The sequence below is a fragment of the Struthio camelus genome, chromosome W, assembly GCF_040807025.1.
Source record: "Struthio camelus isolate bStrCam1 chromosome W, bStrCam1.hap1, whole genome shotgun sequence".
Classification (NCBI taxonomy): Eukaryota; Metazoa; Chordata; class Aves; order Struthioniformes; family Struthionidae; genus Struthio; species Struthio camelus.
The window spans coordinates 32,670,749-32,814,927 of record NC_090981.1 but is presented as its reverse complement, the minus strand read 5'-3'; the positions used below and the strand labels follow the sequence as shown (position 1 = coordinate 32,814,927).

General features: G+C 40.6%; 1 long non-coding RNA gene across 4 annotated transcripts; it reads left to right on the top strand.

The window, feature by feature from the left end:
* The first annotated feature begins 58,043 nt into the window (after positions 1-58,043).
* On the top strand, positions 58,044-134,500 carry LOC104150502 (uncharacterized). 4 transcript variants are annotated; one of them, XR_011137286.1, is made up of 7 exons: positions 58,044-58,181; positions 113,004-113,052; positions 117,292-117,445; positions 118,337-119,040; positions 124,616-124,824; positions 125,982-126,150; positions 133,498-134,500. It is a non-coding gene; the product is annotated as an uncharacterized lncRNA (long non-coding RNA). The 4 variants fall into 4 exon arrangements; XR_011137287.1 differs by lacking the exon at positions 124,616-124,824; XR_011137288.1 differs by lacking the exons at positions 124,616-124,824; positions 125,982-126,150; positions 133,498-134,500 and adding an exon at positions 118,063-118,187 and having other exon boundaries at positions 118,337-121,029.
* Positions 134,501-144,179: the final 9,679 nt, after the last annotated feature.

The following is a 144,179-nucleotide window of genomic DNA, read 5'->3' as shown; positions in this document are numbered from 1 at the left end:
TGGCACGGGGAAGGAGCTGGCGCCCAGGCCTGAGCAAGGAGGGCGTCCTCCAGCCAGCCAGCCGCTGTTGCCCCCTGGTCACTTGTTTTCACAGACTGTAGGAGGAATGGCCTCAGTTAGGAACTGCCTTAGATTATTTCTCACATAGGTATATATGGGCTCTTAGTGCAGTCTCAATGCTTGACTGTCATGCTAGCTTGCTTCCCGCTGTTGGTTCTCGAGAGCATCTTCTTTCCCTTTGAGGTATCCCCAGTCAGACTGTAGAAATGACATAGCCAAAAGACCATGCAAGGCTTGCTGTTCAGTACAGCAAAGCAAATAGGGTCAATGTGAAAAAGTGTCATATGCCTTTATGAGTTTGTTTCTAAATGATACTGCAGGGAGGTTTTTGTTTGCAGTTTCTCCCTCACTGGAAACATGTGATGTCATTTTGCTGGCAAAACCCAGCTGTGAGTTGTGAGTGGTCTTTCTCTTTGGCACAGGCCTGAGTGTTAAATCAATCACACACTGGGCATCAGAACACATGCAGATGTAATTAGAAGAAAAGGCACATACAGGCTTTGGCTGTTGCAAATCTGTGTTCTGTGATTTGCCATTCCTTTTCTCAATAGCTCTTACATATCTTATATTAAAAATAGCAACATACCTATAGTTAGAAGGTTACTGATATTGAAAATAATGATAATTTAACATAGAAACAGGTAGTGAACTCTCCTACAGATTTCACTATTGTAGGTATCAGGCCATGTGCGTCCACCTAAATGATGCTGTTTCTCTGGAGTGACTTGCTTTTCTCGCAGTTTCAACTGGTTAGATTCTGCTGGAAGAAAAGATAGGCAGAATTTGGGGGGACATACCCTTTTCACGTTTCACATTTCTGCTCTTTATGAGGTCCCCTAACTCTGTCCCATGGTGGTTTGGGATATTTGGTAGTGATAGCAAGGAAGGAGTGGCAACAGATCTTGTTGATCCAGAAGCATATAGGTGCAAAAGCCATTTTCTCCCAAAGAGAGGATGGAAGGGGAAGTCACCAACAGCAGAGGACAGTACCACCATAAGGTGGAGTTAATGGTAGAGTTGAACTGCAGTGATGGAGTTAAACTAGACTCACTTTTTCTGTAAGCGCCCAGTGAGAAGTGGAACATATAATTCAGACACTCAGGTAAAATGTGGCATTTTAAAATGATGTATTAATTAATTAATTCAAAGCTGGAATATTTCATAACACTGATTCTGCACAGACTTCTCACAAAATTTCTTCACTGCATCTTCCAGTGACCTTTTATAATTTTTATTTAAGAAAGAAAATGACAAAATATACTTGAAGCCTAAACATCATATATCTTAACTTCATTTTTGTTAAATGTCTGCCTTCCTATCATTCTGATGTTATTCAAATCTTGGTAGTAATGAGGTGATAAAAAGACAGGCAGTCTTCCTGTTTACAGCAGCTCTATAGACAGCACGGCGCTCATGTTTTCTGTCCCCCTCCAAACCAATGAGCGTCTCTGATGAAGGGTTTATCGGTTTAGTTTCTGTAAATATTCCAAGAAAATAAACGAATGAAAACCTATATAAAAAACGTATATGCATGTCAGATAGTGATGTGAAGCTCTCTTTTTTTGCTTACAAAAGACAGGATGTGGTATATGTACACAGCCATATCTGGCAGGTAAGAGAGCACGCTGCTAGCCTCCTGTTGCTTTTTATGAGGAGATGGGTGGAGAGACAGTAGCAATGTGAGAAGGGAGTTAGGAATCTGGTGTGCATGTTGTGTTGGACTACATTCAGAGCTTATATGTGTTGAGCTATAAATAGTACAACTTTTATGAAGTTGTTTGGGTAAAACCTCACTGACATTGCTTCTCTTTTAATTGCCTAAATAATTAATCTACAGCAGGCTGTGTTCGTGCATACACACCTCTCTCTACACGCATACATACACAGAGTGTTTGTGTATGAAAGAAAAAAAGTCAAGCAGCTATAAGCCCTCAATGTCTCTATAATTTTTCTAGTTTCCAATTTGTCTACAAAAACGTCTTTAAAAGGTTGCTTTTTCACTGCACTTGTATCTTTGTGTGTGGTTTTAATTCGTACTGAGGTGCGCTTCCTGAAATTTCTGGCTCTAATTTCTTTTGGCTGCGGCTAGTATATTTCTCCACTGATGCAAGCGTGTAGCATAGTAGACTGAGGGACGATGATGTAGATGTATGGCTTAAGCTGTAAGAAAGTAACAGATGATCTTTTTTGTAATTAAATGCAATGCCTTCCATTGTGACAGTCTCCCAGTGCAGTGGCCCTGCAGAAGAGTTCTCCAAGCCGTTTCATTCTTTCCCAGCTGGGCTGGAAAACGTACAGCTTTGAAAAAGTGATTTGTTTCCCCAGTGATACCGTACGTAAGGTGAGGATACTAACATTATCTCCATATGACGCTCTGTTTGGACATCTGAATATTTTCTGCCGTACCAGTTGATTTTTTAAAAAACATTTTTACAAGGAAATTGATTTCATATTAAAGTTTTAATGCTTTCTGTTTAGTCTGCTTTTATAACATATATATTAAATAAGGCAGCAAAGCAACTCTCCGCAGATGAAGTATGTTAATTTCTACTCCAACTAAGTTTCATTTTCCTTCCTTTTGAAAGTGATTTTCGTATTTCTTCCTCAGGCATGAAATCCAAGCATAGTGTCACATGAATTCATAAAAAATTTTGTATTTCCCTTGTTCATGTGGAGAAGCATTGCTCTTTCAGGAAATACACTTTATTGTTTACCTACAGCAGCAGATACCACATACCTCACTTCAGTGAGGAATGATATCAGGAATGCTATGAGAAGTCGTAATTTCAGAATTTCTGCGTAGAGAAATACAGAGCTGAATCAAACCAGGACATGAAATTTTCATTTCTTTTAAATTCCTGACGTGTGTGGAGCTTCTGAGGGGGTTGTTCTATTTAGGCTTTAATTTCATTTTGGAACTTGGAGTTTGGGACATAGGACCTAAAGCTACCTGCTTTATATGGGGCTTGGGAAAAGACTGTCACTGATCAAGTTCAGGCACCTTGGTTTGACAGACTAGCTGCCCAGGCTTTGGGAGAGGCTAGTCCAGAGAAGGGCTTCCCATAAGTCACGTGCCTGCCATTCTCCTCCTAAGAACTACATGCGTTCCTCCTCGGAGAAGCAGGCTCTCATCCCAGTACGGGAAGAAAGCAAGCTGTTTCATAAGACAATCTCTGTATTAAGATGCTGTCCATAAAACAGACAAAATTTTGCAAATTCCGTGGCTTTTAGATTAAGACAACTTTTCTTCTCACTGAATTGTTTTAATGTAACCAGCTAATGAGGCTGTGATCGCTTTTGTTCTACAGTTCACGAAAGACCACTCTAATAAAAACACTGAACTTTTAAGCTTCTTCTCATGAGTCTAAAAACAAAAAATTTCACTGACAAAGCCTGAGTGCTGTCCAACCCACTTCAAAGACAGATGGTCCTGGAGCAGCCCAGGCTTCTCTGGCAACATCAGTAAATGTTGACGTCTGTGGTAAAAGGGTAGAATTGGTTGAAACCCAATATGTTAGTTTGGTGAAACTTCAGGAAATTGAAGTATTCTTAAACACTAGTTTAAATAGAGACTGCCACACAAGTGGTTCTGTAACATATGATTATCCAAAACACTGTACCAAGCACTCCGCCAACCGTGAGGCTATCAAGCAAATAAGACAGAACCAAATGAGACAGGATAAGCCTGAGGCTTATTTCAAAAAAGAGCATCTCCTTAAATACCTGACTGCCTATGGGTTGTGCATCCATGACGGAGGGACAGGGTCAGGAGATAAACAAGAATAATTTGAGGGCAAACGTAAAGTATGTACTGTGAGCAGGAGTACTTGAAAGACAAAATAAAACGCAACATTTTCCCTTACAGATAATAATTTTAATGTAGTTCATAAAGGAGTGAACGTATTATTTAATCCTAGATTTAAACTACTAACTGAAAAAAATCTGAATGTTAAAGCTTTGACTGAAAAAAGATGACTTTTTTAGGAAACTTTCCTCCTTTTTTGGCAAAAAAGAATTAAAGTGATATTAATATATTGTCCTATTTTTCAGTAGTTTTTTTAGTAATAATGGGAAGTATCTTCTCATACCTCAGAATTATATGTATCTTTTTGTGTGGATAGATAAACTTCTTTACATATATTAAGAGTTTAGCTCCCTCAACAATGCATTCATTAATCCCGTATTTCCAAATACAACTTCTGTGCTGGGTAGAGAGGAATTAGAGAAGGTACACAAATAAATGTGAAGGCAGTAGATTATATAATCTTTTTGAGCTATATTCTTTACATGGGGAAGTTTGGGCGATAGAGAATATTTTGGAAACATATCATCACTGTTACTTGATATTTTTATTCTTACTGGTTTTCATTGGCTTCTGCTGCTTCTTTGCGTTAATCAAGACAGTACCAGTCTAAATACATTTCAGTGTCAGAGATTCCTAATTGTGCTAATCTGGCTTTTGAGTTAGCTGAAAATTCAATAGTCTGACTGGTCTTCTGAAATAAACACCAATCCTTCGACTTCACACGCTCAGTTGATAGATGGCACCCCAGTGCCCACGCTGTATGTGAAACTTGGCTGAGAGCCCCAGTTTGAGCCATAACTCACTACTTTTTGAAATTGTAAAGCCTCAACCCTAGATTTACAGCATTATTATTCTGAGTATTGAAACCCTTGGAAGCTCCTGGGGTCAAAGCCCAGTGCAGTGGGGTGGTTCTCCTCTACTGTGCAATTTAAACAGGAGGCAAGCTATAACCGAGTGCCAGTTAGGAAGCCGTTTTTGAAAATCTCTTGCCTGTTCGATGTTTCTACTCAGCTGATACCATAATCAAGAAATTGAAGTGCAAGGGAGGAGGTTTTGGGAGAGGAGGACAACTTCTTTGTGCCGATCTTTTTATTCCTTGGCTCCGGTGTTTGCTGAATTTACGTAAGCCCAAGAAGAAGGAGAGGAAGGACTGAATCCCACGTGATGCTATGCTTTGCCCTTCACTCTATTCTTGGTATCAACTGTGAGGAATGATACTAGCTGTATCTGCTATCTTTTATCAACTGGCATGATGGTACAGGAGCCATTAACAGAAGAAGAGGACACTGAAACCAGGCAGGGTCTCAGACGGGCAGCTGAGATCTGTGCCTCACTGTAAAATCAACAGTGGCAGGGCAGCAAATCAGGTTTCTGAGCCAAAAGCCATGGATCAAGCCAGGGATAGTTTATAATGGCTATGTCTGTGTGGACACACCTTTAAGTTATTGAAGTACTGTGGCTGCATATCAAGCAACAAAATTTTACATCAAGTCATGGATTAAGCCCATGAGGATAAAAGGTGATCTTTTACCAGGCTGCTTTTCCTTGCAATTTTTTTGTCATAGTACATTGCTGATGAATCTTCCCAATGATGTTTTATAGGAGAAATAATGAAACTTATACAAAGCTTAAAAAAAAGAATAGGCAGTTATTAAAAACTATCCTGAAATATTTTTGCATGGAACATGGATTTATTAAGTGAGAAATTCTGCTGGTACTCTTTCTCACAGGCAGCGAGTGAAATTGCTTGTAGACGTGTCTTTGTGTCTTCTCTGCAGCCCAGCGTCCAGCATGAGTGTTGAGCTGGAGCGACTGCAAATATCCTGCGTCCTTTCTGACTGGCAGCTGATGAGGGCTGCTTCCTTCTGACTTGGGTATCTGTATTCTCCTCATCTCTTCAGTTTTCTGCCTCTTCCAAAGACACAGGCAGATCAAGAAGGATTATAGATACTGGAAAAAATCTGGAAGTGAATGTGGGAGTCAAGGACATTTAAATATAGTGTAAAATTATAAAAATCTGTTCTCTAAGATTGACTTCCACACGAGCAAACGTTTGCTGTTCAATTCTCCGTCTTCCATCCACATGGCACTAACTGAACAGATAGCACAGGACTGTATGTAGCACGAGTGCACTGCTTGGTGGCTGCTCTTCAGCTCTCATGCAGGAACGGCGCGCGCCAGAGCTGGAGTGCTGTGCTTGGTGCTTAAGAGAGCTAGAGCTCTTCAGGAGTGAAGCTTTTTCAGTGCACTTCGTACAGCTCAGAAGAGGCAATATTGACACGTTTTCTTTTCTTCTCCAAAATAATTGTTTTGTGCACCCTATTAATTATAGGACTCACAGATCCATGCAGCAACTTTGTGCCAACAGCACAAATGAGGTGGGAGAGGGAAACAGTTTGTGCACAGCATGTCAGTGTTGTGCCCTATGTCTGTATGTGTGTTTTGGTGATACCCAGTGACTGTATATAGCTTAAACTCAGCCACACCACCCGGGAAAGCTCTTCCCTCCCAATTAAAGAACACACACAGCATTAAAAACAACACTCTGCGTAATTTTTGGCATTTGTAATTTTTTAAAATGTTCCTAATTTTCTGTTTGTTTTCCCACATTCTTGGCCCCCCTCAGTCATGTTTGATTCATTTGATTCACTGGCAGAACATGCTTTTGCCACAAATATTAGAGTGCGTTGTACGTACTATATACAACTGCCTGTTTTCAATCAAGCCATCAGAGACAAAAGCAAGATAAAATGAAGGCTCAGAGACATTCACTCACATGACCTAGATCTGAATTTCCCTAACAGGTCACAGCAGAGATTGGTATACTTCCCAACAGTCAAGATCCGAACAGTAAGTTAAGACATGAGGAGCTGTTCATGCCCCGGGTCTTTTTGTGCGTATCTTAGTGCTTATGAATCCATACAGTTACATTTTCTTGTTTACATTCAACGAACAGAAGAAATTAGAAGGGATTTCTGGGTACTTTATTTATCTGTCTATTTTGAAGAAGGGAAAGGCGTTTTATGCTGCACTGAATTTATCCCATGGCACAGAAAATACTGTGTTTTAATAAAGGTTTTTTTGTCTTTTTTTTAACAGAATCAAATCATACAGATTATTTGTTTGTTTATATATATATATAAATATGAGTATTCAGCTTTGCATCTTTTAATATCAGAGAGGGTTGACTATTACCTGTGCAGTGCACCTTACTGTAGTTCAATTAATAATTTCATTTTTGTGAGAATACGGTAATCTTAGAAGGCATCATTTTATGTAACATAATGCAGTGTGACCCTTACTCGCGAAAGACCCATCATGTGGACATCATGAATCCCTTGGCTTAAAGATGATCTGGTAACAAGCAGCATGATTGCTTGGTATGCAAGTTGCAGTGCATTTACAGTAGTTGCCGTACAACTCTGCAGAGCAGGTTCTGTAAATCTGACATCTAAGATACGATTGAGTGCTGTTTCCTGCAGTAGGAAAATTAGCCTATTTCTTATTAAGACATCTAGTAAGGATTATTAGTAACTCAAACGAATTGCAAAAAAAAAAAAAAAAAGAAATAGAAAATAGTATGTATGGATAGTATGTGCCATTTTAATAATGGCCCTCCCCAAAGTGACAGATTGTGGACATACTTCTCATCTAGTGATATGCAAAATAAAATGGGTTTGCATCTTATGGAGGACTAGCACATCACCCTCACTGATGTCATAAGCAAATCTATTTTACTTCACCTTGCAAGGGTACGAATATGATTGGTTACTGCTTATGCTCTCAGGCACAGCAGCCTATTTAGGTTAGCAGGACTAAATGAAACAATTGCGCTCAAATGATCATATCCCATCCAACACATATTTCTAATGAGCATTTTTTTAAAAAACATTGAACACCGGTCACCAAAACAGCTCGTTCCAAAGAAGTCACTGTGTAATACAACTAGAAAACCAGTTAATCAGTAGGGGCAAGATTCTGGTACCCTTACCCATGGCACTCTGTGATTAGTCATTACGTTAAATGCTGTTTTGCATGACAAGTAGGACAGAATTTTTCCCTGAATTTCCTTCTAAAAAAAGCTGAATAATATTAAACTGTCAATGAAGCACTATAATGGGAGTCGATTTCATGCAGCATTTTGAAAATCAGTATTTCTCTTTTGCATTTTCCTTCCAAATGTAAGGTACTTACAAAAGTCTCTTTCTGCTCTAGCCTCTTTTTGCTGAATCTTGGTTCACTGATGTCCTTAATATAATTCAGTCTGCAGAAATGCATTGCAGTAAGTAGATGTTACCTTTAACTTGCAGCTTCCCGAGTATTGACTTTTTCAAGGGTAAAGCAGTTTTGCTGATGAAACATAGTCTTCCAGCAGTGTGAAAATCTACAGGCTTGGACGGCAAAGTGTCATGTTGTGCTGTCTCTTCAGAACAGCAGTGCAGTTTTTTGCTGCGTGTGTGAGAATTTTCATGGCATTGTAAACTTCAGTGTGTGAATTCCTTGTGTGAATCATGAAACCTCTATAAACAGAGGACCAGCTGGTGTTGAAAGGATTGGACCTAAGGAATGGGTAGTAAAGCTTTCATAAGAGAGACAGGAGATGCATTGAGACTTTTTAGCTCTATCTGAGTTCAGAGATCCTCCGCTTGGAGACCTGACTTGCTGAGTTTAAGCAGCTTCCCTCTGCCTTGCACAGGAATAAGACTCTTCCTTTTTCTGCACTGAGTTGGTTAGTGTTCTGCAGTACCTGGCACATCCTCCTCAAAAGGGGACTTAATTTAGCCACCTAGGTCTCCTGAGATAGAGCTTGGCATGACGTAAATAAGAATAAATCTTCTGGTTAGTATTTGATAAAAAATCAAATAAATTGACTTAAGATGAACTAACCACAACCTGAAATCCAACCTGCTCTGTTTCCTTCTCCCTTCTTTCACTCATCCGTCTGCCAGAAGGTGGAGTTCTACCTTTCTGTACTTTAGAGTTTGACCCGGAGGAGGGGAACTAATTCCTGATTTGTAGAAAATATGTTGGAGCTACCTCTGTGACAGCAGGAAGAAAATAGGCAGAACGCAGGTAATTTCAGTAAAACTGAGGGGAAAAAACAGCTGAGGCTGCCAAACCTGCACGGGAAACTAGTTGCAGACTTGAATACAGTGCTGAACAGTGTGCTGCTGTGGTGCATTACTGCAAGTACCCAAGCTAGGGATTTTCACATTAGCTTGGTTAAACGCATGCTACGCTGCAGGCTTGCTCAGTGCCGGGAATGCACCTTGTGTTGGTTACTGGAGCACGCTGAAAGATGCACGCTCCGGCGTGTAGAGCAACCTTTGCACTGCAGAGCAAGCCCGCTGTATCTTTGCGCAGCAAAGCTGCCTTCAGAGCTTCCAGGGTGCTGGGCACGCTTTGAGGCATGTTTCCCGGGTACAGTTTCTGCTTCTTTAAGCACCTATCTATTGTGATTGCCGTTGCATCATTTTCAGTTCAGGAGACTGGCAGTAGTGTAACACTAGATGTCTCAGTATCTGAGCTAAATAGACCCTGCTCGGGCTACAGTGATGGACGAATTGTGCCCAATGACCAGGTGAGAATAGTAGGGAGTAAATGCAGAGCAAAGACTGTGGAAAAGGCGTTAAGAATTCATGACTTTTCTGTAGTATGCAACAGGCTGTAAAAAGAAAATCGCTACTAAACAGAAGGTCTGATTACAGATTTCACACTCGGCAATCATAACATTAAAGACAATCAGCATAATCATAGTTTTATGTGGGAGTTTATTTTAAAACACCACTTACAAATAATGCTGTTGTCAGGTACGTGCAAGTAACTGTATGTATAAGCACATGATAGTACTGTATAGATTATTTCCCATCTGATTTTTCATGGTCTAAATTGTTCATCATCTTTTCCCCTTTTCAGTCTCTCTCTTAGCTTCATCTGACTGCATGGTTTTAATGCCAGGCAAGGCTCAAGGGAGATGGTGCCTGATCTCCTCAGAGGAGCTGGAACCCACTCCCTCAGGAGTGGGAAGAGGAAGTCCTCTTCCACAAAGACAATTCGAATACTATCACGTTTTTACTTCTAAATTAAGCCCAAAATGTCAGAAATCAAAATTCTTCTTAGAATAAATAGTTTTGCACATTTTCAGTTCAGAAAGCTCTAAAAACTTCTAACAATTTCTGAAAAAATGAGCTGAGGAAAACAGTATGTTCTGTTTCATTCTGTCAGACGAACGGAAGCATCTGGTTTGGTTTGATTTGACGTCTGTTGCCCTTGAGCTGTTGTGGAGCTTTATGGCGGTTACAGTAGGGCTGTCTTACAGCCTCATTCTCTCTCCTTAACAAGGAGGTCCCCACTCCAGGCTACATTTTCTAGCACTCAGGTTATGGGATGAGCATGATTACAGGTTATAGTAATGTAACTCAGCGCTGAGTTAGTATGTGTGAGAGAGGTGCAGAGAGCGCGCGCGAGAGAGGAGGAATATGTCAAATAGTTCTGCCAGGGATCCTGACTCATGCAAGTTAAGGGAGTCATAAGGCGTTTGAGTTACAGCTCCTATGAGATATTCTAGCAGAGCAGGCAGATATTGAGTCGATCCGAAACCTATATTTGATCCGACAAACTCAAAATTCTATAGGTGCAAAGTACAATTTTTGATATTTCTATAGAAAATTTCTGTTTAATGATTAACAGATTTGTAGTGTAAAATAGTATTTCCTAATGATCTCCACATGTGACTGCAGGCAATTGAATTGGAAGAAGGAATTTCATGAGATTCCCCTGTCAGTTTTGCAGATGTACAGGATTTAGATTTAGATAAGTATCTGAACTTTCATGAGTGTATCTAAACTGCACTAAGGGATCTGTGAAGTCCACCTGTCATAGCTCCTGAGAAGGTCTCCAGTGTTGTCCTTTGCTCTGCTGCAAGACCACATGTGTCAGGACTGGAACTTCAGCGACCTCGGTGGTATTGTCATTATGCATGCGGTCCCTGGATTTGCAATAACACTGGCTTTCCGAGTTAGGACTCTCTGGGGTATCCACATTGGATTCACTACAGGAGTCGAATTCAGTGACATGGGAATGTTACAGTACTGCATGGAAATGTTATGCCTTTATGTTGCCGTAAGTTATCTGAGCTTTTTCCCTGCAGTTCTGTATCCAAGAATAACGTGTGGATATGAAAACATATTTTACATTTTTTGACCTTTGGGTAGCATTAAAGGTTCATGTTATCTGTGAAAACACCTGCTGGCAAAGTCTGATGTTCTTTATTGAAGTAGAGATAAGAGAATAGCATGGCATATGGGCATATGGAGAGCTGACTTTGGCCTCTTCGGGGACCTACTTAGGGGAATCTCCTGGGGTAGGGCCCTAGAAGGAAGAGGGGTCCAAGAGAGCTGGTTAATATTCAAGCGTCACTTCCTCCAGGCTCAGGATCAGTGCATCCCTCTGAGGAAGAAGTTCAGCAAAGCGGGCAGGAGACCTGCATGGATGAGCAAGGAACTCCTGGCCAAACTCCAGCAGAAGAAGGAAGTGTACAGAATGTGGAAAAGGGGACAGGCCACTTGGGAGGAATACAGGGACGTTGTCAGAGCGTGCAGGGATGCGACAAGGAAGGCTAAGGCCCAGTTGGAATTAAATCTGGCAAGGGATGTCAAGGACAACAAGAAGGCCTTCTTCAAATACATCAATAGCAAAAGGAAGACTAGGGAAAACGTGGGCCCGCTGCTGAAAGGGGCGGGTGCCCTGGTGACAAAGGATACAGAGAAGGCAGAGTTATTGAATGCCTTCTTTGCTTCTGTCTTCACTGCTAAGGCCAGTCCTGAGGAATTCCAGACACTGGAGACCAGGGAGGAAGGCTGGAGAAAGGAAGACTCTCCCTTGGTTGAGGAGGATCGGGTTAGAGATCTTTTGTCCAAACTTGACATCCACAAATCCACGGGCCCCGATGGGATGCACCCACGAGTGCTGAGGGAGCTGGCGGATGTTATCGCTAGGCCTCTCTCCATCATCTTTGAAAGGTCCTGGAGATCAGGAGAGGTGCCTGAGGACTGGAAGAAAGCCAATGTCACGCCAGTCTTCAAAAAGGGCAAGAAGGAGGAGCCAGGAAACTACAGGCCTGTCAGCCTCACCTCCATCCCGGGAAAGGTGATGGAACAGCTCATCCTGGAGGTCATCACTAAGCATCTGGAGGACAAGAAGGTGATCAGGAGTAGTCAGCATGGATTCACCAAAGGGAAATCATGCTTGACCAATCTGATAGCCTTCTATGACAGAATGACTGGCTGGGTAGATGAGGGCAGAGCAGTGGATGTTGTCTTTCTGGACTTGAGCAAGGCTTTTGACACTGTCTCCCATCACATCCTCCTAGGTAAGCTCAGGAAGTGTGGGCTAGATGAGTGGACGGTGAGGTGGCTTGAGAACTGGCTGGATGGCCGAGCTCAGAGGGTTGTGGTGAATGGCGCAGAGTCAAGTTGGAGGCCTGTGGCTAGTGGTGTCCCCCAGGGGTCAGTCCTGGGCCCAGTCTTGTTCAATATATTCATCAATGACCTGGAGGAAGGGACAGAGTGCACCCTCAGCAAGTTTGCTGATGATACTAAACTGGGGGGAGAGGCTGACACACCAGAAGACTGTGCTGCCATTCAGAGGGACCTGGACAGGCTGGAGAGGTGGGCGGAGAGGAACCTCATGAAGTTCAACAAAGGCAAGTGCAAGGTCCTGCACCTAGGCAGGAATAATCCCATGCACCAGTACAGGCTGGGGACTGACCTGTTGGAAAGTAGCTCTGCCGAGAAGGACCTGGGAGTGCTGGTGGACAACAAGTTAAACATGAGCCAGCAGTGTGCCCTTGTGGCCAAGAAGGCCAATGGGATCCTAGGGTGCATTAGGCAGAGTGTTGCCAGCAGGTCGAGGGAGGTGATCCTGCCCCTCTATTCAGCCCTGGTGAGGCCTCCCCTGGAGTGCTGTGTCCAATTCTGGGCTCCCCAGTACAAGAGAGACATGGCACTCCTGGAGAGAGTCCAGCGGAGGGCTACCAAGATGATTAGAGGGCTGGAGCATCTCTCCTATGAAGAAAGACTGCAAGAGCTGGGCCTGTTCAGCCTGGAGAAGAGAAGATTGAGAGGAGATCTCATCAACGTGTACAAGTATCTGAAGGGGGAGTGTCAAGAGGATGAGGCCAGCCTCTTCTCCGTGGTGCCCAGCAACAGGACAAGAGGCAATGGGCAGAAACTGAACCACAGGAAGTTCCATCTGAACCTGAGAAAAAACTTCTTCACTGTGAGGGTGACAGAGCATTGGAACAGGTTGCCCAGAGGGGTGGTGGAGTCTCCTTTGGTGGAGATATTCAAAACCCGTCTGGATGTGATCCTGGGCAATATGCTCTAGAGGACCCTGCTTGAGCAGGGAGGTTGGACTAGATGATCTCCAGAGGTCCCTTCCAACCTAAACGATTCTGTGATTCTGTGATTCTGTGATTCTGTGATTTTAAGAGAAACAGTGAATCACACTGAATTTTCTGCAGACTACCTCCTTAGCTGAGGTGAAAGGTGTAATGCAGCTGCTGTACTTTAGATCAGCTGAGAATCTTGCTTGTTGTTCCAAAGTAAATAGGAACATAGTTTGAATTAAATAGACTGGTTTATGTCTGTTTGTTTTCTTAAATTGGCGTAGGCTTGTACCACTGTTCAGTTTTTCCGGCACTGCTTATCAGCCTTTGTGGAAGAGATGAATGTTTTTCTGAAATACTTGCTAATTAGATCTGATGGTGTTAATTAATTTCTACTATCAGGGCTTTCCTTTGGTGTACCTGTTCCCTGTGACTGTTTCCAGCGATCTTGTGAACTCCCTTACATACAGGAAGCATGTCTTTAGGGTCACTACCAAGGTAGGAAGAGAAAATGGTACAGAAGTAAATGTCACGGTTTCTCTGGGCTTCAGCCACTGTAAGAGCGCAGAAGGGCTTCCATCCTCCTATCCTCCCTCTTTTGTGACCCCATCACTTTGCAAGTGTCAGACCTTTGCCACTTTTGTCACCAGCACATCGGGCTTCTGTGCTGGCTTTCCTCCAGTGAATGATGGTTGAGGCAAGAGAGAAAATGTTTTGTTTTCATTAGGATCTGAAACAGCCTTTTGTGCCCCTGCAGGAACTGATGAGCCACTTTTTCCGATAATACCCGTTGTTCTAACGAGAGATATTGCCTCTTCCTACAATCCATGCACTTCCTGTTTTCTTTGGCAGTAACTTCCCAATACTGTATTTGATTTATCTTTCCACACAGGTGATGAAACAAACACTCAGCAGGATAATGGCAGTCCAGTCACTTTTAAACATGATCTTAAAAACTCCCTGGGAATCAAAATGTACAGAGCTAAATCCACCTTTAAAAAATAGCAACACTCACTTTGCACAGGTCTGTCAGTCTACTAACATGCATCTAGAGATCTCCAGCAGACAATTAGCCTGTTCTTTGTCTTTCCAGTCTATGTTAAAGAAGTATCTCTACTGATTCAAAGGCTGTATTTGCTAACCTAAAATCTCATTACGTTTTTATGTGCCCATTACAATGTGCCTGAACCAATTAATACTGACTAGAAAAATTAACAGTACTATCATTATTTAATATGTTTCTTTCCAAGGACTGGTAAGCTGGCAATAAAAGCCTTATTATAATAAGGTTATCAGTTCTCCAGCTGCTGCACAGAGATTAGAAATTATTTTAATTAAATATGTGGAGAGATACTCATAATGAAAAAGCAACTGATTCCCAAGAAAGTCATAAGTGACTAAGGCTCCAGGCCTTAGAGCAGGTGAGTACTCCTTCCCATAGCTTTCAGTGGACTCACGGAGTAGGTGAACCCGGCTTCCATCAGAGACCATGGCCAAGCTGAGCGGAAGTAGTGCCAGGGCTTCATTCACAACGTAGAAAGGTGATCATGTATATGAACAGTCAGAAGGCTAGGACCTACGAATACACACTTAAAGGATTTTTTCTTTTGCCTTGTTCCATGTACGTAACACTTAGGGGAAGGGAAAGAAATTCTAGTTTTAAGCATCAAATGTATACACTGAATGGTATTATCTCTGGAGGTAGCCTTAAGTATATGGCTATACTAAGACACTAAACAAGGTCACAGCATGGTCCTGAGCTCTGCGATGAAGGCATGCATAGTGTTAAATTTTCAGCACAGTTCTGGTCTTGGCCAACAAGCTTTCTCATGGATAATTCTTGGCAAGTTTAGAGGGTTGATATGTCCAAGAACTGTTCCCAGTAAATAGCTTGGATGTGGCCACCCTTTCTTAAGGGTTGAAAGAGTTTAGCTGCGTGGACACAATTTGTGTCATGCTACTTGGCCTTAGAGCCAGACAGCAGTGGAAATGTATTTCTTAAAATAAACCCTGTTGCACCCCCACGAGTGTCCCACCCCATTTTAGATTTAAAATGAAAGAAAAACAGTTAAGCAGGCAGTGGGGCAAACTGTCCTTGTGCTTCTCTATATTCCATTTTTACAGTTCTAAAAATTATTAATTATCATATGAGAATGCTGTTCACTCCCTGTCCAAGACTGAAAAAGATCTTAGATGCCTCCTTGCAAATTTCCATTTACTGTTTCATTAAAAGGCCCAAGGTCTCAAGGTCTTTTGCAGTTATGCCATATGAAGGTGATAGTAAGCATAATGTATTGACAGTGGTCTCTACAGTGACAGACTGGTTCTCATAAGAGTCAGGTCTCCAGCTGTAACTGACAGAGATCCTTTCTCAGTGGCAGGTACCTGGTATCTCCATGCCTATTCATTTCTAGTTGCCAATGAATGCAAATGATGATGCTGATTTTGTGAAGTGACCAGCAAAGATGCAGTATGATTATTAAGCCTGAATATAATGTTATTTACATTTACAGTCATCCACCAGCCCTTATTAGTTTAATATATTTTTACAAGACACTAATCATCAAGTGTGATTAGTATTGTGCAATCAATGCTTTATCATTTTATAGCAACAACAATTATGTAAGTTTTTTCGATGTTTAATAATACAAATATGACATACAGATGAAAACATATGGTTTCATTAACATGAACTTATAGAAAGGCAACTCAGTAAATCAGTTCTTGGTATGACTTCAGTAAGTCTGTGAATGACATCAACAGTGATACGACTATGAAAGAAACCAACAATATAAAACATCACAAAGATGTCCTTTAAGAGATTTACTAAAATATTGGAGCTATTCATTGTTAAGCTCAATCTATTCAAAACAAATTTAGATATCCTTTGTGATGAATGACTTGGTCTGCTCTGAGGCATATAAAATACAACTCCAACACCATAACGTGACCTCCGTAAGTGCAGGATCTATTGCGTCTCTGCGCTACTATATACCTTTCATTTGATGCGATGGTATCTTGTGCTAGTCATACATGAAACGCTCTCCACGCTCCATGGCCCAGAAGATCTCATGACATTGGAACAATCATTATTTATTACTTCAGTAGTTAGGAACAAATTTATGGTCTAGCTTAGGGCAACTTACATCTGTACAGTGTGACTGATGCATACACAAGTGAGTATAGATAGTGAAAGGCATTTCTATTTCACTGTAAAAGCTATAAACAAATCAGTATTTGAAAGGCAGTTCAGGGAAATGGTGTTGAATTTATTTTGCTGATTTTTCTGAGTGGTGACAGACTGCATTTAGTGTTTAGTGAAACATGTCATTGGTCTTCCATTTCAAGGAGAGTCAGTTGGATATGACAGCACAGCTCTGAAGAGCAGATACAGTGTTTACCTTAGCACTCCTTTGCCAGGTGTCTTGCCACAACAATTGTTGATGATGACTGAATTACAGAAGGTTGAACTCAGGTACCAAATTTTGATCTGTGTAAACATTTTTCTGAAATGTTTAAGCTTTGTCATGCCAGGGAGGGTAGAATTTCTCATGTAATTTTTTCACATCTTATGGCTGTTCCCACTGAAAAAAGGAAACAAAAACATGCAGTCCTTAGCGAGGCTTCAAGTCAAGCTCAACATCTTTTCTGGGAGAAAAGTTCTCATCATTATTTATGTTTTTTGTAAAAGTAGAAATAGTGCTTGTCTCTCTGCAGAAATACTAGTATATAAAATACAAAAATAATTTGGTGCCCTATCTGAAGTTTTTTTGTGTGTGTGATGGTGAGTAGTGCTGAATATATTTTGCTATTTTAGATGCAGATCTTCTGAAAATGTCTTAAACTTTTCCAAAAAATGCAGACTGGAATGAAAATCTGCAAAAGACAACTTGATAAATTGTCAAATCATTTAACAATTCGTAGTCAAAGTTATGAAAGATAATAGACAGACAGTTGAAGAATGGACTAGATAAGTGTACAGTGAGGTGGACTGAAAACTGGCTGAGCTGCCAGGCTCAAAGGGCTGTGATCAGCGGCACAAAGTTCAGCTGGAATCAGTCACTAGTGAATTGATGCTCCCAGGATTTGATATCTGGGCCAGTACTGTTCAACATTTTCATAATGACTTGGATGACAGGACAGAGTGCATCCTCAGTAAGTTTGCAGATGATACAAAACTGGGAGAAGTGTGCCCCCACCCCACCCCTTGACAGGCTGGAGAAATGGGCTGACAGCAACTTCATGAAGTTTGACAAAGGGAAATGACAAGTCCTGCACCTGGGGAGGAATTACCTAATGCACCATACAGGCTGGGGGCTGACTGACTGGAAAGCAGCTTTGCAGAGAAGGCCCTGGAGGTCCTGATGGACAGCAAGGTGAACATGAGCCAGCAATGTGCCCTTGCAGCAAAGGCAGCCAGCAGCATCCTGGGCTTCATGAGGAAGCACGTTGCCAGCAGGTCGAGGGAGGTGATTCTTCCCCTCTCGTCAGCACTGGTGAGACACATCTGGAGTGCTGAATCCAGTTCTGGGCTCCCCAGTACAAGAGGGACATGGACTTACTAGAGCCAGTGCAGCAAAGGGCCACAAAGATGACTGGAGCATCTCTCATTCAAGGAGAGGCTGAGAGCGCTGAGACTGTTCAGCCTGGAGAAGAGGAGGCTCAGGGGTATCTTATTGATGTGGATATATCTGATGGGTGAGGACAGAAGAGGGGAGGAGTAAAAAAGATGGAGCCAGACTCTTTTCAGTGGTGCTGTGACAGAATGAGAGGCTGTGTGTACAGGTGAAATACAGGAAGTCTCATTTAAACAGAAGGAGAAACTTTTATACTGTGAAGGTGATCAAACTCTGGAGCAGGTTGGCCCAGAAGATTGTGGAGTCTCCATCCTTAGAGATACTCAGAATCTGACTGAACATGGCCCTGAGCAACCTGCTTGAGGTGACCCCGCTCTAGGCAGGGCGGTCGGAGTAGAAGATCTCTAGAGGCCCCTTCCAACCATTCAGCCATTCTGTGAATCTGATTTGAATTAGATCATATAAGTGGTTCTTCTGCTAGAATAAATAAAAGAACAATTCTGGTGCAGAAAATGAATTGAAGACTATGGCTAAAATAAGTATTAGCTAAAAAATGATCTTTGCCTCAGTTTTCAGTGAGGATCATGATATTGAGATTGAGGGCAAATCCAAACTAAAAACTTGGAAAAGAGGAAATGAAGGGAGAATTCAACAACTAAGTGGAGCTAAACCTCCAAGACTTTGTCCAGTTAAGAAGGGCCCTTGGGAGAGTTCTGAGAAAAGGTCCAGTAGCAAGTGCGTTCAAAACTACCAGATTGGAGAACAGAAATATATTTAAAAAGATGAAAAGAAAAGAAAAGAAAAGAAAAGAAAAGAAAAGAAAAGAAAAGAAAAGAAAAGAAAAGAAAAGAAAAAAAAGTGATAGGAGTGAACAGAGAGGGTTACTCTGAGTTCAGGGGCTTTTGAAAAAATTAAGGAGTAATCAAAGATACTAAGGTAAACAGAAAAGGGAATACAATTTGTCGTGAGTTTATGAAAAATATATCATGCCAAAATAATCTGAAACATGTTATTTGATAATTGATTTTATGCACAAAGGAAATGCAATATATCTCATTTTGATAGACATTTGGATGTAGTGCCAAAATCAATTATTTGCAAAGGTGGAGAAGAGGATGGCTAGCAGAAGAATTGAAAGGTATTTATGGAAGCTGACACGAAGGACATGTCAGTACATTGTGTTGCAAAAGGAACAACTAAGCTAGAAAGAAGTTATTTGCATGTTCCTCAAGGATTAGACTTGAAGCACTGTTGTTCCATGTTTTTGTTAAAGATCTTAGTGTAAAAAGGAGTTTGCTAAGGAAATTTGCTTGTTACAGAGAGATAAGTGACAGCAAAAAAAGGGAAAAGAATTGATATGCCATATCGAAGGAATAGGGCAGTCTCAAGAACTAGAATAGTAGAAATATGGTAGAAGTCCGCAGGGTAGACTGCTATGTACTCAAGGGGAAAATTAGAAAAAATCATTTATAAGCGAGGTACTAGTCAGTAGGAAGGAAATGAAGAAGAACGAGGGTTTTGAGAGGGTATTTGATCACGGAATTCTGTGATCCAGCAATATGGTGCAGACAGGAAATGTCGGTAATATCAATGCAGTTATTTCCTATGAAGTGGAAAACCTGATGAAGAAACTAATTCCCTGCAGTCAAGAAGGATGAATTCAGAGTGGAATAGGTGCAGAGGAAAGCTGCCAATTTCTGCATACAGGCAAACAAAAAAATTCTGCTGTGTTTAACTTTGCAAAACGAAGATTGAGAGCAGATGAGATTTAGTCTTGTTAATGAAACGGGAAGGTACACCAAGCATAGAGAAAAAGCCATTTAAGCTGCAGGAAAATGTGAGCACAAGCACAGGTAGGGACAGACTGCAGAAGGACGAGAGAGTAGCAACTATGAGGATCAAGGGAACGAAGATCCTGTCACTGGAAAGGAGGCGAGGGAGCGTGAAAGGCTGAAGTGGGGTATGATGGCTGTCTGTAAGTACAGTGGGAGGGAAGGGAAAGAAGGAGAGGCATAACCCAGAAGGAACAGAGCGCCCGTTGTGCTACAGGACAATGCTGACAAAATAATAAAGAGGAATAAAGTGGGTGTATGTGCATTTAAGGTGGGAATTGGAAGACATTCCTATTCATCAGTGGTTCTGGAGCACGCTTCTAGACACAATGTAACTGTGTGTGTGATGACAAGTGGGAGGTTAGCTATTCTGAAGAAGTTTCACAGCTATTTTAGGACAGTGATTATAATGGCATGGTTGCCTGGATGGCAGGGGATTGGATTCAAATGAACCAGGAAATTCCCCTCAGTCTGCTACTACTGTGAAATCTCAAAGCCCTAGTTATTTATGTGCCTCAGTCATTGAAATCAGTGGGAGTTGGATGTTTACCTAACTGTGGGTGACTAAAAAAGAGACTCCAAAAGAGGGAAGGTCCAGAAATGCCTGTATTACGAGGTATATATCTCGTAGTGACTTCTTTCTAGCATGTGCCATTTAAAAATATACAGTGTGTTCTGTTTACCAAAAAGCAAATATGTCCCCTGAGCTTCTTTGGCATGCATTTAGCACAGGCATTTTTACTTGCATCCTGACTTTGGCAGTGACTGGAGGAGGAGGTGACTGTGGGAGCAGATAAGTATGCAGGGAATGCATGCTGACGAAGGCTTCCCCATGGCCTTCTCATTTTGAGCAGAGAGTGTGAAAACCCAGGGAGCAATCTGAAATGCAAATTGTCGAACTGAAGGTATTTTATTTATTCATTGCCACTGAGCTGAGGGGTATTGGAGCTTGATTTTTGTTCTCATTTCCTCTGACACTTGATGTGAAATGAATGTCATTTTGGGGCAGCAAATGCAACGCATACTAAGTCCCATTCCCCGAGCGCTAAGAGGAAGGGAAAGCTCTTAACAAAGCTGAGCCTAGCAAACATAATTCAAGTCAAGACAATGCAAATGACCCCAGACAGTGGAAGTAGTAAGAGTTCAAATTAATATTAGATGAAGTTGGCTTAAACTAAATTAGACAGAAAGAAAATCATGGATACTGTATTTAGCTTTCTGTATCTGATCGCTGAGCATCTTTCAAAACAGGTAAAATAGTCTTTCCGTGAGACCCAGGAGAATAACTTATCCTGGATCTTCAAGGCACTTAGCAAGGACAGGTGAGGGGAAGAAGAACCAAAAACAGTGTTCTCCTGACACCTTAATTTCTAGTCACTTTTTATCTGGTCTAAAGTGAAACGCTGAAAGATTTTAGAGGTACTGCAATAGTCAGGGAGGAGAAGAAAGCCTCAAGGGAACATAAACATTGAAAAGTCATAGCATAGGTCAGAAACTTGCATACCAGGTGGTGGTCACAGACGCACGTTACAGTGACAGAGCGCTAACATGAAACAGGAAAGGGAGAGTGATCTTGAATGAGGAGACTGGCAATTTTACAGCAGCTGAAGGAAAAAAACATTCAGAAAAGAATAAGAAAGAAGAGAATGGGCTGAGACATTGAAAAATGACCTGGGAGTGGAAGCTGAAAATTCCAGTGCCACAGAAAGTTTTGGCAAATGCCCAATTTAGCTAGCTTTTAGCAGCACTCAGCACCTAACAAAACTGAAATTAATGTTTAAAAATGGTTGCTAAAGATGCTTCAGGATACATAAGTCTAGAACTCCAGGAATACTGAGTTGAACTGTAACTGCACTGATCCAGTAGAAACCCTCTCAAATATTCTTTTTCCTGTTCATTTTAAACAGAGGCTTTAAAGATGTGCCTAATGTTGTTACTATTGCAACAGTAAGTACGGGTATTAAAATAGTAATTAACGAAGCTTTAAATTAGCAACAGAAATAAATAATGGGTCTGTAAATCAAACACATATATCTGTTTCTCTCTGTTAGAATACATTTTGTAGAAGGAGAGGATAAATTATGCTGTGCTTTCTGAACTCAGAAGGAAAAAAAATACCCTCCGTTGACCTCCCATTCAAATAACAACAGGATAGTTTAGAACTTTGTCATGGGAAATGAGTGGGGTGCTGAGAGTTTAAGATTGCACTTATCTCCTCAGCAGTAATATAAATTTCAAAAATCTTTGTTGGCAAGCTACTGTACGGCTGTGTTGCCAAAGTTCACGTATTAATACATCAAAGTATTTGCAGGTATAGGCGATATAACACCTGACCGGTGATGTGCACAGGGGGGCAGATGCTCGCCCATGTGTCCTGGGAGTGTCAGTCGGGCGCGAGCAATTGGGGGTGCGAAGGGATGCACGATCAGTGCAGCTGCTCAGGGGATGTGCAGGTGTGCAGCGGAAAATTTCTCCCGCAGAAAACTAACTCTTGCTCTGGGAGAAGAAGGGAATAACATGGAAGAATTACTTGAAAGTAAAAATATGTGTTAGGGGTCTGAATTCGGAAATATATTTTAAAAGTTTTTTTCTTTTCTAAGTTGTGAAGGAGCAGAAGTTTTAGTGTATTTTAACTTGGCTCTTGTTTACATTTCTGATAACGGAAGTTTTCTGGCATGTTTTCCAGCTTATTTCAGATTTCTTGTACATTTTTTTTTCTTAATGTCTATCTTTTTCACTCGGGATACTAGAGAAGGGAAATTTTTACAATTTTTCACCGTTTCAGAGATTGTGAGAAGAAATTTTTATTGAGGGAGCTGTGAAACTTTCAGTGGAAGGGAAAGGTTTTGCCAAGAATTTTCTAATTGGAAAATGTCATTGAAAATAGTAACTCTTGGAAAAAGGAAGAGATTTGATTGCTCTAAAACCTTTAATTTCTTAGAGGACAATTTGTTTTCTGAAAAGACATCTGCTGAGCTCTAATAGGCAGCTTTGAAGACGTGCTGTGGGACAAACCACCAAATCCCGTAGGGCCTCCGCGCTCCGGGGGACCCCGCGTGGTCGCCCAGCAGCTGCTAGCTGACCAGGTCCCTCTGCCCTCCGCCCCCACCGCACAAACCCTGTAAAGAGCGATCTGTTGTGGAAACAGCAGAATTAAGAGAACTTGAAGGTGTTACAAAAATAATGGCCATACTGGCCAAGGCAGTGCTTGTGACTGCCCGATCCCAGCCAGAAGCGTTCCCGGGGCCCAGCTGTGGGCGGGAAGGGCCGCGGGAGGCTGACTGGGGTGCATGGGGTGGGGTGGCCCGTCTTGCTCCGGCTCGGAGCCTCTCAGGCAACTTCTTAAAAGGCTGCTGCAACATTACAGCCAGAGAGCAGAGGAAAAGAAATCTAGGTAACGGCTCGGGCTCCGAGAGCTTGCCTGTTTCGAGTGCGCCTTCGGTTTTTGTCACTGCCGGGTGTGTGCGAGGTCCGCAGTTACGCGGCAGGCCGCCGACCTGCCTTTTGGGTGCCAACTGCCTGTTAAACTTACTGAGTTTCCACAAGTCCACCCAGGGCCAGGACAGTGTAACTGCGCGTCAGAGACACTTTCATTAAGATGGCTGTATTTTTATTTGTACGCGTCCATTTAGTGTGGCCTCACTTCACCCTAAGGCGAGTTAGACGAGCCTGGATCAAGAGTCAACCACAGAAAATTTGCATGCGTCTCCCCACCCCCTGCTCTCCTGGATTTGTTAGTGTTTCTTTGCATAGTCAGGCCGCCTCCTGGCAAAACTTCCTCCTTTGACTGTATAATACCTACAGCTATTCAAACCTCTGATTCGCTTAGATTCCGGGTAGATTTGAAAATGGAAAGTGTCAATGGAAACTGTTTTTACAAAGTTTAAAAACAAAAGAGAGCAATTACTAAATTTTTGCAGCTGCTTGGGTAACCTCGTTGGCAATAACTGTGGCATTAAGAACTGCATATAAATATTACAGAGCAGACAATAGCTGTTTTAAAAAGAAGTGTAGTCAAGACTGGCTAGCTCAAATGATTCCTTCTCATAAGCAGACTGAAAAATGTGTGGGAACCTTTTGCAGGTGGCAGGAGAGTATCTGCTGGGATGGTTTAAGCAATTCAGCCCCAGCTTTGTTATTATGCTTAGTGTGGTGAGAGGATGAAACCTGAGGGCTCATGAACACAGGCCTCTCTCTCAGTTATGTAGACTGGGGAAAGAACCACACGTCTAGGCAGCTGGTGGGATGGGGTTAGCTCCAGGCACCCTTGCAGGCATCCCATGGACAGAGGTCCACAGGGCTCATGGTGGCAGAGCAACACGAAATACTTTTTTAGGAATGCCAAATTGACAGGTAGTTACTTGCAGCAATTTTGAAGCCTTAAAAGCTGCTGAAGGGATTTCCCTGATCACCTGCAGAGCTGTGATTTGTTTTTGTTAGAACAAAGTCTCCAGTAAGAGAATGATGTATTTGAAGAGCATAAAGGGAAAAGTACAGAAAGAAGTAAAGACTGTAGTTACTGTGAATGAATCAGTCACAGACAGACGGAATGGGCACAAAGGACCTTTGAAGTTGCTTAACTGCCTGTACACGGGCTCCTTTCACAGAGAAAAGAGTACTCTTTGAAAGCAGAGCTGTCATATTATCACATTATCACGCCAGTTCCAAGGACAGAGGACATGCGTAGTGGTCGAGCATGATGGCTGGGAAGGGTGAGGCTGTCCCGTGATCATCAGCTGTCCCAGAGATGTAAGCAGCCAAGTCAGTCAGAGCAGCCTTGAAGCTGCACTGAACAGAAGCGGGAAATACATTTCCAGACCTGGCGTATGCAAAGGCTTGTGGCACGGCCTTCCCTCCCCTTTACCGTCCTTCCAACTCGGTCGTGTTTTGGAAGACTTCAAAATGAGACCAGAAGTTCTAGGATTTCATGTTTACATAATAAATCACGTTATGTGACTCTCTTGCTAAGCTACTGCATTTAAGACACCATTATACCATTTAGAACTAGTTGTCAAGACTTCCTAGTGATAAAAATAAGCTAACGTCACAAGGTGTTATTGCACCATTTTATTTAGGTGCCTAAATCATGGCCTCGGTACACATTTACCATGCAGACAGCAGTGTGCCTCTATTCAAAAAACATTACAAAGGGCCTTGAAAGTGTTAACGCAACTGGCCCAGCATTTGAAAACCATGTAGGTGAAACAATGGATTATTGAGATAAATTGGTCACCAGAAACTTTTTATTTCAAAGTTTTAATAGCTCTTAGGAAATACAGAAATTCAGTGTGCTTTTCAAAGAAGGGCGTCATTCACTATCTTGGTTCTGCAGAAGGGGAAACAAATAATGCAAGTGAGGAAGGAGAAACTGAGGGAGGCATAGAGATTTAGGCATTTGGACTGGGATTTGCATAGGAGACAGAAAACTTAGGTATATTCATCCGAAAGGGATTTGTGAACCAAGTGTTGGGGGAGGAGTCTTTTGAGACTCTTGCCTCAAACATTAAATACAGTTTGGATCCTTTAAGATGCTTGAAAGTTGAGTCCAACGTGATTCATTTAACATCAACGAGCATGTCAGTGATAGAATTTAAAGCATCTAAGTTATGTCCTGTTCTCTGTCTATTGGATAACAAGCTTGTCCTAAGATTTGCGAAAGAACCTATCTCACGTTTAAATTGTGTTCATCTTGGGCATACCACTGCTGTCGTCGTATAAACAATTGGCTGTTCATGCCTGTGTGTAGCCTAATGTATATTCTCTTAAGTGTTTAAAAAAAGTGACCTCAACTATTTATGGATAGACATTTAAGTAAAATATTTTCTCCAAGTTGTAATAACCAGTTGCATCACCTATGTGTCACCAGATAGATAAAAGTCAGGATAGGCAGGCAGCTTTCATAGGCAAGTATGACAGAGAATTTATGTTTATTTCATATTTAGGATTGGTTATGGATGTTTATGCTGATTATAAATGAGTTCTGAGTTCACAGTATAAAGCAACACATGGAAACTGATCATAAAACTTTACTTGATAACCCACTGCAGATCTTTCTTTCTTCAACTTTAAATATCCAGGAAATCCCAAATTACAATTATTTGTATTACTGGTCACTTGGATTTGTGCACATAATGCTTCTAGTATAGTTAGCTATTTTGTTTAAAGTTGAATGCAATTTTCACAGGTAAAAAGCTGTACATTAGTATAGACAGTACTAAAAAAATTTGAGATCTTAGATGCGAGCTTGTGATATTTGCAGGAGTTTTTCTTCGTATTTGTGCCAGGAGATTAAGGTTCTTAGTAATATGAGGTTAAAGTATTTAATTAAATCATAGCAATCAACTCAGTAAAGATTTTGTTCTACTATCCTTTACATCTTCTAAAAGTATTAAAGCTCTTTGAGATGAATTTCAATGTTAAAATGCAGGTGGCTTTAAAGGGACGGTTGGAAATCACAGCTTACAGATATCTGTCCGCAGCGGAAGAATATCTGCGGACAGATATCTGTCCGCAGTGGAGCTGCACTGATGCAAATCTGTCAATTTAAAGAATCTGAGCTGCAGTGACAACAGAGTCAACAAACAGCAAGTTGACACTGAGAAAGAAAATATACTTGTTTCACATTGGCTGTGATAAACTACTTAGTTACTTCACAGGTGACAGGCTATTTCTGATTATGGCAATGCTAGCCTTAAAAAGCACTCACGGACACACACACGCGCACACAAAACAAGGTAAGAGCTGTCAGGCGTTGAATTTTAGAATCCTGTTCAGAAAGATGGAATGGAACCCTTAGAAAAACATCTGGGATGAAAAATAGTTTGCAGAGATTGCAGGATAGCTACAGTGTTAACAAGAGTAGGTCAGTCGAAATGCACCCACAGAGAAGGAAAATCGAGGCGGGGCATGCTGTGCGGTTAAATGCACAGATCTGCTTTCTCCTCTGGAGAAGAATGGGACAGCCGTATAGGGTATGTGTCTTTTATAATGATAAAATCGCATCAGTCTTGGGTATGTCTTCAGCATACTCTTTGATCATAGAATGTAAAAACAAGTGAATTTTTTTAACTCCTCTCTAGATTAGCCATGTAAATCTAATTTGCTTAACGTATTCTGACTGACTCACCACAAAGACTGGATTTGTTAGTATGCCATACAGTGACCTTTGAGATTCGTCTCTGGCGTTGAGATTTTACCATTGCCACATTGAGAAATCCCCAGTAAAGGAGATCTTAATTTTGTCAATATTCAGATGGTTCCATTGGCAGAGTAGTCAGTGAGATGAGAGACTAGGAGGACAACAGCAAAAGTAGCTTTACGCCTTCAAAATTTTGAATCCAACCGAATCCAGCTGAGCTTCTTCTTGCACAGGTTAGAATGGCCTCAAACATGTCCCAGGTAAAACAGGTTTCAATAATTCTGAAGAGATAATTATAGAAAATAGGAGTTGCTAAAGAACATCATCCATTTGGCCACTTTCCTTTGTCAATGCAGCATTTAGAGATAAGTGAAGGGACTGGATAGCCAACACCTCTACTGCAGGGCATATGCTATGCAAAGGGGCTCTTTAGTACACTCACAGGTATCAGACCGAAGTATGCTGAGCAGTCCAAGATATTTACTGATTCTGCTCGCAAACATCACTTCTGGTGCAAGGCTAGAAGGTTGGGTGCCTTAAATCTTGGAAATGTAAAAAGATAGTTCTGATGTAGAAGTCACTGAATACTGGATATTATGTGTATATATATGGAGTATATTAAATGCAATCTATAATCTATGAGTAGTATACATCTTTGGTAGAAGAAATTCTTTCAGGTGTTTCACTTGGTACTGTTCTTTGCTTTTGAACAAAGAAAATATGTGCGACTGTAAGATGTGTGCGACTTACTCTCACGTAGCTTTGCTAGTATGAAATAAATGCAGTGATTAGTGTGCTGAGGCCACTAGTAGTGCTGACATGTCTTCAGAGCTGTTGGGCTGGAGTTAACGGCCACAGAAGCTCTAGTTCAGAATGCTGGGACTCTCATTCCAACAATCAGTAAGATTTACTATATCAGTATTCATATGCTATGGAAATAGCAAACAGCAGTCTGACCGACACATTCAGTAAAAGTTATTGAATTGCAACTGAAAAAACCCCCTTCTTCTTTCATATTTAAAAATTTTGTTTGCTTTAAATGATCTACACTGACATGAAGAAAAGACTGCAAAGTGATAAAAGGAACTTCTGGGATAAGTTTATGTTAAAAAGAAAGCCACTTCATTGATATTACTTCTTATTTAACAAGAGTGTTGTGGGGATGTAGCAACAATTTCCATCAAAATAAGCCAGAGACACCTTGTAAATTACATTGGCACATAAGCTAATAGCCAGACAAATAAGGTTTAGACTAACACTGCCTTTGGAGGGATTTCACAGATGCAGACTCCCTGTCAACTGTGCTGAGCTCTGACTGAAGAAGCTGATTGTGCCATCTACCCTGCCTGCAGAACAGCTGCTGCATTCTTACACCAGGCTTGTCAGATCTAGGAGTGGGTAGAGAGCAAAGTAATATATACAGGCTAGCGAACTTAAAACAAAAAGCATTCCACAGAACAGGGCTTTATGGAAATTATATGTCATAAAGCCTGATGCTAATTTTTTACAGGGCGAGTAGAAATATATGTAGCCAGAAAATGTTGTGGTTGGTACCAAAGCAGCAAAATCCATGTCTTTCTCTGCATGTGTTTTCAAGCATAACAAATGATTCAATTACCTCTTTATTGTGAGAAGATCCCATAGTACTTATTCAAGTAAAACTCTAAATGAAGTTAATGAGACCAATAATGTTCAATTTCAATGTCTGAATGAAGTTTTTAAAATCTGTAGGATCTAAATATAAGATTGGACATTCAGAACTAATGAGCCCCCAAATTTAAAAATTCCTAAGTGCTCAGAGTTGCCCCTTTAGCAAGAAGTATCTAAAAGCAGAGTCAGTTGAGCAGTACAGTTTTCTACAGGGCAGAAATAGAGAAAAGAGCAAGCGTAACATAAACCCACTATCTTCAAGTCCTGAGATACAACACTGGGTAGGACTTGGCAGAGCATGGCAGTTTTGATTGTATTTACTTTGTCAAAGGGCTGAAGAAATCCACACACAAATGCTTATTTTATTTTAACGTTTACAAATTTGATTCAAAATATTTAATCAAAATTGTTAACTCCTTTGGTGTAGATCTGGTTTAAAAAAGTCATTCACAAGCAGGGAACTGGAATTTCTTTCATTTTTTCAATGACGTTTTGAAATTTGATGGGTCTGTTACTAAAAGAGTGATGTAGTTTTACAACTGTCTTGACCTCTCTCTCTCTCTGTCTCGCCGAAGAAAAAAGAAAATGGGCCTGCTCAATGGCAAGATCTCTGGCAAGAGATGGGCGATCCCAGAGTTTAGCAGGTAGACTATTCTACAGAATTAGCATCTCCTCCAACGGAGGAGGGAACTCTGCCATCATCTCCTCAAGATCTCTGAGGTAAAGTGAAATAAATATCAAGTAAATTAGGGAGGATGATAGATGAAATTTTCTGAATATCTTTGTGTTTTGCATTATATTCAGTCTTGCTCTGCCTTGGGAATATACTACTCACTCAGTCATTAACTTCATGAAGAACATGAACTTAACAACATATTTTGTAGCGAACCAGGCAATAAATTTGACCAATGTAGATCATAAAATGGTGTATTCAGTTATATCTCTCTATTTCTCACAGTAGCTGACTTAATTATACTGCAAGGTTTTTGTGCAAGCTGTTAAAAAAAAATACTGATTTTGTGAGCTACTCTAATACTCAGAGACAGATGCAATAATTCAATGGTTTTGAGTTGCTTTATATATCATTTATGTGGGCCTTTGGGCCCATAACAGAATAGATGGATTGCAAGAAGCCTCCTGAATCCTCTGATTTCCATGATACAGAACTGTTAGTGCTCGTAATTTTCTGAAGGGAGAGTTCAAAACTGGGGTTGCAATTCTAGCAAGGAGCTGACAAGTAAGCCGTGACGAAGGTACTTCATGAATGAAAGAGCAAAGTTTTAATCATACAAGGGCTTTTAAAATATTTTTTAAGCAGAATATTTGCAAGTCACATGTGATATTCAGTATTTTACCACTTCATTAAAACCTATCCGTTCTGCAACTGCTTTGGCACTCAAATCAACCTGCATCTGATGAACTGGGAGAGGCGCAAGTATCAGTCTCCTGCTTAAGTTTTTATACTAGGTTAAAACACTTACAACTCATCAAATTTGCAGAAGCCAAATGAGTTCCCTTCTCTTCTTCAGATCAGTTGCAAGTACATACTTTCTTATGGCCTCACCAACTGCTTTCAGTCAGGCTTGTCTTACCGAGGAGACTAAAAAAAATAGTGAAGCAACTGCCTGAAAAATGTACTAATGCCTATTTTTTTTAGCTTGAGGTAGCACCAAGCATGAATAGGTGCCTTATAAGACACTTTCCATGTGTATTGTATGTTGTTTTGTGTAAGATGAAGGAATTTTTAGAATCTGCTCCTCAGCTTATTTGAGATAATTTTCTCTTTTGATAGGAGTTTTGGGGAGAATTTGAAATAAGCTTCTCATAAGGGTGGACGTCTGCTGGCTGAGAGTTTGCTGGTGTCATTATTCTAATCCTGCAGAGGCTTTACTACTAGAGGTGGGCAGATAAATCTCTTGTCTTCTAGAGCTTTGGAATCTCCATGCATTATCTGACGAATATTCAGAATATTTTCCGGGGTCTAGAAACTAAATCTCACACCCTTTAATTTTCAATGATTTTTTCATTTTTACAAAAAGAAGAGAAAAAGTGAAACAAGGAGTAGTGTTGGAGATTAGATAATGTCAGGGATCACATTTAAACAGTGCAGTTCTCCCCATGATTTCTTATCCCAAGATATATTGTCATTAGTAAAAATAAGATCTCAAAAATGTGATTTGAGAAAGTTTGGGTTATTGATACAGTGCAATTCTAGCTCCACTCGAGTCAAGGTAAAGCTTCCGCTGAATGAATGAAACTATTCTCGTATCAAGTTGATAAATCCTATGAGAAACCTCATGAGAATTCCCAGGTTCTTCTCGGATCAAATAGGTTAGAACAGGCCTCTAGTATTAATAAATATTAGGGTGTTCTTATAATGTTCTGGAGTTGGAGTTTTTACCTGACCAGTCCTCCAATTGGATTCAACTTGATTTGAAGGTGGATGTTTGGGTTCTTTCTGCAAACTGTTTTGTTCATACTAAACTCTGGTCTTCCTGACCTGCTTCATGGTCCGGGTAGCCAGCTTAGGGCCTTGTCTCATGTAGACTATCACATTTTCTGGAGTCATAGTGGGAGTCCACAGATAACACTAACATTAAGTTTTGATCCAAATTGCGACGGCATGTAGGATGTATGGATGGTATTTTTGAAGAAGGCTAAAGAAGTTAGGCCTTATACTGACTGCTGTAGCTTTTAAGACTTTTTAGAAGGTGTCCTAGCAGACTTCTTGCAAATAAAAGATAGAGGACCATATCCCACACACCTGCCTCACATCTCCAAACTATCCTGCACTGGCTAATTTATAATGCCTAAATTACCTCCCTAGATTCCCAGGGCAAGCCAAGGAAGAATGCCTCTGGAAAGCCCACACAAGAAGGAGACAGCTGCCAGGAAGGAGGAGTTAGAAATACAGAGCAAAGGGTGTGCCTGAATTTCCACATCTTTCTGGAGTCAAGATTTCCTTATCCCCTCCAGATTCAGTTCCGAGAACTGGAGTCCTTCCCGAAAGATAGGTGCCTGAGTACTCTCCCTCATTATAGCATACTGCTGGGAGAGAAGGAACCACTTGTATTATCCATGATCACCCTCTGCAGAACATGTGCCTGGGAACGAGATCAAAAAAGTGAGCAAACAAGTTGGAGCCTGAGTCTGTAACTCAGAAGTTGGCAGTATCCTTGGCTCTAATCCTGTTCTGAGGGCTTCTGTGCAGTTTACATTAGCCAGTCATTGGGTAAGAAAGTAACCCTCTGATAGTAACCTAGGGAGAAGACAGTTAAGAATAGGTGCCTAACTGAATACTGCTTCTTCCCTAACCCGACTGAACCGCAGCTACACACAGAGATAGACTTCTAAGATGTGCTCCCCCCCTACTTGTAGTGGAGCTCATAGTAATCCACAGTTAGTGATAAAAATCACTGCTATTCCAACCAAATCATTTATTTCTTTATCTGGTGTCTCATTTCTAACAAAGGCCAGTTACTTGATACCTCAGAAAATAGCAAAAATCCCATAGTGCACCTAGTCAGTTGTGTAATGTTGAGTCCGGACTGAAGAAATTCCTTCCTAACATAGCCCTGTGAACAGTGAGATTACACCGTGAAGCGTGAAGTTTGGTTATGACTGTGTAACGATTGTGAAACAAATTGGGGCACACACTCGCTCATGCAGTAACAGAATCTATTCCTCTGCAAAATTAAGATTCTGACTCCAGTCAAAATCCCAAGACTGTTCTGGGTCTTCATATCTGAATAATCTAATCTTCTGATCAAGGAATGGTATTTGGGCTCACTTTCCCTTATTGCTGTGAACAGTGTGAGAGCAATAATAATAATAAAAAAAAGAAGAATCTCAGAGGTCAAAGCCAGGTTTTTTAGCCGTAATGTTTAAACACTGCTGAATCCAAACAAATGAAGAGATGAAATCCCAAGATGCATATAAGTCTTACAGCAGGACTGTCAGACTGTTTCTGATCTTTTCCTGATGTGCTGTGAAGGAACAATAGAAGTGCAGCACTCTTCGTAAAGATTTATCCGCAGGTGTGGAAACCACAAGACAAAATGAAAACAGTATAAAAGAGGAGGGGAGAGAAATGAATCATGTTGTTTTTCCATTAAAAGAGATCGCAAAAGGTATTTTTATGAATCTTGTGACATCTGCTGTTAATCAGTTCCTGTTAAATATATGATGGCACCGTAAAGATCCAACAGCTAGTGGCCTTTGTGTTTGTAACCTTGAGGTTTTGCACAGTTGTAGTGTGCTCTTACAGCTTGTAAAGAAGCCCAAAGGAAATACAGTTGTATCAGCCAGCTAGCCAGCTTGTGTTGTAGAAAGAGTCACTTAATACGAGGCATAGGGTGCTGCTGCCTATTCCTGACCGTTAGCAAGCAAGAGCAGAGCCTTCGGCTATGCTGTCTGTATTAACTATTTGCTTTCTTTCTTGCTTATTCTTTAATCAGGTGCTTATTGTCCAAAGATGAATTAAGCATTTAGCAGGCAGTGAGCCATGCTGTTATTCATTACAGGAGACAATTAACTAGAGCTAGCATTACTGTTTGTTAAATTAGCTCTTAATTTAACCATCCTAAAAGACTTTCCACAAAGATGTTAACAGTAGCTAATAAAACAGTTCAGCTTTGGTTCAGCTAGAAGCTTGTGAACTTCTTATGAGTAGTGGGATGTACAGTGTGAAAGAGAAGTACCAAAAACCTGGTGAATATCAAAACTTGTGTAGAGAAAGTGTTCTGCATGAAAGATTTCTGAAATTGGTTACTGGGAATTGAGATTGAGGTACTTTTCTTCATAAAATTAGAGCTTTGCAGTAATCAGATATTTAAACAGAGATCAAAATCTTCTTTGACACAGGGTTCCTGAGAGGCTTCTGATCCTCATGTCTAGCTCTGTTCACCCGGAAAAGCCAGGCCTGAACCTGAGCTGGTTCCATCCTCCCCCACTGCCCTGTGTCTGAGCTGCCTCCTCCCACAGCCCTGAGCACTGGCAGCATGGGACAGAGCAACCAGACTTGTGACCAGAGTGACTTGTGAGAATGGTTACCTGAGCCAGCAGTCCCAGGCTCGACGCCAGACTCACGCTGTGTCATATCTTTTATAAAACAGCTTAGGTCGTTCACCTTGCTGCCTCTGTTGGAAGAATGGTATAAGGCTTCTGTCTTCTGCCTAAGCGTGCTCGTGGTTATGCCCGTTTGCTCTTCTGCCAACGTTGTGCTTTAGTTAAAATCATTCCTTTTCCTCCACGTTATTTACTCTTCTGATGAGTTTAGCCAATGCAATCGCATTCCAAATCAGTTTTTTTTTTTGTTGTTTAGACTGAATAAACCAAACCTTAAGCCAGGTGTTAGGACTCAGAAATGTAATTAAATAAGAGTGGCTTAATATATGATTTGGACTTAGCCACCATAATGGTTGATGACTGCTCTGTGCTGGCACTCCTTGCTCATTTCAACTTCAGGTTGTGGAACTATATTTAAAACTTGGAGAAAAGTTAAAGCTAATACATTCTATCTTTTAGTTAAGGCAGGCACAAAGTGTTCTAACTAATGGAGGATAAATTGCTTAGTGAGAATAATTTGAATGTGTCTTGGTGCAGGTCTCCCTAATTACTCAAGTAGAACTGTGGCATGGGGCAGAGTTTATTTGCCTAGGTGCAGAGCTGAACTTGGGCGAAATCTCACTGCCATCTAGCTCAGTTATCCCTTCCCAGATCCAGAGCCATAGGGTGATGGTCCAGCATGACCATGGGAACTCAGTGAGAGGTTTTCACTGAGTTTAATGGTTTTAGGTCAGCATCGGCCTCACTGGACTTCTCTGGGTTTGTTTAGTATTTCCATTACATAAAGCTTGCCTGTACCTACAACGTGAAGAAGTAAAAATACTATGTTTGCCATTCTCCCATCCTACGGTAACACACCCATGCCTCAGTAGATGTCTTAATAATTCTTAAGACTTGACTTGGCATTTTCTTCCACTTCAGGTTTAGCCATTTTCATTCCTATATGCTCAGTACCTTTATCAAGCTGCTTTGGTCAATGTTGTCTTCTTTACTGAAAACTACAAATGTACCCATTTATATTGTCTAATTTTTAATCCTAAGTGGCCCCACTTGTTCTTTCCTTGTTCTCATTTAACTTCTCTACCAGAAACCCTTTTATTCCCTTTTTAAATTTCCTTTGTGAAACAGAACTGAACTTGAGTTTATTTCTTCTTTGCCGTTCTTTTTATTCCCCTTTGAGCCATAGCTTTCTCTGTTGGTCAGTCCTTTTGACATTGCTGGTTGGCCTTATGCCTAATTCTAATGTATTTTCAACTGGAAATTGTGGAGTACTCCCTTGAAGGCTTTTCCCTTCCCTGGATCTCAATGCTCAGTAATAGTCAGAAAAGCAAGCAGACTTGTAGGCAATGTTTGGATGTCAAGAGAACAAAACCAAGGTAATTTTTATATCACTGTAGAAAGTCACAGTGCAATAGCGTCTTGTATACTGCCTGCAGTTTAGGTTCTCCAGTATTCAAAGGGAAGTAGTAGAACTCAAAATGATACAAATCGGGGTTGCAAGGGGTGAGAAGTGTGGAATGATTTCACCATGAGGGACAAATAAATTGGCAAAGCCTTTGAATCCAGAGGTGGGACAGCTGAAGGAAATGGTAATAGAGGGTTCAAAAATCATGAGCAGCCTAGGCAAGGTGAAAAAAAAAATCCAAATTTTCATTGTTTATTCTACTTTAGGAACTTGTAATGCAAGTGAAGCTAGCGGATGATAGCTTCAAAACCCACAGAGGAGTTAGTACCTCACACATTTGTAGCTGAACTGTGTAGCTCATTGTGTGGGGACACTAAGTTTGTGTGGAATCAGAGACGGGACCAACAACTTCATGAAGGAAAAATTAATGAACTATTTTTAAATGTAGAGTTACCATCTGTGGCTGAAGGCATCACTCAGGCACAGCTTGCTGGAGTATGGAGAGTGTGCAAGAGAAGTATCCTTCAGGTTTCTTTTTGTATTTTTATCGTCTCCCCCAGCCGTTCTTTTACTGGTGTTCCTCCATCTAACTTGTGGCTTTGGGGACAAAAAACTGGGGTGCATGGCGTTCAGACGCAGTAGGTCCACTACCGCTTGCAGGAACAATTGGATCCTACCATTTTTTAGTAGCATGTGTTCTTCAGTCTACATATAGTCTCCTAGAATTAATCAGTTCTTAGTGGAATTTAATTTTATAATACCAGACCTCTCTGAGCACCGTAGATGGCATGTCCTAATGGGACCCAGTAGAACTTCTTCTGTTGTCTCTTTTCCCAAAACTGATTTTGACCGCAGTCAGTTCCATTTTTCACGTTACTTCTAGTTTTTTCTCCTGTGTGTACCATTAATGAATGTACTGCTCCACTGTATCGCTTACAATTTCTTTCATTCTGTGAAGAATATAAATGCCCACAAGTCCCAGTTGCGATTTTGCTTGCACTGTTTTGAGTATCTCTGTAATTTCTGATTTCACATCATACATCAGTTTTAAGTTCTTCTATTTTGTTGCCTTTTCTCCTTCTGTTAGCGTACAGAAAATGCTGTTATGACCGTATCCAGTATCTTGTGCAGACTATGCTATTTAACTGGCTGTTTTTCCTCACCCTGTCACCTGCTTCCCAGTACTGCTTCTTTCTTCCTGCTGTTCATCCTTCTACTACATGATACCTTTTTCTGCTGTTTTATTTCTTTAGAGTGAGAGGGAAGAACCAGTGTGGAACATTTCACCGTTTATTATGGATTCGGTTTTAGTAAGAAAAGGAAAAGAATGACGCTTTTGTGGTTTGGGTGGTGACTTGTTTTGACGGTCTTCTACCTGTAAATCTTGGATCTGTAGTCTGTTTCAGGTATGGCTGGGATAAGCAGGCTATATGCGCACTAAAAAGTTGCCTCTCTAAAATGTTTCATTAAGAGAAGTGAAGTCCAAGAGCTGAACCTAGGTTAAAGCTGTCAGTTGAACTGTCTACCCATGGGTTTCAATGTATTAGCAAATAAGTGTTAAAATACAACTTTTTTTTTCTTCTTAGTGAAGACAGGCAGTACTTTTCTTGGAGAACAAGAGTATTAGTATTTCCTTTCTCCAAGCCTTAGGATTTAGGGTTTTTCTTTTTTTTTTTTTTTGAAATGAGACTTGTTATTCTACCCTATGTATATGGCTTTTCCTACTAAAGTGAACTAGAATATCTAGATGATACTAAAATTATCATAGACGCACCTATCATCTCACAGTTATGATACAGAGTAGTCATTTGGATTCACGTTTGATTCTTATGATTAAAGTTAAGTTTTTGCCTAACTCTTTACAGGACCACAATTTTAATAATAAAAATAAATACAAAAGGGGGAAAAACATACTATTTCTATAAATTCTGTGTCACTGGTACAAAACTTCTATGAGTGTGTGTTTGTTACTTAAGTAAACTTTTCAGCTTTTAGAGGATATGTGGATCAAATGCAGGAAAGGTGTCCAAAATAGTATTTAATAGAAAGATCATCATCATTTTTGGTAAGAATAGGTGCATAAAATAAACCTGCAAGCACAGTAGAAAGGCTTTTCCTTTTTTATAAAACAGGACTTTATGATTTCCCTAAAATTAAAACATAGGGACATTTTTATCAAAAGAGTAGTTTACTTTCAAAAGAAAATTAGTGAAGGTAACACCCTAAGTTCTCACTGCCCCTATATGAAGATCACCACAGGCTCATCAGAGAGAGATCTGAGTCTTACTACCGTTTGCAGCAGGAAGCAGAACACCTAAAACTGCCCTAAAATTTTCAACCCTCCTCTTAAACAAATAGCCCACAGACACTTTTCTAATGTCATCTAATATTTGATTAAAGTTTATGAAAATTTATATTGGGATTATAGGAGTAACCACGAGTAGAATGATGGTGCAGTGGATGTGAAGTGTTACATAAACTTCTGCTCACATCATGTTATTCTGTTAGGAATGGCTCATATCTCTGGGCTTTGTGAGCCACTGTTTGTCTTCGGAGGTCTGAAAAAAAAGAAGGAAAACCCAAATTGGATAATGCTTGTTTCAAAACATGTGCATAGTTTAGCTCAGTAATTGCTTTATTTCTTTTGGTTTTAAACTTCCTATCTTCTCTTCTCGCAGTGCTACATATTATAGGATTAATTCAACACTGGGATGGGGAAAAGAAGCCAGGATCTTTTCACTGATGTGAATAGCTTTCACTGAAGCTTTTTTTTTTTCTTATGTTTATTTAGATCCCAGTCATAAAAACTGATGGGGTTCTTATATTCATTGAGATTCCTGCTGGAGTCAGTGAAATTTTCAGGACATCATTTTCAGGATCCATCTCTCGTTTCCTTGAGGTTAGACTTTGGCGAAGTCCACACTAGAAGTCTTTACCAGAATCATTATGTCAAGTAGGAGGATAATATTTTCATCTTATTTTAGTGCCAGTTGGGTTATACCAGAATAGAATACTCTTCCTGGTACCCCTCATTCCACCCCTCGGTATAGACTGTGATGCATTAGGAGATACTCTTTAACATAACTGGAAAAGTAACACTTAGCAAAAGTCAGACTTTTACGTCCGCTTATTAGCTTGTTAAGTCACTGTAAGGTAACAATACTACTGGAATTATACCAGTTTATGACAGCTGAGTACATGGCCTAATGCTCTTCACCCTCCTGTAAAACTCATAGCTGATTGAAGGTGCTGTAGAAATAACAGTACTAGTTTCTGCTGCCGTTTTCACCTGCTTTGCTTTTATCTTCAGTAGAGCTGCAGTTGGGTTTTGTCTCACGTTTTTTTCACAGGCTTAAAGCAGGGCAAAAGAATTATTGCGCTTCATAAAAGCCAATGATCCTTATGTCTGGCTTGCAGTTCTTTTGTGTACTCTAATACTTTATCAGTGACCCAAGGACAAGTTTGGACAAGGTAGAATAAAAATGACTGTATGTGTATTTTTACAGACTATTAAAAGCAAAAGAACCTGGCTTGAGGAGCTGAACAATCAGACCCTTGATTGTTTATGATGCTGGAAGCCTCCTTTGACGTTCATGGGAGCTGGGGACATTCAGCACCTTGATGCAGTTGGGCCCCAGTTTAGACAGATAAGAAAGGACTTCCTCCAAGGGGGAATGTCACCACGGTTCTTCTGAGCTCAGGCACATCTGCTTCCTGCTGCTGGTCAGCATGCACGGGGGCCTGAATACATGTACCAGGAGAACAGGACCAGTAAGCCAGCACGTGGTGGCAAGAAAGGAAATGTTGGTATCCAACTATTGCCTGTGCCAGCTAAGCGATTCTTGTTCTTTAGAAATGGAAACATCCTTTGGCTGGCGTCTTTGTACACCGCTCGCAACGGCCGGTCAGAAGACGCAGCAAGTTTCAAAAGGCGGCTGAAAAGGGATACAAACAGCCTGTCTATAAGAACAAAGCACTAGAAAAGGAGGCAGAATATGCCACCAACTCTCCAGACTAGGGTGTGGCCGACATGTTTTGCCTCAGGCATCTCTGAAATATAATGAGGAATGACAACATTGAATGTGGGAAAAGGAAAGGAGGTAAATAGCACAAGACAGTATTGCTTAATGTTGTATAAGTCCTATACACAAATGACAGCAGTGACTTGTGCAGACTTGTCTGAACACAAAGTCTCACACACGTAAAGGAGTTCAGAGATCAACTGTGTTGTGTTTTCAGGCCTTCTCACCTCTACAATTAAAACACTGTTCAAAGGGTTCAAGCTGTGGTTGTACTGAATTGTGATCTGTAGCGTTGCTTCTCTTGTTATTTTTTTCAGTAAAACTGTTTCTTCGATCTATTAGGAAGTAAGCTAAGTGAAGAGGCTTTGGTAAGGGAGTTCTTGAGGACGGGATCCCAAATCCTTGAAGTCAAAGTGAATGTATTGGCTAGGACATTGAGAGCTGCTCTGTGTAGGGAATACAGCTGGCCTGGACTGCTATATCCTTTTAATGCTGGATTGAAGCCATATGGGTCCTCACTGTGTGTGGGCCAACTGACCACATCCTTGGCATCTCCACGCTCCACTGCTCTGTGGATTACAGAGACCTACCACAGAGGTGTGCGCAGTATGCATGGGGATACCATGTCCTCATGGGTGAGACCTTTACAAGACAGGGTCACCGGTACAACTCCACTCTGATGCCATGATGCCTTTGCCCTTGTGTGGCAGATGGTATTTATGTTTTGGTATTTGGTATTTTATCGTGAAACAGAACTGACACACCACCCATAGCAGCAAACTGGTATGACTGTCCTCTGTTCAGTCATATATCATTGCTCTCTGAAATGAGAAAAGTCTAAGCCTTTTTCCTAGTACCTGGAAGATGGGATGCAGGCTGAAATTAGTTCATTCAGATCCGCATACCGTAACACATAGAACGGATAATAGGAAGCACAGTTTGCCAGCGTATCTCAAAGACATGGGAAGAGTCAAAGTAGGACAAAACACATCACATATGCCATTGGGCAAGAGGAGAAGGAAAGCGTGAGAGAGGTAGGTGTGATTTCAAGCTGAGACTAGTTCCAGCACTGATTTAATTGGGTTCACTAGAGTGTCTCAGCATGTTTTAGAGAATATTTCCTAGCAGAACATGAAGGGCCCAGTTTAGGTCTTGACTATGTTGTATGCATACAGTGGGGCCAACTATTGGATAATGCTCTTTATTTCCTGCTTCTTCAGTATTTTTCATGCTAAAGGGGTATCGGTGAAGTCCGTTTCAGTGTTTGGCCAGCTGCTTGCAAACCCAGCAGAGAAGCCTGCCCAAGTTTTGAGTACAGAGTTGAGTGTAAACTGTTGGAAAGTGAGCCTGCTCCTGTGTATTGTCAGGTCAATGATTAATTTTTGTAATTTTTAAAAATTAATATACCCCCCCACACACATGCACGCATATATTACAGCTCTGCAGATTTAATTAGGAGTGTTCCATAGTGTTTACCTGGGAAGGATGATGCTGTTAACTCCCTGCGCTTACTCAGTTTTTTTGCCCTTTGGGTTAATTTATCTTAATTTCATTTCCAAGTGTTCCTCCTGGTGAAGCATAGCATATACAGTATTTGTGTGTGCTTTGGCTCTCTCTCAATCTGCTCTATAAAGACTGTTCACTGTTTGAAAGTAAGGTCATGCAGGTTCCTTCCCAACAGTACTGTGCGTAGAGCTCTTTGATGGTTTAAAAAAAAAAAGAAAAAAAAAAGTAGTTGCTCCCAATGACCAGCTGAAGACCACCCACACGTCCCCCAAACACATGGATTGCTGATGTGTTTAATGAATACGTAGTAAATTTTAAAGCTGTACAATTAAATGTGCCTGCAAAGTCTCCTATACTGTTGTATTAAAGGCTCTTCATACAACCCTTTCTTCTACGTCTCTCTTAAGAAACAATAAAACCAAGAAATTCAGAGAGTAAAACTAAAAGGTTAACATAATTTACATTTCTGTTCTTTATTAAATTGGAAAGGAAAATAAGAGAAAAAATAAATGGGGAGAAGAGGATTAGGCTGTCGAAACTCCTGTGAAAAAGTCTATTGCCACATAATGTAACAGCACTGGGCTGAGTTAATAATATTTCTTGTTTCAGTGCGTTCAGCTCTGTGGTCTGCTTGCTGGCATAAGCACTGCTCCATTTATAATACAGACATTAAACCAGAATGCCTGGTTTAAAGACTAATAGATGCTGCATAAACTCTTCGGGGAGTCTCCAGATCAGTTGGCATCTGTAATCTCTTCACCTCTTGAGGTTCAGCGCAGAAAATCTGGTAAGGTAATTAGCCTGGTTCCTGGCAGGTCTGAAGTGTTCCTGATGGCAGGGAGGCTGCGTTTGGATCCCAGGATGCACTTTAGTCTAAACAAACATCGCAGGAAATGTGAGCCAGCGGTAAGATATTGGAAAACAAAGTGCAGTGCAGGTTGCATATCAGTTTAGAAGGGCTGTCTCAACTTGTGTTAAATATGTACAGTATAGAAATGTATAAGCAGGAAAATAACCCCTGCTGTAAACTGCCTAGGGGTAAGTAAGCATAGCTGGGGCAGTAGCTGTAAGCCAGAGTAGCCGATACTTGTAGCTTTGGTTAGAAACCCCTGCAGACTGATATTAACTGCATATCTGGTAACAGGGCATTCCCTTCCACGGGGCCTTTGTGTTATGTGGTGACAAGGCGCTCATGCTGACTCACTTGGGAAGCAACAGTTCAGCTCAGTGTTTTACATTGCACGTCCATTATACCAATCCCAGCAGTACTGAGTAGTTCCAGGCATGGTACAGGCAGTTCACAAACAGACAAGAAAGAACTTGCCCTTTTAGGGGGGAACCTCCTTTTAGTTTAATTAACATAACTTTATCTTTAGTTATGTAGTTCCCAAAGCAGATGCTGATTGGAGAAATAAAATAACAGATATCATAGCACAAGAAGTTTAAAATCTTCCGGAAACAGACAATAAGTGCATGGCAGATGGTGATGAGATTCAACTACTTATCCCGTGAAAAGTGAAAGAAGATAGCTCTCAAGGGAATAAAAGGCATGGGCTGCCAACTTTAGCCTTCTTTATATATTAGCAGAATTATTTTGGATAAATGTAACAAGTCTTCGGGCTCATTTCCCATTTCTCAAACTCTAATTTAAACTAAGATGCTCCTGAAGGCATAAAAAATTAGCAAAGATATAAATAATTTTTCCTCATCTCACAAATGCTTTGTTTGCTTTTAAAAGCGCTAAACTTTTCATCGCTGAATAGAATTTGCCTCTTTCCTATACCCATTCTTAAATTTTTCAAATCTTTCAAAACAGCATACTTTTCAGTGGCTGCTCTTCAGGAAAGATGCTTTGGAGTTGCTAGTGAGAAAAGAAAGTGTTCTCTCACCCTCTTCTTTTTCTTGCCAGTACCCACGTTAGTCTTGAGTGCTTTATCCAGTGATTCAAGTAATGCAGCTTCTTCCACTTTCTCCCCATTTAAAAGTCTAATTGAACACCCTGTTAAGAATAGTTTTGTGATTCTATCTCAACTTTTTTTTTTTTTTTGCTCATTTTCATCCTCTAACTGCAAGTTATACTATTTACCTTCATGTTCTCTCCAAACCTTTCCAGTCTTCTTCTCACCACGGACTTTCATATGCTAGGCTTAAAATACACTCCACCACTACTGTCAGTAGCCAGCTATGCAGTCTGAATCTAGTTTTCCATGTTTTGTTAAAATAAATCCTGTCAGGCCCACAAGTAATTATTATTGTTCTTTTTTGACTCTCTCCTAACGTCTGCCTTACCGAGAGGTGTAAAGCCACCCACATCAGTAGTCCAAGAGTTCTTCCACCTATTGGTGGAAGATAACTGTGTGCAGAAGAAGACAGAACTTGTCTTGCTTCTGTGACTAAATACCAAAATTATTCCTGTCCTCGTAGCTTGTACCTCAAAACTATATCTCTTCCACTTCTGTTAACTGCCTCTTTTGGTATTACCAGGACTCAGTTCTCTGATTGTGTCTTATGTGTTAAACTTCTATATTCCGAAGTTCTAGCATTAAACCATACGTTATCTTCTTGTTCCCCAGGCTTTTCTAACTGCTCTAGAGGCTTCAGCGCCAGCTTTATATGTTGAGGGTTAACTGGGATGTAACGTTTCCCACAGTAGGACTGAATTGCAGTTAGTTACCATGGCCCCAGAGTGGGAAGGGGAAGAAGATGCTATGAGCCTCTGATTTTACTGAACATAAGTATAAAATGAGTGGGAGAGAGCAGGGAAGAGCAGAATTCCTCCTCACAGTGTGAGAAGTGGAATGAGTCTTCTCGGGAGCATGGATATTTATTCCCTCCCCAAAGCAATGGGAAGATGCAGAAAATGCTGATATCCGAATTCTGCGTATTTTCAAATTTCCATCCTGCTCTGGTATAACAGTTGCCTTTACACAGAATGGATTGTAACATCACACTGTAGACCAGAGCATCATTTGGGAATGTGGAAAGTTAACCCCTTACAGGAAGATTAATATATATTTTAAAATAAAACTGGTGGTAAATAGTTTATCTTCAAGAACTCCAGCCTGTTTTATGGCAATACAAACAGAAAGGTTACCAAATAGCACTTTTCTCAGATTTTATCATCTTGCGATAAAAAGTCTTATTTTTTCCAGCAAATAATTTCTTGGCAAAACGTTCAGAAAGCTTTTCGTGCGGCAGAGAAGGTGAACAATACATGCCAGGTACATATCAGAAACAGAAATCACATAGGTGTTTTTCTTGTATCTTCGGCACCCTTGTTATTTAATCCAGTACTGTTTATCTCAGCTGCAAAGACTTGGATGTCCATGTGCTTTACAATTACAGTGAAACATACTCACCCCAACATTTGTGTTTGAAATAATTTCCATTCCACCTCCTATCTGAAGACTGAATCGAGCAGGTGGATTTGATTTTGTGGTTCCCGTGGTAATGCAAGGGAACATGCTGAAGCAGTGGGTGCTCATTATCACAGCCTCTTCTGCACAGCACTGTAACAGAAGAAACAATATAATGGCTTCAGAATGGCCTCGTCTTGCCTCGGTCCAGGAACCCTTATTGAGCACGGATTTCCCACCTCATACGTTAGAATAAATCTTGAAAACATTTTTCTGTTTCCATAGCTATTACTGCCCACCACAGCTGGGTACTGACTAGAAGGCAAAACCTTTACACGCATGAATTAGCCACTGCTTGAGCAATGCACTGCTTTGCCTGGTCTAGGAGAAAATAAAAAGGCGATATAAGAATTTGGCATGCACTGTGCATGTGTTGATTGTTAAGTAAATTGTTGTATACAGAAAAAGTCTGAAAGTGTGTTTGCTTGCGTTATTCCCACCCTGGCTCTGATGGCTCATAAAAAGCAGATCATGCACACTAGAAGCAAAGCAACCTATATAATTTTATCTGGAAATGTTTTGAAGTGCCTAGCAATTAATGTGCGTAGTTAAACAATTAGTCCTTTCATTGCCCAGTAGCTTCAGAAGGAGCCAAAAGACACTGTTTTGCCCCTTCTTATGTGAAAATTTTTTCTTTTTCTTTGCCAGTATGGCAAAAAGCATCTGGATTTTAATCCTCTGGCTTTTCTTGTGTTGAGGTTTAATTTAATTTAACATTAATGCAGCTCTTTGTGACTCATATACAGGCAGTATTGTGGTCTTACCAATATCTTGCCCGTGGGTGTGGAGCTGAGTCGTTAGGAAAGGGGTATTGTAGGTGGCATAGAAAAATGCTGTTCAGCAAGGATGATTTGATTTGGAAATTCATGTAACTGGGATAAAGAAAGTCAAGGGGTTCAGTTCCCACCTGGTAGTGTGGGTAGCTATAAACAGAGCTCCCTGCACCAGTGTAACTCCTGGCACTGCAGAAGGGTTTAAACTTGAGCAGGGAGTTAATGTAGTCTCGTCTGTAGGTGCTGCAGCCTGAAGCCTGCCAGTGAAGGTTGCCAATGGAAAGCAGCACATCTCTCCTACCCCTTCCCAGTTTGTGCTGCTTTTAAATGTAGGTGTATATGGCTGCAATAGTCTGAGACAGCTGGAGGCTATGGATGTCTGACGCTGCTGTAAATACCCTCTTGGCAGTATTCCTGGTGTCTGTGCAGATCCCATATGCATCTAGGCTCAAACATCTGAAGGCTTGATTGTCGGCACTACCTCAGGTGGTTTTATGATATTAAGGCAACACAAGGCAACTAGTCAGCTGCCGTTAAAGGCAGCTTCCCCTTCAACGCCAGGAAAACCTTTGGGTGGAGCTCTGCACCATCCAAATTTTTACTCTTGGCTTTGTGTGACGGGGAATTGTCAAGCATTAGAGTGTATGGGTTGTTGGGCGTGACACTGCCGGCTCCTCCACCATGGCCTCTGCTGACTGCACTAGTACCGTTTAATCCAGTTCTGCCGCTTCTCCGTGTTACACGTACGATCTGAACTAGGGATCGGTTTTTATTCACTTAATGCGCATGAAAAACATCTCCGTAAGGTGGCACGGAGTAGCTGGTGCACAGCACATTTCCACAATAGTTTATTGTATGCTAACCTCCTGATGCGGATACATCAGGAGATGCAAGAAAGACTAGCCTGGGAATGCGGTATTTTGTGGGCAGACAGACCCGAGCTGCTTCTGTTCATGCTCCCAAGTTACTGAGAGCTGGGTGATCATCCCTGACAGGACCCTGAGCTGGTCACAACTGGGAGTTATCTGAACGTTTTCCTTGAAAGAAGCACACCAGAAACACCAAAGGCTTTGAGCTTCTAAGCTAGGTTTTATTTGAAACTAGACCAAGAAGACTTTTGAAACAGAGAGAGCTCAGGTGTTTTGGGAGGCAGTCAATAAAAATAGAGAGGGTTGTAAACGGCTCTTCCCTTTTCCCACTATGTCTTGGCACAGCTAGTCCTTTCCTTCAGTCTTTTCCCCCAGTCTAGCAACTTTTAATAGCTTCCTAGGATGCCGCAAATTCTACACAGTACTCTCTGGGTCCCTAGAAAAAAGCCTCACTTTCCCTCATCTCTGAGGCTTTGCTGAAGTGTGGGATCGCTGCTCTGCTCAGGAGTCTCCCAGGCTTTCTCCTGGGCTGCCTGCTCTGCCCTGCGCTCCAGAGTGTCCTTCTGGCTGAGCACACTGAGGCTACTCTCAGGACAGGAGCAGTTCCTCCCTCCAAGGCATTTTTGCAAACTGTTAGGTCAAGACAAACAGGTAGCCTTCCTTCTATCAGCCTCCCTGCAGACTTTTTGCCAGACAGGAATCTGCTATACGCTAACTGTAAACAGACAAAACAGATATCATCTATCATAGCCTGTCAGCAGAGTGACAAGCCCAAACTAATACAACTACTAGCATAGCTACAGCAGCCCTGGGATCCAAGATCTTGTCCTCCAAGCAGAGAGATACGCAGAAGATCTCGCCAAGGTTAATCCCCTAAGCACTGAAAAAGCTTTCATTTGAAGATTGATGACAACTAGTCAACTGAACTAAGATGTCCAAGTCCCACCTATTTCTTGTGACCTAGAAATTGTTCTTCCAAGGGATCTAGATCATGCTCTGCCTTCTGCAGTGGTTGCCTTGCACATGATGCTCCCTTATCATCTAGCTCTGTGCTAGAAGCAGATGAAGTACCAAGTACATAATTAAAAAATTTGAGTTATATGACAAAAGCACTTGCTTTTGCCAAGAGTTAAAATACCAGAATTATTCAATTCAGTTATTCTGTTTTTTCCTCACAAATTTAAATTCTTGCAACCCATTTTTTTTCACTGCCAAAAAGACTGAGGTAGCTGTAGTGGAGAAGCGGAAATGCTCTCTATTTCCTTGTAGCCTGCCCCCTCAGCGAATGTAGCAAATACTCTAGTTCATTGACCTTGTGCATTTCATTTCTGTGAGCATTTATCTGAGCGTGGCTAGAAATCTGTGTTACAGTTCATGAATTGCAATAGTGTCTGGTTTTATTTTGTCAGCATTTCATTTTATAAAGAAGGGAACATTCATTCTCATTTCCATTGGTTATACTTCACTAAAGAGCAATCGAGATGAATCAGTACTTTTCACATGTGTATCTTTTCAGTCTGTTGCTGCCTGATTAATAAACACCACTGAATAGACTAAGGTTTTGGGCCTTTTTTTCCCTTTTCCTTCAGTATTGAAGAAAGGTACAGGTATGACTCGACTCTCTAGTGATTTTTCCCAACAAGGCATAATCCAGTAATCTATTTGGCCTGAGAGATCCGCCTACCTTCTGGTTTGTTAGGTGTTTTTGCTTCAAAGAAATAAACTGGTGCCAGAAGGGATGTTCATATGATTTGTTGTGCCCAAATCAGAGCCAAGGTGTATGCCCTGAAATGGTTTGCATTAAAACCACGGAAGTACAAAAATCAGTTCCTGGCTGCCCAAGACCATGGCCTCCAAAGACATTGTTATGCTAAGGTCAACATGGTTGCTCAAGCTGATGCATGGCTACTTACACAGTTACAGCAAGCTAGCCCTGAAACTGTCCGTTTCATATATTCATGTTTCCAGGTCTTATCAGGCTGGTCTTATTGCCAGTTTTCTTTCTTGTCCCTGAACAACAGGTAGTTTTCAGTATCACCGTCTCACAAGCTGTCAAAATCTCAAGCTGCGCAAAAATGAAGACTCTGAAGAGTTTCACAGTAAGACTAAGCAGGTAGCAGAAAATTAGCAGTTGTATGTCTCCCTAGTTATGAAAAAAAATTGAGAATCAAGACCTTTTTAGTTACTCAGAGAAAACAGGAAAGGAGTTTTTTTGTTTGCAAATATAGAAAATCCCACTTCTGCTGCTGCCTGTCAGCAGATGAAGAAAAGCAGCCTGGAAATCTGAGGTTTTTTAATGGTATTTATCAGATCTGCAAATCTCAGCAGTATCTGCAGAGTTTGCTACACGGCTGTCACTTCTTTGTGTAGAAGCAGGCAGCCTGAGCAACAGATGCAACTTTGAACAGAAGGCACGTGCCTGCCTCGATCACCTGTACAGGATGGACTTCCTTAGGTGGGAAGAATTTACAAAGTCCTACTTCTCTCCATGCAGAGCGAATCAGTCAGGGATGCATCCACCAGCCTCGCTGCAAAGTGGCTGTTTGTCCTGGTCCATAGCAAAGAGATGGCAAACTTCAGTTACTGTTGGACATGTAGATAGATGCGCCACGGTTTTACTCCTAATGGCAGAAAGGAATGTGCTGGGAGACAAAGCTATCCTTGAATCTCCCAGTTGTCTCCTGAAGTTGGGATTGAAGACAAACGGGAATTGAAAACAAACATGCCGGGGTGTGTACATTGGCCTATGATATACTGTGCTACTTAAATGGAAAAACTGAAGACTACAAATTCCATTGAAGTAGCCAACATTACATCACACTGGAAGGGAACCGTCCTGAACACTGTGATTCATAACAGCATGTGATACAGGTTGCGCAGTGGTCGTGTAGCAACACCATTCGTATTCAACAATAGATAACATCTTTAAACAGATGAGAAAAAAAATGAACTCTCTCACTCTCTTTCATTTCCATCTGTGCTAAAACGTTGTCGCCAGTACCTACAAATGATAGCTTATTAGGGTAGAGTAATGCACTGGAGACGGTGAGAAAGGAGGCTGCATTACCCGCGCAGTTTAGGGTTCTGCAGCTAGTCCCGATTCCTTTGTGGCTGCCCTCACCAAGGACTGAGAGGTAGGTAGCTTAGTCCCACAGCCAGAAACATTATCACTTAGGAATCCGTCTTAGAGACTTAAAATACATATACTTAAAACACAAAGACATATACTACTTTTTAAAATGCATGATTATAGGAGCTTCGGGTGGTCAGATTTGAGCAGCACTGGTCCAGACTGCACAGGAATACCACAAAAGCAATCCTTCTCTTAGATGTATATTTGTAAAATGATCAAGAGGTATGTGAAGGCTGTATTGAGTGTTTACCAGCATTATCATTGCACATATCAAGAAAAGAAGGGAGCCACACACCTTTTAAATGGACAGTTGCAAACTTTATATTTTTTGTCTTTTATCCAGTTAGCCTCACTGGGAAGCATTGCTGTGAAATAGCTGCTTGTGCTATCTTTGTCCTATTGTACAGCTCAAGCACTGAGTAGCACAGTGCACAGTATCAATGGCACGTGTTCCCCAGATTCCCTAAATTGCCACAGCCCTGTGAAGGCAGGAAACAGACTCACCCCAACTTTCAGTCACCACTCACTTTGATCTGCAAATAATTCCCCCTCTCCAGCAATGGCCCTTGTGAGATCAGACTTCTCATGCTGGATAAGAATCAGAAGGGAACTGTAGTGCGAGGACCGAGGCATGAATAATGGTAACAGCATAGCTCGTTTGGCACCTGTGGCCCACAACAGGCACCCCACCGCGTCTCGCACATCTGGTTCCTCTACCTCCATGTGAGCCCCGATCCTGCAGCTGCTCCGTCCTTCCAGTGCGCAAGCAGGGGGTCGTAGAGTGAACACCCGCTGCCTGGTGGGAGAAGAGCACGGCTTCTGCGCAGCACAGCAGAAAAGTGTGGCTTTCCTCCCCCCACACCATTATAACTGTTACCCAGTAACACCGATCAGAGGAAAAGCTGGCCAGCCATTTCTGATGAATAGCAGAGGGAAATAAAGTGTATTCTACTGGACAGAAAAAATTACGTAGGCTCTTTTTGCACTTGGGTAACTGTAATTGGTTTTCCTTTAAAGCTTTAAATTTATCATGAATCTACTCACACATGTGGACTGTGTGCTGTGCTCTCTTAAAAGAAATTTAGTCTCAATATAAAAAATTGGAGTATTTATGACTTCTGTGGTAGAGCATACTATCTGAGTAACGCTGCCTCCCACTGATAATGTGAAGTGCGTTGCAACTTGTGCTGTGTTGCAGAGGACTTTTGGGAATCTTTATACCATGCATGGGCATTGAAGGGATGAAAGACAACTGCTAGCGGCTGTACCCTCCCTACAACATCTATATTTTCATGAATATTTTCTAAGTTCTTCTTCCTGTTGCATCCATGGTAATTGTAGTCTGAACTGGGGGGGGGAGCCTGGCCTGAAGATGTTTCCTTTTCAGAAATAACTTCTGACTTTTCATCTCAAGCTCTGAAAAAGATTGCAAAGCTATAAACACATCTTATTTGACAAATAAATTATCGATGACACAGAAGGTAGCCCCAAAGTTAGTTGTGGATTATCCTCTACAGGTTATTTTTACCTGGGCAAAAAATAAATTAAAGTTTGAGTGTGATATGTTTTCATTTAAAAATGTTTATTCTTATTTTCTCTTTTCCAGCAGTCCCATAAGCATGTTCTACAAGGTTATTTGTGTCTTGAGCTCGATATTATCTCCAAGAGCCATACTCTGTGTTTTCAACAAAAACTTACCTGTAGCCAGATAACTGTAGGCAATGATTTTGACGGCAGTCTTACACTAGGTAGATTAAACCTGGTTGTGGCTTAGATAGCAAACTCCAAAGACAAGATTAGCCTGTGGAAAACACATATCTATCCATCAAATATCATATACTATCTCACATCTTGCAGAACCTGCTTTTAAAGACTTAATTCACTCTGCTCAAATCTCCAGCTATATTTTGTATTTATTTGTGTTATTTAGGAAAAGAGAGAACAAAGAACATTCGTTCTTGTAACTCTGAGTGAGATTTTTCAGATGTGGCCCACAAAAGGTACTCAGAGGTTTTTTGTCACTCTGAAATCTGAGCTGCCAAATCAGCTTCCAGTAAAAAAAAATCTGTGTGAGTAAAAGGCGGTATTCCATTATATTGCTTAGAAGAAAAGAGTTGTAAACTTGCCACATTATTAATAGCAATGCTATGCTGTCGTTACCTGTTTCTCTTCTTAAAAAGACATTAAACTGTCTTTGCCTATTTCTTCCTTTGTTAAGTCCTGAAGGAAAGTTGTGAAGTGCCATGATCAGGGACTTATTCCTTAGTTCAATATACTGCTGGTTGTTTACTAGGATGAGTCACTGAACCTGCAGTAGTACCAATAAGAGTCTGTTTACTTTTGCGTACTGTGAGCGCGTGATCGTACAGTTGATAGTCATCTATTGCTTTTCATGATTTTATTGTTATCTCCTATGTAAGTATCTGTATGCAATAGTTCATTGACTAGTAAATGTTGATGGTAGTCCAGGCCAGTGGCTGAAGCGCTGATTTGGCAGGCGGATTGCTGATGTCCTTTTCCCACTGCTGCTGTCTCCTTCTCCACAGCTTTAGTCTAGTCCTTTCACCTCTCTGCTTCTCGATTTCCTTTTTTGGTAAAATAGAGGCAATGATGCAGAAATCTGTTTTGCTTTAATCATCTCTCATGTGACAATGAAGGTGTAGGTGTGACAAACCCATTCTGGCTTAAGCCTCCCCTGCATGATTACAGTAGAGCAAATGGAATAAATGGAAAAGGCATCTTAAAATCCTCAAGGAAAAAAAAAGGAGAGGACAATGTGCTGTGTTTTAAATCTATGTTTTTGAGTGTGAATCTGTTTACTTCAGTGAATTTATTTTTTCCTCTAAAACATGTTGGAACATATCCATTTTTAACGTAAGCATATGTGTGTGTGATTTCATTAAGGAATTCTCATTTAGAAGTAACATTAGCTTCGTGAAGTAGAATGAATAAACCTGCATATTTAGCTTTGACATCCTTCTTTATTAAAGCCTGTTAAAAGGCATATGAAAAACTGGAGAGAAATCACATGTACATAATGAGACCAATTGCCCTATGTAGCTGACAAGTGATTATCAGTAAAATAGAATTATCAAAACCTAAAGCAGCTGTTGGTTTCTGCCTTGTAAAGAAACCTGTTGTGAAGGTAAATTATCTAAGTAGCATAAAGTTATGCTGGTGTTGCTGCTGTATTAATGCATCTGCCGGCATTGTGATTCCTTTCTTAGTATTTCTATTTACGCTTGTGGAGACAATGAGTTTCTTCATGTGCATCGCTGTTCATATAGTGCAATGCGCAGTTCGGGGTGCTGGCCAAGCAAATTTAACCCCCACACTTCTAGCCTCAAAGGTTATCATGAATGTGTATGTAAACAGCCAGCAGGAATTACACCCCAAAGAAAACCACTGGTGCCATCTGCGGTGCTGGCAGATAGATGCTCTCTAAACTGGATTACTTGCTTTTGTTTCCTGTAGCTTTCGTATTGCAGTCGTGGTCCTCCATGGAGCTTTCAATTGCGTGGTCCTGGGGCCTCTTCCCTCTGTAGCAGAGTAAACCAGTACATCTGCACACCAGTCGGGACAAATAACAACCAAAACTATCACTTAACCAAACTCACACATGCGTGTGTGCACGGATGTCAGATTTAGAAACACAGAGTAGAAAATAGTATAGCTGGCTGTGTGAAGCTTTTTAGAGAAGGAGTTTGTAAAAGACAAATGAAATAATTGCTTTGCCCATTAAATCAGAGGGGCTGTTCCAATCCACAGTTCGGTCTGAGAAAATGAGGTCTTAATCCCCGGAGAGGTGTTACTGTGAAATTGTAGGGGATGATTTAGCCATGCAGTAAGTGTTGTATTCCTCCTCTGTGCATGGACTTTCAGAGACTGAACTAACCTTCATTTGCCATGTGCTATGAATGTCCCCGCGGAAGGCTGGCAAGAACCGAGAACTGTCAATTCATCTTAGAGAAAAAGAAAGTTTGGAAGTTGCAAGAGTTAAAAGATGGAGATGGAGCAAATTTTGTCTGGAGGCTGGAAACAAGCAAAAATTTAAATTTGACTCCAAAAGGGACAAGGAAACAGAGGAGATCGTGAACAATGTAACTAAGAGTATATCCCCATGTGAAAATGAAGGTGTATCTGTGACATACCTGTGCTGGCTTCGGCCTCCCCTGTGTAATGACACCAGAGCAGAAGAGATGAAAAGAGCCCAGCCCCGCAGAGCAGGATGCTTGGGAAGGTTGTGCTTTTCTGGCTTCTGCTGCAGCTTCACTGCTGCTGATACCACTGTTGGGAAGCTGAGAGCTGTTCCTGGGTGTGCCCACCCATGCTGTTATCATTTCTGTGTATTGCTCTATGGCTCTCTTTCAAGAGGAAGTACAGATAGATAAAATATTTGACAAGGTAAAGACATGAAGTCCAGAGAACAGAACATCAGCTCATGCCCACTGTTTCAGCTCCATGGAGAGCACTTCATGCCAGACAATATACAGCAGTGGAGGATCTGCTCCCAGAAGGGAGGAGGCTAGAGGGCATAGGCTGAGAGACAGGCGTGCACAAGGATGGCATGGTGCGTCTCAGAGCAAACCGAGAGAAAAGGAAGAAAAATACACATAAAGAGTTAAGGTTGAAAGCTGTCTAGAAAATTGTCATCCCTAGGCTCACTGAATTACCTGCTGCTTCTTCATAATTTCCCTTTAAAAACCATGATCCAACTGGGAACAGAGCTTTTAGTGCCTATTATCACTACTAAGAGCAGGCAACTGAACTTTTGAGATTTTTATTTCAACGTGGTGTCTTCCCAGACAGTAGATAATGTGGTTCAATTTTCCTCTGGCTCCAAAAACAAGCTTGGTACCTTGGCTCTCAGAGAACATACGAAAATGGTGCTGTTTTCATCTGGACTCATTCAGGAGGGAGGGAAGCATATGGCCCAGAGCTGTGTAAAGTACATGCACTTGTAACTAAAACAAACCAAAAAAAAGATGTCCCTTGAAGTTTATCGAGCATGCAAGAATGTCAGCTGCTTTGTATTTGAAGGGCAAAGCTGGCATCTTGACTAGCTGGAGCAGACCCTGAAGCCTACTAAAGTAAAGTTAGTCTAGGGGCTGAAGGGAGCTCACTAGATTTCTCTCTAGCTTCTTCTGAAGGGTTAAGCAACGTTGACTTGGTTAAATTGGCTCAGGTCTAGGAAGGAGAAAGGATTGCACGAAGGGAGAAGAATCAGGGCACGGAAAAGAACGTGATGCAGCATATCCGTAGTGTATAGTGAGTCTGATATCTGGCAAAAGACGGCTGCACAGAAGCCGGGCAAGATCTTTGCAACATAGATAGCGTCAATCTAGTTAGCCGCAGGAGTGGTATTTGAATTTTATCATTTCCCTCTCAGAAGGCTCCAAGAAAGGAAACTACTCAAGTGCTGAAACACAGATACAATCTCTGCAGAGATCACTGGTAATGTATTTAGATGTGGGGAAAGAAGCAAAACCGTATAAACAAATTGCAAAACAACTGTTCTTATTTTGGGCCAGGACGAAGCTGAATACCTTACTGCCCTCTGTCATCCATCAGTGCAACTCTAGTTAAGTGGGGATCTGATGGCAGTGAGCACTAATCCTTGAACTCGTCTGAACAAAATCTGGCTTGAACTTTTGTTTGTTTTTCCCTGCTCTGTGAACCTAAGACTTGACTTCATGAAAAGATGGGAAGCAAAGAGAAATAATCTCTCGTATTAACCTCTGCCTCTGCCCAACTGTCTCCCTTGACTGATAGTGAGATCTGCTATAAACAGTTCCCCCTCAATCAAAGGGAATATATATTCATTATTTTCAGGAAGTGCTTTTCTTTCAGAAAATCTTTTCTGAAAGATTCAGTTTCACAGATAACACTGCTTCTTTTCTAACCCTTCCCCATGCCTGTTACCTTTTAATTACTCTCCTTCCACTTCTTTAAAACCTTTCATGTGGCCTCCACTTATGTGTTGTTCTGTTTTTACCCTCTGATATTGTTACCCCTGTCCCACTTCCTTCCTCAGAGGCCAGCTTTTCTGTGTTGCTCCAACAGGCACCTTCAGACTGAAGAAGAGCCTCTGGTACTTGGCCCAAAGAGGAGCGAACTTATCTAAGCTGGAAGTTCTTCTCTGAGTATACGGAAGAGGAGGTAGACACAGAAAAGGAGGAAGAGGAAATGGGATCACAGGACATACCAGACCAATGTAAATTCTGCCTGTTGTAATCACAAAGGTACTTCTGGGGAAGACAAAAAAGCATTTAATCTGAATGTAAAATAGAAGATCCTGCCGATGGTTACCAGACCCGTCTGCTGAAAGAAAACGTGTTGCCTTTTTGTCTTTTCTCCTCACTGGAAATGAACCAATGCAGTTAACTGTGACACATCAGGACTTGGTTTGTTTTCACCTTTGAGCAGTAACAGATGAGAAGCTTGTAATTTTTCTTGAGAATGAACACTTGCAGGCACTTTGATTTCTATCAGATTATGCAGTTGTTTCCTAAAGTATCACGTGAAATCACCGATGATGTAAACAGCCATTCTGAACAAAGCCAAGCACAAACTGATTTCTTCAATAATATTGTGTATTTCTCAGGCAGCTGCTTGCATTTGGATGCACAATGTCATATACTGTATAGTCCAGAAACATTTTTAATGTGGTTACTCTGGTTAGCAACGGTTGCTATCAATAAAGTCCTCAAATTACTTTGTTTTTTAAGTATACCGATGTCTAACCTAGGAGTTGATCCTATAAACATTTGCTGTCATGTGCGGAGTACCCAGCATAGCACATCTCACACACATAATGTGGGAAGTATCAAACACACAATATTATGGGGGCACTCTGGCAACATGTTGCCTACAGTTTCTGGATGTCTCTTTCCCAAAGTGGAAGTGTAATCTACCTTTTTCCAAGTGATCTCTTATTCTACCAGCATAGAGAATGTGAAGTATTGCAACCGTTTCATGTCACGTCCTTTTGGGGACGTACAGAACTGCTAGTAACTGCTAGTATTTGATTTAGTCTCCCTTTTCGCCCTTCCACTAACAAACCAAAGTGTGCTTCTGGTCACACCAACCCAGAGTATATATTGGGGTTCTACATGTTTCCAAGTTGGGCGATAAACGCGTGTTTGGAGCCTGCTGCCTTATTCAGTATCAAAATGTATGCAGTTCCTTCTCAGTGTGTCTCTTGGAGTTACAACAGCAAAGCTCCCAGTGGTATACTATTTAACATCCCCTGCTGTATGCCTGGAATCGGGTCTCACAGCAGGGTAACGTTCGATTCTTACAGTTAGCAAAACAAAACTGAAACAACAACGAAATACAGTGACAGGTACCTTTATAGAATGTCTCTTGCTGTCCAGACAAAATCGGAAACCTTTGCGTCACCGGTTGCAGACGTCTTGTTCAAAGACATTTGAAATGTGGGTACTGGGGGCAAATTATTAAAGCCCCCGTTGTGCAATAGGTTCCGTACGGCTACGCCAACCTGTCGGAGTCACTCTGCTTAGCTTGTAAAGTGCTCTAAAGACCTTCCTTTTATCTGGACCAGAATGATTAGCGCTTTTTAGGTCTGAGCCATAAGTGAGCATGCATAATAGAGACAATTTCAACAGAAGATTTACAGCCAGGCTTTCGAAGTCACTTGATGGCAAAGAAGCCAAAAGGGAGCACAGTGAGATTTTCCAAGCAGTTCACTTCTGCCACTGAAACCGATCAGGCACCTGGCTCTAAAAAGTGTTGTTTTAAATCCTACACTGTATTTTTGAGCACACGAATACCTGGTCCTATTCTTTGCAAACTGATGACCCCCCTCGCCCCCCCCACCCCGACTGGAAATCCCATTGTCCTCAAAGAAAGAGCTGTGGGGTCACACGGTTGGCTTTCGACTTAGGCGAGTCAGGAACCGCCTAGAGCAGCGGACTGCCAGGGGTCCCCGACTGGCTGCCACCCTACTCCTCACGTTGCTGCGACCCTGCTGCTCGCTCTGCTGGCCCAGGAGCTGAAAAACGAAGCTTTCTGCTGCTGTGGCGGTGCCAGAGGCCAGCGGGAGGCAGGGTGACTGCCGTTGCTGGGAGCAGAGGGCTCTCTGCTTCCAAACCTCTCGAGGCGGCAGAAGAAACAAACGTGTGCTTCTAGCTTTTCCTCTCACTGTCCTTTCTGTTCTAGCTTAGCTCCTTTCCTTTTCCCCTTTCTATTCCTGTGGCAAGACCTTCCTGCCCTTTATGCTGAGGGTGGCAAAGATCATTTTTGTCTTGAGAGAAGCCAGCTCCGAATATTCAGCACCCATCCAAATCCTGTCACCCTGTCTTAGGTGCTTAATGATAAATAAACTTCTGGCAGGTACGGCTTGCCCAGGACCCCTAAGGAGAGTCTGTTGTAGAGGTGAGAATAAAACACAGACGTTATGATTTCCCTTCTGGCTCTTTCCCACAGAAACTGATTTTCCCTTTTATTATTGAAATTTAAAAACATCCACCTCTTTCTTTTCAGAGAACGTAAATTGTTTGTGCTAAAATGTGACTCTTCTGGTTCACAAGGCTTATTCGGGAAGTCTCGTGAACTCTCCTCCCTCATGCTGCAGCTTTACAGTTCGCAGGGAAAGGCAAACGCGTTAATTCACAAGCACTCGTTAAAATATGGATTTCATTAGCCTTTAATAATAGGGCTTTAGAGGAAAGGAGAAGAGCAACAAAAGATGATTAAGTAGCTGGGGAGAATGCCTTATGACAGTAAAGTAATTCAGCTAAATTTATATAGCTTAGCTAAATGACAGTTCAGGAAGAGCCTATGCTAACTATTAAGTATGGAATGATATAAACATTGGGGATGGGAATTGTATTAAGGTGATTGGTGCAATAAGGAGAGGCGTAAGTAATGTGTTAGAAAGGAAGAATCAACAATGAGTTTTGCAAGAAACCTTGATAGTAGGGGTATCTTGATTTCAGAATGGTCTCCCTCATAAAGACACAGAAGTCAGTCATACTGCTTTAAACATTTAAAACTACATTAGAGACATCACTTGCAAATCTGCTGAGAGAAAAGTCTTGCTCAGGCAAGGATTTGTATTAATTTGCACCAGGGGTACTCTTCATCTCTAATTTCTAGTTTGCTTATAGCGCTAAGTTTTATTGTGAGTGGGTAACAGGTCTTTGCAGTGGGAGTAACAACAAAAAATAAAGTAACAAAACAAACAGGAAAGTAGACCTTTGCATTACTTTACAAATGTGCAGTCCTTTATCTCTTTCGATTCCTTCTGAACGCTTATGCGTACATTGCTATCTAAGAATACATCTTTATCTACATTTCTGAGAAAGAGGTGCTTTGTCATATCTTCCTGTTCTAAGAAAGTTTTTTTTTTTCTTCCACAGAATTATTACTTGAGTTTTACTATGGAATGGAAAAAGATCATACTTTAAAAAATACCTATATTTCTGGTGTCTGCAGGGAGAAAAGAAAAAGAGGAGCAACTGTGTGGGTGCCACTATGGACAGAGAGAGAAGCAGGGATGATTCTGAGGCAATAAAGGTTCGTTTTATTTTCTGTCTCTTTCTGCAATAAATACTATTGTTCTGAAATTCCCCTGAGAGTGCAAAACCTATAAAAAAACTCTTTCTTGCAACTGTGAAGTTCGAAAACTTACAAAGTACAAACCTCTAGGTAAAAGTAGAGTCAGATCACTGTGTTTCTAGAGTTCATCCATATACCTAGCCAGAATACACACTGTAGTGTTAAAAACGCCGCCAGCATAAACCAGCATGGCATTGTTAGTGCTTCTTTTAACAAAACATTTAGTTTTAACCTCAGTCCTCAAGAAATGCTTTCTCAAGCTGATTGTTCTGATCCTAGTTCGGTCAAAGACAGAATCCCCATTGATTTCAACAGAGACAGATTTTCAATGCTCATATGTTTTGATTGTGTCTTTTATTTTCCTCTCTTTTATTCCCTTCTCTTTCCTAACGCCTGTGTTTATTGATCTCTGACTGCTGTGGCAAAATGAGTGATTATCGTCTATGAGATTGGTATTGAGATTTATTGGTACCCTCTAATAGTTTCCGCCACTCTGAAGATACAAGGAAGCTAAAAAAATTAGCTGGAGGTTTCTGTATGCATTGCAAGTATACCACAAACCAGGTGGTGGTTAGAAGTTTTTTCATCCTTTCAAGAGGGATTTTCATTGCAGGTTCTCTCTGGAATCTCATTGTTACTGGAGGATGATGCTGATATTCTACTTCACTTTTTTGTCAGATTGAGAGAGTCAGTTAGTCTGTTCTGTGTTGTACCTTAAGTCTTTGAGGAAGTTGCCCTATCTGGATATATTTATACAATTGTATATTATATGCAGCTTATTCTATTCTAGATTAAATGACCTATTTTATCAACAAAAATTAATTTATTCTGCAGTGATACTTTCTCCCATGCCTGTATTCAACTTTTTGTGACAAGTTTTAGAAATGCGGGAAGTTGATGAATGATAGAAATCTCTGTTAAAGAACACCTCCAGATGTGTTTTTGAATGCTCAGAGGCTTGGTATTGTTTTATCTGACTGTGTGATTTTTCTCCTTTTACCAGAGTGTAATTTGTTCATGGTACTTTGTCAACAACCTCATACAGTGAGGAGCCGATTCAGAGAAATAAGCTATGCAGAATAACCGTAGATATGCGAGTGAATGAAATTATGCACTTAGGATGGAAGCTAGTGCTAGAATCCCGTAATTCACCTTTAAAGCATTTTAAAGAGACTCTGGTGATCTTCAGAAGTACAGCCTGGAATAAAAGCTAATAGTGAAACCAGAAAACCTGAGTGGTTGATAGAAGGAGGAGCTCAAGGGCCTGACCCTTCAGTGTGGAAAGCAGTGTTCCTATGGTTGCGGTTTTGCTCAGAGGCTTTGGCCAAAATTTCTGTGATTGCCTATTAGGCCGTTGGGACACCCAAACAATGAGGAATTAGGCAGCACACAGGAGTACTTGCCCTCCTCTTGAAAGAGCACACACCTTTGCGTTATTGATATCTCGTCAGCGGTGCCTCAAAAACTGTTTATCCGTTCTTACTTGCTATGCACTCAGTAGCAATGGCACTTCCATAGTGCCTCAGATTCCCAATTAGTTTCGCATCGAAGTACTGACCAGGTTAGGGAGTGCGTATTATCTGAGAGATAAGGCTGGTTGTGTTCATTCTGGCTGCAGACAGAGATTATATTGTCTGCAGAGATGGGCCACAGAATTCACTGGCCACAAAACAGAAGAATATTCCGTCTATAGAGAAGATCCATTTGAAAGGAGGGAAAGGGGTGTTTTTTTCCTTAAACAATGAGCCTTATTCTAGTCTCCATCTGTGCTCATTGTAAACCATCTGATACTTTGCTACACTTGACTGGCGTGGCTTAAGAAATACTCTGATTGAGGACTGAAGATTTACTTGAGGGTAGGAAAGCAGCGACAGGATTGTGTGAGGAAGCTTGCACAACAGCTGCCTGTTCTCTCTTTGCAAGTGTATGCAAGTATCTATTATAATAATTACAAGTATTGGAATTCGTTAATCAAGTAGTATCTTATCAAGGTAATGATGCCTTCAAGTGCAGTTCTATTGCCCTCCCTTTTTCAGAAGGTAAAGGAGTTACAGAGAAACCAATCCCTTAGCTCATTTGTTTTATATGAGCTAGAACATGTTTAGTATCAGGCCGAATCCTGTCGTGTGCTGACAGTAACGTACTGTTTCAAAGGGGGCTGCAGGTGCAAAGATGTCGGGGGAGAAATTGCTGTTTGTTGCACAGAGTGCACTGCACGCTAAGGTGTGGGGTGCTCAGGCCTTCTCTGCACTAGCCCCAAGACTACCCGGTTGTGATTTTCTCTGTTTTTCTTTTTTGCTAAGTCCTTTCTTCTTCGTTAGCATTAGACCCCGGAGTGAAAGATAAAACTGGATCAGTGAATGTTTCAGTGACTGCTGTGGAAGGAAAGGTATTTTTCTTTTTTTGAGATGATAGCGAGGCATTTAGGGGGATTTTCTTGACAATTTGTTTTGGCTCCATGTTATATTTCTTAATTACCCACTCAATATAGGAATAGGACACGCAGCTCAGATTTTTGGTGTGTATTTCAATATAAGAAAGAAAAACAGGCCTGATAACGTTCCGAGATAATTTCTCTCCTCTTTCTGAGGTTTTCTTTTTTGCAGTGAAGTACATTTTAAGGAGTCTTAAGCTCAACTTGAGTGTTACAACATGTAAACCTCTGAATACCCTTTTATTCCAGAAGAGAAATTAAGAAGAGTCTGTCTCTTAAAATCACAAATTTTGAAAAGTAAACTAAAACCTGAAAAAGTTTGAGTCACTAAAGAGATATAAAAGGACACATCTTTAGATTCTCCACAAAGAAGAGAGTTAGGGGCTTCAAAGTTAGAGAGGGAGACTGCAACATCTGAGTTTGGCAAGTGTAAAATACACTTTTGTGTGTGTGCACATACATATACAGCACCTGCACATTTACTAGTTGTGGGTGGTAAATGAGTGCCACAATGGCACATAACTTCAGGTGCCAATCCTTTTATTAAGGGAAAAAAAAAAGAGGTTGCATTGCAGTCCATTAATTATATTACAGGAAACAGAAATTTATCTCCATGGTAAACACTAAGATATATATTTAAAGAGAGAGAGTGAGAGTATGCGAGCGTTTACACAGAAGCCTGCAAACACTGTGTTTCAAAACAGAACCGCTGATAGAAAGCCAGCTTTATGACCAAATAACAATCTGATGGGCTGCTCCTGGGGGTGAGTTTATTCACTTCACAAGTGTTTGCAGGATTGGGCTTATGCCTTGTTACAGGAACTACGCAGTCACTTTCTTTAAACAAAACATAATTGAGGGGATTAACTTTCCTTCTTTGCCTGCTGTTTGGGAAATTGAATCCATTGCATCTCACAACCTAGACACACCTAACCTTTTATTATTGCTTCTCAGTTTCATGTAGGCATTGGATTTCCACACTTGATTACTGCCAGGACTTGTTTATACAAGACAGTAGGACTGTTTCGCTGTTTTCTTCTTCTGGGTTTTTTTTTTTTTTTGGGGGGGGGGTCATTTTCACGTTGTGTAAGAAACTTTAAAAGAGATAGCAGATACCCGGTTAGGCTCTATCGTTCTATGTTATTCCTCAAACCAACTGAGTCTTTGTGGATGATAAAGTTATAAAGTATGGCAAAACCTTAGCCTTCTGCAGGGTACGCTGAATTCAGATCTTTAGGTCATTTTTCATTCTGAATGTTGTTGTAAGTAATTATTTCACCTCTGAAGTTCCCATTTCCATGTGTGGTGTGATTTCCTTGAAGGACTTCCTAGCTGAACCCTCCAGCCTAATAGGCTTCCTTGTGTAGTTTGATGCGAGTGAGCTGGGATTTCATTCACTCCATCCTGTTCCTACAGCTCCCTTGAAAGATATGCCGTTGGGCCCAGCTGGTGCCATTGCTGAGTCCTGCATACCGGAAGGAACAGCGATGTCCTGATAGTTATTTGAGAAAATAGCAGCAGTGCTGAAGTGCTTCTCGTTTTTGGTAGCCCACTTTGTCCTTGCATACAGTCATTTTTGGAAGCCTGTCAGGGAAATCTGTCACATTGGTAAATGCTTGCTACACCCCCACTCACAAACACTTCTTATTTACTGTTTTGCTAGATTTCTCTGTTACTCTGTAGCTTTGCTCTCCTTCTGTCATTATTTGTGTCAAAGATGCTGGAGCTGTTTATACCTTACCGTTTTGGCATCTGTGCTAAAGCTGCTAAAGGTGTCACTAGTGGTTCTGGATTGCCCATGAAAAACAGGCTAAAAAGCTGTTGTATTACAGCATACGTATTCCCTTACCTCTGCACAAATTGTTGGATTACAGCACTCGTAGCCCCTTACCTGAGTGGGGAACTGTGCCCTGGGAGTGTAGGTGGCTCCAGCACAGCCTGTGCAAGCTGCCTCCAGCGCCCTGCGCCCCTGCCCAGCAAGCCGTGCCTCACTGGGAGGAGGAATTAGACCTGACCCAGCTTTACTGAACTCAGGAGAAAGGCTCCTCACCCACAAAATCCACAACCAGAGCTGATTTTTGTACCATTGAAATCTGGAGACGTGCCACCGAGAGAGTTTCATTTGAGCCATTGTAAAGGTAGGGAGAAACTGCAAGGGCGAAACACCTGAGGGAGAAGAGGGCTTGATTCAGGCCCCCTAGCAGAGAGGTGAAAGCCCTTTGAACACTGAGGAGGGAAAACCTTCTTTCAATTGTCTTGCCTGCTAGCCGTTGTTTCGTGTTGCAGACACCCAGCCTGCATGTTAGCAGCTTTGTGGGATAAGCTGGAGAAGCAGCTGCTGCTATGGAATTTGCAAACAAATGGGGTATGGCTGTTAGCATGCTGCTGGCTCGTTTCCAAAAATAACGTGAGATGGGAATAAAGTTGCTTCAGGAAAGAGTTCATCGGTTTCACTGACAATGAAGCGTATCTCTTGGAAACCATTGCGTACTTTGAAACCTGCCCAGTTGCTGGCTCAAGGATACAAGGTAAAAAGCAGCAGTCTGCGGCTTTGGGAACCAAACCAAATTTTCCCTTTGTTTCTTCCCACACTGTTAGTGTGATTTTCGGAGGGCAAGCTCTTCTTACCTTCTTTAACCCTCATCTTGCCCTGCCTCCTGCTTCTTCCCTTCCTCGTTCTTTAACTCAGCTCAGCAACCTCCCATTTCCTTCTAATCTCTATCTGACAAACAGCAAGGCCAATGCTTTTCTAGACAGGCCTAGCTTCTCCTTATCAGGATCCTTTTTTTTTTCTCCCTTCTCTGTAGGAACTTACCTTGCCCCTGCTCAAAAACAAAGACCAATATTTTCATCTTTCTCATGCAATTGAACCTGCGTTCCTGTAGGCTTTTCTGCCCCCATGAAGAAGAGACTCTGTCTTGTTCATTCCTATATTTGAACAGAAGCTTCTCTCCCTTCCCCTCCAGTGAGTCATGCTGTCTAGAGCAGGGCTCTTTTCTGAAAGGACAAAAGGCAACCATCACAAGCTGCTGCAAGCGAAATTCCAGCTAAATACAATGAAAAAATTTCCCTCAGAGAGTGGTTAAGCATGGGAACAGGCTATGGAACCTGCATCCCTGGAGGACTTCAAAACTCAGCTGGACAAAGCCCTGTGCAAACCCAGTCAAACTCTGAAGCTGTCTCTGCTTTGAGTGGGAGGTTGGACCAGGTGGCCTGCAAAGAACCTGCGTTTTTCTGTGATTCTGTGAAACCGAAATGGACCATTCAGACTGGGATCCTGTGCATGAAAAGCTCCAGTCATAGAGGCAGGGAGCAGAAGCAATAGTGTGATTACTTACACAGCAAATTAGTACCCAAATTAGTGACCGTACACAAGCAACAGTCTTTCTAAATAGATACCAAGGTCTCTGTGGGAATAGAGATTCGTCAATATGCTTGAAGGAAACTTCAGTGAACTGATTTCCAGTGACAAATTTGTAAAAATAACTAGTCTATTCACAAATATTTTGTAGCCCTCCTCCACCCCCCCAAAAGGGATTAAATGAATCTCAAAAAACAGCTAGCTGAATTCTTATGGTAAAAAAAATATTCTGACAAGAGTCGATGAGACACCGGAATTGTTAGGAACTAGAGAAAGGCAGAAGCTCCAGAAGAGACTGCAGGATAAGTAGGAAAATGAGCAAAGAATAAAATCATAGTAATGTGTAACTGCTGTACGGGGAGGTCACCAGTAGGTTTCTGTCTCTGAATAATGGGAGAGCTTACCAGAAGACATTAAATAGGAAGCGAAGAAGGAGACAAAAATTTTCCCCTTCCCTCTAACCTGGCCATCAAAGAAAATAGAAAAGTGGGTGTTTCTGTGAGTGGAGTTTTGCCTGCCATGTTAAACTGTATTTCATCTGTTATATTTTATTAGTTGTGCTTTAGTTGCAGACAATGAGGCACTGTTGACCCCCTGCATAAAAATTATGTGTGATTTAGAAAACTAGTGTAGCTATAAATGGAACGCTGAGAACTGCTTCATTTGGTTTTACTGCAAAGAGGAGCTATGTGAGAAGCAAAGGCAGGAGATAAGGAAGGTGCAGAGTTTGGAAATACTCAGTCTAAAGAGACAAATGATGGAATTTGATAAATTTGTGAATGTCAGGGACTGGTAATGTTTCATAAGGAAAATAATGGTATTTTGAGTGGCGGAAGAGAGGGGGAAATAGTATTGTTTGAGGAGAAAACATGCTTTTGCATGTGTTAGTTGACGTCTTGACTTTTGGCACTTGAGGGAAGTTTTGACGTGCCCTGCAGCAGAGTCAGCACGGAGTACAGTGAGCCCAGTAGGCTCACAAAAACCAACATGGTTGTGCTGTGTAACAAGGTACACCTGCAGTTTAAGGTCCCAGAAGGCACCTGTCTCCATTTCAGGAGACAAATCAATAGGCCCAGGTGCTAGAAATTGATCTCTGTTGCCTGATTCCTACCTGACAGATTAAAATGACAGGTTTGGGAAAAGGGTGGCTTTCCTGAAGAAAATCGCCCGCTGATTTGAAGCGTGACAGAGTTGTTTTCCCTGCTGCTGTTAGCAGTGTAGAGTTGACCCATTCCTTTTCTTGAGCAGAAAATTACAGCTACTCTTAAATTTTATGCAGAGTTGATACAGCACATGTTGTGGTGGTATGCAGGGCCTGTCTGTGTTGTCTAGAGTTTGCATAAGATTCTGTGTTATTTGACCAGTTCTGTTCTTTGGTGGATGTTTACTAAGACCCTTTCTGCTGAGATGCCTTCCCAACTACAGATAAACAGTTTTGATGGAGTTTGTCAATGAGCCAATTTGTACCTCAGTGAGAAGTAGTGAATTGTAGTAGACCTCATTCCCTCTCGTCGCTCTGACTCCTCGTCCCAGGTGAGCTTATGCTTGTTACAGAACTTTTGCATGATTGTTTTGCAGTGTTTAGTAATGATGCCAAGACATCAAAAATGAATAATTCAAGAGAAAGGTAAAAATAAGAGCTGGTTGTGGGTGAAGTGGTTTGAATGGGCAACTGCATTTTGTAAATCATCAGTTTAGAAGTGACAGCGGATCCCACAGAAATATGAATTAGATTATTCAGAGAGAGCACAGAGCTAGAAGAGGCCAGAGGGCTGAGGTCTTGGAGACTTCAGTGGCCGGAAGTAAACTGCATGAACACTGCACCCATCTATTTGACTTCAATTCCTGGAAGAATTCTGGTATGAATGTTGAACCTACCTGAAAGAAGAAAAAGAGATTAGTATCTACCAACTTGGATTTGACAAGAACAGATGAGGCTGAAAGAATCTAATTTTCTTCTGTGCTATTACAGCAGAACTTCTGTATAGAGGAAAAAACAGTAAGTGTAATATATTCTGACTTACACGAGGATTTTGACATTGTCTTACATCTTTTTCATGAGCAAAATAAGCACCACAGTCTATATTAAACTACTATACTGTTTAGAAACTGTGCCTAGACCATTACTCAGTTTTCAGTGGCTCTTCAAAAGGAGAAAAATATATATTGAACTGATCCTGGTAGGGCCTCTCAAGGGTTTGGTTCTGTCTATTTTTTTTCAATAGTTGTCTCATTTTTGTTAGGATGCAGGTGCACTAGGGAGTGCACTTAATCAGTTTGCAGTTAAACTAAGCTAAGTGGGGCCGCAGGAGTCAAATTCAAAATGATCTTGAAAAATTGGTGAAATGGGCCCAAAATGTAAGAGGAAAGTTAATAAGGAAAAGTACAAAAACCCACAAACACCTTACGGTGTCTTGCTTTTTAGCTTTCTAATTTAGACTTAGACAGATGTTACAACAATTAGCCGTATGAAGAGAAATCTGGATTTGAAATGGCAAGACTAGTATACGGTCTATCACTGAGGTTAAAATCTCATGAAAACTTGTCTCAAAAGTCCGGCTCTGCAAAGCCTGACTCTTCATACATGCCTGGACTCGTTCTGCTTTTTCAAATTAATTCTATTTGAAATAGGCAGTTGAGGTTTAGGCGCAGATTAGGGGGTGACTGTCAGGCACCCGTTACTTGCCTTTTTTTTTAGTACAGAGGAAACGAACATACACCTAGCTGTATTTCTTCAATGAGACAATGGTTTTCAGTTATTGTTTTAATAAATTCTCTGTACAGTATGTGTATAAAGTACATACAAAATGTTACCTTCTGCGAAGGAAGGACTGAAACAGCGTTACTTAATCAGTTTAAAAAAAAAAAAAAAAAAAAAAAAAAAACAGCTCTCACCTTTGGCTTCTACTTCCTATGGTCAAATTTAGTACTGTCTTTCTTTGGACCCACTTATTCAAACTATTGGCCACGCAGGGCCTCTTTTCTCTCCATTTGTTCTACCCGCTGGGTTCCTGTAGGGCCGTTTCTCCCTGGAAGGGTGACCTGACTGAGTGTTAATGAAATAGCATAAGATCAATCTTCTCCTTCAGGGATTTCAGTAGAATAGCTTGTTCTAGGTTAGCTTTCTATGTCTAAAAATGATTCAAACTTAAAAAATAAAAATATAGAAGAAACTGCAGCAGCTTCCCAAAAGAGAAACTCTGTCACAATACTGAAGGCAGGTTTATGTTTTCTAGAGTTTGCAGTATTTAAAAAAAAAAAAACTGGTACAATAAATTAACCTTCTATAAGAATATATATGGTGTGTGTACTTAGTTGTTGGACATGTCTTTGTGTATGTATGTGTTTGACAGTCTTTTTCTAATATTTTTTAGACCAGAATTGTACAACAGACTACAACAATTTTGTTTCTATCGTTTTACAACACCCGAGGGTCTTTTCTATTAATAGAGATAATATGAAAATACTAGAAACAGTAGACAGAAATGATTAGCTAAATGAATCCAAAGAGCGAGCACTGAATTTGGAAACTCTTGAATCTATTTCATGTCAACTCAGGAAAAAATATCTATTGCGTACAATATAATAACATTTGTATTAATGTCTAAATTGCAGCTGAGGGCAGCAAGTCTGTTTCATAACAGTTTTTGATTTCTGTATTCTGTTTTTCGTATCTGTATCAAATTGCTTTTCAAATACTCAAAGTCCAGTGTACCAGTATGCCACAGAAGAAACCTCTTAAGAATGTTTAAATATTGTGATTGGGTAGTCATCTTTCTTCCTGCTTTGGGCCAATGGCAAGCCTATCACAGTAATATATAGCAAGCTGAACCAGTGAACTACAGGACAGTAAGGAGGAAGATGAAATGAATATTACCATACTGCATTTTAAAAATCTAGACTGTCCCCAAACTCTTGCACACAGGACTCCTTCCTACAGAACCAAAGGTAGACAGATACCAGGTATTCTGTAATGCTTGTCTCCTTCCTCAGTGTCCTCCTATTACAAGAAGAATCTTATGTGGTCACTTTCTCAGGACTGAATTGCAGAACAGTAAGTTAAGGAAACATCCAAGAGTTGAGTTTGGGGTCCTTTGAGGAACCAGCGTGTGCCGAGAGGCAGGGTAAATGAACTTGGGAGGAACATCATGCTGCTGCGGCTAGATTGCTTTCACTACTGGAGCTAATGAATGTCTAGGTGTACGTGTAAATCCTAGGCTAAGGTACTGCTGCACTGCATCTTACAAGAGTAGCTGACCTACTAGTAATTTTGAGCTTAGATGTGTATTGCTCTCTCAGCTCATGAGAGAGAACTTAGAGGAAAACTCTGCACTCTTCAGGGGTATCTTTAAAAGATACAAGATTGACATTTGAAAATATTCTAAGCAGTACTTTATCAGGTAGCTCATGGACTCAAGAACTATGTCAAGAATTAGTAAAGAAAAAGACCACATTGTCAAGTCAGGAGAGCTTTCTACAGTGCCTCTGAAAATCTTAAAGTTGATTTTTGTTTCTTACTTCAATTCCAGGATTTTAGTATTCCTGAACTTTCCTCTCACTCGAATGTTTAAAGATGTATAATCGCTCACTGATCTTGTATTTGGGACCAGTCACAACAAAGAAAAATGATATACACAATGGACCGAGTAGGAGATATTGCAGAAACTACATTTCCCAAGGAAAATCCCATAGATACCTGTGATATTTCAATTTCTAGTGTAGCTGGCAGTTGCTGTTTCAAAATTAGGATCTGTCTCATTTTTAAGTTCTAAATAGACTAGCATTCCACAGGAGTAAGAAAGGTATTGCAGCACTAGACAAGCACAAAATAAACTCCCACATCTTAATTTGCAGTCGGCGTTAAACCATACATATAATGGCAATCTGTGTTCTCTAAAGAGAAGAGAGTCAACCTTCCCCTGCCGCTCCAGAAGCAGCAAGAAACAAAAGAACCTTCATGTATGTCTTAGGGCTGAGTGCAGCTTATTTGATAGATTTTGAGGGTTTTGTGGTGATAGCTGAAGTGTATCTCTATAAATCGCTGTACTATTTGGAAGGCCACAGAAGTGCAAAGCATCCTCACTATATTCAGTGAAGGTCTTAATGCTATCTTGAAAATGACATTGTTGGCTAATATTTTGTATTTCTGAATTCTGCCCAATTGCTATTATGATAGTCCTCAGTGTTACATGTTTCTCTCTCTGTAGCGTCCTGACCCATCTCTCATTTAAGCACTCTACCTCTTTTTTGCTCCTAAGTCATTAGCAGAACTTGACGAAACTTCAGCCATGATGAAGAAATACATGCAGCTGTTCTCTGCTAACAAAGCAAGGAACACCTCAGGCTGTTTATCCTCTCCCTCTGCTTTTCTTCTTCCTCTTCTTCAAATGTCCATATATGAGTAAGAAAAATACTTAAGTCTGATCTTTCAGAAACTCCATAAGTAACCTCCAAATGCTGTTCTCTTTTTCTATACAGTTGATTGTCCTCTGCTTTTTAGTCTGCTCTATAATCATCTTTCAGTTCTTTTCTTCTTAAACTAAGCCCATTTTTCTCTGGAATATTTTATGGCACATGCCACTTGCCACATATGCTTCTCGGGTATACCTAGATGAGATCTGCCAAAGACATTGTCTAGAAAATTAACTACTTTATCATAAAAATAGAGAGGGTTGGTTTGGCACAATCAACTCTTAAAACCTGTTGTGTTTTATCTCATTTTTCACTGGTTTCACTCTTTGTGCTTTGAAGTTGGTTCTACAGTCCTGCGTATTTCTGAGTTCAAACTAATGAGCCTATAGCTGCCTTTTGCTTATCTTTGATTGCATAATCCCGTTTTGACTTCAGATATAATAAAAATACCTGCTATTGGCTTCCTTGGAATTCTGAAATAGTAATAGTCTTTATCTGATCTATTCTTTCTTCTCTACCTTTTACTGTTCTTCCTTACCTATGTGGGTATATTAAAGCCTTTTGTTTGCTTTATATCTGTATTTTCCTTTTCCATGCTCTCATTTCTGTTTCATATTTTGGCCTCGCTCCTCCATGCCTGGAAACCACATGAAAGACAAGGAGTAATTAAATCTAACAGGGAATAACTAAGCTGAAGGAGCACATCTGAGTTCTGGATATAGGTAGATAATATTCATGACTTGTATCACTGTGAAATGTAGTCAGTGGCAGGTGTGTGTTGTTCTGCATCCTAGCTTCCGTGCAAAAGTGGCTGTGCATCCTGGCTTTGGGTCTATATAGAAGCAACTAATGTCATGCTTATTCTAGCCATGTGGTTACCGTTAGGTTCAGAATCCATACAGGCCATGACCTATCTTGGTGTCGTGCTCAAGTTCAGCATCCCTGTTTTTAATGAAAAATTAAGTGAGATTTTGTTCTTTCAGTTATGTTTTGCTTCTTCTCCACCTGCATTGTATGTAGCATCTCATTTCTTCTCTCCTGGTTCTCTTTCCGTGTATGTACCGGAAGAACCTGTTGAAACCGATTTTAATATCCTTTCCATGGTTTAACCCAGCCTCATTTTTGGCAAAGTGTATTTCCCAAGGAGGAACCAAGTTATACTGATCCACATTTACATTGGAGCAGCCTCTGCGGGCATCCCAAGGGATGTTCCTGAAACAGCTGCTTTAATTAGTTATGTCTAGAATAGTGCCCAGGGGAGGGAAAGGCTGTGCACAAGCCATTCGTCTACGTGCAAGTCATATATCCTAAAATTAAGTGTCAGTCTCTGGGTTGAGCTTCGCACTTCTAGGAAGCTGTCAACTTGCTGTTAAAATGTGGATCCTGCCATTATTTAGAAACAGTTGCTCCTTGTTTGGGACCTTTCAACCATATTCCACTGGCTAATACTGCCTTTGTAAACAAGCCAAGATTTTAGTATCATTGCAGAAAGATAGAAGAAGTCTAAAAAATCCTTGTAAAAGAATAGTCTAAAGAAATCTCCAAGAACAAAATAGGGCTGTTCCAGAGCCTTATGGACTTTGGGGAAAGGGACAACAGTGATATGAGTTTTTCTCTTTGACCATCTTCTTTTTTTCTGTATCTTGCTCCTTAATACATTCTCTGCTTTTAGTGCACTGCACTAGGAATTATTAATATTTGATTCCCAACTGTATGCATTTTTCCATCAAGTTAGGCCTTCAAGCGACATAATTAAGGGACAACAGAGATGTAAGAGCCAGAGAGTATCATCAGCATATAAACCTAGAGTGCCTGAGGGAGTTATCATGGAACCAGTAAGAGAATTTCTGCTAAAATTACGATAGCGCTGAGGGATGCAGTCGGTGAGGGCCGCTTAGGATTTGCCTAAAACAGGAAGACATAATTGCCCCTGAGAAAGCTCATTATCAGGTTTTTGGGTTTTTTTCCTTTTAATATATGCGTGTAAAAAATCCCCTAAGAAAAAACTGTTATCCTCCTGGTTGTTGTTTGTTTATTTTTAATTTAACAGTAGCAATATATTGCTTATGTTACCCTTTCTCACTTACATTACGGCATTCTCTGAGGATGCCCAAACAGGGATAGGGGTCTGTTGTTCTTGGCACCTTATATTCACGTGGGAAAGAATGGCTTCTGTTCTAAAGAGCTGTGAAACCAAGATGTAGATTTCCTTTTCTGTTAGGAATCAGGTGGTTTAGACTCTTCCAAACCTTTCATTATGTTTGCAGATAAGTAAATCTGTCATGAACTAGAGTCCCTCGTAGACGGGAGTCCAGGCTGCCAAATTTAGGCACTTCACCAGAACTTTAGAGATCACGTTGTGGGAGGAGGAATGTAGTTTTCTCCGCATAGCCACCCACGTTCTGTAGAGAACAGGTTAGCACATCTGAACATCCAAAAAGAGCAATACAGGATGAGCCTTCACCTAACTCAGGTGCTTTTCTCTCTCCACGGACTGTATAAGGATCTTGATTGTCTCAAATGGCCATTTCTTCTCTTCCACTAGTAGCGTAAGGAAAGCACCTATAGCTAATGTCATTAGAATTCACCTTGCTAGCTCTTGAGCATAGACATTTAGAGGAGGAAGAGGCAGCAGTGAGGATCCTTTTGCTTAGGATCTCCATGGTTCTGCAGGAAATGGGAGATCCTGCTCTCTGTGCTTTACTAAGCTTGTGAGGGTAGCATCCACATCCAAGAGAGTTTCCTGACCACAGCAGCATGAGGCGTTTTGAATCAGAGCGTGCGTGGCTCATCTTGAAGGTGGGCAACCAAGCAGCCAGGAGTGCAAGACTCAAAAGGCCATGTGGAGATCTGTCAAGCTAGGTAGCTGGCCCTAGCTGAGAGCTTAGGGTAGGCAAGTGGGTCTGAGGAGACTTACAGCATAGTTAAGGTCTTGATGCAGAGGCAGAGAAGATAGATACATACTTCATTTGAGCTGGAACCTCTGGCCATGTATGGGTGTCCACAGTTGAGGAGCCCAGAAACTTTCAAGATAGGTAGAGTTGCGTGATCCTGGAAGGTAAGAGGAAGGAGTTGTTGTCTGGGCTTTCCTTGAGATTGAAGTAGATTTCCTTTGTTGTAGCCCAATGAAGTAATGTTTTGTGCATAGCAGGAAAAATCCTGGCTCAGGCAAAATTTAGGTTTCTTCAGTGGGGTCAGAAATTTCCTCATAATGTTATTCTAAATTTTTTTGTGGGGTGCTTGCTTTCTTGGGGCCTTCCCTGTTGCACTGTAGCTTTTTCCTCTGTGTGTTCTTCCTCATAGCACAGTGACTGTTCTGAGCAGCTCCCAAGGCCTCCTATGTCGTGTGAAGTTGCACAGTGATGTGCCATACTCTGTATCAGCATGAGTAAGGGTTGCCGTTACAGTTATCCTAAATGTCACTGAATGCACAGCCTAGGCTCACTGACCAACGATCCCATCTCTGTTTGCAAAGAAAAGACAGATCCCAGCAGGAGCTTTTCTCGAGGGCTACAGCTGGACAGGAATGCCTGTGAGACCTGCTGTAGCAAGCTCTCTTCAGTGCACACCATTTAGGTAGGCTTAGGCGATGCCTCACGGGAGAGGTGAGGACCTGACTAGGGAGGCCCGCTGGTAGCAGCGATACAGAACTCCAGTGGAGTCTGTTCATTTCAGATTTCTGTTGATTTCATGCGATGGGAAAAGATAAGGAAGAGCAGGATGAAAGTTTGTGTCATTTCCTCCAGATAACGCTAGCTTTTTATTTTTTAAACAGAAGTAGCGTTCTACATAGTGGGGGGGGGGGGGGGGGTGGAACGTGAAATACAGACTCAAAAGCTGAACCGTATATCATTTTCCATTGCCTGAGGACTTGCAGGTTACCTTTGGTTGAACTACAGCATAGTAAAGTCTGCACAGGTGTACTTTTGTCACAAGACAGCTGTGACACAATCTATTCTTAGAACGCAAAAGCAAAATGAACGTGAGGGATGCGAGTAAAGCACGCGTGTAGCCAACAGAAAGGACTGAAAGTGCTTGGCCGGTAATTGTACTGTGAAGGTTATAAAATAAAGAATATGTTGTTCCCTGGAAGTGTTTGAGGCTGGGTTATTAAACAGCAATGAAATGACTAGAACAGCAGTAAAATGCTGTTTGATTTTCTAATTATTATTGAAGAATGCCTCCTGAGCCCAACCTCTGCGGCTCCTCTTTTGAGTCAGCTGCAACTCATGCTGTTTCTCATGCATTATACATTAAACCCATATGGCAGTGTGAGGTGAAGGGTCTCTGGAGAGAAGCTCCATACTGCTCTTTTCCCTGCAGGAGGGAGAAAGGTAAGAAAAACAAGAAAAGGGGGAGCGCAAGGGAAGAGCAGAGGAAGGTACATCACCATGCTAATCGCTACCTTTAAGCTGCCTTAATTGCAGTATTTTAAAAAGAAATGGACTCTTCTAGGAAAAGACCATTATTTCCTTGCCACTTATGTCCTTTTTTTACCAGGGCTGCTTTTAAACTGTGCTCCTATTGTATCCTGTGCCAATTATAATAAGCACCTCTGTTCTGTCTGGTGCCAAGATGAGCGTTCAGATCTGAAATAGCTACTGTATGGCACTGGTCCATGGAGCAAAGGTTTTATGTTTATGTGCTATTAGGTTGGCATTTATTAGCTATTTATAAAATCATCTTTGCAAAGAAGACCGGGGTTTTGTTTTTGCTCTGATCCTTAAATGGAACAGTGGAGGCTGTAGCAGCATATTTACATACAACTGAGAGGAGTGACGGTTATATACAAAGATAGTGTAGATATATCCTGTGTGCACATTGGAATAATAGACTATGGATTATTAATGTGGATGGAGAAAAAGCAACTAAGCAAAATGCTTCGAGAGAAGAATTTAATGCCTTTTAAATCATAAGGTAATAGACAAATTTCAAATGTAGCTTCCTTGGCTAACCTCAAAAAGATAATGCATACTTTATGGGGAGGAAGAATTTAAACCTTAAAAGCAGCACCTTGCATTATTTTAAACGTACCAGTTTTAATGGTGAGACCTTTCCTACATTCATGATCAGTTTGTCTTTCAGCTTGGCTTTAACCTTCCTTTTTTTTTGGATTAGAAATGTGCTAATTGTGAAATTTTTATAGGTGTGCAAAGAATGCTTTTTTTTTCCTCAGCTTCATAGACAGATAATTTTAATGCGTCTATAAATTTGGTTGATCAGCTGTTGTTACCACCATAAATGCACATGCTCACAAAATTAAGAGATGAGTGGCATAAACCAAGTCACCTCATTTTTTTTTTTCTTCTTTCATCTTTCTTGCTTGCTTGAAATATTAATGACATTTAGGTCAATGTACTGCTAAAAGTTATCCCACCCAAATTTTAATTATTCAGATCTTTTATTATGTTCTAAGTCTGACTGTCTTACATTCTCATGTCTCCTGGGTTACAATTCTTTTTAATATGGGAAAGATGTGCATTTTTCTTAACACAAGAAAAATTCCCTGATGTTTTTTTAAAATCAGACATGGGCTGTTGAACACACCAGGGGAGGAAAGAAAGAAGCAAAGGCAGTGAATAGCTGTGAACAGATTCTCAACACATGTGAGCAGCAAGAACTGAAAGAATAGCATATATTTTGCTTCTCTCTTTAGAGATGACCAGTGCAGAGAGGCAGTGCTACAGAAAAGTTGGAACAGGGGGCTGGGAACAGTTTTGTTCCTGAATAGTTCTATTCAGCCTTTGCTCTTCAGTTGAGGCTGGACAAAAGACCTCTCGATACCTTCACTTCTTCAGATGCAAAATAGAGTAAAATATTTTCCCTTTTGGCTGAAGGAAGCAGAAGGTGTGGGAGCTTATAGAATATGGCATGCAAATACAAAGTATTACTAGTAGTGGTATTCCTTATCATTAATTTCTCACTCCCGCTCTTTTTTTTTCCTCATTTTAGCCTGGTTTTCAACTTTAGAAGGTGGAATCACAGGTTTTAGTCTTATCCTTTCTGCCATAAACTTGAATACTTATTCGTTCAGGAGACAAACAATTCATTTAAAGGCCACCAGCCCCAGCTGCCCCAGCTGTTTTGAATAAATGCTGACAGGGGCAAAATTTCCTTGCTGAGAAGAAGGCTTGGCTCTATAAATGATGATTAAGTGTGTCAGGAAAAGTAGCAAGATGGGAAGTATAATCAGTGAATTTGATATTATGGAGTTCTGGGTGGGAAATCAAAATGGGACCAATCTTTTTGTCATCCGTTCTCTTGGTAGGAGAAATCTTTCCTTTGAAAGATCAGTGGGGGCAACAGTATTATGCTTTTCATCTTTAGTGCTGGCGAAAATGAAGACTATTAGGGCCTCTCGGCAGAAAACAGCTGCCACAGCAGGGGTATAGCAAGAGAAGGCAGGCAGCCACATACTAAACAATGTAATCCCTCACATGTTTGTAGGGCCGGTCATCAAAATATGGAAAGAGGAACTCTGTGGACCTCAATAGATGGACTGTTTTATGTGAGGCAACCAGATTAATTTAAGACTATGAGCGCTGGAATTTTCAGATCTTAAATATCCATATTGTTCTCGGACACAAAAGAATTGTGAAGCTATTTAAAAAAAAAAGAAAAGAAAAAAACACTTCAGTATGTAGATTTGGAGGGAAAGAAAATATCTACTAGAGTACAGCTGCTGTTAAAAGCAGGACATTGAAACAGGCTCTATTCCTCAGTGAAAGCTTGCAGATCTATCTACAGCTTGATTTCTTTTTTTTTTTTTTAAAAAGAAAGAAAAAAACCTTGGAAACATAATTTGTCAAAATTTAACGTTGTCTAGTGGTACGTAGCAATTTCATCAATTCTGACTCCCTGCTGTTTGAAAGCAAAAGCAGGCTATGGTGATCTTGAGTAACACCTTTACTATTCCTCTTGATGAACACCACCACCTGTTTTGTAAAGGATTACTCTTAACATATGAGAGTTGTTGTAGGTCCTTTGCCTTTAGGTTACTTATACAGATGTTCTCCATGTATGCGAGTGGCACAGCATGTTTTGTGGAAGGAGGGGCAGCGGTACTCATTTTGGCAACCGCTATAGCAGTTTTGTGACTGAGTTTAATCAGGCATAACTTGATGCGCTAGAATCTCATGTATTCTGTCTCTCTGTAACAGGCAAAAACTTTAAATCCTGTTTCATTTGTTCAGCGTTAACAGTCTAAAGTCGATTGCAGTAACCTCTCTGACTCCTGCAAGTTGAATCACGGTCTGTGGAAATGGGTAGTTATTAACTGAGTGGGCATATAAGTGTCCGGTCAAACCGTTTGCATGTTCATATTGAAATTTCATGTGCGTTTTTTCCTGCGCTCTGCAGTATTTGCCCACTGCTCTGAACAATAGATTTGAATCATCTGGACTGAATTACGGTGGCTTAACTACATTTGTAAACAGCAAATAAATGACTTTTTAGGGATATTCTGAAAGTCTTCACTGTTCTAATATTGAAATTTACTCTCACTTCCTGTCATAGAGTCCTCTAATGATCAAATAAACTACATGGGGAAAAGAATGAACAAATAGCCAGTAAATACAGAACTGTTAGACCTGAAGAAAAGGGGTGGTAATATCTAATATTATAGCTGTAAAAGGAGAAGGGAGAACTTTCATAGTTCTGAATTACCTTTTTATGTGTTAGCACAGTATTTTTTTTTTTAAATGTCCCTTTGCAACCTACTGAAGCATGTTATTTCCCTTTTTTCCATGGACTACTAGAACCTTGATGCATGCTTTGAAATTCTAATGCGTATATTGCATTTCTAAAACAACAGGAGTGAAACAATTATATTCTCTGGAATGCATGAGACATAAAGTAATATGTACTTAAATTAAACTTATCTGCTGTCTCGCTATCTGAAGAAAATTCAATCAAAAATGCTTCAGAACTGCCTGAGCTTCCCTGCTCCCTCCACAACAAGAGATGACGTTTTGTTAAAGCATGAGAAGCCAGACGTTCCCATCCTTGTGCTGAATGTGGCTTTGTGTTGAGAAAATTCCCAAATTGTGGATAAATTATTCATAGTTTGCCAAAGTCACAGAATTATTCAAATATAAGTCCCTGCTAAATGCCTCTTTAATTCCTCCCTCTATTACCATTATTCAAGTGAGGAAATTCTAATCACTGAGAATGTATTCAAAATTCATGTGGGTGTCACATGCATTGCTATGGGCAGCCCATTGCAGTTCAGCATTATTTCAGGATAAGACTACATTTTAGTACCTATTAGTCAACCTTAGTAAATGGAGAACTAAAATGGAGCTTTTGCAGAGAAGCACACGACAGCCACATGAATGCAAGTAAATGCTATCATATTGACTGACAGAGCGACAAATAAATCCAAAGCTAATGGATAAAAAAACAAAAACAAGTGTTTGCCAAACTGTTTAGAGTCACATTAAAGAAGCTTATTAACTAGTTAAAATGAATTGTTTAATTAATTAATTAAACTAGATGTTTTAAAGCATCAAGCTACTGGTATATAAAGCTCGGTATAGAACCGCATTCATTTGTAAAACTTGAGACAAAGTGTTTGCAGCTGAAGTGTCCTCAGCAAAGGCTTCACTGTGAGTTGCCTAGGAAGACTAAACCTTCACAGCTCTGTTCTGTATACTGTGCTGAACTGTTCTGTTCTGTATCTATGCTACTTGCTACTTATTTATCCTGGGGAGCAGGCCAGTCTGGCTGGTAACAGCAAAGTACTACTTTCCTACTGAAATGGTACTTAATAGAGCATACTGTGGAGTATGGCTTAGCATCGTCACTCCAGGAATACCTTATCACGTGTGCATGACCTGGGTCTCAGCCGGTGTCGCCGCATTTCCACAGCTGCAGGTCTGTACCCCAGGGGTTTTAGGTAGGATCACTGGCAAGGCAGAAATGAACTACTGCTAGTGCAAAATTGTGAGGTAAAGGGCACTCCCAAAATTTGCTGCTCTGAGCTCAATTGAGACATTTTTTCACTCTGAAAGTAAGGTTAAAGGTGATTCCAGCCGCTGGCAACCTGACAACAAATGGACAAGCAAGGAATATTGCATGTGAAGTTGGAATGATTTTCTTCTTCCTGAGCAGCTACATGCAATTAATGGCACGTTAATGCTGAGTGAGTGCTTTGCAGAAGAAATGCAAAGGCAAGCAGAAATCTAAATACTCTCCTGTCTTTCACAAGCGTGTTTGTTTGTCCAAATTGACTTCAGCTCTCATTGTACTACACCTGACCTGCTTCAAGAAGCATTACTTGATGTTCTTGCCTGCCTCATCAAGGACTGGTTTGAAAAGAAACTCTTACCCTGCAAGTCAAGGAGCCAAACAGTCAGTCAAGGGGAATGTGAATTTTTGCTGTTGGCATCTGAGAGGAAGATGAGTCCCAACGTAAATATATGTATGGTACGGAATCCTAGTGCTATTGCTGTCAGGGCAAAACTCTGGGAGAACATAAGCTTCCCTGACCTAGAAATACAGTTTACTATCCCATATTGGTTTTACTTGACAGGAAGACACTTTTCAACCACAAAGGAAGCAGCAAGTACAAGAGGAGCTAGAGCTCTGTGTGCAGTCAAAGAACTACAGCACTGTGAGAATACCTGAGACAGGGAACATTATGGGTGTTGGAATAACTGACCTCACACAACTGGAGCTCTGCAATGGATGGGTGAAAGCTCTGCAGCAACGATGGCAGAGAGTACAAGGAGGGTGGGTTGCCGTCTGCGTGAGAGAGCACCTCAGACGCATGGACCTCTTCTATGGGACATATGCCAGGCTGGGTGAGAGCCTGTGGGTCAGGATCAGAGGAGAGGTTGGTGAGGGTGATATTGTGGTGGCAGTTTGTTACGAATCACTCGGTCAGCATGAGAAAGTGGATGAAATCTTCTCTGAATGACTCAAGGAAGTCTCTATTATCACAGACCTCAGTTCTTGTGGAAGAGTTTAACCTCCCTGACGTCCTCTGGAAAGGCAGCACAGCAGGATGCAAGTGATCCAGGAGATTTCTGGAGGGTGTCAGGGATTACTTCTTGATACAAGTACTAGATAAGCCAACCAGAGGTGACACCCAGCTGGATCTACTATTCACAAGTAAAGGAGAACTGGTCAAGGATGTGGTAATCAGTGGCAGCCTTGCTCGTAGTGATCACAAGGAGAGTGAGGCAGAGTAGCAGCATGCGGACTCTGGCCTGGGGGACCTATTAGCAGCTCCCCAATACCTACTGCGAGGCTATTGAAAAGGAGCCAGACTCTTTACAGTGGTGCATAATAGGAGGGTGAGAGACGACGTGAATAAATTGAAACAAGAGAGGTTCAGGTTGGATATAAGGAGAAATCTTTTCCACATTAGGGCAGGCAAACCTTGGACCTGGTTGCCTGAAGAAGTTTTGCTGTCTCTGCATTCCTGGAGGTTTTCCAGCATCTGATGGACACAAAGCCCTGAGCGACCTGGTCTAACCTCTGAGCTGACCCTGCTGTGAACAGGGGTCCCTGGGGTCCCTTTCAACCTCCATTATTCTGCAATCCTATGGGTCTATGATCTCTGCAGTGCCAGTGTTATATCTTCTAGGTCTTGCGTTGTGGCTGCTGACCAGTAGGATGCTCATTTGCAACAAGGTAGTTGCAGTAACTCCTCTTCACATGGTACAGCACAGCATCATATCCACAAGAGACTGTGATAGCAAAAGGAGTACCCTGGGTCACATAGAAGCACCTTGTATTGTACAACTCCAAATCATACAATTGTGTCCAAGCTTTTGGTAATTAAAATGATCCATTCAAGCACTATGTTACAAAGTGCCTTGCAAAGTGGCTTTATGCCTTTCATCAAGGGTTTCTTTGCATTCGTAAATCATCAGTGACCCCACCATAATGCACCGTTGCTGTGTAGCATATGTGCGTTAAGTCCAATGCAAACTGACTTTCTGGGTATTTGCACAATAAGCTCCAACCTCCTGGGCAACAGGAGATGCACAAAGCAACTGCATGGTAAATCCAACACATATTTCACTTGTTAAAGATATTTCAGATATGCTGCATAGTTGCTTTGCACATAAACAGCAAAATTAAGTGCTTCCTGGAAGTACCAGATTTACTAAACATATGTAGAGACATTCATTTCTCATAGATCTGATGTTTCCCAGAAGCCTAGTAGATCCCTGAGGTAAGTATGATAACTCTGCACATGATGCAGTTTACCCTAATCATTTACACAGCTAAAAGTCTTGGCGAGGCTTATATCATCTTCTTTCTCAATTTCAGAAAAATTGCTTTCTCTACCCTGCTTCTATGCTCCTGAGCAAGTTCCTTTTTTAGCCCCTTCACTTTATCTTATCATGCCTATTGATGTATATGTCCTCTAGCTCATCCCTCCATTCTACATATTTATCTCTTTTTTCACAAGTCTTTCATGATCTACCCCCTTCTTTCTGTAGCAGCTTCCATGTCTCATGATGAGCTTCCTCTACCCACTTATTCTCCATTTTCACATCAGTACTTATGTGCCTTTCCTTGCTGGGGAGAAATTCCCTGAAACTTCAGCTGTCCCATCGGGCTAGCCTTTGCTGCAGTGCTGAGGAAAGAGGAGGGAAAAGACAAGAAAATACAAGAAAGGAACAGTGACACCTTCTATGGTCTTGGGGAGGTAGAATCTGCCCTAATAAGCTGCTGTTCCTGTGTATCCACCCTCCTGCCTTGTGTTGAAGGATTGTCTCTTGTCCTCTGCATAGATTGTAATTTCCTGAGAGCAGAATCATCCATAGTTTTTAGGTTTTGTTTTTTGTTTTTTTCCCATGGTGCCTAGTACTGTGTGAGCCTGGCTGCGGTTAGAGTTTATTGATTCTTCGGTACTGCTGCTAAAAATAATAACAGATCTCATGTGGAAAAGCTAGCTTCTAGTTCTTCTTCTGATGGCAAAGTACCTTGAAAAAATGTATTCCTGGCCAAAGTGCATGTCAATTTATTATCAGATCAGCAACCTGCAAGATAAAGAGAGGAATTGGAAGGAAACACTAAAACAGCATTTTCCAATCTGAATAAATATTATACCAAATAATTGAAATGAAAAGAAAGTACGTGCAAACTACAATGCTCAGCTGGCTTCTAACAGAAATACTTCATCATGAGGCAGCTATTTTCCAGTGGAAATACGCAGTGCTGATTTTGGAGTGTTTTTCGTTTTAAATCATTTAGCTGGTGAAAGGATTCCAAACTGGACAAAGCCTTTAATTAGTTTGGAAGAGATCAGTTCTAAGCACCAGCAGGAAGGAAAAAAGGGATATTTTAAAGAGTGCAGTGACTGTAATATGTTCTCCAGATCCTGGCAGCTTTACGTTGATGGGATAACTTTTGCCTCCTGGAATAAAAAAACAAATTTTCAGTCACACCCTCAGAATTTCTTCAGTTCATTCAACAGGATGCAGATACCAGAAGCGGTCTGTACCGCTTTCCAAAGCCAAAATACAAAACTCCTTCCTTTGTAAGAGCAGCATAGGGAGCAGCAGGGGAAAAAGGGACTGGTTGCATCTTTAAAAACTGTGTCTGTTAAAGCAGGAGAAATGTTTTTCCACTCAGCTCCTCTCCGTACAACCCAGGTAGGTTTTGTGAGCTACTTCTCTTCAGGAACTGCTGATGTTGCTGTACCAATATGTCTTGAAAGATCCCTTCTTTTGCCGAGCAAACGCCATAGGCAGTGTGGAACTTCATGAGGTTTGACAGAGGAAGCGTGCTGTTAAGCTACGCTAACGTGTTTGCTTTTTTGTGCAAGGATCATTTGATTTAAAGTGTTATTAGGTTTCCGTTGCGCAACAAATTAAAAGGTAACCTGCTAATTAATCCAGTTTGTTTAGAAACAGAGGACATACCTGTGAAGTGGGGAGCATTTTGTGAGGATGTTTTACAAGCAGGTAGTCTGAATACTTTTCCCCTTCAAATGCTTCAGTCCAGCTTTGCTGAGGACTCATTCCATCTGATTTATTTATGTATTAGTGTCCAAAATTTATGAGATCACAGGTCAAGCGAGAGGTCGCAGTTCATAGGTCAGGTGAAAAGCTAAAATGTGTTAAAGCAAGCAAATGAAAGACCAAATATAGCTGGAAGCAAATAGACACACACATCAATATATCCAAACTACAGAGTTCCCACACTGTAATATATGTTAACCCTGTAGCAACTTATTTTCATAGCTGAGTTGATCTAAGTTCTCTTTTGTCCTTTCAAGCAGCTAAAGAACTACATTTCCATTGCCAACATTCATAAACTATTTCATCTTAAACACACAAAAGCATTATAAAACTTTGAAATTCATGTAATATAAAATATTCTACCCAACCTGGCATTTTAAAGATGTTGTTTATATAATTTTTAGTAATGTTTTATTTTTAAAAGCCCAAGAATGTGCTCATTGATTTCTTTATTTTTTTCTTAACATATACTTCCAAACGTGGGTTGCTCCCACGACATAAGTGTGTATTATTTTCCTGGAACTGCTTTCACAAACGACTTCTCCTCACTCTTTATAGCAAGGAGCCTAAGGAAGGGCAAATACCCTGACAAAACGTGTTAGCATGTTTGGCATTCCCCCTTTACCTAAGAAACAGATCATCCCCAGCATTAGTTTCATAGCTCACCGAGCACAGAGCTCAGGTGAAAGGAAACCCTGGACATACATAGTGATTTCAGTGTGCTTCAAGGAGCAGACCGTTTGTTCACTTTCAGAGTAAAAAGAGAACAAGTGTAATTTAAAAAGTACTAACATTGGTTTCTCTGTTCTTATGGCTAATTTTGATGAAGGACTTCTTATTTGTACATGTTGAGGTGTTCTTGTGTTTCCCCTTTCCTATAAGCCTGTTTGAAACCTTACTGTCAGCTGAGATGCTAAACAAGGAGAGCTTGATTTCAAGCCAGCTACTAGACAGTAGTCTTCTGGAGTCCATGTACCAAGGCTGAGCTCTTCTTATTTAAGCATGGCTTTATTGTACTGAGTCCTCTGATCTGAACTATTCTGACCCTATCTGATGGGTTACAACATACATAAAGGGCTAGGCTCCGCTTCCTCCTGTTTTTGTCAAGTGCCTCTAATACCTCAGTACTCAGTTCGGCTCTTTCTCAGCCCAGAACAAATTGTGGTTCGAAAGGTCTATTTACCAACTCTTAAATAATTTGCAAACACCATTTACTCCAAAAAGAAGCAGCCTTTTCTGTGTCAGATGCACTTCTGGTTAGTTTTGCATCAGAGTTGTCTTTTCAGTGAAACTGCAGCTATGCAAAATTAAGATGTGTCAATCACAGCAAGTGAATATTCTAGTGGTACAGCAGATCTCGCTCTGTCTGAAGCAGAAGGTCTGAGTGGGAGGGAAGTGGATAAAGTATTGTATCCAGTACCGTACGTGCGATGAATGTGCAGAGAAAACATCTTGGAAAAGCTGTGGGGACAACGGTCACCGTTTTTTCGTGGTTAGTTTCCTGAGCGTATTACAGCTGTGCTTCAGCCCAGTCTTTTAACTCTAGCTTTGCACGTGAAAGGCTCTTTTCAGCTTGCCCGATTTTTCATAGCTATTCACTAAACTTGTTTGCTCCATTGCAGGTTTTTATGTGTCTTCCCTTAAAAACGGAGAAAAGTCTTATAAAGTAACATGGAAAAAGGTTATCTAAAAAACAAACAAAAAAACCCCAAATCCCTGCACAGTGGAGGGAAACACACCCTGAATAAGATAACCAGCAGATGCTCTAGAATATGGAAGTCATATGAAAGTATTTAGTGGACTGGAGAATGCTGAAGCAGTTCTCCATCTGCCAGATGCCTGAAACGGAGACAGATGAGCTGTTTCTCTGAACTTCAACAACAGAGCCAGCTGAAAAAGCAGACCCTTTACACCAAGGGTCATTGTTGAAATTGTCAGCTCTAAATCAAAGTTCTGCTTTTGGGCTTACTTTAAACTGCAATATGTGACTGAAATGTCTAATAATAGTTTTACTTGGAAAATACGCTTTTCCTTAGCATTCAATATATATCAAAACTTTGAATACAAAGACAGAAATTGTTAGTATGTTTATTTTTATTCCAGAATGTATTCTGTATCATGCACGGATTCTGAATCAGTCACTTCTTGTGCTGCTCTTAGTTTTCAAGGAATGCCCAAAATAATAGCCAAGGTTTTACAGAATTAAAGTTCATACATAGCCTCTGCTCAGCCTAGAAAGACTTGCCAGCATGTTGTCTTATCTGATTTGCCCACCTATTGATTAAAGATGCTATACATCTGCTTTTTCGTTTTCTTTAAAGGTCATTTTTTTCCAGCATCTGTAAACAAGTGATTTTTGGCTAAGAAATCTTGCTGAAACTTTAAAAAAAATCTATGACCAGTTTTTGATGTTACGCTTTTCAAGGGGATTTTTTTTTTGGTAGGGAAGAAAATCTTGTTATCCATCTATTCTTTTTCATTTCTTCAGAATTACTTAGAAGACTTTGGCCTCTGTCTCCAAGTGACTGGTAATGCTGTGAGCCTCAGTTCTGACCTGTGAGTTAAAAAGTTCAAAGCCACTTTTGATTATCAGATCGTTCTAAGACATTAAGTTGGACACAGCTAGACCCGTGTAAGGTGTCACAAGCTGGCCACATACTATCAGATCACCAAAATCATTAGTTATACCTAGGAAAAGTTAGCCTTTCAAATATGGAGCCTGCCAATCACAGAAGTATCCATTTTACTATTAGTCTGAAAATTAAAGCAGAGAAGTCTCCCAGCAGAACTGCTTGGACTCTGCATTTCATGTCTTTTTGTGTGGCCTCAGAAATGAGTTGGCACAGTGCCATGCCATTTCAGCCTATTAGCCTTTCCAGATAGGTTCACAGATTTACAGGCCTGCTGGGTAGGAACATGCAGTGATCTCCAAACTAAACAGCAGCGCAGCAGCTTCTCTGAAAGAGCAGGACTCAGTGCAGTAGTAATCTGATTGAAGCATGTATTTCAGGTGAGCTGTGATGCATTTTCAAATTCCTAACACCTGCCTGCCACATTGGGCAGGAAAGTCCTTTGATTTCATTTTCAGCTAACACTTAGAAAGAGAGATTATGAAAAGCTTTCAGAAATAATGCTGCCAGCTGTGTAGAAGACAGGACCACAGGTGAAACGATGAATGAATCACGAGCTTTAGCCATAGCGTCCTTGTAGGTGAATAAGAACAACTGATTTGTTGCTTTCTTTAATTAACTTTGAATGTCTCACTACCCTCAATGACATGTTAAACACTGCATTTTGGTGTGAATGGCAAAAGATAATTTAGATATAAAACCCCAAATATTAAGAACACTTTTTGTAAGGCAAAAGTTTCCAATGATGAGATTAATTTTGGTGCACCACTCAAATAATTACGTGCACATAGTACCAGCAGTATGACCCCATTGCTGGTACTTAACTAATCGTAATGATTAATCATAGTAATAAAAGAGAAACAAAATCTTGCAAGTTTACTGTTTCAAAAGCGCTCACCATATCTTGATGCATTTCAGAAATGAAAATCTGTTTTCAATAACTTATCTAAATCATTTAAACCCTTCCCTCTAAAATATTTCTTGAGTAAAGGTCTAAAGTTAAAACAAGGGAGAAAAAGCAAGTGACAAGTGCATCTTGCAACACATGCTAAAAACTGCTGTATTTCAGCTCTAGTTGATCATACAGTGCCAAAGACACTTTAAGAGGAACATTCCAGTGTTTCCCCTTTGGCTTTATTATAACAGAAATCAGCAAGGCTGTGTTGCCTGAACGCAGCTGCAATCGAAAGCAAGGGAGTTTTAAAATAATAGCAAAGGCCATGACATGCACAAAAATTCTCCTTGGAGTCAGCTTGGTAGCAATGTACATAGGATGGAGTGCAGCTAATACAAAGATGTACCGGTACCTATTTAAGAAGCTTTCTACATTATATGTATTATGCTGGTTGAAGTTGCTTGTTTCTTTGAGGACAGCCCTACATACAGCACGTTTCAGTAGGAGGGAGATTAGGTCTATGCCAAAGTAGGAAGACTGTAATCTCCCTCTGCCAGCCAAAGGTGGTGATAAAATACAACAGGGAATCCAGTAATGCACCGTAAGACCAAAAGAGAAAGAATACCGAAACAGAGGAAGTACTTAAACTCTCCATCAGTTCCTCAAAAGTTACTGACAAGACAGTAGAAGTGTGCACAGATTTCAATTTTGCAAAATGGCTGAGAATTTGATGCGGACTTGAACAAGTCCGTCCTTAACAGGGATGACCTGTATGCTGTATAAACAAAAACCTCAGCAGTTAAAAGTGATATAGTTCCTAGTCATCCATTCCTCTGCTGTAGCAATAGTGCTTCCATAAATTGCTTACACATTAATGCAATGGAAGCATTGCATTAACACCTATAAATCTAGCTGGTCAGACCTCCTAAGGAAAAGGTTTAAACATCTCAGGATGAAAAGAGACGTTGGATCTAATTTATTTATCACCAATAAGATTGCAATATTTACTCATATATTCAATGGAACAGGAGTATTCAGTACAAAATAGATAAATAATTTTCAAAATAATGTGAATAAACTTTGTAATAGATCTGCTGGAAGTTAGTAACACTATAAGGCCACTGCGGTGCCTATTCCCCTCCCCATAAAGACTGCCTGGTAGACTTCACAGCTGTTAGTATGAAGTAGGATAACTGGAAGCTCAACCTGCAGGATTTGTGGTTTAATAGGGGAGAAGAGTAGTTCTTTTGATTGTGGCTGTGTGTGAAGTGGTGATGAGGCAGCATACGAATTAGAGGATTAAATATTTATGATACCAAACGATGTTAAAGTTATTAGGCAACACTACCTTAGCACCAAGTATGGTGCCAGTCCTCTCTTCCCCATCATCCAGAATGGGTGGGTTTTGCCTTACTCTTTTGCCATTCCACCCCCCTTTTTTTTCTTTCTCTTGTGCTCGTCCCCCTTGCTCGTTGCAAAGAAATATCAAGCAACGTGTTGAATGCTTGAGAAGGACAGGCTGCAATTCAAAAGCTTGGAAAAGAATTTTCTGTGTGAATGTGGATAGAGCATTTAGTCTTAAGCTCTGCTGTGTAATTAGTAACATTCAGATTATTTTGGCTGTACGCTCCTGACAGAACGCAACTTCTCTTTCTGACTACCACTTGCTCTAATGCAATGAAGTCCCTCTCTAGAGTGAGGCATGTTCTTGCTGCCAACAGTGAATATTAAGAAATGGGAATAACATGCCTATACTTTTTTGATATATCTGAAGGTTTACATTTTCTGTGAATATTTTGAAATTAATGGGTTTCCTGATACTCCGTGAAAAACTATGTCAGCATAAATGCACAGATTCTACCAGGGATACCGTTATTTCGTCTGATCTTGTCTTAGCCGGAGTGTATTTTCCTTTTGTCTTATTTGTCTGAAATCCCGCTTTTTCTGTGCTCTTCACATAGAAGGGAAAATTTAGGTTGTTTTGAAGTGGTTATAGCTGTAGTAGGGTATGAAAAATTTCCCTGTAAAATGGAAATTCTAGGTGTGACTTTATGCCCTGTAACAATGTATTTTGTTCTTGCAGAAAATAACATAATGTACTGTACTTAAAGCTGTGAACATTTTCACACCCGGAGCAAAAACCAAGAACATGTTTGGCTTCTTGCCACTTTCATTTTTCACATCATTTTGCAGAAGCAGAAAGCAATTCTGTGGTTGAAAATCAAAATTGCTTTTCCCAGCTGAGAATAGCCTTTCAACCTGATGAAAAAACAACATGGGGCCAAGGTTTTACAGACCTTGTAGTCCAGGCCACAGTGACTTTCTTCTTAAGAAAGTCCTTTCTTGAGAATGTCTCCTCTTCTCAAAATGGTCTTCCTTCATTCCCTGCTGGGTCTTACGCTGCTCCTCCTAGCATTTGTCAGCTTCCTGGTGAGATTAGGCTAGTGGTGCTGCGATGATGTCGTTGAACTGGATAAAAAGAGAGTTCTGTGTGGTTATACCTGTAAGGAGGGATGCGTGTCAATGCAGATGGGGGAAGCATAAAGCAGCTTTTAAGAAACCATCTACTGAGAGCTCCTACTGGTCACTCATGGTGTCGTGCTTTGAGCCTTAACCAAAGCGGTGTGTTCGTATACGGAGAGCCCTGTCTCACGCTCTTCTCCTTTACTAATTGGCAAAGTCCCCTTTAGTAGTGGAACCTTCTGATACAGAGAATACAGAGGTCAAAGAGAGCATGAGAGAGCGTGGGGGTTACATACACCATTTTCAAATGCCCCAAATAGTTTTGCACAGTTCCCAAGCTAAGAGCACAGACAAAATAGAAAATTTGCGAAGATTCCTCCTTGCGATATAAATTAGGACCGCAGAACTTGGTGTTTTTACTTCTCATAAAGGGAAAAAATATAACTCCAAACTCTAGCAATAATGAGAATATACAATAGAATAACCCTTTCCCTTCCAACATCCCTCTTTTGGCTTCTCTTCCACCTCTTTTCGCGTTGACAGTTGTCTTTGGCCAGCAGTATCATGCACCCCCTTCAAGCTGAATGTATATGTTCTTGCTTGGCAGTGACTCTGGGTGATGATCTGTGTGTTCATGGCACAGTGCCACGAGCAGCCATTATTGCGGCAATTTGACTTCATATTTTCCAATGGGCTGTGGTGGGAGTTCATTTACTTCTTCATGAGTAGAGCTTGGAGCATGGTTATGAAATTTCTCTTGACCAAACACGGCTGAAGTTGCTCCAGCTGAAATACATTAAAAAATATGAGTGTGTTCTTGTTTTGGTTCCTATCTGTCTAAATGATATGGTTGTCCTGATACGTTTAGAATTCTGTCTGCTTGGATCTGGTTTGGTCTAATTCTCTTATAAAGCTTGATTGCAGTTTTTAGCCCGGTTAGGATCGTTCCCTGTTGGCATGAACGAACAAACATGGGAATAATGAAAATTCCAGATGCTTACTCAGTAATTTCTGTTGTCAGGAACTCTGTCTTGTCATTCAAACAAGAAGACTGGCTATTTTATTATTTCCAAAGAAAATATTGAAGCATTCCGTATTCATTTCCAACTAAAAGCAATTAAAAACATCACTGGTTCTCTGAAAGAGATCCAGAGTCATCAAGAGCTCTCCTGCAGTCTGATACTGTTGCAATTCGACACTTTGGTTCTTCTGCTGTATCTGAGACTTCCCCTAAACTTCAGCTTTGGGAAAAAGAAAGCAGAAGTCTCCACCTGCCTTTACTGAGCTTTATACAGCATAGTAGCATCTGGGTCACCTAAGGATGCTACAGGAAACAGAACAGTGTGTGGCTCTCCTGCTCCTCTTTCGCTCTGTTCTGCCTGACAAACAGAAAACTTCATTATCACAGATATGCTGAGCTGAAGAATTATTTAATTCTGTAGGAATCAAGTCTGTACTAATTTTCGTGACTCTTAGGATTGAATACCGTTATCATGGATCTGCTGTCAGAAAAGCTTCTGTTCCAAGTGTAGCAATTATAGGAGAAGGTGAAAACAAGAGAAAGACTTGATTATGATAAGACTTAAGAAGCCTGGGTTGAGTTTTCTGAGATCGCATATATAAATAGTATAACACGGGAGACAGCATGAAATGAGGATTTCCACACACCTTATGATGCAGCTAGGATCTACCACAGTTATGAAATTTGCTCTTTGTGTACAGAGTATGAGAAAGAGCATCCAAAAAGACATGTGGATTTCCTTTGAATGTCCTACTTTGCTGTCTAGGGAGAAGGAGAGGAAATGCTTTGTTCAATACTTTGCTCGATATTTTATTCCATCTTTAATGAGTGCTTTCTTGTTTCTTTGTTTCCTTTATTTTGGAGAGGAAAACTGAGATTTTTCTCATTTCAGTTTGCATTCAGCTGATTGTGTTTCAATTTGAGTAGTCAGTCAGAATGTCTGTACAGCACTGCTTTCAACTAGTTTCACCAGCCGTAATAAACTCTTTTCATTTCCAGGTCATGCCCTTGGTAATTAATTCCTTGGTCAGGCAGAGCAACTGAATAGCAATTTGTATGTGTGTTTGTCCAAGTATGTGTATCTATGTGTAATTTGTAGGCAGTGTTGGGATAAACATGGAAATTACAATCCTGACCATTTAAAACAAGACCTTAATATTCTAACGTTGATGTTTGTGCAGCTAGTTAATCAAGTGGTTTCTGGTCAAAATTATGAGTCAATACTTGAATAAACTTACCTGCAAGACAGCAGTGAAGTGCCCTCAATGCTTAAGTGAAGCTCGTAAGCCTGCAAGGTCATGCCTACCAAGCTATGATGGGAGGTGGGTGATAGGAAATACTGTTAGAAATTTTCCTTCATTTTAGGGGGATTATTCTTCAAATGACTTGAGACTGAAGGAAACCCTAAGCGAGTATAGATTCTCCTATACTCAGAGATTTGAAAGAGATACATGATAGACCCCTCATCAAATAAACAGCTGTGCATGAGTCCTTTGTATGAACATTTAGATTCACGGAAAAAATAGGAAAAGGTTTGTTAGAACTGATCAGAGAAAGACGACATGGGCTCATCTACCAACCAAGGCCCTTCAAATGGTCCCACACAATGGGACTGGAGGAGATAGAAATATTCTTCTGTTCCTGGCACCAAGAATTCCTACAGTAATTTTTGGAATAGGAATGTCCCTGGTTCTTTTGTGCTTTTCTTACTGTTTCATCTGGACTCCTGTGCAGCATTCAGTGTTACCATTCAGTGTTAGTTTTCCCAGCCAGCTAACTATTCACAAATGTAGAAGACTTACCCTTCTTCCCTCTGAATGAGGAGAGAGCAGCAACAGTATTTTAAAAGTCAAGATTTCCAGTAAAAAATATGAATCATGACAGTGGCCAAAAAACCCAATGAAACAGGCCAAATGGAAAACAAAACTTTGAATTTCTACTTCTTTCATATTATCTAGTCAATTTTCTGTGTCATGCTGAGATTAGGATCCTCTGAATTGTTACACCAGCCTCTCTTACAGCTGTTGTATGTATGGGTGGTATGCAACACAGAGATGTGTTTTTCAGTAATGTTGCCATGTTCCCTGTATGCCAGTATGTTCAGCTGAGTAATGTGAACATGTTCTTAATAATTTTGTCTCTAGAACTGGCCGTTTTTAAATATTGGCCACTGTGTACGAATCCTGAGTAACTGGGCTGCAGTTCTGCCGCAGGAATCCATTCCAAAAGCTCCGCTGTATAAAAATAGCCAGAAATAGAGCCTTCATCTTTCTGTGGCAGGGGAATTTCAGGTGAATAAATAACTCACTCCCATCATCTAAATATGACAGCTCTTGCTTTTTATCCAGTTATCTCAGTAGTCTGGAGGTTTAGTTGGCATAAGGGCCATAGGAGAGACTGAGATGCTGCCAGTGTCAGAGACCTTAATGGCAATAATGGCAGAGAACTGATCAGTTAGGAAATGCCCGAATCAGCATATGAAGTGAATCAGGGAAAAACTGATTGATTAAAAAATTTATATATATAGTCACCTCGCCAGCTCTCTCTAGAGTTCCCGCTGGAGACTTTCCTTAACTGTATTTAGGAACACACTGGCTGGTTTGGCTATACATGTACTTCTCCGAAAAGCACAGCTGAATCTTCCTCTATATCAAGGGGAACATTCCTCTTCAAAAAGGACGTAAAAGTTCAAATCCTGGTAGATTCCTTTTGAGTGCAAAGCTGCTTAATCTCCTAATAGCTTATATATTTCAGCTAAATCCTGAACGTTTGTGCCATCGATCCTGTCAATTTTAATGAGGTTGTACTGTCATAAAGGAAAGGAGTATTCTTCATTTAGCACCTAGCATAAGATTGTTGCCCAAAAGATCAAAGATGACTAAGACTCTGAAGTAGTTAGGAGTCATACCAGCAGCAGTTACCTCTCCAGGCATACAGGAGGAGACACAACCTTGGTTGGACTAATCTGTCATCTTTCTGTCTAGATGGATAAGAGGTGGGGAGGAGAGGGAAGAGTGATGCATTGTAAATGATGAAAGTGAAGTGTTTGCACCCTAAGGTCACAGGAAAGAGAAGCTGAGTGTGAGCCGTTGGGCTACTTCAGCCATAGTCTGATGTGTGTGTGAGGCCGGTAACCATAGCTCACAATAGCAGGCGCCTGTCAAAAGTGGAACAAGAGTAACAGTGTGGCTATGCAAAGTTGTCATCTTTTTCATGAGGTTATCTGGTGAACTCTGTTTTTCTGAATATAGACATCTAGTGCCAATGGAGACACCTAAGGCTATCCAAAACGTCTGCTAGGGCAGGCAGATATGACTCAGAGCCAGTGTGAGACTTGTGCCTTTCTGGAGCAATAGCTAGAGGCCAGATGGGATATCACTGGATATCTCAGATAGCACTGAATGCCTGTAATTAGGCAACTGAATGCTACCCTAAATATTGTGCAACATTTCCCATATGCAGTGATTTTTAGAGAACTTTTTTCTTTCTTCAAATGCTTCCTCTTCACAAAAACAGAGAGTTTGGTAAAAACAGATTTAGAGACCTCCCTCATCATCATTGCTTAATTGGGGGAAATCCGACAGAAACTGTTTGTCCCAGAATTGGAGTCTCAAAATTGTTTTGTCTTCTCAAGTTATTCCTTAGCAGAACCAAAAAAGGGAGCTAACAATTTTTATTTCAGTCTTAGGTTAGTTTGACAGTGACTTTTAAGTTAATAAAAGGAGTGCAGCATTGTCTTCCAGACTAGTTCACCGAATCATAACATTCCCATCACTTCTCATCTTTGTGAACAAGTTTTCTTACTCCATATTTGCCCATAGAAAGTGAATTTTTCACTATACTGTAATTAAAGAAAGTAACTCTTGGATTCCTCACTGTTTTCTACCTCTGCACCTCTCTTCCAGATTTAGAACGCTTGGATGAGGTTTATCTTTTGTTTAATACAGCACTGCGAGCGTGGAACTTAACAATGCACATAATCATGTTAATCATACTTTACCCATAGGTAAGACATGGGTTTCAAGGAGGCTGTCTAAAAGCCATGTGGAATTAGCATGTTTTCACAATTGTTCTCCCAGTGGGATAGATAAAAATATACTTCAAATATTTGCTTATTGTTTCTGAAGTACCTATAGTCACATCAGAAGCGACAACCTCCCAAGTATGCAAAAGCAGCAATAAGTCCTGCTTAGTATCTACAGCACAAGACAAAACAGCCTTTGAAAATCTACCAGAAAGTCTGCAGCTTCCACTGACTTTATTAGCAGTTTTGGATGCTCCTCACTTGGGAAGTTGAGAGCTGTGTGCTAGACGGCTGTTGGTCTCGGTGATGCGGGTCTTTCTGTGCTAGGGAGGAGCAAGACGAGAAGCAGGAACTGAGGCAATCTATCTAGCATGAGCAGACACCAGAGCAGGGTGAAAGCATGGAAACAAGTTGTCTGATTTGTACAGCTGTCATTGCCTTGCCTTTACGCTAAGCAAGGAAAGTATGAATGGAAATTGTGTTAAGTGAAAATATTAGCATTTTCTTTTTGCTACTGCAGTAAGGGAAAAGTAACAGGCAGAGCTTTATGGCTGGAGTTAAGTCCAGTTGAATAAAATATTTTATGTGGAAAATGCTCTCCCTTATCTTTTCATAATCCATACCTCTTAAGGGCCTCAGTGTGTTCATTTAACAAGTGATTGGCTGTGTTGGAGTTCAAAGTGTGGAGTTCAAAACGGTGTCACCCCCTAGTCACTCTTCCTGCATTTCTGCCAAGAGTCTTTGGTCAAATCATTTAGCTTTTCTACTTTAATTGCTTTCTGTGAAAGTAGCTGCTTACTTCTCAAAGCCTAATCATGTCTTTAATCACAGCATATCATGTAATGCTGGCGCTTAGCTATGCCGTTTGTACATGCATGTACGAATGTTCAGATTCTTTAACTTTGGGTCCTACAGTTCCATGCCCACCCAAGGGAAATCCTGCCTGCTCAGCCTGAGTGTTAGCACAAGCAGGTAACGAATGATGTCCCTGTGAGAGAAGATAAAATATGCCGATTTTTCCACCCTCTTTCCATAAAACTAACCCATTCTCTTGTACAAAACGAATCATTCCTGTAGTACTTTTCAAGTCTGTAATTTGGACCTGACTATAATGATAGAAGTAGAGAATATAAAAATAGTAGATATGTCACAGATGTCTTATCAAAAGCATATTTTGACTAACCTCTTAAAGTGCCAGGTATGCAAAAATGGCAGCACAAAATCAATAGGCCCTTTTATATCTTGCAAATATAAGACCAATGACTGTTCTCACTAAATGCATGGGAACCTCTGCCGTTGATGTAAGCATTGTCCAAGACTCTGATTTTCAGAGCTGCCAGGGAAATAGGGAGTCCTCATTGCCATAGATTTGGCTCCTTTGCACATTGCGCATTCCTAAGATGAAAGAAGGAGGAAATAAAGACCCAGTTTTAGAGGTGACTTGCACTGTGCATAGATGAACATGAGAAAAATGGTTGATTTATTTTCCTGAAACAATGTTCAGCTTTCCTATTCAAGAAGTACTACTACCCTGCACATTGGAAAATTAATATTTCTTTATATCTTTACAGGGAATAAGCCTGAATTTTGTGGGTGTCAAACCTCCCACAGAAGCCAATTAGTTTTGCATGTGCAAGATCTATGAGAAGGTTTTAAGCAGAAGATAACTGCAAAAAAACTCCAGATTTTTCTTTGCTTAAGAGTATTTTGGATTTTGCCAGCTGATGTATCACTATAACTTTTATTAATCTTTTAGAAAGAAATCACTATATGTGATGTGTATCAAAGCACATATGTTAACATGGGATACAGACAACTCCTTTAAAGAGCCAGCTATTTTTGAAGACTCTTGCGTAGATAGCTATCAATGTGTAGGTACTGTGGACCTTCTTATTAGCATTTAACAGTAAATAATTGTTACCATTCACTTTTTCATCCTGTAATCAGACAGCAGAATCTTATTTCAATTGTCTAGGTTAAAATTGGCTCCAGCACAGTTACTTGAAAAGTAAAGATTGTCTCTAACCATTGAGCTTTACCTCTGAAGGACCCCTATAATTTTGATAACTTCCAGTACAAATAAGAAGTAAACTGAGTTGAGAAAACTGCCTAATTAAAATACAATAGTTGAAGTTTCTGCCCTAGCTCTGTACCATTTTGGTGGCATAAAGGAACAGGAATGGCTCTTCCTAAGTCCACTCACAGGAAGGCATTTGCTACCTGATATCTGCCATGTCACGGTGGCACTGGCCATGGCAGTCTCTGGCATGGGTTATGATGAGCTAGGGAGTGGAAAAGGAAGAGTGGCTGCAGTGCCCTGTGGTGGTGCAGGCAAAACAGCCCCAGGCTCTTAAAATTCTTAAAAGCTTATAAAAGTTGAAGTAATTCAGGGAAGTTCTGCCACGCTGCGGACTGCAGACAGAGGTGGAGAACAGGCGCCTAGTCTGCGCGCTCTCCACCTGCCGGCGTCTGCCGCGGAGCTGGGTGTATAGCTCTTGGCTTTCCACGTGCTAGTTCACAGGAAATGTTGGACGTAGACTAAAAATGATCAGCGGGAGCAGTTTAAGGAAGACTATTCTGTAAGGCACCGGGGTGCTTGCCCTGCCAAATCCAAGGGAACTCATTAGCTCAGCACCTCCTCCTTTACCAGAAATAGCAGGCAAGGATAGCAGCGTATGCTGCATATCCATTTTGCTGCCACTTTCTGTCCCATTGCAGCCCCGCTGCTTTCTTTCCCCCTGTCACCACTGTGCATGCTGCTTTGGGAAGACAGGGAGGAAAGGGGCAGTCCAAACAACGCCGTGGGCAGAGTGGATGGAAGAGCGTAGGCCAAAAGGATAAAAGACAAATATTGAGATATAATGACATAGCTACCAAGAGCATGTGGTAGAACAGGAAAAAAAATCTAAAAGAGAACAATGAGACAAGGAAGAGCAAAGAAGGAGACGTGTCAAACCTAAATGACTTTGTGAGGGAAAGAGAAAGCAATGATGTTGAGAGTTAAATGGAAGAAGAGAAAAGAAAGGAAAAGTGGGTGAAATCAGACTTTTTATAACTTCATGGAAAATAGATTACAGAAAAAAGTAAAGAAAAACAGTTGTTTTTCTTGTCTGGTCTCATCTTCTGGGGTTTGTTGACCCAGAAAGGCATAGGAGCCTCCCCCAGGAGGAGATGCACAAGCCAAGGCGGGAGAAAAAAGAAAAACTACGCTCAGTATGGTCTGCTATTTCTAAAATATTTTTTGTTTTATTGAATCCCATTAGACCAACTGCCCTCAGAGACAATGCATAAAATGTGATATTGCTCTCCACTGCAATTCGTACATTAACATCATTCATCTTGATGGAGGCAAACGTGCTTCAGACACTAATATTTTGGAAGCGCTCCCTCTGTCAAGGAAATGCAGCTGCCTCTGGAAGAAGCAGCACAGCAAAACGCAGAAGCATAACCATTTGGTCTAGGTGGAGAAGATTACCACATCCAAGTAAAACAGCATGTGGGGGAATTTTTTGCTAGGGGAATAAAATTGCACAAATATTTGGCCCTGATGCCAGAGTCAGTGTTAGCATCCTACAAAACTTGCTGGTTTAGGAATACTTGTAAAGCAACATTTCATCTACAGCTGTGTAAATGACAGCACATCAACTCTCCCTTGCCTTATAATAGCACGTATGTACTTCATGGAATGCAAACTGAAGGGCAGAGACTGCCATTTCGCTCTTCTGGCGCAGACCTCCGTGTGGTTTCTGTAAAACGTGGCCAAGACTTTATTAGCTGTTTTTTTCTCAGTACAGAAGCAAGGTCTTCCTTTCTCCTTGGAGAGAAGACACTGCAGCAGATGCAGCAAAAGCATGCACATGGCCTCAGTAGATACTAGTGTAAATTTGCATAATAATAACCTTCAGGAGACTATATTGTAGCGAGATGGGCTACAGAGGCTGCACTGGCCTATAATGTATTGACTAATCATTTCCTGAATAATTACTAAGTGATGCTTCGTAAAATTCTTGGCAACTGAATCTTTTAAACTGCAACAGATGTGGAATAGCGAGTAATAAACTTCTGTATTATTCTCCCTCAAGGCAGCTGAAATTCAGATAATCAAAGTCAAGGCAAAGGCCGATTGACAGCATTTAATTAAATGCTGATGCCGAAGAAGGTCTTAGACCTTATCTGCGCAAAGCTGCTTTAAGCACCGGTGCCCGGATAACTCAGTTGTTACGTGTGGTTAACTGGAGAAGTTAGCTTCCCATGACAGTATGGAAGGTAAATAACACTCTTCATTCTTATGAAAAGAAATATCCCAGTAGGCCCAATAGCCAACAGTCCTAATTTCTTTTCTTTTTGCTCTCTATATATAGATGTATATTTTCTAAGGAATACAATGTGAACTGATACTATACTAAACTCTGAGTGCACTTTTTATGTTTTTGTCATACTGAACTTTCACCAAAGGATTGCAGTCCGTGTGTGCTGAAAGTAACCAGACATTTTCCCTGTGGTTAGTAACAGATATTTTAGAATCACAGTGGAGAACATACCCCTACAGGTTCGGAATAGGGATACGTCTGAGACTTTCAAAATCATTTAGACAGCTGGCAAACCCAAAGTTTCAACGATCTGTGGAGGCTACAATATTTACACTTTCTGTTCTCCTACCTCCCTTCGTCCAAGAAAACCTGCTTGTATGCATGGTTGCATATGCTTACAGGCAGAGGGGAAAATCTCAAGAGATCTTTCGGAAAAATTTTATAATACTTTTCCACTTACTCTTGAATTTTCAGCATATGTAAAATTAGAAAGGTCTATTGTGAAAGACTTTTCTATGACATGCTTATCTATGACAAACCAAATAATTCCATGAGTTAGATGCTGTTTGCCTCAGAATATATACGAAGGGAAGTCACTTTTAAATACAATTTCCCAGTGACAGGGAATCCACCACAAATCTTATACATTTTCTAACTAATATTTCTCATTCCCAGTAACAGTTTTGACCTTATTTCTAGTCTGAATTTTTATAGCTTCAGCTTCCAAACTTTTAAATGCGTTTGCCTCCTGTTTTGAAGAGGTTGATGTTAGAATTTTTTTTCATCTTGGAGCTATTTCCACTTAAAACTTCTCTTTAATAAACTCCGTAATTCAACCTCCTTGGGACTTTCAGTTTAAGCCCTGCCTTCTATCCCCCTAATCAAACTCAAAGCACTTCTGAGAACCCTTTCTGCTTTTTTCAGTGCCATGCGCAACCAAATTGGACTCATCATGCTACCAGAATTACTCTAGGACCAAATGTAGGAGGAATATAATCTTCTTTCTTTTCCTTGGTGTTCTCCAGTTTATACACTGAAGGATTATCTTCTCTATCTTAGCCCTTTTGGTCACGCAGTGTGCTGGGAAGTCACGTTGAGCGTTATCCGCCGTGATTTCTGATCCTTTTCAGAGTTTCTGCTTCACAGAACAGAGTTCACCCTACTGTAAGCATTGCACACATTTATTTCCCTTTAAATCTGGGCTTTATGCAAAACCACATTTGCCTTTCTCCAGCTAATTAGCTAATCCAGGTCACATGCTCTGTCCTTCCACTATCACTCCTTCCATTTCTGTAGCTTTTGTCAGTGAATTTTTACTTTCTATCATCTCAGCCAATTAAAATGTTAAACAGGTTAGAGCCAAGTACCGATCCCTGCGGGATGGCTGTGGAAGTACACCCACTCAGAAAGGAATCCCCGTTACCTACTTCACTGTGATGCCTGTCAATTAATCATTTCAAATCCATTTGATGTATGCCATGTTGATTTTATATCTGTCTAAATTCTTACTCACAGCTATCTAACAAGCATTTTATAAGCACCTAGAGAACAATAAGGTGGATTAAAACCAGCCAACATATATCCATCATGGAAAATTGCAAAACAGACTTTGATATGCAAAGGGACCAAGTGGCTGCTGTCTCTTGATTATTAGAAGGCTGCTTACGTTATCCCTCGTAATGTCTCATAAACAAAGTAGGGGAATATATAACTTGGATAAAACCAAAATGAAGTCAGTTTACTAGGGTGGAAAACATGTTGAAAGAGTGATTCTCAAGGACATTTCGGCAAATAAATATATTTTTACTTCCGCAGAATGCCTGCAGTGAAAGCACCAGCAAAGAGACAGTTTGGCATTGTACTTTCTGAGCAAACCTGTGGCAGTGACATCTGCGAAATGTTAGGAAATTTCTACTTTCTTTTGCCCTGACTGGTAGGTAACCTTTAGAGCCGCTGGTCCCGAGAGGACTCACCATGACCCTGATGTGCAGCTTGGGAACAGGTCCACTGAGTTCAGTGGCATTACTCGTGAACTTGCAGCTTCACTCACGTCTACGCTGCAGTCCAAGAGCTGGCTGCCATGTAATGCAGACATATGCCAGCTATAAAATATAAAGCTAGCTCAGACGCAACTAATTGTGTTTCTGCAGTAGAAATTCTGGCTGGGAATCAGCCAGTTCACTGAGCTTTTCTGGTAGGTTTTGATTTTTGCAGGCAGTCCTATGCTCCCCGCTAGTTTGGCTGCAGTGTCCAGCCTAGCTAGTTTAAAGCTAACTCGGAACTCCTCCCCTCCCTGTTACTGCCATGTCTTCTAAGGATGAAAACTTACTGGAATATTTGCACAGTTTTTTTCACTGAAAACAAATCTTTTGCAAGCCAGATCTGGGGACCTGATGCCAAGAAATGCAGCCATATTAGCGGCGGAGGAAATTTCTTGTCTCTTGGAAGATCCTGTTTTTGTGTGCTATCATGAGATAATTCCCTGTTGCAGAATTATCTCAGGAATTCCTCCATCCTTGGCTGCCAGAATGTGAAACCACTGTCTTTTTTTGTTCTAGTCTGCAATTTGTTGCTGTGAAACGTTTAGTTTTGGTTAAATATCTTTCACTGATCCTCTAATCCTGTATCTGGTAAAAAGTGCTATTCAATATGCAAAGGCTCTCTAAGTGTCTAGACACAATTCTGACTATGCACGGTTTACTAGGATAACTAGTAAATTAAGGGAAGCTGCGTCTTCTCTTTTTCATGCTCTTCTACACTTTGCTGCTCTTCAAGTTCTTATATTGCATCCTTTTTATACCACAGAGTAAGGTTTTTTCAAATGTACTTCAGAACAAATGTCTCTAAGTGTCCTTTTTTTTCCTTTTCACATGCCAGATGGTGAAAAGAGGCCACCATGCGTTTCTAGGATTGTGGTTTAAAACCAAAAAAGGATAGAAATTTGCCAAACTGACATTGACACTGACAGCTGGTGAAAGAGCTTTTTCACTCAACGTCGGTTTTGGTGAGGAAGGCTGATGTAGGAGTGAAACCAACGGACAGTGCTTCTGATTATTGTACATGTGTTTGAGACTAACCTGAATATACCAGTCACTCAGCAAATCCAGTACAGACTTCATTGCCACTCAGGTGCTTTCTTCCCCAAGCTACACTGTTTGTCTCACGCTTGCCAAATTAATGCAGCTACAGGAGATGCTGGCTTTCTGAATTTCCTTGCTCCTGGTCCCTCCCTCAGGCTAGTTTTCAGTGTCAGGCCAAAGACTCTAAGTGGAAGAGGCTGGCCAGGCGGCAACAGAATCCTCATTTGGGGACAGGCAAAATTTGGGAATAGTTAAGGACAGACTACACTGCGGTGGAGTGGATCCTGTCATAAACTGACTGAAGCAAACACATTTGAATGTTGATGTAAAACAGGCTTTGCAGCAAGGGATGTTGCAATTCATACATAAAATTATATGGTACTCTGGCTAAATACTTTGGGCATGCTTTATATATAAATACTTCAGGAAAGAAAAAGATAAAAGCAGTTAATCTTCCTGAAGATGGTTAATAAACATATATGAATATGATGAATGCATAAACACACTCCGTACAGTACAGAGTATGCAAAACTGTTAGCTGCTTCTATCATCTGACTGAGAAGTTTTCAGGTAAAGCCAGCACATCCACCTAGTATAATATCTTTTCTTTTAAGGGCAAAAGAGAGAAACTATATAAAGAAAGAAAGAAAACTGAAAAGGAGAAAGTATAATGAAAATCAGAAGTATTCAGAAAAATAACCGTTTAGCTGGATACTTAAGTTTGCTGAACAGGCAGAGGTAGCAGTAAATAGAGGGTCTTCCTCAGCTCTTGTAGAAATTGCTTTGGAAAAATACTGCATAACTAATGCAGGGATATATGGCCGTCAACAGGATTTACAGCCTGGGTCCAGCACACAAGAAATAAAAAAATCAGCCTGATACATCCCACCTGGCCTGTGATTCCTTTAGCCACGATAACAAGCTGGAACAATCTGGCGGTATGCATAGTTTTAGTGATTCTTGAATTCTCGTGGCTTGGACTTCTCAAAGAAATGAGTGAACTAACTTGTCCTTTATTAGCAGTTTTTAAGTGCTACATCCTCCTATCCATGCCTATACGCAAGCTCTCAGAAGCTCACTGCTCACGTACACCCCTACATAAACATATGCACTGAAGAACAAGCACTAGATGTGCAGACAAGCAGTAGTCTAACATAGATAACATTGCAGGCTGTAGGATATGTACTGATAGGTGAATTTATCTAAATGGCCTAGCATGGGTAGAGCCACAACACAGAGCTGCAGTAATCCCTACCGAGGATAAGGCTGCAGGCTGCTCTAGCTCATTCTGGTACTCGTGGTAGGACGAGCTCTACAACATGCTGCACAGCAAGCATAGCACAGACCCTTCTTACGCCTCACAAAGTCAAAGTCCGTCTTCTTCTGCGCAGCTACATAATGACGGAAATCCTCTGTACACACAGTCATCTGAGGGAGCCCACTGGCGATGCACATGGGCCAGGTGCAGTCAGGGTCTACTAATTGGCAGCACCCAATCTTGTGTTAAGTGCCTTAGGGTACAGCTAAATTGCAGTTATTTTTTTGACTGAAGTCTCTTGGGGGCAGGTCTCTCATTATGTGTATTTGCAATAGTATTAAAGATTTGGCTGTATAGCGGCAGCTGTTTTTAAACTCTCCTCAGTCTCATATTATGCTGCAGATGTGCCTAGAATAGGTTTTCTCCTGAATGAACAGCGCTCAGTGTGGCACTGAACACTCACCTCCAGCTGCCCGCGGACACCTGAGTACTTGCTTGGTACCTTGCAGGATCAGCCTAATCTTACTGAAGCAAGGTATGGACGTGTGTCTCGTGTACATAGAATGATGTTTAGATATTACACCAAATGGCTTTCCGAAGATGTTTATCTTATTCATAAGGAAGACCTACAGTAAGTCAGCAGTGCTGACATTACCCTTCCATAGTTATTAGCTTTCTCTTCCGTGCAGGAGAAACATAGTGAGTGATTTGAAACCATTAGACACACTTTGTCTTACACATCTTTTGTAAATCCTACTGGAAAAATAAATGTGAAAAGAGCTTATGCCTTCCCTCCCTGTGTAAAAATGTCCAATAGATGCCTTAGTCATAGAGGAAGGTCATTAGGGGCTGCCGCTGAGGTTTAATAGCGAACGGAATGATTCCTGAGAAAAGGGGAAAAAATATTAATTGACATATGGACAAGTATCTACTGTGATTTCAATTAGTTTCTCTGTTGAAAAATTTTTAGCACTGCACAAGTCAAAAAAAGAGCGTCTTTTGCAGTGGAGAATTGCTAATGAGAGCAGAGAACTGGTAATGCCGTTATTTGGCCAGATGAGAATTCTCAAAAATTAGTCTATAATAAAATGATATTTTCTAGTAATTCCCTAAGATTTTGTATGACTGAAGGGTTGTATTAATTAACCAAGATCTGGCAACTTAGCTGTGGGAAACGAGTACGGACATTTTCCATAAAGAAGTAACCGCAGAAAATGAAACAAAATATTGAGGCTCTACACACATTGAGCTTTTGTATTACGCATAGATGACACACTAGAATAAACCTAGTTCTAACTTATTCTCATTACAAATAATAAACCATCGGTTTGCTTTGACGATGACTTAAATTTACTGCTTTTGTTTTCACATATGTGCAGAAAAAATAATATTGGTCACAGTCAGTGGCATTTGGAGGTAGGTAGGCTTGCTGTTATTTGAATTTGCAAATTGTTTTGCCGAAAGGAAGATAAGATCGGAAAACCTAGCCCTAGTTCCCTTCAAGCATCTTATTTAAACAATATGTGGTATCATTAATATGTCTTACACAGAGGCGGTAGCAGAGGTTTAAGTTTCTTGGTTTCGTGAGAGAAGAGATCTTGCCTTGCCTGAAGAACATGAGAGGGTATATTTACTTCTGTGCTTGCAGAGGAGAGTTTTCCAGATGAAGCTCGCTGAGACAAACCTAAAAGCTCCATCCACTCTGAATGGCAGGCTTAGACCAAAGGCTGCAATTAAAGTCAAATTCATGTAAGCTCGCAGTCAGGTTTGTACATCAGACAGGCGTCTAAGCTCACTAGGAAAGAGTTAGGGCCTTCACTACTCCTCAGGGTGAACCGAATCGCCCACCTGTCTGCGTGGCGTTTGTCCTGGTGTTGTCCACCGCCCTGGAGCCGGACAGGCAAGTCCTTTCCAGAAGGATCTTGATGTTGTGGGTGGCAGTCTGACTGTATGACCTTGGGTTTGTCTAGTTGTGCTGGGGATGAATTTTATTAAGCTTAGAGGTTCCCAGCGTCTAAACGATGTGGGTGCAGAGAGTCAGGCTAGAAAACAGGCCCGGTTTTAGCTGGTTCCATACACCATTCAGCTAAGTACAGTACAGTGCATGCTGGAAAGAGCACAGCTAAGCTTTCTGTAATAAATTGAAAGGATTTTGTGCAAACCAGGCAAGCTGGCAGTACCAATGGTTTCTTAATTGTCACCTTGGCAGAAAAGGGTTTGTTTAGACAAAGTGTGCTGCAGAGGATCTGTTTGTGTTTGTTCGCAACGGTATGTTGAATAAAGAAGCTTTTTCAAGCTGACAAACAAAGTTCATTCAGTATTTAAGAAGGGGAATGAGTTATTCGAGATGTCTGAAGTGACTCGTATACAAACAGCTAGGAGGTTTCTTTGGACTGCGACTAAGGAGGAAAATTAACTGCCTAGTCCATTGTCAAGAAAGAGACCGTAAAGAGTGTTCTTTATCGTACAGAGGCATTCACTCATTTGTTTGACTCGTCTCAAGACTTAGTATCATTTGCTGAAAAGTTGCAGGCTTCTTGCTTTGTGGGATAAGGGATGCTGTAGCAATTAATGGACAGAAATAGTAGGGACAATTTCCTACACCGGTAAAATATGAGACACTAAAAAGAGTAAACTTATAGGTCTATGTGCACACTTCCTCTTCTCTACTGTTTCTACCTCTTTGCTACTTATTTAGTTAAAAAGCATGTTCAGAGCATTGCAAAGCACTTTATGCAAGCAGAAAAATTAGTGCCCCCAGGAATCAGTACTGCTAAATGAGAAATAAAAAATAAAGAGATCAGGAGGATGAGGAGAGAATAAAAGGGACAAACATTATAAGCCAAATCCCCAAGTGCCATACTGGAAGGGGAGATGAGGAAGAGCAAGGTGGCTAAATGAGTTGCCACGCTGTGGAGCTGGGGCTGCCCCAGGTGCCCCCAGGGCCCCTCTCCCTCGGGGCGCGGGACGGGCCCGGGCATCCAGGGGGAGCCCCCACCAACACTTGCCCCTTGCCCCGGGGAGCCACCAGCCACGCGGCGCCCTGACAGGCTGTGCTAACTCCTGTGGACGTACAAGGTATCCAAGGTACTTGGTATCCAAGGATTATATTATTACTAGTTTTCTGACTATACGCTGTGAATCAAGGTTGGGTTTGAATTTAAGTTACTTCAGAGGCACAACCTGTGGTGTCTTATTTCTGTATTTTAAAAAAGAATAATATTGGGTGAATCTTTATCTAGTTCATCCCTGTTTCCCTTTCAGCTGCCTCAAAGGCAATTTAAAAAGCAAGCCAATATCTAACCACTATGTTTCGTTATTCAGCTTTTTAACGAAGAGTTTTTGAGTCTTATGCCAAAAAAATACTGTTCCAGTTTTAGCATTCTGACCTTGTCTACCGTTGTGTCAAGTTTTGGAGTGACTTCCGACCTCTCTTGGGACAATTCTTCCCCTCTTCCTAACTCGCTGGGAAACTACCTGTTTTTACCATGCAGAGTCTAAATTTCGGAGCTGCAGCCATGTAAACAGAAGAGGCCCACGCTGTATTTGGCACCGGTTTGATGTTTCCCTCCAAGAGGCTGCGACAATTAGGTGATTCAAAACCTGTTTCTTGAAAACAAACATGTTGTTCATTTAGTCACCAGTATACAGCAAACAGAGACAAGAGAAGGAACAACTGGTCTAACTGCTCGCTCACCTAAACTTCATTCTTTCCTGGACAGTTTTGGTTTATTTTTACTTAGCCCGGAGGCCTCTACTTCTAGACTGAAAAGAACATTCCCTCCAGATGCGACTATATCTCAAAACGGAATATGGCACAAGGCTGCCTGCGCTAGTGGGGTAAAAGGCAGTGTGTTACCATAGTGTGTGTGAATAGCATCGAGATTCCTGGGCCTCATGTTAGTGCACTGTCAAAAGCTGAGATTTGTTACTTGCAGTGCAGCACTATGTTAGCATGATTAGATTGCAGCTGGACTGAAAGAAAAGCAGTTCACGTAGCTTCCTGACTGAGGTCTCCTCTAGCTTGAATATCTGTTTACTGTGGTGCTTTTTGTCCAAGAGAAGTCTGGAAGATTTCTACAGGTCAAGAGAGCAAGTTCCTTGAAAAAGCCACTTAGCCACGGTAATAATGATATTCGACTCACTAAGTTCTGTCTATCTTGGTCATGTCTGCCTGTGTTAAAGTAAAATAAAATAAAATAAACCCTGCATAGGCATATGTAATATAGACCCATGTGTAGTTGCTACTCCCTTTCCCTGTGATGGGCTTCACCTATCCTTCAGGGATTTGAAAACTAATTCTGTTTGACCACAGCTGGGCGTTTCTCATTAAAAGGTTCCCCGTGCTGTTTTCGTGAGGACTCTCAACAGATGAAGGTGCCTCATCTCTGTTGTTTTGTTTCTTGTTTGTTTTTTCCCCTGCAAGTCCTTTTGATTTAACCGCATGCCGTCAACAACAGAGAACTGCCTGCTATTGTGGAACGCTGCAACATATTCTGTGACCTTCATAAAAATATTAAGGAACTCTTCCCGTTCCTGGAAAAATAAATGTCTTAAAAGTCTTTTTTTTGTAATAACTTTGTAATTAATTTCTTTAAAATACCTATTTTTTATTTCTTTATCCAAACAGAGGTTTGGAAACCATGTTTGTGTAAGGCACTCTAGCAGTGAATGAATTCCCAATTACTCTTTGATTAAGATCTTTCTTGCATGAAACTCTCTGCTTCCTCGATCCTGGATACTTTTCCATATTGTCTGGTGAGTCAAAAGATCCTAAGGCATCTAAAATACCTTACCACCTAAAATCTAGTTTCCTCCATATGTGAGGAACTACTTCAATTCTCAGTAAGAAGCTGAATGCTGAGGTCTTTCACTTCTCCAACACTGAGTATCAATCTTTTGTTTCCGTGCCACCTTATCAAAAAGCAGCACCGTATTTGAAGAAGATCAGCTTGTTGGAAATTATCCTGATTTATTTTAAGACATAGTGTATCCTTCCTACATTGACTTCATAATCCAGGCAAGAGCTCACTGCCACTTTGTAAAATGACAAATTTTACGTATTCCTTAGTGTCTTCTGCTAACAGCGGCTTGTTTCCGTTCATTTGTTTTTACCATTGTTTGCATTTCTTTATTGATGAAAGATTTCCAGTGAGTGATTATCCTGTCATGTCATTTACTTCTTGAACACTATGTTTAGTTCAAAAGCTTGCCGAAAGCCAGTAAAGCCGTCCAAAAGATTCCCTGTTTGCTTCTGTGTAATTTGGGTAAGGTAATAAATACACCTTGCTGCTAGGCACAGCATGCAGCTGACAGTGATTTGGTCTACCGCAGTGTTACTGCTCCCCCATTTCTTCATAGACCTTCGGGTCCCACTGCAGTTCTTCACAGTTTTCTCTAATGTGAGTTTTACCTACATAAAATTGGATGATTTGGACTGAATGTGAATTATGCTATTTTATTGTTATCTCCTTTTTCATACCATCACTTACCATTGTTACATCTTTGATGTAACGGAGTTTAAGAGAAACTATCAACTCCTCTCATAAGGCCAAGTGCCTGGTTGCATGGTTGACTGTTGAATTTCTATGTTTATTCATTTAATTTTGTTATCCCGCGGTCTGGACATATTTTATAGCAAATATCTGCAAGTCAGACTCATACAGAGTCAACATAGACTGAAAGTTCAGTATTTTTGTACGTTATTGTTTGTCACATTAGTTTGTTTTTAGCTCCATGCCAAACTAGAAAGAAAATTCTAAAAGATGAATTCAGTACTCATTTCTTTACTCACCATTGTTTCTGTAAGTTAGCTAGGTTATAAAGGGCTAGTTTCCATGTTCTCATTTACTGCTTTTAAGTCAGGGGTGTTTGGGGGCAGGGAAGGGTTCTGACTATTTCAGTGCAGATGCTATGTGAAGAATAAGAGGACATTGTACTCATGTGACATGACCCTAAACCACTGAGCTCATCCAAAGTGTCAAAATTAGCTCTTCAGTGCACTTCCTTGAGCTGAAAGTGCAAAAATAAGCATTATGGTTTCATCTTCTGTTTCTGCATCAGTCACATGTTGTCAGATGATTCCTATGGTTTTGGCAATTTCTGCTGATGCCATGAATAGTTTTAATGTCCTGCTTATAATTTATCACGGTTCTTATTCTACCCAAACTACTTTTTTATTCCTAGACCTTAACTGAATATTAACTGAATGAAAAAGGATCAAATCTGTGCAGACCATCAAAGTAAACACTGGTGCTTTTGGAGCTCTGAAGTTCCACAAAGTTTAAAACTCTGTGCATGTCACGTCAAATCTGCCAGCTTCAGTTTTTTGTTCTGAGCTGGGTTTTAGTTCTTTTTGGAGGAGAGGAATGGAAAGTGTTGCAGGTGCTTTGATTTCTAAACCTTTTGCTGGCAAACTTGCAAATGAAAAATAATTGCAGCAACTGAAAGTTTGTGACAGAAAAAGTCAACGAAGCAGAAGGCACAAAACAGTGTTTAATGATATTTATTACTTCTAACGAATGATTCTTTGCCTATCCATAAGATAAGAAACACCAGAATCTTGAAGTGCCTGGTAAGAAGTAATGACTATAGATTCACTGTACCACTTGGGGAAAAATAAGTATAATTAATCATTTTGACCTCAAGGGTGTTAAAAGATTTGGGGGATTGCAAGTTACTCCATGTAGGAGGAAAAACTGATGGTAAAACTGACAAATACAATCCTCATGAGTGAAACTCATCTTTGATACTGCCTTGCTTACCCAGAAAGAGCAGAAGGAAAACAGGAAAACTTCTTGTCCTGTGTCAGGGAAACAGGACAAGAGGAATCAAATAAGAGAGTCTTTGTTCCTGTTTCCAGCTGCTTTCTGCTGGCTCTTAATTTCAGACTTCTGTCTCTTCCCTTCTTTATGGAGCTACAGACAAAGCTTATCCAGCTCTCTGGAGCTCCTTCGTGATTTTCCTTTCCTTATGATGCTCTTCACTTCTCTTTTTCTGTTTCACACATCCACGCCCACTCCTGCTCAAGCAATATTCACCAGGCCCCAGTAAATCATGTTTTACCATGGCTTTGTATGACCCTTTGTTTTTGGATGTTTGAAGAGATTATTTTAATTTTACTTTAAGAGACTGTTATTTCATAAAGGAGTGTAGTTCTTTGACACTGTAATTTAAATGAAGAATCCCACCAGTTTCACCCCACAACAGCATTGAGTCCATTTCTCATAGAAGGAAACAGACAGGCAGAAATTTAAGGGTGGATCTTGGAAGTCTTGTTGTTTCAATGTGTCACGTTTGTGAAAGCCAAGAATTTCATCTAGGTATGTAAATAATTGACCTTTATTTAAAAAAGGTAGAGCATTCACAGGCAATGGGAAACCTGCTTTGAACGTCAGAGCATTAACTGGTGAGTCCACGTGTAAGGAAACAGAATTTGAAAAAGATGGCATAACTGGCCTGTCTTTACCGCAGCTGCAAGTAAATCCCCCAGACTATCTGTACTCGGAGGAGCGTACTTAATTTTGTGAGGTGCTTCTTCCCTTGAGAGACATTGAAAGACTGCAAAAGGGCTCTAAGATGATGGAGAGAAGATAGACAAAGGAGGAACAAAAAGTTGTCACTCACTGAAGAAGCAAAGACGTTTAAAGAGAATGAAAATGTAGACAGACATCAAAGTGAAAATAGCATAGAAAATGAATATATGTGAAAGTGGAGAAAATGTAGATAAACTGGAGTTATTCCCTTTCCATCCTTATTGATCGCCTTTTCTTTCACTTGAGCCCTGAGTTGATTTATTCTTCAGTTCTCCAAGTCTGGGCGTAACTACCTCATTCTGTACCCATCTGATTTATTTCAAAACCTTTTCTTGTTGCTTTTCTTGCTGAAATCCTGTGGGCTGCCTAGACCTGGGCTTACACCAGCTGATATTTGTGCTAATTTCTACTCCTGGTCGTGATTCATAGGCTTTCAAGAGGGGAAGGATCTATTAGTGTAGTTAGTCCAGCTGCCTCCCAGAGCAGCAGCTTTTGCTATAGAGTATTTTCTAATATGTTTTCTTGCCTGATTTTAAATCTTCAGTGCAATGAGGCCAATTCATCAGGGAGATGAGTCCACAGACTAATACATCGCACTCTAATGAATCTCTCTCAAGCTGATAAGTCTTTGAATTTCCTGCCCTGTATATTTTAATGTAACAACCATCATAGTATTTAAAAATCCATTTAAATGAAATTCTTTGAAGGTATATTAGCTAACACCGGTGAGAGGGATAGTTTTATCATCTGTAGGTCTGTCACATGCAGTTTCATAAATTTTCACTGGCGTATAGCTGGAGTTAGTAGACATAAAAATAGGGCCATTTTGTTCACCGTGTCATTTGCAGTGAGGTGATGATGGTGGCCAAATTCTAAATCCGTTTGCATAGGTCTCCACAGTTACTTAATTTTTATACAAGAAGAGGAGAAATACTGCAGCAGTTTCATTAACTTTGCCTCTTATGCAATCTACCTGTCCACAGAGGTACATACATTAGGTATCAATCACTGTGATGTTTTACATTCCAGTATTTCTACTGCTGAGACTGAAGAAGCTTGCTGAATCCTTCTGTTCTGAGGGTCACCTCTTCTTGCGTTGGTTGCACGTGTCTTTAAAAACACTCAGATAACTGCATTCGGACTACTTGCATTAACTCCGTGGTTTCCCTTAAATATTCTTTATTCTTTTGTCTAAAACTCAGTATGACATGATGTGTTGTGAGACAGCAGTCCTGCTTAACTCTCATTCGCAGTAATCCTCTAGATCATGGTGAACATGAGCGTTTCTATCTCATAGCAGCGTAAGTTAGAACCAAAGCGTTGTGAGCAGCCTGCATTCACAAAACAGCAACGAGGAAACTGACCCCTTTTTAAGTCCTTTGATATTTAAGCAGTATTATTCAGTATTTGTAACTGTTCCGTAGTCAGATCATGCTTGTGTGAAATACGCTACTCCCACGAGCAAGGAAGTTGAGATAAGGCACTTCCACCAATTTTACTTTTATTCCTAGATTGGCTGTGTTGCAGTGGTGGGTGAGAGGCACGTCCACGGCTTCAGCACAAAGATACTCCCAACTGGACCTTTCTGCCTACGTCTCTGGGGACACTTGAGATCCTTTGGAAGGGATGATACAAGTGTGCATTATTAATGTATATTACCTACGATAGGTTACTGTTCACATAAGATATGAGCAGAATAATGCATGCTTGTGTGAATAAAAGGGATTTGAAAATTCCTTAGGCCACAAATATGAAATGTATCACTGTTCTTCCGAGAGCAAAATGTTATTTCCAGGGCGTTTTTAATTCCTAGAATCTTTGAAAAAGGCTGAATTCAAAGCTGTATTGTTGGTTATCTCCATGCCCTACGGCAACTGGAAAGTGCTAGTCCTCTTCCCTAAAGACCTTTCATCTAGTGGATCTTTCTAATGATCTTCTAGAAGCTTAGTGGTTTTTGGCTTTCTACTCTAACCAAGTAATGTTTGACAATCATTATTTCATGTAGTGTCCATCTTTCACACAGTGTGCTGTCTCTCTTCCGCCTTTACGTTGGCTCTGCTCCCTCAGGTCTTCCATGTTCCCTCTCTCAGTGGTTTGAAGGTTGTGAGGAATTCATTTTTCATTGCTTTGCTCCTTGTATACGTGGATCTAAAAAGATACCGTTGCCTACCCATTTTTGAGTTGATGTAAAGAGCAATCCAAATCGCAGACAACTGAAATGGTCGGCCCTTACTTGTATTGAAGTGTGGCCATTGCAGTAGATGAGTGATTTGACAGAATTGTTAGCGGCTATTCAGTATCAGCTGTTAAGTGAGAACTGTGGCTGATTTTTGATGGCATCTTCTGTGCAACCGTCTTCTATTCAAGAAGCAGGAAAATGCAGGTACTGTGCATCTGGCTGCTCTGAAAACGTATTGCATCAGACACAGTATACTGGGTAGCAGTGAAGTAACTGGGAGTAGTCCAGACTTGTTGCTACCGATGCCAATAAAGTACCAAAAAACCATTCGGATTGTATGTGAATTGTAATTAAATATCACCTTCAGCGCTTTGCATTAGCCTTATTTATTGTCACGCAACTTTTTATCACCCAGAGCAGCCCTACATTCTGTCAGCCTTAACGGAGGTTTTAGGCTCTGTTCAGGGTGAGAATCTGCTCGTGGAAACTTTCCATCATCGAGGGGATGAGAGGCAGATGTATTCATCCACTCTGCTCGAGCGCAGAGCTGTCCCTCGGTAACCCCGGCCAGGCAGCACCACGTTAGGATAAATCCCAGCAAGGAGGCCTCACAGACTGAGAAAGCCTCCGGACGCCTGGAAGTGTTGAGGAGCGTGTTTGTGGAAGTACAGCCTGCCTTTTTTTGGAGCTCGCCATGTTCCTAAGGCAAGTAACAAGCCTGACCGAAATTGGAGGAATCAAGCTCTCGGTTTTCTGACATTAAAACTGTTCTTCCTTAGCTAACTTTCTTACTTCAGACTTCCTTGGGAGAACACTTGAACTTACACGTGCGTGCCCCAGGCCTGACCCTGCTGTGCAGTCAGCGAGTCTTTATTGCTGTTGTTACAAGTCAGGGGAACTCGCAGCATTTCCGTCCACTGGCTAGCCTGACCTCTGCAGAGTAGAAAGACACTCATGTGACCAGCATTTTATGTACCAAAAACCACAGGCTAATTGCTGCTTTGTACTGTGTTTCACGTAGTTTCATTTTGCTCCCTCTCCCTTCTTCTTTAAAGCGTAAGCATCTTCGGTATATGGATATAACTTCAATCGGCTCTTTATTTCAAAGCACGAGAGTGTATGTGAATATATATGTGATCATCCATGTGCATACTTCTTCATGCGTAAGAGGTACTGAATTTTTTTTCTTCTGCAGGTGTCAAGCTGGTTTAAATTGTTACATCAGCTGTGAATTTTACACAGTGGTAAGTGTTTGTGTTCAAATATTTATTAATCGATTTAAAGCGTGATACTTATTTGTAATATTATCTCTGACGATCTGTGAGATCCATATTATTAAAATAATATCCATACTGGGTTGTGGTTGTCTCCTAGAATACATTATCTTCTCTGCTTAGTTTCGTTGCACATATCCGTTTTAGGCTAAAAGAATTCTAATAGCTTCTGGAAATTTCAGCTTCTGTTCATAAAATGTCTTGGGAATGCAGCGTGCAATAAATCACTGTGACTGACAGCTTTGGCATTTCACAAGAAGTGAATCTCCAGCATGTGACTGTGGGACAGGGAGTATTTGAGCACATGATGCCAAACCTGTCAGGAAATGTGTTTTCTGTCCTTTCAGACAAAGCACGTGTTCATTTTTTGTCTGCAGGTTCCTCTTGGTTGTTTTAAGAGTACATTATGAGTGTTCGTCATAGCTGGAAAGTTTACGGAGCTGCCTTCTTTAGGAAGAACCATGTCATTCCCTTTTCTTAAAGAAAAAGAGTCCCACTGTGCCTTTAGGATTTTGACGTTCTTCATAATCAGTTTGAATGTTAGGGACCCAAGTCACCTTCCTGTTGATTTTGTTACACAACATTCAAACAAATAAATTTACCTAGCCTTTTTTTTTTTTCTGTCACTCTTTTATTCTTTAGTAATTTTAAGCGCTTTTGTATACTACAATTTTCTGAGAGGCATTTATGGCCATAATTTTCTCCTTTAATTTCATATTATTCTGTAACCAGAAAATCAAAGATCCAATGTAATTGACATCTGCAGTGATGTTTGGTGCAGTAATAGAAGATGTCCTGCAATTTGGCCTTATTTGAAAAGAAACCTATATAGTGTTTAGCTTTCTTAGCTATTCAGGCAGCTGGCAACAATGGATAGGGAACTATTTTCTTTTGTTCTTTGGTTTCTTTTTTTTTTTTTTTGCCTACTGCTACGTGCCACCTGCTGAAATAAAGTAGAATCATTTTTAAGCTGCAGGAACTCTCCAATAAGCAGTGGCCAGACATATGCTTACAGACATTGAGTCAGCGTGAACTGTGCTACCGGAAACTTCTTGTGGAGGCCTGGCAGCATAACAGAAGATGACGGAGATGATATTCATCCCTTAATATTATTGCAAACACACTTCTGGTCTCCTCGGTATTCCTTCCAGCATTTCAGCAGACCTAGACCCAGAAGCCTTTGCCATCTATGGAGACCCACTAGAACCAGTCACAGCTCCTGCTTTGCCAAAGTCAATACTGCTAGAATACAAACACCGAGCATCAACCCTAGTCCTGTCTCGAATGAGGCCTGGAACGGCTCAGTGGCTGTTCTCCAGCCATAATACTGGAGATTCAGCACAGGGGCCAGGCACACAATGGCTCTGTTTTCCTGATGTCTCCAGACGTATAAATCAAAGCCCAAGAGCAGACCGTAATCACACCTAATGCCTGTAGGATGTCGTGTGAGCCTAAAGTGGTTGTAGAGCATCTTACCACTTTGCCTGCTGTTCTGATGTGTGTTCCTTTATCAGGGTCTTCCTCAGGCTTCCAGCAGACACCGAGCCCAGTGCTGCTGTAATTTGAGCTGCTTTGACCTGGCATTGACAAGACAGAAGGTGGAGAATTTTCTAGTAATTTGTGACTTACTTGATCTTTAGGCAATGAATGTCAAATACTCACCAATCCATACCATACACAGCTCATTTATTCCTCAGCCTTATTATTCCCTTCAGTAAAAGCAATTAGATTCAGAGGGCCTTAATATTAATATATGGGGTTCCTCACCCATCTCACCTTTGTTCACCTAGGGGATAGCTCAGGGTAATACATCTCTGTGAATTCAGAAGCATTTCCACTTCTTTTTATTTCTGGGATACTTTCTCTGGAATGCTTTCCATGCTCCTTTTTGGTTCCCTGCTCCGCTTCTTAACAGCAGCCCCAGACACTGATGCTAAGAGCATTAACATACTCCTTTTGAAGGCTGTAGTTTTGCTACATATGAGCTGTTGAAAAACAGAGGGGGAAGAGGCACAAATGCTTACAGATTACTGCTACGCTCCAGGAGACAGCCAACATCAGCTTCGCAGTGAGGTTGCATCAGAGATCTAAATCTACCTGCATGTTGATGCATAAACAAGGCTTAGAGGAGAGATGCTGGAGAGCGCATGGTAGCATAGGTCAGCAAAAAGATGGACTTGCTTTCCCTTGCGATTACAGTGGGAACAATTATGAAAATAATTTTCCCTTTTTCCCAAGGACTGCTAAACTATTTTAATGGGTTCCATGTGGACCTCTAAGTTGGTAATTGTTTCAAGCATACCTCAGCGCTTATGCATCCTATCTACCTTCAAAGGCTCTGGCTGAAATTAATTTGAAATCCACATTACATTTTGCCCATTAAACTCTTTCTCTCCCGGGAGAAGGATTCCTAAAACTACTGCAGTACTATTTCTTCGGCTGGAATATGCCTGCTGATATGTCTCTCATGTTTTTTTTTTAGTTATTATAATGTCGTATTTAGTTGAAATGAATAAAAATGAGCAATAGATACATAGTATTATATGTACAAAATAAATAATGGTAATATAATAAATATCATTATAGTTACAGAAACAAGTATTTACCAGAAATGTTTAAATGATAGCTTGCTTACTGATGAAAATAAATGGAAGATGTGCTTAAATAGTGCAGAAAGGGCCTTCCCGTGGCACTCTGAACATGTAATATGGCAGGTTAGAAACTGTTGAGGGATTATATGCAAAGGCTTGTGTTCTCCTTCTTTTTCCTTCTGTTTGGATGATTTCCTGGACAATCCCTGAAGAATATTGATGTCCAAGTTAGCAGTTCTGACCAGGGAGACTCTTAGCCAGAACAAAAGCTCCGTTGTTGAAGAGTGTCACAGAGCAGCATGTATAAGATGCAAGATTGAATGTCCCTCAAGCACATGGTGACAAAGCAGTGCCAGGACACCAGCAAAAGGGCTTTTCACCATGAGCAAACAGATGGCCGGAGTGAGAAAGACCAGCCTTTATGGAGAAGAAATTCTCCCACCCCCAACTACTCAATCACTTGCTGTTTCAGGGCAACATTTGATATACTGCAACATCATCTGATGTTTGTGTCCTTTTAATTAAACCAGGAGGTTTGGAATAGAAACGTCCTTGTTTTCGCTGAGAAGTGAGTTCAAAAGGAAGATAATGGAACTTATTTTTTTCCACTTGGTTTGCAAAAGGCTTGTGTGTAATTTGTCCTTTGCAAGAGCAATCAAAGATAACCTGTATGCAATTGATTATAGGCATTGTATCTTTTAATTACTTGTTTCTACACAGCGGTCTAGTTACATGCTGAAAATAGATTAACACTGGCTTGTCTGTTCCTTGCTTACATGGAAAAATAATAAGGCTAGAGTCACCACTCTGTCAAACATCATATCAGAGTCAAATGAATCCAAAACTGTCTTCTACCCCTCTGCCAGTTCACAAATACAGTACAGACATTTGTGCAAAAAACAGTGCTAAAGAGTTTAACCATGTGTCTCACCACAAAGCAAACTTTATATGAACAAAGAGGGGAAAAGAACCCTGATCCTCCAAGCTTAGGGTAGCAGCTGGGAAAAAAAGAAGTGGGCAGTGGGAAAAAGATTAAAAAGCTTTTGCCTTATGGAATTGGAAGAATCCGTGTTCAGCTCATCACTTGTATGAAAATGTTATGGATCAGTAGCAGTGCATTCATAATATTCTTTTTTTCGTAGTTTGATTTAACTTTCATATTTATGAGTAAAAATAAATCCAGAGAGTGAAAGTAGTTATTAAATGTCATAATAATTAGCTTCAAAATCGTTATATTGTGAATTCTTTTCTTACATCAGGGAACTCAGTAAAAACAGTGTAACAAAAAGCTGCAAAACTGAAACTGAAAACTCAAGATTAACATGTGCTGTAGCATGCTGCATGTCTTCACAGAAAATTGTGGAGAGGGTTTGTACAAAATGTATGATTTATAAACTTGTCTGTGAAGTAAGGAAACTGAAATGGGGGAGAGTGCCTTGACCTAAGACAAAGAGAAAAGAATTACTTTAAAACATTAATATCTGTTACAACAATTTGACGTGGTTTGGGCTCAGAGATCACCATGAGTACCTTTCTTAGAGCTTTGAATACTTTACATGCTAATACATGTATTTGGCTACAGATCATTAGCAATGATGTTTTTTTTTTTTGTTTCCAGCCCAGACTGAGAAAAACCGGAGCAGGAGCGTGTGCTATCATCACTGGAAGGACAGACAAGTAAAAGTAATTGCTTCAGGATGTCTTATAAGGCAAATCCGTTGTATGACATGTATTTTTATACCTTCTAAACGCAAGGGCACCTGTTTAACAATGTAGGTATCTCTGCCGGGAGCTACACCTCTCACAATTAGTTTTACAGTGATGGAGAATAGTTTATAATGTGTAATATTATATCTCAGTTGCCTTCACTGCTTTCCCATAGAACATTTCACATGGAAAATGTGATTCAATCACTGCAAAAGCACTTAGCACGAACCGCGCACTGAGCATTGTTCTCCTTATTATACAAATGCAGGTGTTACCTATTTCTTTCTAAAGACCTTGTCCTGCGATAGCTGATTTGGAATTTTCTATGCATGCAGAAGCCAAGACTCCCTCTGTATTTTTTAGTGGCTTTGGTTACCTCCAGGAAACGAAAATATTAACCAAGATTAACATGATTTAAAAGGAGCTTGCAGAAACAATAACTCTCATGAGATGTAGTATTTTATGCATATCACAAATAAGATTTATCTGGATGTCTTCTACCCTACTAGGAAGTCAGCATTCAAAAATTTAATTATGCCTCAGGAGCTGCTGGGAAAATTCATAATGAAGAACTTCTAAAGTAACTTTCATCAGATTCAAAACCTACCATTCATGGATCTCAAATAAAAATGTTTGTTCAGGACATTCAGTAATGCCTTTTACTTGCTCTGTAATATAACAGCTGTCCACTCATGTCAGAAGAGCTAAGGCGACTTGAAGTGAAAATGGAAGTAGAGTCATAGTTGCTCTCTAAAAAAGTGGACTAGACACTGGAAGGGATTTGCAAGTTGAGATATGACTGTAAAGGTAATATTCTTCTACAGGAGATTGTAAAATTTTGAACTGGAGGCTCGTTTCAATATGAAACAAACTTCCAAAGAAATGCTGTAATAACATTTTTGACAAAAATTTTAATTAAATAATCTTCTTTTTACTCATTTTCAAACAACTTTCAGCTGGCAAGGCAGGATCCTGGAAGCCTTGGGAACCTGGACAGCTGGAACTGAGACACCAGAGGCTGTCATTTGTACTCTCTTAAAGAAAATCATCTGCGAGGGAATTTCTGCACAGGCCCGGTAGCAACCGAGTAATATCTCATCAACAGCGTTTCAAAGTAGGCCATGTCTTAACAGCAGAAGGATTGCATGGTGTGTGACTCTTTGGGAAAAATGGGATTCTCTATAAAAGGATGTTTTCAAGACTTACTGGGTACATTAAAACAGTCAGATCACCCGAAGTTGTCAATGCATGTTTAAAGGAAGCCACTGAACCTTTTTGATGTGATCGTGTATTTGCTAGTTCCCAAAGTGCATTATATCACGTAACAAAAAACTTCAAGTGGAACAAGAAGTCAAAGCAGAGCAAGTATTGCCTGCTCTGATAAAGTATCCTTGTCCTCCCGCTGTTGAAAATTATTTTCAGTGTAAGTCTTGCCTAACCAGTTCCAGATCTTCCTAGCAACTAGAGAGACTAATGGGTCCGACTGCAGACATGCCGGGCTTGGGGGCAGTGTATGCTCAGGTGATACTAAAGCAGGGATGGAAGCTGTTGAGAACACTCTGTATGAGTGACTGCACAAGCTGAGGGGAGCGAAGAAGAATATGAGGAGAGCTAGAGGGCCTGTCCGAGCCCAAAACACTCACAAGGATGTGTGCTTCACGTAAGTGTCCGTATCGCGTTGTCTTCTCATAAGGACCAGACAGAACAATATAAATCAAAAGTATTTGCTTTATGTTAACATACAAGTTTTGCATGTTTATCTCCACCCAGCAGTTACACATTTTTGTCTTAATTGCACGCTAGCTATCGTAAGTTGATGGCTGTGGAACAGTGATTTTCTTAATCTTGTCCAATACCTGCTCTCAAGCTCCAGCATTGTTTTGCAGTACAACATGAATATAAACATTTCTTTAGAAATCTGAAATGAAAAGTTTAAACTTTTTAATGTTTTTGTCAATAATTTGTGTCAAGACAGATTTAATGCTCTGGCTTTTTACCTGTATGTCTTGATCTTATTTTTTTAAGTAAAACTCACTTTAAACAGTGGATATCTTTTATGTAGATATCCTTAAATCCGCAAAGCTAGATACTTACCCATTCTACCTCCACTCATAAACAACAGCTCTGATAATCCTCTATACAGACAATAAGCATTCACATGTGAGCCTTTAAAGTAAGTCTGTGCTGCAGACTTACTACAATGAAGAAAATGATCATTTAATATCAAAAATAGAAATTGTGCCATCTCGGCTAATTGTAATAGAAACACTGTTTGCCTCAGTAGTTTTAATAAGAGATGGTTAAAGCATTTCTGATTAACAGCAAGTTCACTGAAAAATAGTGCTTTGTCAAAGCACAAAGTATTTTGATGAGATTTACAGCTTTTAGCATACTTTTCATTAGTAGAAATTATTTTCTAGGACTGTCTAATTGTGTCTGTCCAAAGAGAAAGGAAGAGCGGGAGACAGGGACAGAGGCTGAAAGAAAAGTACTGAGAGACCTTCAGAGCAAACATTTTGACACGACTGTACTTTCTGAAAACGTTCAAAGGGTTTTGTTTCAATCCCTTGGTGGAATAAAACCAATTCAGAAACCTTGAACGTTGCCATAAAATGGATTTGTCATCCTATCTCAAGCTCTGTTTTCAATGTAATGGAGATAAGCAATAGGCTTCTCTAAGCCATCCTTATGACTGGCAGAGTCTTTGCAAATTACACAAATTATCATCTTACACAATAAAATGGCAATGGAAATGCACCACGATATGCACTTTGTTTATTTATTTAGCAAATGCAATCTGGTTTTAATTATGTATGCTAGCACTCTGTAATAGGCTAATAAACGCCCCCTAGCATATCTTAAGAAAACAATAAAGCGTAGGTAATCTGGCTCTTCACGTCTTTTTTCTGAGCTGCCTCTGTATATTATTTGGTGAATTCTGAAAGTCGGAATCAAACTTCATGCAATCTTTCAAATGAAATGAAAACAAATTTAACAGGTTTTAGGGGTATTGGCCTGTGGTTCATCATCACAGTTGCTTCTGTTTCAAGAAAGTTTGATTTTATTTACTTTTTTCTCTGTGCAGTGGAAAGCTCATGTACTTCAGATGCCAACAGCCAAGCTATCTGCCTCCTTGCTTTGGAACTTGTAGAGTTAATGCAGGGATTGTAGTGAAGTAAGAAAATTAGGATTAGAACTAGCTATGAAATTATTAACAGAAAATGGCCTAGAACTTTCCAGCCTATTCCAGCCTATTCTAACACCAAAACTTGGGAGAGAATTTTAAGTAAAGATTGGGCTTTGGATAAACAGCGACACTGAAAATCATAAGTGCAAGGCTGGGTTTTGACTGCATTATCCTCAAAGTGCTGTCATATATAGTGCATAACTGCCGTGTTTTCAAGGTCGCCCTACAAACACACAACGTCTTGGTGCTGCAGGTGCTGAGCCTCCAGGAACTAGCAAGGTTCCCCTTACGATCTTTGAAGTAACCAAAACTTCTCTCATTTTCAGTAGTGTATGCCACCATTTAATTTGATTGCATACATGTTAAATTCCTCACAGATAATGACCTACTACTAACTTGTCCTTCTCTTTGCAACGCGGGCAAACTAGCTTGAGTTCATCTTTGATGTTGACTAAAGCAGTATGGCATGGAAGAGAGGGGGAAAGAAGGGTGGAGAAGAGTTACCGAAATACTGCTAATGCAGTCAATGTATTTTTACATAGTTATCCTCTAAGTTTACTCTCAGTGTGCCCTGCTTAAAAGGGCAACATTTGAACGCAGATTTCTCAAGAGAAAATGGAAATTTTTGTAACTTGCGAGTGTGAAGGTATGCAAATATGCCTATAGTGCTGTGGTACCAGCAAGACTATCAAATCAGTGGATGATGTGAGAAATTTGGGAGTTAATGCCCAGGAATTGTTTGGAGGCAGCTCTGGGAGGCATTGTCCATTTGGGAGTTCATTAAGAGCACCTGAAGGTATTTAGGCTAAATACTTGAAAAGAAAAGTAGTTTGCAAAAAGGATAAAAAGAGAAGGATGGTTGTGGCATGTAGAAGTGGGATTCTTGTGATGTGGAGGAAAAACTGAGGTGTGATCTTGGGCATTTCAAATGTTTGCTTTGTATTGATGTTCCATGCTTACAGGAGTAAACTATGGATAATTTTGAGATAGTTTCACTTTTAAAAATTCATAAGGAACTTGATGTTAAAGTCCTACCCGGAGGGTTCCACTTGGTTGGATGATGAGCCTCTGGTTGTTCTTTTATTCTGTCTTCAGTTTGTCATCTTCTCCTGCTGCTTCTTCAAGAAGCCTTGATTCTGTTTTTCGGTTGTTCTGGGTGTAAGCTAATATATTTTCTTGCACCTGAAGTCTTTGGAGGTGAGATTTTTTTTCACTTGCAGGTGGGGTTCATGTGCAGTGTGGATTATTTTTGAAAGAGGATTTATACAGAAAGCTTTCTTGTATTTAAAAATGATAGCTTTTCAGGAGGAGGGTGAAAGGAACCTAAATAGTTTGGGTTCTTGGTAAAAGCTATAGGCTCTTAACTTGTGCTTTGTTGAGATCCTACATTTACTTTTTATTGCTGTTTATGGAAAACTAATTCAAAAAGGTATAAAACATATGCAAAGAGCACTGATTCACTTGGTGTTGATGACTGTAGAAAGACATGTTGACTGTAGAAAGACATGTTATCTTCTGGTTATGCAGAAACAGAATGATCTTCCCTAGGAGAAGATTAGCGCTGCTCCTTATATTGATAAGAGTTTTGTTTTTTGGTTGCAGCAGCAGCATTGGTTTTAAAGGTGTGAACTGAGCTGCCAGTGTTTCCTTCCTTGCAGTTATTTCATGGCCACAACTGAGCTACCTGCAAATGTTTCTGAAGACTAAAACTATTACTGGAAATGAAATAAGTGTAAAATGTTTTGTAAAGGAAGATTCTTTTTGTTCAGCTGCCTGGCTTTTGCGCTATGCTTGAGAGAGCAGTGTAGGCCTTTGATACTCGACAAATCTACCCGAGGCTATTTCACTTGCAAGCCGTCAGTGAGCGTCTCCCTGGAACAAATGGTAGCAGGTGTGAATTCCCAGTTAATTGTTTGAGCAAGAGCTGGAGCAGGATGTGTGGCAGTGGTGGTACAATAGCAACTTGCTTTATGAAAAAAAACTGAGTGTTTCCTAAATGCAGAGCAGTTAAAATCTAGATGTAATGCTTGGTAACTTTAACCCTTTATGGAAGAACTCAGTTTAAAAGGGATTATAATAGCTTTTTGCAGTGGGCTGCTTTTGAAACTATGCATTACTTCTACTGCAAAATATTTTGAGATTTAATGCAAAGATTTTTCTTTTTCCTAATTACAGCGGTAGTGTGTTTCTTTGCTTATAAAATACTTCAAGGAGTGGAAGATTAAATAACTTGCACAACTTAATCTTCTAATGCTTACTAGCCTCACTATTTGTCGTGTTTGCTTATTTTTGAGGGGAGGAAATGTGGGAGAGGTTCAAACCTGTGTTGGTTTAAAAAAAAAAGAACTTTTCCTTAAAAAGCTTGGGGTTTGCGGCTTTAATTCTTACCCATTAGTTGTGCAAGTGCATCAGAGTTGGGCTTTTCATTGCTGCTGTAAAGATGAGCTGTGTTTGTCTGCCTCCAGTCTGGAGAAGCTCAGCACTGAAATTCGTTTCATCAAACATTCTTCCATTCATGAGTGTAGAAGAATCTCTTTTGAAGTCAGCATAAACTATACATGAAAACTCTGCAATGGAGAGACCCAGTCAACAGTCAGATACAGTTAATTGATTTCAAAAAGTACACGAAAGGTAGTATTTGACTGTCTTTCAAGGACCTGAGAAAACAGCTTTGCTTTTATTTTCTTTAAGGGTTTCTTGGACTCAAATCCAATTTATATTATAATAACCACTAGAACTGCATTGCAGATGCTCAGAAGGTAGTTTTCTTTATTTTTTCATTCAATATGGAATGAACTAAAAGATTTAAGGAGTCAGAGGAAAACCAAATTATAGATGGCTTCACTGCTTCTAACAAGCAGCCAGATGAATGATCTGATTATTAGCAGTGGAACTGGATAACATACTAGTTTTTTCCTAGTCTTAAGACTAAGCATGACATGCACAAAGACAAAGACTTAACTGTGCCAAGGTCATTCCAGCTGGCTTAGAGTTGCTGTGTTGCACTGTGGTGGGGGGGAGGAAGGGGAATGTTTTACAGAAAAATCAGTGAGCCTTCTCTTGTTTTTAACTTTGGGAGCAATGGTATTTCAGCTCTGAAATGGCAACTCTTTCTATCCACCTAGTCTAACTAAAAGCCTTCTAGACCTAACTAAAATGCGGATCCAAATGATAGCTACTTTCTCCTTTGTTGATTTGAAAGGAGTAGCAGGTTCCAAAATGAGTCTGTCTCAATTTTATTTAGCTGAGGAGAGGTGTGTTCAGCTCTCAAAGGGCTGTTAATGAAAATGGTATCCTGCCTTTAGGATACGATTAACCACAGCATACTTGTGCTGATGAGAAGCTTCTTAACTGGATTCTAATTGGTTTTTGCGTTCACCATAGAGGCTCTTCTCGGGCGTTCTAAGACAGGACTTCATGGAAGCAAAGCAGATGTTTAGGGAAAGTTACGGACTATAGACCAATAATGAGGTGCAGGTCCAGAATGGAGGTAAGTACCTGTAGCTTGGCGGTAAATATGAAAAAGGAGTTTGAAGAAGAAATTTGCTTCCTTGGTATATTGTACGTTGCATTAACATCTGGCTCTGTAATCTTTTGAGAATTCCTATTGTTAAATTGGAGCTGAAATGCTTTGAAAACTGTTTTTTTCCCCCCCCACTACTCATTTATCCCTCCAAACTATGGTATTTTGCCCTCAGCTGTCCCATTGCATCTGTTTGTGTGGCTGTCATGTAAATCAGATGGGAAAATTACTCTCTTTTTTTTATTTTTTACACTGTGGTGTCTCCTATTAGTATTACTGCTGAATACGTTTCACTGTGTTACAACAATCATAGTAAGCAGTAACATGACTATTAGTGAGGTTGTCTTGCAGGAAGAGGTGGGAATCAGATGCTTAACAAGAAACTCCAAATAATAGTCTGTCTTGTCTAGCAGATGTATTCATTATGGCAGGAGCCACAGTGCATGGGTCATGAAGAAGTAGTTCTCTCTAGCGGGTGCATTGCCTGTCCTATTCATTGCATGTGTTTTATTTTTGTAAATAAAGAATTCGTTCTTCTCTTGGCTTTGGAGCATCGACATATCAACTCTGAGTGGTCCTGTGTAACAGGAAATCATGCTGAAATTGAGCCCAGGCCTGAAGTTCTTTGGACTTATCAGCTGTTTGGAGATAAACTGGTTGAAAACCTTGAAGGCTGTGTCCTAAGTTATGCCTATGGCAAGCTATGGAAATGATGCTAGAGGAAGGATGCTCAGGTACATGCAAAGTGAAGGTCACGTAGACTTTGGTTCTCAAGGAGGCCTTAAAACACAAATAAATGAATACATTTGATGGTCTTCATGGTTGGTATTGCTGACTCTAGACCTTCCAGTGAGAATCAACTATGAAACTGAGTGATAAACCAAACGCTATAAAATGGAGTGACAAAAATCCTAGGATTTCGTGATGATTGGTGGCACGCTTTGGATCCGGGTCTACTCTTATCACTTCGTAGTTGTGCTGTTCTAACAATATAAAATAAGTCACTGTTGTCATGGGTTTTATTTTCAATACCCTAATAGACTCTTTGTTTGCTTTTTACTGTAATACATTCTGTAATAGCCTTGTGAAGAATGCTACAAATGGCTTTTCTGCTGTTATGTGGTATAAGCTCTATTGTTCCTTTCCTAATTGTATGCATTTTTCAAATGCCCTGGAAATGTTAGGGGTATGAACTATAGAAAAGATAGCATGAACCAAAGTGCTCCTCTGATGAGACAACCTGGCTCTGAAATTGAAAAGTTACTAATGTACAAGGGGGGGAAAAAAATCCTGCTGTCTGCATTCTAAATAGACATTTGGGCTTAATCTCTGCAGTGGACCTATGACCGCTTCTTTTTGCTAAAGTTTCCTGGAACTATGAGCTAGTTCCAGAGCAACTAAAGCATCCACCAAAGCCAACTTTTCTATTAGAAAAGTCAGAAATTTGCATACAGCTCTTCCAAGAGCAGTGCTCAATATCTTAAGACCATCCAAGGTCGTATCCGCATCCGCATTGAGGTGTGTGTGTGTGTACATATACATGTATATGTGTATATATATGTATTAAAGAAGGAGGCTGACATCCACTGATCCTCTTTGGTCCTGCTCTGCAAATGAGGTGTAACTCCAAAACTGTTGCACTGGGAAAATTTTGACTCTGTGTGGAGCTGTGGAAGTATTTCAGATCATACTATGATGTAGAAAGTACTAAACCCTGGATCATATGGAACCTCTTTCATAAGTCTTTTTAACTTTTTTAAATCTGTTATTGAGGCTTTGTACTATAGATATGCAAAACTCCCAAATTTAATAAGATCTTAAAAAAAAAAAAAAACTTTGGCCAGAAAAACATAAATTTACAGTTCTCTTTTATTATAATCTACTGTTTCAGTTTATGAAATGAGTTTATTGAAAGCATAATGCCTGCAGCTAGCCAGGGAAGGAAAGATTCAAGTTTGACGGCCATATGATGGAGTGTTTTATCCTCCTCAGTACGGACAATGAGGAAGAAGTCACAGACACAGTCTAATTCTGAAGAGGAAGCTAACACAAAGGATAAAGTAAGTACAATAAATCTGATCAGGAGAAGTCTTAAAAACACAGTCTAAGGGCAGGCAGCTGTAAATTCTATTCAAGTTTGGGGGGGGGGGGGGGGAGTGGAATTCATCTTCACCCGAACCAGCTCTCCATGCAGTTTTCCCAATAACTGGACACTAAATTGGCTCTTGTGGAGTTTAGTGACACCTTAATCTGTCATCCTTGGATAGGCAGAAGGGTTCTTATAAAAGAATATAAACAAAGAGCAGTAATGTAAATTTTTGCAGCAGTGTAGACTACTGAGAGACTCTCCTTGGAAGAAAAGAGAGGAGGAAGAAGCAAAGCTAGACTGAAACAACTGTTTTCTAGTTGATTAAAAAAACCCAGTAGTTAAGTGTAATATTTTCCATTGAGGTTGAAGTCAAATCCAGGCTGACTGTCCATGCTTCTTCAGTTTGAGTTCTCTACTTTTTTGGTGCAAAGCAGGCCATATGTATCTCTATTTTTCAGTAGGGAAGGAGACCTTGCCTCTTTGGTTTAACGGGGAGCCAAAACCTGACTGACTTTTCCACCTCCCACATCTGTCTTTTCATACAGTCTGTTTCAGAAAGGGATGCAGTGATTTTCTGCTAGCTTTCAAAAGTTCTCTGTTTGGCTAGAATGCCAGAGTACATGCAATATCCATTATTCCTTCATTCAAAGTCTGGTCAGTTATATGCCCTGAAGTAAACACCATTCCCGATGACTGTAGGACTGGGCCCTGTGGATGAAAGCATTTTTCTTTCTCATCAGAGCACAGTAAAACTTTGTACAAGGTAATTTCATGCTGGCAAAGCAGAGCCGCAGCAGAGCAAAATTTATCCATGGCAGATGGTATGATTCAATTGACTCAAGGTTTTATAATCTTCAGAATAGAATCATTTGTAGTGATAATCACAAGATCTATTTTATCCTATGTTTTTTCTGTGTTCCTCATGTCTTGTAATATAGTGCATTACATGTAAGATGCGAAAATGGTGATTAATCAAAAGAAAGGCATGCAGACTGATACGTTACTATTGGTTTTTCGACGTGTAGTTGCTGTTGCAATGGAATGACATATTTCAGAGATTGCTGGTTTAGCTGTTGAACTCTGTCCAAGAAATCAATATGGAAGGCTATTAAGCCCACAGGGACATCTGTCCAAAGAAGGATATCTTGGGGGTGTGGGTTTGTTCTTTTTGTTTGTTTGTCTTTTCCATGTACGTCTAATTGGATATTTAAAACGTGTATTTTGCCTTTAAAATATTCTGAGGCCATTCTGAGCACAGAAAATATTCGTGCAGTCTTTCAACTGAACTAACTACAAGTTATCATCAAGGCTACTGAGAAATATCGAAATCGACCTCCAATGACTTTTAAGGAATTTGTTGTCTTGAAAATTAAAATAATCTTCATTTTGCATAATTTTGAATCAGTTCTTGGCAATTTTGACCAAACTTCTTTAGCGATCTGATTTTTATTTGAACTCGTGTTCAAAGTAACAGCTGGGGCTTTCAAACAAACCATATCAAATGGAAACCAAAGCACATGTTCAGATCTTCATGAACTGAAACTGATCTAATTTTACAAATTCCATCACACAGATTCCTCCAGCAGCAGTTCAGGCTTATGTGACGCAGTAATTAACTCATGCCTCTGGCTGATAATGGTTTTCTACTGTCTCGTAGTGTCTATTTTATTACTTGTGTCAATGGAAGGTAGTCTGGTCTAACAAAGACAAACGAAGTATGCTTGTAGTTACGTAAACATACTAAGAGAAGTATACATAAAAGTTAGGCAACTCAAATTCTCAGCTGAGAGAGAACTTTCAGCTCCACAGTATAGCTAGATGTTTCCAGTTCCTTAAGCTAGTGGTTGAAGAGAAAGGGGGAAGATGCACTTACTCTCTCTTCTCAGAGTGGTTTTGAATCTGAGATGACGTGTGCTCTAAAGTGCAAATGTGTTGTTTTTAGGATAGTAAAATTTGGCAATTTCATTATGGACTTTGTTGTGTTGGCAGACTCAGGTGTGTGGTCTGAGTTGTTGTGCAGAAGAATCTTGGGTGTCTTCTACAAACACGGACCAAATCAAATTGTCTCCATTATGAATCTATTTTGCATCCTTGCTAGCAGTTATGTCGTTCTGCCCCTTACATATGATAAAATAAGCGTTTCCTTACCTGAAAGGAAACTGATGACAAATGTAACAATGAAAAGGACTTCAGTCTGCAAAGAAACCATATGAATACCTGAGAGGGCTTGCCAAAAGACTGACAAAGAAATGTCCATTCATTCAGATAAAAGAAAAAGCAGTGACCCATGGTTTTGAAGTGTAAAACAGTAATGTAGCCACAGTATTAACTAGATTGTAGTTAGACAAAGTAAAACTTTGCTGCTATTTAGCAGCTATGTTTTACCTAGGATGTGATGATAAATCTTAGTTGTATAAAATCTGCTTTTGTTTTCTGGCACTTTAGCAATTAAATTTCTTTTTCTGCTCCAGACCCTCTTCGAAGTAAGTTCACCAACTAATGATACATCTCTTTCAACTACCTTCATCTCGTCTTGACCAGCTTAGTTTTGCTCTCTAAATTCAAGGTTCCTGCATGTTCTTGCTTGATAAAGTAGCTTTAGGGACAATTTAAGAGGTGCTATGTAGAATCATGTCATGCACTTATTCAGTGTCCTTCATGACTTGAAAGTAAAAAGTCCTTACAGCATTTCAGGAGACTTTCTCATCTGGCTAAGTTAATAGATCTGATACAAAAGCCTGACCAAGACTGGGAGAGCTTGGCTTCCATTCTGGTATTAAGCCTTTGACCGAACTGAACTCTGTCAAAATGCTGTAAAGACGCTGGAGAAACACGTTGCTACCAGATGCACTATTTGCCTGAAAAGTCCTGGCTGGGCATTATAACTGTGCCAGATCCTTGGCATTATGACAGCAGCAGAATAAAATGACAACATCATGAAAAGCCTGGAAACTTTTGTGTGTGGTTTGTTCATTTTCCAGAAATGCTGTGTCTCAGAATTTTTCGGTTTTAACTTCAGCTTGTAAACTTTCTGTTCTGGTGCTTTTCATCTGGTGGCTTATCCTACAAACTTAGTCTGAGAGCCCTATTCACTATGACGAGTGTAAGTTCTTTTCATGAGTGATGAAGATGAGACCAGTGCTTTTTTTGTTCCTTGTTTTGGCAAGTACTGTACCTGTAGATAATTCAAAAGAGCAGTCTCCCTGAAAGAATCCTTCAGACTTTTTAACGTGTAACTTTGAGCACTAAACAAAGGAGAAACAGGAAGTAGTGAATGCTGCCACCTCCTCACTTTCAAAGCTGATAAAAATGATTAGTGTCGTTTGTTTCATTTACTAGTGATGTGTTATGGGACCCGAAGATATTATTTGGCTCGTCTTAAGCTGAGATGCCTACTGCCGGAATGTAAATGTGAATGCACATACATTGGCTTGAGGCTTTTTTGTTAGGTTTTATGTTTTATGGCCAATTTTGTAATGGAAGCTATTTAACTATTGGGCAGCATTAGGATTATCTTTAGCAACGTTACATATGCATATCTTCTAAGTGTTCTTTCCTTGTGCTGTGCGAGTAGGTCTTATTATAAAATATTGTGAAGCGCAATAAGGAGCACACCACCTCTGTGACGTACTTTCCTTTTTACCAGTGTCCGATGGTGCTTCTCTCCGCGTTCTCTGATGAAGTTCTCCTACAGTGAAGAGAATTTGCTGCTTTTCTGCTTCCATCTAAAACTTCTGGATAAGTACAAATCTGTTCAATCATGTCGCGTAGAGATGGACAACTTGAGTCAAGAGCGGGTTGAATTGGAATTACACAAGCAGCCCGAGTTGAACAACTCATGTAATGGCAGCGTTACATCCAGGGTTGCTGAACGTTCTGGTTTTGGTCCATGTTTTAGAAATAGCTTTCCTTAATAGCATCAACCATACATTGCTCCGAGATCAGATGTTTTGTCACGTGTGTTCGCCAGATGAGTTTAAAATAGACCTTGGTATTTCCTCGTTGTGGCTTTGCTTCTGTGAGATATTAAGGACTTTTCAGGGTGTCGCTGTAAGAGGAAAGAATTCTCGAGGCTTGCAGTAGGCTCTTTGCTGTTCTCAGCCATTTGATTTTCATTTTGTGGAGTATAATGGAAAAAGCGTTGTTCTGACATTTGGATTTGACGTTCTGAGCTCAGCAGTGCAAAAAGGGGAGCTAATATCCTCAAGATACGCCCCTGTGTTTCACAGACTAGTAGTCCTATTGGTCTCAGTTAAAATCCAGAATAAGGAACAGGACTTGTCTGCCCTTGGGTATTTTGACCAAGATTGGATAAAATACTAGTCAATGGGAAGAAAAGGTTGAGATGTGTTCTATCTATAAATCAGAATAGTGCAAATATCGGATTTTCTATGGCACAAGGAAGAGGATAGCGCTTGCCGTGAAGATATGGTTTATACATACAGCTACACAGCTGGCAATGTTCTGTAATGTTCCCATAGTTTTTTCATATGCGACTAATTGCAAAGGCGGAGTGACCCTCTGCTGAAAACTGCCTGCTAACCTCTTGCGTTTCAGTTTATACTACACAACATTCGAAGCCCTAATACCTCTGAGCTCAGGTCAAATTAAAGTAGCTATGCCAATTTTTCCCTCTAACTCAGCTCAAACGCATCTGTTGCTTGGCTGTGGAATATGTGACTTAGGTGGCAGCGGAAGAATTTCTGGCTTGTCCCAGCTGCAGCGTGGTAGTCAGCTCTTTGTGTGGTCCTGTGCGAGGCGCTTCGCTCTGGCCCCTGCAGCTGCGCTGTGGGCAGTGGGCGAAGGTGAACACAGGCGAAGCCCTTCATTTGATGCTGCCCCGAGCTGAATAGCTGTGGAGGAAGGCTGTGAGGCTGGGAGTCACAGGTTCAAAGGCCAGTTTGTTCCCACTGGGCCGGAGGCAGGGTCAGAAAAGACAAAGCGATTGTTCATTTTCAGGTTTCCTTAAAAAGAGAGAGGCTTGTAAACTGCTGGTTTATTCATTCTTGTGCTCTGTATCATGCTGATAACTGTGTTCTTGTTATAAGCAGTACACTTTCAAATAGAAAATGCATCTTGTTTCTTTAGCTGTCTTGGCTTTGGTATCAAACTGATGCTAAAGGAAAGCCTCCTTGTGATAGCATGAGTGCTACTGAAAAGAGTTAAAATCCCATTTCATCTAGAGATAATTAACTTGCATTTGTATGGAGTATGTATGTGAGTAAATAAATTTAGGACTTGCATAACTTGAGGGAACACTTTGAACGTGAGGCATTGTTGAAGCTGAATGCAGATCAGCCGGGTATGTGCTTCCAAGTAGCAGCAATGCTCTGTTTCATCGGAGACTAGAGATGGGTGAATACTGTAACAATCTCATTTTTTAAAGTGTCTTCCATTTTTTTAATCAATTTATTTCAACTGTTACATCCTTTTTAAAATGACTTCCATTAATTACTGCTTGGTTGAACTTGATGCCTGGAATATTTGTGGAAAGAGGGAATTCTAAGAAACCCTGGAGGACAGTCACAGAAAATAAGTTTTGAATTCATAAACATGAATACTTAAAGCAGAACTTATATTTGCAGTCAAGGAAGTGAAATACAGCATGTGATATGCTTCCAATCAAAACTAGCTCAAGTCTCAAAAAAGCATTTACTTTTACAAGCATCAGTTCTTGGAAATAATCTACAGCTTTTGTTATGTGACAACTCTTCAAATGATTCTGTGCCCAGAGATTTCCTAGTACAATTTCAAAACAGAGCTTTTGTCAATTAACTTCAGGATCAATAGAAAAAGAGAATAGTCCTTCTGCCTGCTCTGCAGCTTGATAATTGCTGTAGGACCAATCATGAAACCTAGGAAAGAGTCCTAAATACGAAGATCTTAGTTTTCAGTGTCTGCATAGGAGTGATGGGAGTGCTCCTCAGTGTTCAGGAGGTCAGGGTTGACAAGTACTGTCCTTTCTGAATGAAGGCAGAGGTTTGATCATCTGTTGCGTTGGACTCGGGCGCGTTGTAGACATTGGTGCTTTTGGTTCCTGAGAGGAAAGTGTGCCCTCATTTTAAGGACCACTTCTGTGCGTGCCGAGGGGGCTGCACTGTTACTTTTGGGCCGCATGTCGTGACCGCGCAGATCTTCCCTCTGCAGCAGGCACAGAATTTGGTATGGACAAGGCAGCTGCCTGTGCTTTGAGTGAAGGGCCACCCCGGGAGCTGCCTGCAGAGCAGTGCTCATGATGCAGCTGATTGCCTCCTGTTGGGTGGAAGCAGTGATTTGCAGGCCAGTGGCTTCTTCACTGAAGCCTTTTCACGCTCACACTCTTAATTCCAAGCAAAATGGTTTCAAAACCTCAAAAACAAAACAAAAATAAATGCCTGAATCTCCTCCAAATGCAGCTTAGCTCCAGTCCAAGATTTGGGTGGTCCTTTTTATTATTATTTTTATTTTCCCTAGTTCATGTTTCCCATCTTGGAATGGAGGGTAGAGGTGGACTGAGACACGTACTTACATACCTTGCACTGTGAAAACACTATCCAATCTAGCTATTGCCTGTGTGGAGATGTTTTAGAAGAGGTAATACACAGAGCAGAACTTGAAGGTATTTCTTTTGGAAAGGATCCAAGTGTTTATAACGAGGACCCCAGTTTTACTTCTCAACACAGAGATAAAAACATTCTACTTCTAGTCCTATTTGTTCATCTATAGAGTAGCTTCATCTCTTTTCTCACTCTCCCTGCCCTTTTAAAATCAGCTGTTTCACGTATCTACACCTGTTTGTTTTTATTTCTGCAACCTGTGTTGCTGTATCATGGCACTCTGAGTCAAACCTTTTTTTTTTTTAAAGATTAGTTTCACCTATATTGACTATAAAACTGTCACTCAAAGACTCACAAACGTTTTGTTATGTGACAGTGTGTTAACAAACATTTTGAACTATTCTTGCTGGGATATTTTGTATGAGTCATGCTTTTTATGATGTGAATAAAAGTTCTTCTGGGAAAGACTGAAGTAGTGGTATTTCCCACTGTTTAATGTGCAAGTATCTTAAAATTGCTGTCCAGTTGCTGTTTGCAGATGCAGCTTTGGTTGTAGCTTTTCTTTGTTGGAGTGAAACCTGCAACTAAGAGAAACAAAGCCTTGTTTAAGTTTCAGTATGAAGTTGTAACCAGTGTGTATTCGCGTTTTTTCCTCCGGTAGCATCAGACACATGGGTAAAAAAAAAAAAAAAAGTTTGACACTAACCCTTCTTTCCTCTTTCACCATGTCTCTTTTTCATAAGACTAGCATCCGACCTCATTTGCTTTTCCATTTATTTTAGGTATCCTGTTTGTCTATAAAACTCTTTTTCCTTGGGCTATGGGATGGATGGATCTCTCCCTCTCAGGATGTCTAGACAAGTTAATCGACTGGCTTTCCCTCGGCGGAAGGAATGGCAAGGAAACTTGTTTCACCAATAAAACTGCCTGGAAAGTTCTCCTGTGTAATGCGAATGACTAATAGTGATGGAAGCAGCATTATTATTGCTATGAAGAAACGAGCTATGGTTGGATAGAGTCTTGTCTTAAGCTGGTTCAAGAAAAATGGACTTCTGAACTCCTCAGAAGTTCTTCTAGACAGATCCACATCTTCTCAGGTCATCTTCTGCATAATACAGTACACAGTTTCTCCAGCTCTGACTGACTGATAGACTAGGCCAGGGAGTTATCTGAAATCCAATGAATTGCACCAAGTTACTTTGGACCCTTGAGAATCATATGATTCTAAACTAGAAAAAAGGGCTTTAGCGAGCCTGGTATTTTTTTTTGTTTCTTATATGCAGTCCCAAGTAGGACTTAATGCTGGTTCCAACCTCTGTAGTTAGAAAATTGCTGATTTTTACATCAAAAAAAAGAAATGAAGAAAACCAAATCCTAGGAAACTTTGTTTGAAAATAACTCTAAAATGCATCTATTGTAGTCCAAAATAGATGATTTCTTACAATTTTTTTTTGTATCTTTGGAGCTGTATCACCTACTCACACCACCTATCCAGTGTTGTTACGTATGGACTTAAAGAAAATTTTATCCTGACTGTCTTTACTGAGCTGGTTTCCATGTGTATTGGAGCAGGTGAGGTGGTGTGAGCCCAAAGTTTCCCAAAGGCTGACTTTATTTTAAGGAATCTAGTCTCTAGGCTTCCTTTGTCATTAGCCCAGAGGAAAAAGATTGCTGTCAGGACGATACAGTGTGGTTAAGCTAGGTTCCTCCTCTGAATCGCTCACCTGAGATATTATAACAGATCGTGTCCAGATCAAGTTGCAAGGTGATATAAACCCACTGAAGGTGGCTGTAGTCAATCCATTTAATTTCACAAACGCAGCAGCATAAAGGTAGCTAGTTAGTGATTTCAGCTGGTGAGTGAAAACTGTCACATGAGGACAAAAACTTTTAAAAACATGCTAAGCAGATCAAATATTACAGTGATCAAAGATAATCACTGCTTATTTTCTGATGTCAAAAATGTTGATTCAGAGGTACACATGTGAGTTTCCAAGTATGTGACCCCTGTTGGCTTACTGACTCTGCTAAGATAACATAAATGTTGTTTCCCTTCAATGACCAGATAAATATGTAAGCGCTTCTGGCATGAAGACTTATGCATGACAATTTAAGAGCTGTATCTACGAGTACTCTTTGAAATTTGTTTTCCGTAACTCTCTGTACCTTTAAATGTATTGTTGTCAAAGACACGTGTGAATGTGGGCAGGCATCCACTTTATGCAGAGCTAAGAAGAAGCAGCAGGTATTAATCACGCTTTGCAAATCACTGGCTGCTTTATGAACTCCCTTCTTCTCTAATAAATATGGTGGAAGGGGTGGAAATTCGGCTCCTCCAGTTAAGATCGGCTCAGACATGGACTGGTTTCTACCTGTCTCTTCTGGTTTTGAATTTCAAATCTCATTTAGCTATTGTTTATCAGGCTTTCAGAATTACACCAAAAATGTTGAGGATGTGTAAAGGATGTTGATGACAGAGCTTATTTTAAGGTCCCTCAAAATTAGGCCCAGTGTCATGAATCATGATAGATAAGATATTAAAAATCAAGCTTCTCTAGAATAGACTTTTGTGAGAGCTACCTCTCTGTACTATCGTACTGACCAACAAGAAGTATCTTAATCTATCCTTCTGTACCTGCACTTTAGCAATGAAATGAGATGTTCTGGAAAATCTTTGCTCTAGATTGGAGAGAAATCTTGATTGTTAAAGTAAGATTAAAGCCTTAATAGGTATTTTTGTTTGTATACTTTCCTGCGGTTGTAGTGTGAAGTTACTGGTGGCAAACCAATGGATCGTCAGCTATGCAAGTAAGCGTATCATAGCCATGTGCATGATTTCTGTCATTTTGTTCTGAATGTGGGACTTGTCCAAAAAACCACTTCTTGCAAGTACTTTATGTTAATTAACCTTGGAAACTTTCTTTTTTTTAATTAATGATGGTAGTGTGTCAGGATTAATCAGCAGCTAATAGTTGGAGTGTGTACATACGTGCATGATAGGGGAAAATAAATGACTTAATAGAGATTATACACAGATACGTTGGCAGACATCCAGGAAATGCATGAATTAAGCACCTTTGTCCAACCATATGCTCATATCAACTTATTTAATTTGTCTAAAATCCACTGGAGAGGGTACATGTTTTGTTTTTCGAGCGTAGGTTCTCACGCTACTCTCACTGAAGTCAAGCAATCAAGCTTGACTTGAAGCAGCAGCAATTACTGGAAAAAAAAGTTTTATTTTCTTAACAACAAAACCCACATTTTGTTAGCGACTAAAACTTGAGTTCTACCAATGGTGCTTTTTCCCAGTCGTGTTCTGCCTCTTGAATGAGCTGAGCTTACATGTACTAACTATTCGTTTTTCTCTCCCTCTCTCAGCATGATGGGCCACTTCAAATTACTGGTGCTCCAACAGTATTTTGCAGTAAACTGGCTCTACCTGGTTTCGCTCACTCGTAACTCAACCTGCTGTTGACTTCCATAGGAGCAGAACAAAACCTATGGAGCGTGCTTCGAACTCCTACCCATAAGGACTAGCAAACTGTAACTTGAGCTGGCTGAGCAGTATCCATTGTGTGCTGCGGACATCAGTTCACGAAAAAGCACAAGAACTGTGTTGTTGCTTGTGCAGCCTAGCTCCCCTCACATCCGAGAGGCTGCTCCAGAAGAAGTGAATGGCACATGAACCCAGAACTGTTTCCCCGCATCTGCAGGGCTATAGAGCCCTGTCTGTGTGATGGCCTGTGCTCCGTAGGCAAGTGCTTACTGTTCCTGGAGTATCATCATCAAATAAATAAATCCCCTCATGAAATCAATTTATTCCTAGTAAGCCATGGCTATGGATAAAACATAATGACTACTGGGGAAGATTAACTACTCTGGAAGAAGGCATGTTTAACCTTCTTCAGTGCACTAATTGGAGCTAAAGATAGAGAATCCTGCAGGTTTTATCAGTCTTTGAAACTTTGCTAAATTTTGGATACATCTTTAAAATGTGACAGCTAAACTCTAAGGCTTTCAAAGGACATAACATGCTATTTTACCATAACTTCAGAAAAGATTGATTGTTTTGCATTGCTTTAAGCTATAGATCTTGGACAGTATTTGAAGAAAGGAAGGCTCAAGCAGTAATAGCTGTATTAAGCGTTAGTATTTTGCCTGTGCTGTATGTAATTTCTGTTGCTTTGAGACATCCACAATCTATGGGCCGAAAAGGATGTTGGTAGTAGGTGTATGTCATGTAGTTCTCCTTTATAGCGAAAAATAACACAGTCGAGAACTGGGCCACAAGGTAAATTAGCAAATTAGAGTCTTAGTGGTTAGATTTTAAAGAGGTTTTTAATCTGCCATAATGACCCATTAACTTCACTTAAAGTATGCTTTTATTGTTCCATTTTATAGCACTGTTATCACTTTTAGTACTGTTGCTATTTTTCTTTGATTAGAATGTGAAAACACCAAAGAAGTGTCTAGTAAATAGTCTTGTTCCTGTGCATTTTTTCATCTTGGTTTTATAGTTTCCTCTTAATTTTGCTTGGTATAGGACAAGCATTTAGGGAACCACTTTGCAGAAATTACATAATTTCTTTTTCTTTTTGATTTTAAGTTATTACCCAGCTGATAAATCTAAGACATTCTCCTCAATGCGCTCAAGTAATCTCCCAGTAAAGTCTATTCTCCTAATTTTTGTCTTTGTCCAATGATCAATTTAGTTACCATGTGGAATTTCGAATCACTGATTCTAATCTTACTTCCATTCAGGGTGACCTTAGCATGTTAGAGAGGCTTGATTGCCTTATCAAATGGCAGTGGTTTTGTGCAAATGACTGAGGTCTCCGTTTTCTTGTTTTGCCTCTGGATCAAATTCTGTCTTTTGTTACACTGAAGCTTGAAAGCTGAAAAAATATAATAAGGAATGTAATTTCAAGTTTTATGACTTCACTAGTTCACCATGATCCATGATGATCTATGTATCTTCTAGTAGAAAGAATATTACTTTTAATATACTTCTGCCCATTCTGTTTCTTAATGACTTCTTTTCCTTGAAAGAGCTGATGCAGAGACCCAAGAGTTTTTTGATGAATTATCTAGATAATTATGAACCAGTTAAGCATGACTGAATTTAGTTAGAAGATTGTCGTAAAAGACAAGTAACCAGTTATTTAATGGTAAAGAGGAGTAGCTACTGATGTAAATGAAGTACTAAGTAGCTTATTTTAACTATATATTACCCAGCAAAGTTACACTTATCTAACCTTCATCACTGCCAAAAATTATTTGTGGAACATATTCCTGAACAAAAATTTAACCTTGAAATGTGGTGCACTGGTGGCATAACTTGCATGGCGCTATTTGCCATCTTTAAATAAGATCTTTATTTACTTAAGTTGAGTTTGAACTGGAAAGTTTTAGTCGTCTCTTCTCATCCTGAATCTGAGCTTACGAATCGTCTCTACGTCCTCGTGCCTTTTGAACTATGAGAAGAGGACTGCCTGTGTTCTCATAACACAGTCACAACTGTGGATCTGTGCTGAATTTAGAACAGCTAAAAAGAATGATTAATTCGCATACAGGGTTTTGGCCAAGTACCTATAGAGATCAGAAAAGATTTCCCCGTGGCACAGGGCTTTTTCTTACTCTTCTAGTACCTCAGAGGTTCACAGCAGCTAGGGAGAGAGTATCAGGTGGGCGAGGCACTCCTCTGAGGTGATTGAAAGAGAATTTTTTAGCACATCTGTAGTAGACGTACTAAGGGCCATATTCATCACTAGACTGTAAGATGAGTGGCCACTGAAGGTTTGGACTGAAATATGGATCTCTGCAAGTTCTGAGCAAGTTCTTTGCATGGGTGAGATATGCCATCAGCAACCTAAATGAAAGAAATGCTTCTCTCACCTTACAAGTTTCTTGCTCTAATGTTTCTTAGCTTACCTGGTGTGGTACTAAAGACTCATTTCAGTTATGAGCTCTCTGACACAAGCTTTTCGTTAATCACTTCCTGCACTTAAAGACAGCATCATGAATGGGTTTCTCTCAGGTGAGGCTCACAGGGACTTTGTTTTGTTTTTCTCCCTCTTTTTCTATGTAGTACAGAGCATATTAGGACCAACTGAGCATATCTCACCTAACTGATTCTCTGCCAATCTTTGCAAGAGCTCTGACAGCTAAAATTTTGGTCTGTACTCTACAGAAATCCAGCACATAAAGTTCAGTAAGAAAGTAACTGGGTGAAGGCCTTAGGAGCCTGCAATATCAAGGTGAGTTATTTTCCATTTCCTGCTGACTTAAACTCTCTGAAACTTCTGAAAATGTCCTTCAGCTTATGAAGGTTGGTGGGACCGTCCCTTTTGCTTTTGTTCATCTCCTTGCTGTTTTGTCTCTTTCTGGTTTTTGCTTTCCCGTAGTAGTGTCTGTTGCGTACAGCTCACTGTTGCAGGAGCAGACTCTTCTTTCATTAAAAGCCAGTATAGCTGCTGTGGTGGCATGCTTCAGAATCATATGTTAACTCTCTTTTTGAACAACTAGGAAGGAGGCTTCAGTCATTTGAATGTTGCGCTGGGTTTCAGAGCAGTGGTTTTGGCGACAGCCTGAGCCCCTTGAGACCCAGGGGTCTAGAGGAGTCCAACCACTTGTAAAACAGGGATATGTGAGACTCAGGTAATAGCTACGTACACATTTATTTCTTTAAGAGAAAGGCAATCAAAGATCTTGCATCTGCACACAAATGAAGACAGCTGTCTGTCTTTTCTGTATGGGACTCGGGGTGTGTATGTCCATGCAGACTACCACATGGGAGACAGATAAACTGTCCACCTCACAGTGAGTCTCCCTGCCCTGAGGGGGAGCCGCCATGGGTGAGGCAGTTGAAGTTGTTTGAAGGCTGAGGGTTTAAAGCCTCCAGTAAAGCTGCACCTGTAATAGTGACCGTTTTATTGAACAGAACAGCACTGAGTGCTGGAGGGCATGGAAAGAAAAAGATTTACGTGCTTCGAGAACAACTTACAGGGTTAGAAACGAGAGGCAAATGCAAGAGGAAGAAGGAGGGAGGGACTGAGGAGGAGCTATGACGGCTCACTGATGAGCAGGGTGTCAAAGTTATAGTGACAGTACTACAGAGTTCCCCCTTGATATCTGCATTACTGGCTAGGGAAGAATGTTTCATGTGTGTGTACAGTGCAGTCTTTTTTCAATGTAATGCACTGCACAGCTATTTGAGGAGTTTCCTTTGTATTTAGCTTTAAATTGGGTGCCACTCTGATACTTCAAGCTGCCTTCAAAAACAAGTTTGTTTTCTTAGCCTGTGTCCAGTTCCACGAAACAATACAAGCTCCAAGAAAATCCGTTGGTCATTAATGCCAGTTGACTTCAGAAAGGAGTATCTATGTTCTCATTGATATTCCTAGGCACCTTGTTAATCTCTCACAGCTGAACTCTTTTTCTTCTCTAGGTTGGCCTTCTATTTCTGACCTTTCAAGCAATCTTTGAATGAAATTGTGGAATCTTGCTCACTCTCTGCAAAGCATTCCCAGTGCCTCCAAATGTAGTTTATAATGACACACACAACTCTAATTTTCAGTGGTGCATCTACAGCAAAGGAAAGGGCCACCTCAAGGGCATTTTGAACAAGGAACACTCACATGAAAAGAGATTTCTGGGTACACATACCGGAAGCACGATAGCCTTATGCGAATAACCGCTATTTTCTTCTGGTCATCAGTGGTGCCTAGGGCTAAGGTCTCTGGCTCATCAATTTCCACTGAGCTGTACGCTCACATTAGAGGGCAGAATTTAATTCTTAAAAACAGAGGCACTTATGATCCAGTGGAAGTAGAAGTTTAGGTATGAAGGCTTGATGACAGTGAAGATTGGTCTCTTGCATCCTGACTTTCGCATTTTCTTTTTGTGACAGAATACGTATGCTCATATCCCTTGGCTTAGGTGGGAGCACCATGGATGTCTTAAATTACTCCCACTTGGACCATCCTGTAGACTAGAATCTTCATCAAAATATGTAATTCAATTCATTACCTTCCACAGCTGACAGGTCAGTGACTGAAGAGTGATGGAGACATTGATGATCTTGCTGTCTTCAGAGATCGTTGGTTTACTCTCAGCGTTAGAAGAGCTGTTAATACTGAGACTGTGCACAGATTCAATGCCTCGGTATCTCCGTTTGCCACATATCTTGATAGACAACATTGTCTAGGTCAGAAAAACCTTGATAAATATTTATTGTGTTTTTCTGACTTACACGTAGGAGCTAAATCTATTCAATACACCTTGTTTAGTTCAAGTTACTTTTAAAATTTTAATCTCCAACTGTTTTAGCAATAAAAGGCTCCAATGAGTCTTTCAGCATCATGAAATGGTTGGCTTTGTTTCACTTACCTGATACTGGGTGTAACTTGGTACCAGCAAAGCAGGACTCTAAAGGCTGTATTTGTTGTCTTCCTTATTGCTGTTACCTTGCTTTTTCATGTTAAAAAAAAAAAAAAAAAAAAAAAAAAGCCTGCCCCAGAGTTGTCCCAGCTTCCTTACTGATGAGAAGCACTTTGCTCTGTTATACGTGTAACAGATATATTTCCTGTTCACAGGTTCTGGCTACTGAATGGTTGAGTCCATGCACATGCCAAAAATGTACGTGGGCAATAGTCTGTTTATTGGCTAGAGCAGGTTTCTTTGTCTTGCTAGAATATCAGCAATTATTGTAAAGGATTTTGAACAGATGTAACAATATTTCCTAGGGTCCCCTGAGTAATAGGCAATAAAGGCAATACAATTGCTCTGTGTGTCTTGTCCCCTTCCTCCAGCTTAATGAAGTAATTTTCTTCTTTATCCATCTGTGTGCCTGACCACAATCAATACCAAGAATGACAGATATGTGTGACATCCAGTTTTTAAAATAAGTAGTTTTGTCATATCACCATAGCCTACAAATGCCAGTTTGGCCCATCTGCACAAAAGCATGCAATCATCAGTCAAAAAATAAGCAATGACCCCTGTGGTTCTCTAATGTTTCTGTTAGTTTGGTATCACAAAATGTGTTTAGCTGTGCAGCGAGCTTCCCCAGACTTAAAAGTAAATAAAGAACTGCAAAACCCAACAAAGCGTCTGCACAAAAGAAGCAGCTCACAGGAATTTTTTTCCAATACTTCAGGAAAGTCTAAAGTCTAGTTTTGCTGTGGCATTTGCAGCTTTAAAAAGTATACATACAAATTGGTTGTGTGAGGTGAAATTTTCTTTTGGGATGAAAAGGTTTGGAAACGATGGGTTGTTTGCTGAGAAAATTCATATTTTGGATTTTTTTTTAAAGGTTAAGCAGCTGAGACTAGAGATTGCCTAATAATCTGGGCTTTCTGATATGGCTGCTTGTATTGGAAATCCACAGCCTTTTGGAGCTGCTTGATTTGATGATAACACTGTAATTTCCAAGGCCCTACATTTACTGTGTATAGCTTGGCAGATAAATATTTAGTCAACTTAGTACTGTTCAGTTTGTTTTCGTGCTAGAGAATCTTAACAAACAATTGTTGTGTTGAGACATGCAATATATAATCACCAGTGTATAGTACCAGCTGTATGTATATAGCTCAGCTAGAACTATGCACTGTAAACCCAACCTGTGTATGATCCTCACTCTGTAGCTTTAGAGAGATGCACAGCTCTTACATGTTAACTACTTAGTGCCAACCCTATAATACAATCAGTCTTCAGAAAAGGGTGTAGAAGCAGATGACCGTTGAAAAAAAGCTTGCCTAGCATAACCAACTATAAGTCTTTCCACGCTCTATTTTTTACTGTGTTTCTTTCTTCCCGTGTTAAGATAATGTCTAGCATATGATAAATGGAGTAGCTGACAGAGGGTGTAAGCCTGTTAAGGTGGAATGCTAGCAAAGTAGTAGTGGAGCACAAGGGATAGGAGTCAGAAAGGTTCCTGAGTATTTTCTAAATAAAGTTTCAGAAACCTCTCATACCCAGAGGACAAGCGCGTCACATTTCTGAGCAGTAAAGACCGATGATAGCAAAGTCTTTCAAAAGATTGAAAATATTAGTTTTCATCTTCAAAGTTAAACCAAAAATATTAGCTTGACATCTCCTTATAGCTTTCTCCTATTGGGAAGGCTCATCTTCTATTGTAATAGACTTGGCTGAAGGATAGGAGCTCGAGGTGCTATAGTTTAATTTCTTAGTGGCTTTCTGCAAACATGCAGGTAGCTTTTGCTTATCCGTACTGATTTCTGCGAAGTAATAGCAAGAAAAAGAAGAGAGAGCTTGTAATACTCTTCTCCTCAAGTATCCTGCTGCTGCTTCTTAGTGTTTGTGCAACTTTGCTGCTTCTATATCCAACACCATGAGATGGATGAAGATTTCATAAGAATGGTAACAAAAACCAACCTGACATGGTCACGACATAAAAGGCAGGAGCTCTGATTCCTCTTAAGAGATTGATGAAAATGGATGTGGCAATTTTAATTAGTTTTCTTTAATTTTGTTGTTTGGCTAACCAATCAGTTACATTTTATTTTGGAAGGAGAGGGGAAAGCAGAACTTCCCAGCTAAATCGGTGCAATGCATATTTAATGTAAAACTTCTGTTAATGAATTCCCACAGTTTTTGGAGCAATTTGTCAAAGCCTTGAAGGCACTGGAGGGCCTTACTGGCCCTGTGTCCCGCCCCCCCCGCCAGGCCCCACGCCCACATTTCAGCCCAGCTCGGGGGCCGTCAGTCGCTGTCCCACAACGCCGCAGTGATGCCGGCTCCAGTCCTACCACAGCCCTGCCCCTGCCTGGCCACGGGCCTGCTCCTGACCCTGACCCTTGGGCATCTGCCCAGCCTGCCCATCGCAGGGCTATGTCTGACCCAGACCTGCAGATTGACTTCCCGGCTTGACCTTGGCCCTACCTCATCCCCATGATACTGCCTTATGCTCTGGCCTCTTGGGTGGACCTGGCCACCCACTGGATGTGCCCTGCCCTCCTCGCTGAGGTGCTGCGAGACAGGGCCCTGCCCTGCCGGCCCTGGTGTCCCCTCGGCTCCTGGCTCGCCCTTCCACGAGGGAGCAGCCAGCCCTCACTGCTGCCCGACGCAGGTTTGCTTCCTGCATTTTCTGTTGGATGCTAACAGAGGAAGTAAGAAATAGGCTATGGGGAACTGCAGGCTATAGCAGCACCAGAATTATTTCTGAAAAGATTTGGAATATCTTTCTATAACTCATTTTATATTGCAATAGGAATGAGATTAGCCTGAAAGGCTTACAAGCAGCTGCAAAGGACAGAAGGAATTGCTGGACAGCAAAAGGCAATTTGGGCCAACAAACCACTTTCAAATTTTCTTAGCCATTCAAATTCACTTTAACCCCTTTTCTGTCCTATGTTTTCACAGAATCACAGAATCGTTTAGGTTGGAAGGGACCTCTGGAGATCATCTAGTCCAACCTCCCTGCTCAAGCAGGGTCACCTAG